Here is a 144,179-nt window from a genome sequence, read left to right as displayed (position 1 = left end):
TCCAAATTCTTTGCAGTTATTTAAGAAAAGACTACGTAAACAACAAATAGGGAATCTGCCACGTGGGCGACTGCCCTAAATGCAGATCAGTGGTGACTGATGATTGATTCAGGGCTGCCGATATTGGGATTCAAACCCATTGTCTCCCGAATGCAAGTTTACAACTACACGGCCCGACTGCAAGCGTAACCAACCCGTTCGGCTCAATGTAAAACAAGGGAGATGTTAATCGTGGAAACACTTTCATAATATGCAACAATCTCAAACCAAGTGAAATTGTCAATAATGTTCGAAGTTGATTTGAGAATGATATACATCCTGGCAGGACGCTGGTAGATAAAATTGAATTTATGACACCCACTATCCTCATCCCGTATCTTTGTCTCTTGGCACAGGCCAGAGTAAAATGTAGCTTCCACTGAAGTCTCAGTCTCTCATATATGCCTGTCACAGTACGGAAACTGCTGAGATATGAGTGGTGCTGGGTAATGATTATAGCCCGAGTATTTAGCAGTAATAGATTAGAATGCAAACTTGCATCGGGAGATAGTGGGTTCGAATCCCCTGAAGATGGTTTTCCGTGGTTTCCAATTTCCACACCACGCAAATGCTGGGACTGTACCTTAATTAGGGCCACGGTCGTTTCCTTCCCACTCCTAGCCCTTGCCAATCCCATCGTTGCCATAAGACCTATCTGTGTCGGTGTGGCGTAAAGCCAAATGTAAAAAAAAAAAAAAAAAAAAAAAAAGAATGCAAACTAATTCGGCTAGTAGGAAGTGTCGTTTAGCCCGTTCTTCCATAATGTTGAGAGAGTAACATAACTTCTAGGCGTTGGGATAGGCTGGGCCCCGAATGTTTATGCTGATCGCAAAACTTGGTATAACAAAAGCTTAAAACAGTACAATCGAGCATAATATTAGCCTTGAACAGAAGAAGTTCATATCCCTAACAAACCTGGACTCGATCAGATATAATATTGATAATTAGCTAGCTAGGGAGATAGATTACCTGGAACTTAATAGTCGAACTTCAGTAGCTTTGACAATAAACACAGCAGCGCAATAGAAAAAGTGGGAAAATCTACACAGTGCGCATAAAACTACGAAATGAGACAATCCAAATTTTAAAAGGGGGCGTATCCGGAAGACCCCAATTAGAGTATGATTCTCGTCTATGGGATTCCCACCAATAAAAACTGAAAAGATCCATTATTTCGAAAAAAAGGGCAGTGTTACGAAAATGTTGCAGACTTTGGGCTGGGTAGACTTGGAAGTAAGGAGACAAGCAACTCGACTACGCGGCATGTTTCGAAATGTCAGTGGTGAGATGGCTTAGAATGACTTTGAGAATAGGAAAGATCATAAAATGAAGATCAGGCTGGAATTGAAAAGGACAAACTGGGGTAAATATTTATTTATAGTAAGAAGATTAAGGATTGGAATAATTTATCAAGGGAGATGTATGATAAATTTGCAAATTCTTTGAAGGAACTGTAAGGGAATCTGCCATCTCGGCGACAGCTCTAAATGCAGATAAGTGGTGATCGATGTTAGGGCAAAAATATTGCCCTTTTCAATTTATTGCTGACCTATAAAATCAGACTGTACATTCGAACCCTAGTGTAACGAAATCATGACCTCATATTCGGGCTTATAGCTCAGAAACTAAAAATCCGATCGGATTGATTGGAGCACCGTTTTATTGACAGTCACAAGAGAAAATATGACACTTGAGGGCTCGCAATTAAACATGTTAGGTCATGTTAGGCTTTAGAAAATGAGGCATATGATTTTGTTTGCGATTAATAACACCGAAACAAAAAGACAGCAGGATTGTTAAGATGTCTAAAGACATAAAATGTGACACCTTACTTTTGAATAACCCCAAAAAGAAATACACGGCAAGGGAAGGGCGCAAATCTGAAGATGACTTTTTAAATTAAGCGATTTGACCGATTAAATATCAATTCCAATTCCTCATGAGGGGTACTGTTGAAAGCTCTCTTGGAGCCCGAGACGATGGTATAATAACGGTCACATTACGACCCCCAGGGTGAAAAATCATCCGGGAGTCAAAAAATGAGATTTTTTAATTAGCTTTAAATCAACTTTTCGATGTACTGTAAATCCCGACCTATCAAGTGTGTATCGTCGAATAGAGAATTTCACACCAAACAAAGCAGTACCATTGCGGTAGAATTATAACAATTAGTGCAGAACTTACAAGGTATAGGAAAGTTTGAAAAATTACCAAACGTTTTGAAAAATATACTCGACATATTAAAATTAGCCATCCGTACCGCTAGATGAGAGCCATATAAGTTAGTTCCCAATAAATAACACCAATGACATCATCATCATCTGTTTACCCTCCAGGGTCGGCTTTTCCCTCGGACACAGCGAGGGATGCCACCTCTACCGCCTCAAGGGCAGTGTCCTGGAGCTTCAGACTCTTGGTCGGGGATACAACTGGGGATAATGACCAGTACCTCGCCCAGGCGGCCTCACCTGCTATGCTGAACAGGGGCCTTGTGAAGGGATGGGAAGATTGGAAGGGATAGGCAAGGAAGAGAGAAGGAAGCGGCTGTGGCCTTATGTTAGGTACCATCCCGGCATTCGCCTGGAGGAGAAGTGGGAAACCACGGAAAACCACTTCCAGGATGGGTGAGGTGGGAATCGAACCCACCTCTACTCAGTTGACCTCCCGAGGCTGAGTGGACCCCGTTCCAGCCCTCATACCACTTTTCAAATTTCGTGGCAGAGCCGGGAATCGAACCCGCGCCTCCGGGGGTGGCAGCTAATCACGCTAACCACTACACCACAGAGGCGGACACCAATGACATAAAGACCTTAAATGTAAAAAATCAGTTAATCGGTCGTTATTTATTTAGGTCTACTTCCTTTTATTTATTTATTTATTTATTTATTTATTTATTTATTTATTTATTTATTTATTTATTTATTTATTTATTTATTTATTGACATAATAATTGTCCACTATGATGCCATTTCTCTTTTATTGAACTTTTCATTAGCTACGTGTAAAGCAACCATTGTTAAGAATTGGCAATCTGTGGCCTTATGTTAGGTACCATCCCGGCATTCGCCTGGAGGAGAAGTGGGAAACCACGGAAAACCACTTCCACAGAAACACGCAATAATGAATACTTCCCTCTACATGGGGTTGGTGTCAGCAAAGGCATCCGATCGTAAATATGGGCTAAATCCATGCAATGTGCCGAATCCAGGAGATTGAGAAAATAAGCGTAAGAAGAAATGTAACTTTCAAAAAAATAATTACTAGCGCAAAAATTAGAAAAAGAATCATATGAAACGTGACAATGAGAAAGGAAAATCTGAAGAAATCTGTCAACGTTCATTCAAACCAGACTTGCAGTGGGCAGCATTGTCACGAAAACCCAACGGGGCAATTCCTCATCTGTCCACTTTCCGTATTTTATATTTTTCATTATAGAATATATCTTCTCTTTAACCTGGTGAAAAAGATCTTTATGTCCTCAACTTCAAAAATAATATCGTCGATGCGCCCTGGGAAAACCGCAATGTGATCTTTTAGGCGAAAAATACCGAGCCGCAGCACACACGTCATCAAGAACAAGAATTATTTTAAATTACTGGCTAAATATTTCACATAGCACCTTTTGCAAGCGAAACGACCATATGTTTGACTGTCACATTGTATGTCACTTGCTACGTCTGACTTTGTCATATACGTGCCAGACATTTTCTTACCTTTCATTTTTATACAGAGTTTCCATCAGAATTCAAAAACTATTCAAGGTATCTGCATGAAATTTTGCAGAGTAGTGTTTCATTTTTACCGAGTGACTCAATTGGTTGCGCAGAAACTGAAGATATCTATAGAGGGTTAGAAGCACGAAAACTAGGAACGTATAGTCTAGGACGAAACCTTGTCAGGCCAAGCCTGGGACTCTCAAGAATAACACGATGGACAGATATTTTTAAATTGACTTTTTTAGTTTAATATTTTGTTAAATTACTAGACACTGATTATTGCTGCAATGGATGTGGTAGGCGACAGTTCGAACAGCTTTTGTGAACAACATTCAGTGTCTAATTTCACTGTGTGCACAAACCACTATCACTCCATTGATTGCCAGTTCTGAATTCTTTCACAATGTAGAGCATTTTATAAAATAACTTGTCCATTATATTGTTCCAGACATTTCTAGGCTTGCTCTGATGGAGGGTTTTATCTTAGATTAGTTTAAAATGTTCCTATTCGAAAGTAGTTTTATTTCGACCCGTCAACGTGCTATTTCAGTTCCTGGGCAACCTTTTGATTCACCCTGTATGAAAAATATACTCTACAATATTTGACACAAGAAATTTATATTTAAGAACTGTCCTTACATAATTTCAACAGAAAAAATTTGTAATTAAATAATTGCAGTATTTGTAGCAAAAAAATTAATATGCAAATTTGATCACAAAATTTAGGCTCTTCAAAAATGCGAACATTATTTCATGAATGGTACTCTTGCAAAAATGTATACGCCTCCATGGCTGAATGGTCAGTACACTGGCTTTTGGTTTCGTGTGTCCTGGGCTTGATTCCCGACCGGGTCGGGGAATTTTAACTGCGTATTGTAAATTCCTCTCGCTTGGGGGCTGAATATTTGTGTTTGTTTTAATACGCATTTACATACAACAAACGTATTACGCTACAAACCACCACAGAAACACGCAATAATGAATACTTCCCTCTACATGGGGTTGGTGTCAGCAAAGGCATCCGATCGTAAATATGGGCTAAATCCATGCAATGTGCCGAATCCAGGAGATTGAGAAAATAAGCGTAAGAAGAAATGTAACTTTCAAAAAAATAATTACTAGCGCAAAAATTAGAAAAAGAATCATATGAAACGTGACAATGAGAAAGGAAAATCTGAAGAAATCTGAAATCTTAGAGATTCTAGAGCAGGGATGGGAAACCTTTTCCCACTAGCGTGTCAATTAAGATTTCGGTTTTTTTTTCACGTTCTGTCTAGTGTGCAACCGGTAATTTTCCATTAAAATCATCATGAAACCCCCTCATTTGACTGCATTTAGGTATTAGATTGCGTTACATATAAATCCATTCCGCTGAGTGTTTCATAATTTTATTTTGCAAACACTAATGAAAATATCATCACAAAAACGGCGAATATTACGAATAAAACATATTTTGACTTTAACCTAATAAAATTTGTAAACTAAATATGGCGATAGAATTGTGACATACTTCTCTATTAAAGCGTAATATTAAAATATGCTATTTTGGTAGATTTTTTACCTATTTATTGCATGTTAAAAACATTAAAATATGTTAGTAAGTTGTTCGGTGTGCTACAAAAATCGAGTTCTGGTGTCGCCTGATGGCACGTGTGTCATAGGTTCGCCATCGCTGTTCTAGAGTATGCTGCTAATATTTTAACATAAGGACCATGCAAGTATTATATATTTTAAAATTTTCTTCAGCTTTTCCAGTTGTTTTTGTAGTAGCTGCAGCCGTCCAGGCAGATCTTTGGTTGTGGCCGGGGGTTTAAGATAGGATGCACTTCCTGTCGCTTCGTGATTATTGTGATAAAAACCTCAATCACGGGATTCGAACTTCAACTTTGAAAACGGGAAGACAGCAGCTAAGCCTCTAATCACACCCTCCATTATGTATATATTCAATGAATTGTAGTATCTATAACATACACACACAATTTAGCTGCAACGAATCAATATGTGCATTTGGTATACCGAGCGAGTTATTCGTGCGATTAGCAGCTGTGAGCTTGCATTCCGGACATAGTGAGTTCGAACCATACTGTCGGAAGCTCTGAAGACGGTTTTCCATGGTTGCCCATCTTCACACCAGGCACATGTTGGGGCTATGCCTTAATTAAGGTCACAGCCGCCTTCATCCTAGTTCTATCCCTATCTCATCGTCGCGGTAAGACCTATCTGTGTCGGTTCGACGTAAAATAATCGTTAAAAAATTGGTACAAAAATTTACCGGTTACTGGACTCTTCAAAAATGTGATGTTCTAAATGGTAATGAAGGTGTGTTAACTCAAGTAAATTTTCTGACCTAGCTTTTCTAGTTACTGATTTCTAAAAATGTGAATGTTACTAAATCCAAGCTGACGAAAGATTTATTTCGCCCTTGAAAGTACCTGGAAGTGAAACCTGCATGCTGTAAGGACCATTTATACTGAGATTCATACTGAAGAAATTTCCCTTTCACTTCTGCTGCCGTTTTTCCCGCCCTTTGGTGAGGTGGCGGATAGGAACTTTCGACATAGCCCTGTTCTAAGGCCGGATGCCCTTTCTGACGCCAACCATAGGCGGAGGGGTGCATTCACTATTGCGTGTTTCTCTAGTGGCTGGAAGACACAAACACTTACTAGTCGAGTCAGAGGAATTAACCAGACTCGATTAAAATCCTCGAAATCAAACCCGGGACTCTCTACACTGAAGACGCGCTGACCACTCAGCCAAGGTGCCAGACGTTCATATTTAAGAAACGTTTTTTTTTCAAAACTACCAAACGCTGCTCACATTGTAACATCAAAAAGGACAAAATACATTATTGCTATCAACTACACAGTCCATTCAAAGGAATGCGAAAAGCAATAGATTAGATATAAAAATTCAAATCTTTGCCACAAATTTAGGTACAATTATTTTCATGGTAGATACTACTTTATGAGTCAAAATTCTTTTTGTGCAAGTGTATTTAAACAAAATAAGGCCCTTTTGGCAAGAACGCTCAAACAGGCCTAAAACTTATTTAATGAAGGGCAAATCCTCAAAATTTGAACACTTTTCTAGAAAACCACATGGCGACCTCCGCTTGTTGGTAGTAATTATAAGACAAGGTCATGCATTACTACGATTTGTACATCTGTGAATGAATCGAATAATATTTGAAAACTGGTTTCTCACCTAGAAGCTGCTGTTGTAAAAAACGCTTAGGAGGCGGCGGAGGAGGCGGCAGAAGTTGCGGCGGTGGTGGAGGGGGCGGCGGCTGCTGAGGCTGTGTCCACTGGTGGTGCTGTTGCCAGGGGTATTCTTGGGGCGCCATGCAGGCGGCTAGATAGTGGTGGTGAGAGAGGCTCGGTTTATCAGTCCCCATAATACCACCCCAAAAGTGTCCTGCAATGGTGAAACTATTTGGTAAAACTTTTACGTTTCACTATTACCATATTCTTTAAACCAGACTGAACGCAAAAAGCAGATTTATTGGAGCGACACTTCCAAATCATGTCTTTAATGTCAGGAAAGTCTTCAGCCACTCACGTCCATGTACAAATGTCGACGGTGGTGGTGGTAAATTACAATCACACTGGGCAATTCTCGTGATGTTTATAAGGAGTGGTACGAAATAACAACGATTACTACACGGAACAGTGGGTAAGAAAACCGGATTACTTTCGTGGCGGATCGGAAAGCAGCTCCCTTGCGAACTCCGTGGAAGGGGATGTGGAGAGTAGAGGAGGACTCGTTGCCCGCGGCTACAGAACGACTGGCGCGCAACCTGTCAGCTCGGAGCAACAGTTTCTTCCGGGACACACCGAGCGACACGTGAGGGACGGGGGGAGGGGCGGGCGTCGCCACGTGATACCGCCGCGTGCCCCGTCCGCTGTGTGCTGCTCTAGGGAACACTGCAAAGCAGAACAATGTACTGTACGGATCTTCAAAACACTGTGACAAGAAAAAAGGCAAACGCGTGCGAGAAGCAATACGGAAATATCAAAACAAACAATACAGGTCAGGCGAGCTTATGTGCCTTAAGATTTGAATGACCCCGCCCTCTCCGAGTGATCGGTCTAGCCTTCCTCTCGAATTCAAAACACTGTCACGCAAGATAGACAAAGTGAGGCATACGAAAACAAACCATAAAGGTCAAGTGACAAAGCCAAAAGATATACTGTCTTCTGGTTTTGAACAATTCCACAATTCCAGTAACTGGTTCAGACAACATCTAGATATTATTTTTCTTACGGCAATCACACAAAATACGTAACGAATGACGGCGCAACATTTCAGAAAAATAATTCCTACACAGAGAACAACGTAACATTTTAGAAAAGAATTCCTACAGAGAAACCTCTAGGAAACAAACAAAAACGGTCATTCGCTACTGGAAACATTACAAATTTCATTCTTTAACTTAGCCGACGCGATAAACGCGTGATCGCTTCATCTGGAAAGATCTGGATTCGATTTCCAGTCAGAAAGTTGAAAAAAATATAAACGAGATTTCCATTTCTAGAGGAGACATAGCCCTAAGGTTCACTCAGCCTATACCAAAAATGAGTACCAAGATAATTCTTAGGGGCACAGAGCTAATCACTCTATCTCACTTAGTGACGAGGTTACAGATAGCAGAAGCCTTTGCCTTCCACTGCTCTATGGGACCTTCATTGTCTGTATGATGATGGCTTTGCTACATGTAGAAAGTGCAGTGAGTTTTAAGAAAAAAGTTCATGATAAGTGTAAATTACCAATGTATTGGATTGTGTTAATAATAATAATAATAATAATAATAATAATAATAATAATAATAATAATAATCATGATAATAATAATAATACCGAGCTCGATAGCTGCAGTCGCTTATGTGCGGCCAGTATCCAGTATTCGGGAGATAGTGGTTTCGAATCCCACCGTCGACAGCCCCCGAAGATGGTCTTCCGTAGTTTCCCATTTTCACATCAGGCAAATGTTGCTGGGGCAGTACCTTAATTTAGGTCACGGCCTCTACCTTCCCCATCCTTCCGTGGCCAAAAACTTTCGATGTATTAGTGGGACGTTAAATAAGTAACAAAAAAATACCGTAGATTTGAAAATAAACTGGAGCAGACATTTCACCAAGGTCTGCAATGAAGATTTCCCACATCCATCAATTCATCAGTCTATTGCATACCGTCCATCTCGGGACTTGCCCCGCTAATCACGGCTTTGGAAGTACAGGAGGCCATGCAGAAAATGAAGAACGGCAAGGTAAATGGTTGTGGCGATATATCGACTGAAGCCTGGCAAACGCTCGAACGATATGGCGCTGAGCTTCTCGCGGCCATGACCAACCAAATTTATCACAGAGGAAGCGGATTTGGTCAATAAGCACCAATGTGCCTACTTGGAAGGGCAAGGGGGACTGCGCAAACAACACGCCAATTCAACGTACTCTGGCACACCATGAAGATTTTTAAACGCATTACCAAGCAAGCGCCAATGGTTTTATTTTCTCCTTCATTCTGATTCATTTTCAGCAATTGGGATTTTCCCCTGAAATGAATATTATACAGGTGGCACATGGGATAATATTTTTTTATTATTCAATCTTCTTGCAACAGCTGCAGGTTGTCCAAGGAAAAAGAGTACCTTAACAACACTAATACTCCTTATCCATCAGCTATCTGCCAGTGAAAGTCCCGTCAAAATCGGTCCAGCCGTTTCGGAGATTAGCCGGAACAAGCAGGCAGACAGACAGAAAATTGAAAAGTAGCCTAAGTTACTCCTTATACCATCAGCTGTATGCCAGTTGAAAGGCCCGTCAAAATCGGTCCAAACATTTCGGAGATTTGCCGGAACAAGCAGGCAGGCAGACAGACAGACAGACAGACATTGTAAGAATTGACTTTTCGTTACAAGTGTCGCATATAATTTCATATTCATAAAATATATAAATGCACTAAATTTACAAAAATGACCGTATAATAATTTTATTATGACATGATTATGTGAAACAATAAAACTGTTTTAAAATTCCTCCATATTTTATGACATAGTCATCTTTGTTGCTTTAGATAATTTCTACAGTCTACTGCTTTCTAATGTTGACTGTATTAATAATCAAATTAAAGACATAGTCGAAATACTTCAAATATTAAAAATAATGTTATGCACTCTAAAACGCGGAATATATAACACAATGTATTGCTGTAACTAATTTCCTGTTGCCCTCATGGACTGAAAAAGAAAAAAGTTACTGATTAGATTTAATACATAATGTCTTTAAACCCCTATTAAGTAAGAAATAATATGGTAACTGTCTTTATCGTGATGTGCAATGTGCCCCCAAGTACTTCTCCATGTTTTCCATTGTGATGTTTAGGCGCTGATCCAATAAAATTCTCTTGTAGGTTGAAAAGGGCCGTTCAACATGGTAGGAAGTCACCGGTGCATATTTTAAAAGACCAAACCAGCTGGGTGAAATAAATATCTTCTGGGAGCTCTTCTTGTTCGCCACTGATGATCTTGCAAACAGATAGAGAGCTTGTATAAATTTCGTTTCAAGACTGCATGGTGTTTGTTAGAAAATCTGACCAATGAACGGCACCTAGCCATCCCAGATTCTGAGAAACTATAGAGCTGTTGTATGCTGTTGAGGTATACAGACCTACTGTATTTCACAAGAAAGGTTTAGAAATCACAATTTTAAAGGAATGTTAAAGCTAACTTTAGAACTGAAATATATTTTAGATAATATATAATTTGTCAATTATTTTACTAGTTTGAAAATTAAACGAGCTCACACAATGTTTAGTATTTTTTAATAATTACCTAAATATGTACGAAAGTGTCACATACTTCAAATAATATGCAAACATATTTAATATTACTAAGGATATGTAAAATGAAACACAGCTATAACCATATCCGAACCACATTTCGCCAACATTTTTCAATTCCAGTTGTCAACAAGTAAATAATAATAATAATAATAATAATAATAATAATAATAATAATAATAATAATAATAATAATAGATTAACCAGTAATATTTTCAGATATTTGTAGGGTAAGAAATGAACGACAAGCTGGGTCAATGAAGTACGAAAGGATTTAGAAAGAAACAATATAACAACAGAAGAAATAAATAATAGAGAAGGCTTTCGGGAAAAAGTATTAAAAATAGAAGGATTCCAAGGTAGGAAAGTAAAAAAGACTGGTTCAAAGTGGTCTGAAGACAGAAAGAAGAAACATAGTGAACAGATGACAGCGTACTGGAAGAAAAGGAAAGATCAAAGAAGAAGGAATTGAAATTGGCACGTGGTCCTCTGGTGGCCCATTCGAAAGAATAATAATAATAATAATAAAATAATAATAATAATAATAATAATAATAATAATAATAATGTTATTGGTTTTACGCCCCCTAACTACTTTTACGGTTTTCGGAGACGTTGAGAACCGGGATTTAGTTCCGTAGGAGATCTTTTACGTGCCAGTAAATCTACCGACACGAGGCTGACGTATTTGAGCACCTTCAAATACCACCGGACTGAGCCAAGACCGAACCTGCCAAGTTGGGGTCAGAAAGCCAGCGCCTCAACCGTCTGAGCCAATCAGCCCAGCAACAAGTAAAGGAGTGGAATACGTAATTAATTACTGTAATTACATAAGAATCCATGGCCTAGTTATGAGTATGACTGTCTCTGATTTCAGTCGATAATCAATGACATTAGTAACATACTGGTTTGTTCTCTGCGTCTTCTGAACGAAACATCATGCCTAATTTGAATAATTCGCAATAACAGAAATAATCCCTGGCGCAGTGTTTTACAGATCTGCTTCAAAAAACAACCTCTTCTTACTCTGAACCATTGTAATGTCGTTTACCACTAGCTTCCAATAAACAATGCAAGTTTTGTAATTGTTTCATAAATCACTTATTTAGGATACAGAAAAGAAAATAATTCAGAGTACATTCAGAAAACACACGTAAATTAAAAGCGTCCAACGCACTTACCATTACATTGAAGCAAAATAAAGTAATAAAAAAACTGTAAGCGACAACTGAACCAGCAACAATACTGGGAGTCGAACCTGGGTGCACCTGGAAAACCGTAAGCAATTACAATTAATGGCGCGTGGCCTCCTGGTGCAGGCCTTTTTGATTTGGCTCCCGTAGGTGACCTGCGCGTCGTGATGAGAATGAAATGAAGATGAAGACAACACATACACCCAGTTCCCGTGCCAGAGGAATTAACCAATTATGATTAAAATTCTCGACCGCACAGGGAATCGAATGCGGAAACCTGTGACCAAAGGCCAGCACGCTAACCATTTAGCCACGGAGCGGACGTGAACAATTATCATAGCCAATAGGAAAATAAAGATCAATATCACAATTAAGAAGGTAGTGATTTATAGTTATTTTGTAACTGTTGGGGTCGATTCAGTGTCGCTAACCATACAGTTGCCGATACGACGTCTTACAGTTACTGTTCATCTGACACGTTGGCACTATATAGTCATGGTTTTCCTTGTGACTTGCGAGATTTATGTATTAACACTGCCGTGTCGTGAAAGTAACTAGTGTAATTTTTGCGGGTGTAAGTAAAGCATATTTTCTTTTTCGGTAGGATTATAAATATGTTTGGATAATACCAGGTAAATAAAACTGTGCTATGTTCGAATAGTTGGTGTTAAATGACGAACGCAGCATTTTATTAATAAGGTCTTATTTCGTCCAATTCGTATGTATAGAATGCAATTAGGATATATAACGTCGATTAAGAATCACAAAACCTCGTATCCCATAAAGCTCTTCTTATCCATTATGTTCCTTACGACCGGCCACGCCTCCTAGCCATTTGTGGATTTACAGTCACTCAGATCAATGTATGTTGAGTTCATTTTCCTATGGTCACGTGTAAAGGAAAATGAACTTTAGCATACACTACTGTATGTAAGGTTCATGTTCTTTTATACACATGCATACTAAAATGAACACAATGGAAGTTGTTCTGATGAACTGCATATCCATACGGGTTGAGAGGCATGGCCAGTTTTAAGGAAAATAATGGACTGGAAGTCTATTGTGATAGATAGATAGGTAGATAGATAGATAAATATATTTATTAACCACCAACAGGCTATTCCTGATTACAGATGGCGTACTACACCTATAATCTATTTCCTACAATAAATTTATTATTTACATATAATTACATATTATTTACAAATAACCACAAACTATAATGTTTTGCTTCTTAGGCATCAATAAGAAGCAAGGAGTCCGGCTCCATGGCTAAATGGTTAGCGTGCTGGCCTTTGGTCACAAGGGTCCCTGGTTCGATTCCGGGCAGGGTCAGGAATTTTAACCATAATTGGTTATTCGCTGGCATGGGGGCTGGGTGTATGTATCGCCTTCATCATCATTTCATCCTCATCACGACCCGCAAGTCGCTTACGAGGGTCAAATCAAAAGAGCTGCATCTGGCGAGCCGAACTTGTCTTCGGACACTACCGGCACTAAAAGCCATACGCCATTTCATTTTTTTAGAAGCAAGGAAAATCCACAAGAACTCCACCGAAAGGGGAAGCAAAATCGCCTCCTCTATAAAGATTAATTCAGTTGAAATGGAAGGAAATTTCGTTATCAGCCTAACCTAACCTAACCTAACCTAACCTAACCTAAACTTGTCTTGTAACAACTTTGGTGCAGTTTGCAGATTTAGCCTTTGTGTATTCTTATTGACTTACGGCATATGTAAATGTAATATGTTTGCTTGTGTGTATTATTACAGCGTGGTTTCACGTAAGTCCGACAAGTAATAGCAACATTCAAGAAGGGAGCTTAATTATTTACACAAGGCAAACACCGAAGAATACTGTTATAATAAAGCGTAGACCTATATTAAAATAAAGGTAGAAATACATAATATTAAATTAAGCGAGGGTGAGAGAGAGAGAGAGTATTTCCTCAATTGGTCATTGAGCTTGAAAACCGAAGTAATTATGAATAATTATGAATATATAGATTTATAATTTACTTCGGTACGAGAAGCTCCATTATCGATACTTTCAATGAGGTTAGTTTGTTGACGGTTATGTCTCGTGATGTCAATATGTAACTAGTCAAGTTGGCAGCAGTTATGAGCCATTAAAAAAAGAGAATAGGGCGGCGATATTATTTGATTTCTTTTTTTTTCTTTGCTAGGGGCTTTACGTCGCACCGACACAGATAGGTCTTATGGCGACGATGGGATAGGAAAGCCCTAGGAGTGGGAAGGAAGCGGCCGTGGCCTTAATTAAGGTACAGCCCCAGCATTTGCCTGGTGTGAAAATGGGAAACCACGGAAAACCATCTTCAGGGCTGCCGATAGTGGGATTCGAACCTACTATCTCCCGGATGCAAGCTCACAGCCGCGCGCCTCTACGCGCACGGCCAACTCGCCCGGTGATATATTTGATTTCTAGTGTATAGCCTTACGTGCCGTGTACTACATAAGGCCATCGTCTTGGGCAAGTAGCAGTCGAAACATCCTGCAGGGTAATCGTATACCACTCATTATTGAGTGCAATGTCACGCGGTGCTCTACTTCTTGTCACGTTGCGCACTGGTACGGGCCAATGACTGGTACCACGATTTCTATCTGGATGGTGGAAGACAGCAACACTCCCTTGAAGATGAAATAAGAACGGTACCGGAGCCATAATACCGTACTCTGATGAATATGCAGCCGGAAACGAACACTTAATATGTAAGCAGCAGTGGTGCATCATTCACAGTAAATCCTGAGAGGACAGAACAGTTCAGACAATGACCCAGCTGAGGACATTACAAATTTCGGTTATAATTTGTACAGAACTAGCGGTACCTGGACGTACTAATCGCAATGAATTTTAAGAATTAAAAAAGAAGATAAATCCTTATTACCAACACAGTTGATAGTGTTTTCTCTACTATTATCATAAACAGAGAAAGTTCACGAGTTTGTATGTGGAGGCTAAACGCGGCGAATCCTACTCAACTGATTTCAGTGCTTACTTCACCATAAGATATCTTATTTCTTACAGTTTATTATGGGTTATAAATAATAAGGCTAGCTTATCGGAGGAGCAAAGCCGGCACCGTGGTATAACTCTTACCCAGAAACCTCAAATTCGATACTCGGACAGGTCAGGTATTTTATCTGGGTCTGAATGTTGGTTCGAGGTCTACTCAGGCTGCACGATTACATTTGAGGAGCTATCTGTTGGTGAGATAGCGGTCACGGTCTAGAAAGCCAAGAATTAATGGCCGACAGGACTCGTCGTAGCGACCACACACCTCGTAATCTAAAAGCTTTCGTGCTGAGCAGCGTTCACTTAGTAGGCCAACGCTCTTCGGGGCTGTTGCGCCAGGGGGGTTTGATTTAGTATCAGAGGTGCAGATAGTTTAAAACTGTATAGGAAATCAGAAAAAAATACTATGCTCGGGACTGCTTTAAAGTAAATATTCTGGCTAAACTCTTGGTCTGGTGCCCTTCAATTCTATATATAATTCATATATATACACTTTCTTACTCACTAACAGTTTTCCAGGAAAATCTGTGCCATGTGCCTTGATGCATGCTGCGTGCTCCCCCCCCCCCCAAAAAAAAGCAAGCGAGTAAATTTTAAAACGCGTCAAAAAGAGCATACACGAAGGATTTAAAATTAAGTGTGCATTTGCGTGCTATTTGCAACTTTTAACAGTTTGCCAGATAGTTGCATATTTACGTGAAAAGGGAGCATTTCGAACTTACAGCTCCGAGAGTTCACACGTCGTGTGTTGTGCAGATGGGTGGATATGGTGAAGATGGTTATTTTGACATACATATGTCTTATGGCTGGGCGTCATCCGAAAAACTGTGTAACGTGACGCCAAAAAATGTGTGACAGAAGTGTAACCATAGCAACCATGCAAGCAATGATGTAAGGCGCGGATGGATGGTCAGACAATGTTACCTAGCAACCGTACAGGCTATATCTTATGGCTGATTGCCATCTGAAATTAGAAGCCGTTGATGGATGGCCATGACCGGGGGATACATTTATGATCATTTGATTTTTGGGGAAAAGTGGCCTCTTTTTGTTTTTTAATAATTAGCGATGCAAGTGATCGTACAACAATCATTATGCTTTTTCACTCCGAGAGAAAAACTTCGTTCGGCTGGAAGGCGAAGGGCAATGACAGAAAATGCGGAGCAACCCAAACAAAAGTTACGTCTTGAACCCTCAAAAGAGGGTGCAAAACTGGCTGATTCCGGGCATCTTGGCCATCACGATGCCCAGGACTAGCTCAGGACCATTTCCTCCTCGCTGTACGTTCCGCCATTTGCCTTCCTCACGGTAGTCACTGAATACGAGGGTTGGAGCATAAATCATGGTATATATATCTCCCCCCACATTTTTACGGTGCTACCACACAATGGTCATACGTCCTGAAAAGTATGGCACTTATAGTACATGGACACAGCACGAGATGGCGGTGCGTTAGACAGGTATACTCGAAATCTTCAGTATATCATGGCCAGAAATATTAATTTCAGGCAAGAATTCAGTACAGCCCTCAGAACTACCCAGTACGTGCTTACACAATCTCTCTGATTGGTCACACCCATTAGACACGTTAACACATACACACATCTAAAGGGTGAGGGGAGGTGGAGAAAACGAAGTACGAGGATATCTAGCATGAACGAAACACATGCGGAGGGGAAGGTATTTGCTTCCCCGCCTGCCCACATGTCCCACTGGCTTGACAATGAAGAGAGAGGGGAATGAAGGGAAGATCAATACGGCTCCTTCAAGTCAATGTGTATGTCAACTCACTGAGGGTCAAATTCTCCAGTTTCTTTGCAATTCTTGTGTTCGAAGTCTGGCTGAAATGTTAGCGGTCTCGACTATGACTTCATTATCAAATGGCATCGCGCTCAACACCTGTAAGAAAGAATGGCCCTTATTTTCGTCAATATAGGCCCTGCTGAATACTATTATTACTACTACTACTATCAATATTATTATTAATAATAATAATAATAATAATAATAATAATAATAATAAATTTGTATCCACAAAACCCAAAGTAAAAATAGCCTGGCATTAAATAATTATGATTATCAGGGACGCAAGGGCGTTTGGAAAACCGTTCCCAGGAAGTTATTGTCAGCGCTTATCAAACAAGTAAATGCAATATATTCGGGTGGGATTACATCGTGCGCACTTCATCGAAATTACGTAAAAATTAGAGTTGGAAATTACGTAAAAATTAAAGTAATTGTTTTCCTTGATTAGAAAAAGCTAGTATAGCCAGAATGTTTAACCATAGAAGCATCTTAATTCAAACCAAACCCCATGGCACTACAGCCCTTGAAGGGCCTCGGCCTACCAAGCGACCGCTGCTCAGCCCAAAGGCCTGCAGATTACGAGGTGTCGTGTGGTCAGTACGATGAATCCTCTCGGCCGTTATTCTTGGCTTTCTAGACCGGAGCATCTTAATCAGTTCCCGCAAAAATGGAGTTGGGAGTGATCTCTGAGAGCCACACCTCCTGGAAAATGAACACATGTGACGTTACCTTGGTTACTTCTCGCCCAAACGTTACCAGTTTCCTTTTCCACCCGGAATTCTTGTGATAGCGATTGTACCATGCACGGGGCGAGAGGACAGCAGTAGAGAGTCAGGCTCCGTGCAGAATGGATGTGATGAGACGACTAACGAAACATCCGCCATACTCAACGGACCTGTCTCCATGTGACTTTGACCTCATCTTCAACGTGATAGAACCACTGCGTAGGAGACGGTTTGGGACACGAGAAGACATTGCCAACACTGTGAAATATAAGCGTGAAAAAAATGTCGTATGGCTTTTAGTGCCGGGATATCCCAGGACAGGTTTAGCTCGCCAGGTGCAGGTCTTTCTATTTGACACCCGTAGGTGACCTGCGCGTCGTGATGAGGATGAAATGATGATGACAACACATAGGCCTACACCCAGCCCCCGTGGCATTGGAATTAACCAATTAAGGTTAAAATCCCGACCCGGCCTGGAATCGAACCCGAGACCCTCTGAACCGAAGGCCAGTACGCTGACCGTTCAGTCAACAAGTCGGACAGCAATGAAATTAACATAATCCATCTATGATTCACGCATGCGTTAGCTGTTGCCACGCCGGATAGTCGAGACATTTTGTTGGATTGTTATTTTACTACGTTTCGATATGTTCGTATCGCCACGCAGGGCAAATAGAATAAGTTGTTATGCGATCATTTGGATTAATAAATCAAGGACTAATACGTATTTTTACGCCAATTTAATGCACATTTTAAGGGTTCAGATTCATACCTTTCGAGACTTATACCGCTTCCACAGAAGATATTCATTCCCTCTCCCCGGACCTTAGCTCTCAATCTGATATTTCTCGGCATCCCTCAACAACCCAAGTACCTAACGTTTTCAGCTTACTGCAGCAGTCCAAAACATCCTTCCAAGTCTGAAAAAGGTTGACAAGAAAGCAACTCCTACCCGAGCCAAGTTCAAACTTTGTCATTCGAGTTCACCTGAAATTATCGCCGCTGTTAGGAAGAAACGTCGGTAAGGACGAGCAAATATTTTCACAAATCAAATAATTGTAAGAAAACTCTAATATCAAAGAGTGATGAAGAGGATCTAGTCAAGAAAGCGCGAGTTATGAAGCAGCAATCAATGGAACTGCCACCTCCACATGACCAAGTTCAACTTACGAATGAAGGTATAGAAAAGGACAGCATTTGTAATTTTTTTAAATCTGAGCTATTATTCAAAGTTATCTGTAGGGTGAATGGATTCGCCGCCAGTGCTATAGATCATATTAGCACGAGCAATACGCTAGAACTGAAAGAAATAACAGTTCATTTGTGGTCGTTGTGCTTGAGGTGATGTTATGGGATAATCACGTGTAATTTGAATTTGTAATTCTTCTGATTTCTGTTCAATATAACCTCAAACACGTAAATTTAGCATGTAAAAACTAACAATTACATAATTGTATTCTTATTGTAATTAATGCTCATTTTCAGTGTCATTAAAATTACAACATTAAAAATTCCCTTGTTAAAGCTGGAGGGGTAAATCGGATAGTGGCATTACGTCTCTGTATTCACAAATTTTTGTTTCATGAATTTGGTACATGTTGCTTAAATATAGCAATGCATTGTTAAACGCGGTGGAAAGAACGGACAGAACAGCTCAGCACCGACGATATAAGCTTTTGTTTCCACTTTGCAGTGTGGTAACACGAGCGGAGAACGCAGAAGGATACATCCCAGTGTTGAGATGAAAGGGGCCTTGCTTGGCGCAGGCGCATAATACTCGCCTAGCTGTTTAAGAGAGATTCAAAGCGTAACCACTGCATGGAGTGGTAACAGCCTCTCACTCAGTTTGACGGTGGCAATCTACTGCAATCTTTCATCAGAAAGATTAATATATTACTTTTCAAAACAATGATAAAGATGTTGAAATTATTCAAATTGCACCACTTTACCCTACCGGTAGTTAATACGTTGCTACCAATTTTCATTGTTTCTTTAAATGCCAACGGCCGTAGCCGTGTTGAAACACCGGATCCCGTGAGATCTCCGAAGTTAAGCAACATTGGGCGTGGTCAAGATCTGGATGGGTTGCCACGCGCTGTTGGTGGAGGGTAAGGGAATGGAGGAGCGGAAAGGAACTGGCCACCCTACCGTACGTAAACTCCCGCTCAGGCACATCTCTGCGGAGGTTCGGACCTGCCTTCGGGAAGAAAACACCCTTACCTTACCTCTTTAATAATAATATGGAGCAGATATTTGTAAGAGAGCCTGCCACTCGTGTTACGAGAGAGCTGCCTTAGACCCAACACAGTAACGATAATTTGCTGGCAGACAATTACTCTACATATGCGCTGTAAAAGCAAACTTTTTGGTCGCATTCTACAAAGACATCACGATGTCACTTTTCCCGTGCAGGGTGACATTCGGGTAAAGTTATTTATTTATTTATTTATTTATTTATTTATTTATTTATTTATTTATTTATTTATTTATTTATTTATTTATTTATTTATTTATTTATTTATTTATTTATTCTTCATCATCATCATCATCATCATCATCATCATCATCTAGTTGTTTTACGTCGCACCGACACAGATAGGTCTTACGGCGACGATCGGACAGGAAGGGGCTAGGAGTGGGAAGGAAGCGGCCGTGGCCTTAATTAAGGTACAGCCCCAGCATTTGCCTGGTGTGAAAATGGGAAACCACGGAAAACCATTTTCAGGGCTGCCGACAGTGGGGTTTGAACCTACTATCTCCCGAATACTGGATACTGGCCGCACTTAAGCGACTGCAGCTACCGAGCTCGGTATCATCATCATCATCATCATCATCATCATCATCATCATTATCTTCTTCTTCTTCTCCTTCGAGAATGCATCACTGAGGATTACGAGGAATCAACATTTGTTGAGCGTTCCTCCTTGCACAATAGTTCAAAATGTTCATCGGTTGTTGTAATTTCTGTTGCTCCGACCAAATACGTCGTGTTGGTTTCTTCTCGTCTTCCTCAAATCCTCTTGTATGGACAATTTTCCTGACTACATTTCTAACCTGAAAACTTGGCGATCCTAATTCAGTGAGGTATTTCTCTACTTGCTTATACCATTTAGATCTCGTACGTTTGATTTGCGCCGGGCTGAGTGGCTCAGACGGTTGAGGCGCTGGCCTTCTGACCCCTACTTGGCAGGTTCGAACCTGGCTTAGTCCAGTGGTATTTGAAGGTGCTCAAATACGACAGCCTCGTGCCGGTAGATTTACTGGCACGTAAAAGAACTTCTGCAGGACTAAATTCCGGCACCTCGGCGTCTCCGAAAACCGTAAATGTGATAAGTGGGACTTAAAACAATTATTATTATTATTATTATTATTATTATTATTATTATTATTATTATTATTATTATTTGATTTGTAAAAAAAATGTGTATTTGATAAGTAAGTTTGTTGTTATTCATTCCTTCCAAATCTATATAAAAATAGACGTGTGTGTGACCGTATATTTCACCTTGCAGCCATTGACCACTGTGTTTGTGTGCCGTAGTACCCTTGAGTTACCCATCGTGCACTATGGTAGTTGCATGTCAGTAGCTGTGGTGGTGTGGTAGATATGGGGGTTGAAAATGGCCGACTATATACAAAAATACACGCGTGTCCGTATATTTCATCTTGGAGCTACAAAAACCCACCGCAGACCACTCGTCTTTGTGTATGGTAGTAGGCTCGAGTCTCCCATCATGTACTATGGTGGTTGAGTATCGGTAGCTGTGGTGGTGTGGGAGATGTGGAGCTTGAAATTGGCCGACTTCGCCACTGAATGCATTAAAATGATTGAGAATATACCGGAAGGATCGGATGAGAATGTACTCTAGAAAGCTGTGATGTGTACTCCTTAGTTTTATATACCACCTTTGATTCATCTCGCAGGAGTATGGTGATCTCAGAACAAAAACAGTTTGCTGTTTGAGTACATCTGATAGGGTTTTCTGTAATTCATGATATAAAGCAGATACTTCCTGAAACAGCTCCTGAACAATATCATTGAGGTTGTAATCCTAATCGGCAAAGAAAAAGGAATATCGGTTCTCATACCAAAAATTCCATTGATTTCAAATGATTTGTCATTTTGTCTCACACGGTTACAAAATGAGATTAGCTTATAGTATGACTGTCAATAAGGCCCAGGGTCAAAAGTTCCGCAACTGCGGAGTTAGTTTGAAGGATTCCTGTTTCACACAGGGTCAGCTGTACGATCCTTTCTCCCGTGTTGGACAAGCAGAAAATTTGTTTGGGCATGCGCCAGATAAGAAGACATCAAATGTATTGTATAAGAATGTATTTTCCTGAAATGACTTAGAATGTAATGTAAATCACCTTGGGAGTGGCGACCCGATTGTAATAACAGCCTATATATGTTTCATTCATTACATCCCTGACCCGGTCCATGACTGGAAAACAGGTTGTAGGTTTTCATTTTCGACTTAGAATGTAAGACATTTATGTACCCAGAAAAAAGAATAAACATAAAAGAAGAAACAAAAAATAGTGGTCTTTTAAAGCACGTCTTCTTTATTATATAGAGAACCGTACGGATGTAAAAAAAAACTCAGCGAAGCGGGTGGTCTCCAGCTAGTGGTTTAAAAATTGAATTCGTCGCATTCTCATTATATCAGTAAGTTTAGATATTTTAAAATATATTTCCATTTAGGTTTGGGGTAATATATTCCATTTTTAATTCTTCGCCCTAAGATTTTTCTCGTGATTTTCCTTTCTTTAATATCTAATTATTCTTTTAAATTTTCATGACGTAAATTGAGCGTTTCTGAAGCATAGCTTCAGGTTTGATCACTGTTAAGTAATGACAAATTTACTGTTCCTGGACAAGCATTTTGGTTATAAACATTCTTTGTGTGTTGAAAAGTTATTTCCATTTCCTGAATTCTTGAAGCTACTGAATTATTTACATTGCTATTTTCAGTGATCCATTCACCTACGTAGGCCTACTTAAATTCCTCTACTCTTGAAATTTTATTGATATCACTGGTAAGTTGAGGTGGAGCAGTTTTGATATTATTCATAAATTTCGTTTCTCCATACGAGATTTTAAGTCCTATTTATATTTTAATTTATTTTCTGCGCTGCAGGCCTTGCAGAGCTTAACGTTACGCCAGTGAGCGGAACTCTACTGGAAGTTACCTAAGGCTTTCATTATTCTGCCAGATGGACGTAGAGAGCGAGTGCTCTTGAGCCGGTACGATGTGGAGACGTACGTCTTGAGTAGTGTAAGATTCACAAACTCCTGAATTACTACTCGGACAGCCTTGTAACAGCAGTATAGCGCATGGATGCACTGCACTCTGATGTGGCCATAGTTACCGTAGTATATCCAAGGGATCCCCAGTTCGCTTCCCAGACGGGTTGGAGATTTCAACTTCCATTAGTTAATTCTTCTGGCTCGGAGACTGGGTGTTTATACCATCTTACGAATGTGAAAACGGCCTATTTTATTTATACATTACATGTTTCATTTAAATATATAAACACAGTTATGGAAAATAATAATTATCTATTATAATAAAATAATTAACTAGTAATAACAATAAACACATTGCCTTCATTTTACGGAGAAAATTCACATTACTCCGCCACCGGCTGGTACGTCCTCAAGGTTCCGATGCTTATCCAAATTTGGAGCAACATACCTCAGCCAGTACTGTATAAAAATAAGTATTCCTCGGTTCCACAAACTTGAACATTTTCAGCTCCCATCCAAAGTAAGACTTACCTGTAACAGAATAAGACAATATATTTGTTCACTAATTTATCTTTGGTTTGAAAATACTCTCAGCGAGAGTAACAAAATACACGATACATTTTTTGGAAAAAATACTGCTGCTCAAAAAATGCATTAAAATAAAGGGGGAAAATGGATCATAACTTTTACTGTAATTGATAACCTAAGAATGTAGATATTTGAATGGAGAAGATCTGTGCATATTAACTGAAATGTTTCATGCCAATTTGTAAAGAAAATCTTCGAGCTGTATCAAGTAATCCCAAAAGTGGGGCCACATAATACTGTCTTCCTTCCTGCAGAGCCACTGATGATGACCGACAAGTTCAAATGCCTTGGCTCAGTCATCACAACTTATAGCAATATCGACGCAGATGTCAAGCACTGTATCAGCGTTGGCTGGATGAAATAGCGGTATCTTACTGGTGTTCAGTGTGATAAGCGGATGACAGTCAAATTAAAGGGCAAAATGTATAAAACAACTGTCCGGCCTGCCCTCATGTACGGCTCCGAACGTTGGACAAGACAGAAGAAGCATGACCAGCGAATGCATGTCACAGAGATGCGGATGTTGTGATGATCGGCGGGCCTCACTCTGAATGACAAAGTGCGCAATGAGCACATGCGAGGATCTTTCAAAGTGACAACATGGAGGAAATACAGCTCCGCTGATATGTTCACGCCAAAAGATGGTAAGAACACCATACAGTACAGAAAGATCTTAACATCGAAGAGAGGAAGAGGTCGTCCAAAGGTAACATATAAACGACTTCTGAGGAAGCCTTAAAGGAAAGTCAAGTGATGTCAGATCTGATGCAGGAACATCGGACGTACTCTCCCCGAGTCATACGAACCGACCCTTAGTGAGCCCGGGAGTTTCCGCTTTAAGGGTACATAAAACGGAAGAGGAAGAAGAAGAAAAAGAAAATCTCATCCTAAAAAAGTGTATTTCCTTTTTCACTTTCCTTAAAGCCACAACCACTTCCTCCGCCTCAATCCTTTCCTAAACCATACTCGTCCAAAACCTATCTGCATATTTGCGACGTTAATCCTCAGGCCCTTAAAACAACAACAACAACAACAACAACAATCGTCATCATCACCACCATCATCATCATCATCATCATCATCATCATCATCATCATCATCAATCCACAGGAAGTGATTGCCTCTCAACTATACATTGCTTTTCAGCCTTAACGCTTCATACGTTTTACTAATACTTCGTTAGCTCGGACGAAGTGGATAACGATGTCTACATACAATTTTATTTTCATTTGCCTAGTTGTCTATTTGTTGTAACCCACGAGTCATCATTATTTTCATAATAATAATAATAATAATAATAATAATAATACTCGTACCCACGTCCGGAGATTTGCAGCTGTTTTCAGGCACAGCCCAATGAAGGTGAGCTGCATGTACCATTCAACCAAACACCAGCCCTCCTGCCGATCTCAAATTTCTGGCAGTACCAGGAATCGAACCCGGGCGCCGAGGACGCCAGCTAATAGCGTTAACCGTTACACTGCAGAGATGGAATTATTATTATTATTATTATTATTATTATTATTATTATTATTATTATTATTATTATTCATATCATTTTTGCCCTTATGGACAGTGTTTGAACTCGAATATCTCATGATGACACCATTTTCACTTCTTTCTCTTCTTCCTCTTCTCTTCCCAAAATCTCTTCATCCTTTGGCTGTGCTCCTGTTTCCTTTGTTCTGTCCACAATGTTCCTGTCTTCTTCTCATTTACTATAAATTTTGTATTCCTAATTTTGTTTCTGAATTCTTTTCTGTCTCCTATCACTTGCCTGTTGATCCCCACCTGCCTTAAGTCTTCCTCTATTTCATGATACCAATTTGTTTTCTTGCTTGAACTGTTTATTAGATCAAAGATTTTCTTTGTAAGTCTGTTGCTGTCCATTCTATGTATGTGCTCATAAAAAGTTAGTCTGCGTTTCCTGACCATGTCTGTGAGTCTGTCCGTGTGCTGGTACAGCTCTTCAGTAGGTCGTTTCATCCATATGCCATCGCTGTGTATTGGTCCAAATATTTTTCTGAGAATTTTACGTTCTATTTTTTCTGTCTCTATGATGCCTGATGATCCAATTATGGTCGTTTCTGACGTACACAATGCTTCTGGTAATACGACTGTCTTGTAGTGTCTAAGTTTGGCCTGTCTTGATATGCTTTTCTTATTATAATGTGACCATGTGAGTGTGTATGCTTTCTGGAGTTTTTCCGTTCGTTCTATGTTAGACGCCTTGTTTGATCCTCCTATTTGTATGTATTCCCCTAAATATTTCAATTTTTCTACTTTTTTTACGGATCCATAGACAGTATGAATGGTTTGCACATTGTTGTTCTGTCATTCCATGTATTGGGTCTTCTCGTAAGATATCTGTAGACCTGTTTTGGCAGCTATTTCATGGAAGCGTTCCCGTGCTTCCTTTGCCTCCTGTGTATTATTGCTAAGTATGGCTGTGTCATCTGCAAATCCTAGACATTTTATGATTGTTTTTGTTTCACGTGTTCTTCCCAGCTATATTCCTTTAACTTGTTCCTCCCACCGCTTGATAATTTTGTCCAACACCATGTTGAACAAGATTGGTGAGAGCCCGTCTCCTTGTCGGACACCTGTGTGTATCTGGAAGGGTTCCGAAATTTCTCCCATGAACTTGATCTTGGAGGTGGTGTCTGTAAGTGTCTGTTGTACAAGTGCTCTGGTTTTTCTGTCAATGCCATATTCTTCCAGTACGTCAAAGAGCGTCTGTCTGTCTATGGAGTCGTACGCTTTTTTAAAGTCCACACAGGTAACTACATTGTTTCTTGTTTGTCTGACAGAAGGTTTGCCTTTGTAAATCCTGTAATTTTCTGTGTCGAAATGGTTTTCATCTATAAAGCGCGTCTCTTGAATGGCAAGAATTTTGATGTGAAATTTTTCTAGCATGTCTTTAAGTTGTTTTAGTTTTCCAAGTTTGAAGAGAGTGTTTGCACTGAGAGTGCCAATGTAGTGTTTACGAAGAGATTTTGTGAAGCTCCGACTCTTCTCCTCATGATGTTCCTGGTCCCCCGGAATCCGATGACCAGAAAAGTCCAGTTCGTTGACTGGGGCCTGGGGTAGCGGATTTCTTTCCTTTTGTTCCATCATGATTACTTCAAGTTGAAGTTGGTTGTGGTGATCTTTAATAAAGATCACGGTAATTACAGATTTGATTGTTGAGATCAAGCCATATTTCACTGCCTCACCAACTAGGTGAACAGACGCGGACCACTAGTCGCTGGATACCAGAACAGACACTAGTGGATTTCTTGATGTTGTGTGTTTGGTCCGCGAGAGCTATTTTATTTCGCTCAAGTCCGCCGGCAAGCCGGTGAGGACCCCCCTATCCGCCACCTGGGACGCGCCACGTCGGAGTATCACCTCTCCGCCTGCTACGACACCGTAGTAGGTTCGTGGATTATTATTATTATTATTATTATTATTATTATTATTATTATTATTATTATTATTATTATCATTATTATTATTATTATTATTATTATTATTATTATTATTATTATTATTATTATTATTATTATTATACAAGACCTGAACCAGGCTAATATCTCTCTCAGGGAATGGGAAAGCACTCCGATGACCGAGGTACTTCGCGATTGCCTATCAGAAAAGGGATGCAGAAAGCAGAGATGAAACGGAATGAAGATCCAAAGGCAAAAATAGTCCGAAGACTTGACCAATCTGGGAGCAGTTTGTTTAAAATCCACTTACTTCTACTACAAAGGGGATTATTAAGAAGATAGAAGGAGCAGCAATGGGTTCACCTTTGTCAGCAGTGGCTGCTAATATTTTTATGGAACAATTTGAGTCCACTGCATTAACTACAGCGCAAATGAAACCTAAGTGCATCTATCGTTGCGTGGATGACACATTTTCGGTCTGGCCACTTGGAATGGACACATTAAATGAATTTTTGGAGCACCTAAATTCCATTAACAGTAAGATCAAGTTCACAATGGAAGTAGAAAATGAAGGTAAATTACCTGTTCTTGATGTGTTAGTATACAAGAAAAACGATGGTACACTAGGCCATCCAATGTACAAGAAACCTACACATTCTGAAAGATAACTTCATAAGTCTTCACATCACCACCCATGCCAAAAAGCAGCTCTCCTTCGAACGTTATTTGCAGACGCTGATAACCGCTCAAGTGCATTAAGAGAACTGACAACATCCATGAAGAAAAACGGCTATACGTCACTAGACATAGCACGAGCTGTGAAAATCAAGGAGCCTAACAGAGATAGTACCAACCAGGACTACAGTAAAAAGAAAAAGTACTCCTTCCTTACGTGGCAGGTACAACTGACAGAACAGGGCGCATTCTTAAAAAGTACAATATAATTCCACTTTTCACCGCAGACCGGAAGCTCAAATCCCTGTTTCGACCAGTCAAAGAAAAGCCACATCTTGAAACACCGGGCGTATATGAAATTCCATGTGGTTGTGATTGTGGTTGTTCATATGTTGGCATGACAAAAAGGCTTGTTAGCACCAGGGTGAAAGAGCAGATCAGGTCGGTAAAGAATGTCGCTCTTTCATCCTCCACGGAGAACGCTATAAGCCAGTCTGCCATAGCAGAACATTTCTAGAGTACAGACCATAACATCCTTTTTGACCAGGCGAAGGTCATCGCGCCTGTAAAAGACTTCTATGCTCGTCTTGTCGCGCCTGTAAAAGACTTCTATGCTCGTCTTGTGAGGGAAGCCATAGAGATAGAGCTGCGCCCAAATAACATCAACAGGGAAGACGGCTTCAAGTTATCAAATACATGGAGACCTGTACTGCAGAAATACATGCATAACACCACCATGGCAGAGCGGGACGCACTCAAACTGTCGACAGAGGGCGGTGAATCAGTAACATCCCTCCCAACCACCACAGCACAGCGCCACGATCCTTGAGTCCAGTTAGTGGGGGTAGGCAGTGGATAGTATGGAAACGACTTCCACGTTCCTTCGGAGAATTTCTTTGTCCACTGTCGGAGGCAAAACTTCACATGCCCTGATGAAGGCCAATACAATTTGGCTGAAAGCTTGGCTTTACTATTAAATAAATATACACTGACTTAGCAAGTGTCATGAGATAGTCACCTAATGGCGTGTGGGGCCTCCTCTGGCCCTGCGAACTGCAGTGAGACGCCGTGGAAGTGAGTCGACAAGTCCCCGGTAGTCCTCTGGGCGCAGCTGACACCAATTGTTTGCAGGGCCGCCGCCAATGCTGGTCTGTTCGTGAGTGCAGAATCCATGGCACGGAGCCTGCGATCCAGGACATCCTAGATATGCTCGATAGGGTTCATATTCGGGCTCCTGGGTGGCCATGGCAGTCGTTGGACCTCCGCTGCATGTTCTTGGAACCATTCCCGGGCGACGTGGGAGCGATTTGGCGGCGCGTTATCATCTTGAAACACCGCAGAACCGTCTGGGCGCTGGAAGGCCAAAAATAGGTAGAGATGTTCTCCGAGCAGCTCAACATACCGCATACAATTCAAAGGCTCTTCCAGAACAACTAGGGGCCCATTGCATACCAGGAAAATGCACCCCCAGATCATAACAGAGACACCAGCGCCCTGGACCACACCTTCCAGGCAGGCGGGATTCATCGCTTCATGTGGTCTGCGCCATACACGGTGCCTCCCATCAGCATGGTGCTGTTGAAGTCGTGATTCGTCCGACCATATCACGTCACGCCATTGTTCCAGTGTCCATCCCTGATGACTGGCGACAAATGCGCGTCGTTGTGCCCGATGACGTTGGGTTAACAGTGGCACCCGTGTGCGGCGCCGGGTCCCATGCCCCATAGAACCCATGTTCCTACGGATTGTCCACTAGGAGACGTGTCTACCACGGCCTGTGTTGAATTGAGCCGTGATTTGTTGCACGGTTGCCCGTCTGTCGCTATTGACAATCCATCTCAGATGTCGCCGGTCACGGTTATCGAGGGTGGCTGGACGGCCCGTCGTTCGTCTGTTGTTGACGGTGACACCCACATTCAACCATTCACGATACGCCCTGGACACGGCTGATCGTGTGAAGCCGAATTCCCACACCACTTCCGAAATCGCACTTCCCATCTGTCGGGCACCGACCACCATACCCCGTTCGAAAGGTGTCAGCTCACGACGACGTTCCGTGTTATACCTGTCACATGCACAGCCACTGCTCACAAGGTCTCCTATACAACTGCAGCTGGCACAGGGGGCGTGTGGTGCGCAGACAACACACCTGTGCATCAATGCTCCGCTATCCCATGACAATTGCTCAGTCAGTGTACATAGTGGCTTTAATCCAGTTCATTTATTTCTTGCCTTACCTTGTTAAATAAACCAAGGGATGATCACTTTCTACGTTCTTCCAACTGTCGTTGCTTTTGCACATCCTTACCCCTCATTAAAATCGATCTATGACTTCCACTGCCCCTTGAATTCCAGACCACCTGCCATATGTAACCCATACACTCCCTTTTCACACACGTTTTAATTCGACAGCCAGCTCCTAGCATACATACTTTTCAGTTGTTGCTGGTAAGCCGCTTGCAGCACTATAACCCCTTCTTCTCTCTTTAAACGCATTAAATAGCTGAGTACCCTCGTTACCCATTCCACTTCTATATACTCCCCACACATTACTATCGCTCGGGTATTTGCTGTACACTGCGGGAGTCGCATTACCGTCTTACTAAATTTACAAATAATATGATTTGTCATATCTCTTCTTTCCTCTAGACCCCGTCGCTCAGCCCATAGAGTACTCTGCTTAACACTATTACCTTTAACACAATCCTTTGAATACTATAATTTATAGGCGGGAAATTTGTCTCTAGAATTTTGACAACTGAGAGAACCGCCTCGCCCTTCCATTTCGCTCTATTAATTTGATCCTCCCATCCACCTCTTCTATTTATAAGCACTTCTAAACATTCCAACTTTTCTACGTCTTCAATCATCTCCTCCTGGACCACTCATTTCCTTTCCTTATTTCTCCCCTTGTTCTTGCGCACTACGATCACCCTCGAATTATTACCGTTAATTTTCAGGGACCACTTCCCAGCATATTCAGAAAACCACATTTAAACATCTCTGCAGACCCCCCTGTTAAGGTCAATCAAATCACATCATCAGCAAAAATCAATCCTGGGATCTCTACATCGTTTACAACTGGCGCCGCCCAGTCATTTTTTCCGTGACCTTGCAGAATTTCGTTTATGAATAGTAAAATTAAAAGCGGCGATGACTTACATCCCTGTTTTAATCCCATCTTACAATCTATCAGACAGCCAACTAAATTTTTTTCTAATTTAATGCAACAACAGACTTTCTCGTACATCACCTCAATTGCTCGGATAATCTTTCTTGACACTCCCACCCTTCCTAATTTTTCTACTAACGCTCTTCTACTCAATGTATCGAACGCTTTTTCAAAATGTATGGCAGTCAGATATACTTTACCTCCTTCTCTATTCAGATATTTTTCCAGAATCATCTTTACTGTAATTATATTATCCGTCGTCCTTCTGCCCTTTCTAAAACTACCCTGAAAAATTGACGGTAACGACTGTTCTTTCGCCCAGTCCCTCAGTGTATTCGCTAGTACTCCTGTGAAAATCTTACTCAAGGAATGCAGTAAAGTTATACCTCTATAATTACTCGGGTGATTCTTGTCACCTTTCCTCTTATAGAATGGGCATGTAATCCCTGTTTCCCACTCTTTAGGAAACCTACCGCCCTCGAAGATCCTGTAGAATAGTTCTACTATGTCCTCTAATATCTGGCTATATTTACCTACTCCTTTCCAAAACAAGTTATTGATACCATTGCTTCCACGAGCCGACTTCTTTTGATATTTCTTTATCAAGCTCATACATCTGTACCTCTACATCTCTCCATATGACCTTTCCCCCCTATACAGGTGTAAAAAAACTTACGACACAAACTGCAGGACACATTTCTCACGCGTAGACGAAGAAATTATGTTATATGAAAATGGGTCCGGAAACGCTTTGTTTTCTTGTTACATCTCATTTTCTCAAACGCATTAATCATCAGAAACAGACACTCTTGGTTACGTCTGGTAAAGGAGTCATTATCGTAGATGTGCCGCCAGTGTTTCGTTTTGTTTTACATGTCCCTGCTGCCATGCGATTTATGTCATTGCTTATTTACAGGTGACATCAACTGCTCCAGTGAACAGTACGACCTTGGTAAGCATGCACCAAATCTCACGGAGGGCACATTGAACATCTCCTGTGAGAAATAGTTGCATGCGGTATGCTGGTAGGTTCTGTTCTCGTATGTTTCCCATGATTAATGAGTTGCAGACAATGAAGTGTAACATGGAAACAAAGTGTTTCCGGATCCATGTTCATATAACGTAATTTCTTCATCTATGTATAAGGAATGTGTCCTGCAATTTATGCCGTATATTTTTGTTACATTCTGTATAATTCCATTTACATTTTTCTCCGAATAATTCTCGTAAGAAGTCCACCAATTGGTCGTAATCAATACTCCGTTTATCAACCCTCTTCCCCCCTTATTAATTTTATTTATTCTGTCCCACACTCTCACGGGTTGCTTCATTCTGCACTCCTTTGCTTGCTTGTTTCTTCATCCATAATTTCTTCCTCTCAGCAATTTTAAGCTTGTATTCTTTTCTTAGTTCATAGAAAACTTCTCTTTCTGCACTCTCTCCCTTTCTATATTCTTTTAGCGACTTCATGCCTATTTTCCTTATTCCCTTACACTCCCTGTTGTACCACCCTTCTTACCCTCTCGTCTTTCTTCACTTACCTCTGTCTATCTGTGCTACCTTTTAATTGGGTATTGAGTTAGTTCCAACGTTCTATCAGTATTGTCTCAACGCTTACTCCGATCCACATCTAATTAACTGCAGTTAATTTTCTATAAGGGCATCTAACTCCTGTTTTACATTTTCTGATCATTTATATTTAATGTAACTTCTACCCTTCTCAACACTCCTCTTTTGCTCTCCATCCTTTACCTCTCGCTCACTTCTTCCTATCATCACCCCGATTGGTGCAAGGTGGGATTCAACCCAGTCCCCTATTTCAATCCTCTTAATTCTCCCTAATATGTCTTCCGAGCTAATTACTACATCAATAACGCTTCCACCCTGTGCTGTAATATTCGTCAACTTCCTTTCCCTATCCCGTTCCCACCAGCCATTCAGAATATAAAATTTGCCTGCGGCAGATAACTCTAAGATTTTTGACCCCTAACTATTTCTCTCTTTATTTTCACTACATCTTCCTGCCCTCATTATAATCTCATCCTCTTTGCTGAATGTTGGACACAGCTCACCTATCCTAGCGTTCCAATCACCAAATAGCAACATTCCATCTTCTTCAAATTTCCCGCCTATGATACTTGTTTCCAATAATAAATCCTAAAAGAATTTTTCATTAGCGTATGAAGAGCTCCTGGGGTGACAGTATATAAAAGCCAAGTATACCTTATTTTTCTCTCCCTTTCTCCCTCCTCAAATTAAACCTGATCCAGACCACCTCTTCCATCTCATTTTCGATGTCCTCTATTAGCTCACTAATCTTTTGCTTTATTAAAAACATTATCCCCCCCCCCCGGCGTCCTATCCTTGGTGCGCTCTTTTCTCTTAGATTTATACTTGACCACAAACCCCCTCCACGTTATCACCTTCCCTATTGCTAACCACGTCTCTACGAGCGCCACATAAAATGCTGGAAATGGCCACCGTTGACGTCGATGCAGCACACCACACACACCAATCTTGAGATTAAGCAATTGATTTTCTACATACTGATGGGGACTTTCTGATGCATAATAGCGCGTGTTTTCTGAGTTCACATACCCTGACAGGCTGAACCACACCTAATTTGAAGAAATGAATAACTTAGGATCCAAAAATCCTGACTCCACTTCACACAGAAACAACCGGCAAAACTCAACACGCGAAGGTTCGCATGCACTACAGTAAACTTGTAAGTGTACAAATGCAGGTTCTTTTTGATCATGTTTCGACACGACCTCTCAATTCCCACTTGCACAGATAAACGGCATAAAGATTTAGTCGGACTTCGTTCCAGGCTTTCCTCGTGCAATGTTTTCTGGTGTTCGAACTTTTATCGGATAGTTATGGTTTTTATTCACGGTGTTTGTTGTTTAAAGGGGACCAAAATCCACGTCTTCGGCCCATCATAATGGTACTAATCGCTGGTAAATTAGAACCATTGTGTTCCTCATTTAGCGGTACTAATCACAAGTAATGTAGACTCACGGTGTTCCTCACACCGTGGTATAATCACAGGTAATGTACTACTCGCATAATGACACCGCTCAAAGATAACGCAGACCCATGGTGTTCCTCACACAGTGGTACTAACCGCAAGTTAAGTCGACCCATATTGTTCCTCGCGTGATGGTACTAAGCACAGGTAATCTCATAGTTCAAGATCCATCATCTCTTGGTCTCCCCTTTTAGTCGCCTCTTACGACAGGCTGAGGATACCGTGGGTATACTGTTCATCTGCGTCCCCCACCCAAACGAGGATTTTCCGGCCCACCCGGTATAAGCATATAGTATTACTTTCTGTAATGGAGCACCTTGTTAATAAATTATTTTAAAAATACATACATACATACATACATACATACATACATACATACATACATACATACATACATACATACATACGTTTTGTACGTTTCCAATACGATTTTGATTGAGGTATGCACGTTTACAGGCCCCTGCTTGCAACTGTATGCGGGTATTCTCGTTGCCATGGTGTTCCTGTTGCAGGTTGTGGGTGAATCTCCATATGGAGATATTATGAGTCCACCTCCATTGCGTTAGCTGAATGTAACCCGTAACAGGGCCGCAGGAAATAATAATAATAAGTATTTTCTTTAGGCTGAAATCGAGAACAAGAGGCTTTCAAAAGAACGATTACTGCAACAAAAGGTGGAGTACGTCAGGAGGAAGTGCGACTGTCAGCTTCAAGTTGGAAACTCGGGTTTGCCTTATGAAAATTAAAGGCGGGACTGACAGACAGGCACCACAATGCCAGCATGCTTTATAATGAGATCCGCACATAACAAAGCACCACAACATCGATAGCGTCGGTAATTGGAGACACATCTGGCAGCAGAAGCGGAATTCAACTTTTCAAACGACCGATTCCCAATTTATTTTCCAACCATCTCACAAATATTCTAAGAATGCTTCGCAGAGGTGTCAGACAACCGGGTCGCAACACCGTCGAAGTCTCTGATTTATTCAACAAAACTGTCCTCTTTTGGAAAATGTTGTTGTCCCGCTAATTAACCTCGTCAATAGCCAAAGTTTCATGAGGAATTTCTTTAGTAGTAAAAAGGAAAGTACACCTGGGTACGGCAAAAAATATGTCACGATCTTGCAACGCTGCTGTGAGCAATCTCCTACGGGTGAGATCACTGATACACAACACACATTGTCACCATCCGTCCCCAATCCCGTATTTCGAGACTTAATAAATTGTCCAACGTTTATCCAGTGAATATGATGTTAGTTAATTACATGACTGTTGTGTTCGTGTGTCTATACCTTACGAAGGTGGATGATTTCGATAATTAATAATAATAATAATAATAATAATAATAATAATAATAACGTATTGTCCTTGCTGCCTGTAAGTCATGAAATCAACCACATGGATATGCGATATGCCGACACTTAAGTGTTGGCAGCATTGCTTACCGTGGCGTTGCTATTGGTACTGAGTACATCAAAGTCAGCTAAGGTTTTTAAATTTTTTTTTACTAGTAGCTTTACTTCGGACAGACAAAGACAGGTCTTATGGCGACGATGGGATAGAAAAGGCTAGGAGTGGGAAGAAAGCGGCCGTGGCCTTAATTAAGGTACGGTACAAGCCCAGCATTTGCCTGGTGTAAAATGGGAAACAACGGAAAAACCATCTTCAGAGCTGCCGACAATGAGGTTCGAACCCAGTATCTCCGGAATGCAAGCTCACAGCTGCGCGCCCCTAACCGCACGACCAACTTGCACGGTCAGTTAATGCTATAATGTTGTGAAAATGAACGCAGAAACTTGTTATGATGTTCATAGTTTCACCAGAAATTCTGCTAACAAGAGGGAGGCGAAATCAAGAAATACCTGTGTAACTAAGGAACGTTCCATGTATGTACTTACAACTGTAATGGGAAAATGAAAACATCCTTAGCACCATGTACAAGTAACCAGTACAAAGCCATGTGGATAATTTGATATAAGATATACCAGCGGACCCTTGCTACTCTGCAGAATTCGTTATAAATAGGTCAGATAACTCGTATTGGTATGCCTGTCATAGACATAATATTTTGCCTGCTCTTTTCAATAGTGTTATTAATATTTAGAACCGGTACATAACAATTGATTAGTAGTAGGTATAAAAAGTCGAAGCTGGCGCAGGGGCTAATGCGCAAGATGGGGGCTATACATGGGCTCTTGTGGGTCTAAATCCCGGGAGCTGACGCAGGGGCAAATGCGCAAGATGGCGGCTATATATAGGCTCTTATGGAGAAAGCTGGCTCAGGGTAGGATAGGCGGCATACATAGGACTTGAGGAGACAGCCTAGGGACTAATGCACAAGATGGCGGCCGCGTACAGCTTCCTAGCGCTAGGGCCTCCGAGGCAAGATGGCCGCTATTCGTTGGTTGTATGAGACTAACTATAAGCAGATGGACCAGGAGCTAATGGTGATACATTGTTCTTATAAGCCTAACTCTACAGAGCTGCATCAGGGGCTCACAACTTGCAACGTATGACCTATTAGTTTTATCAGCCTGATATTCGAGAACTGAGACAAGGGCTGGTATTCAAGATCGCTGTTATACTATATTCGTTTTACCTAACTAGACAGCTGCCCCAGGGGCTCATAACTTGTAACTTGCGAACTACTAGTTTTACCAGGCTAACGTTCGGGAACTGAGGCAAGGGCTACTATGCAAGATGCCTGTTATACTGTATTTTCGTGGACCGAACTCTAGGGAGCTACCTCAGTGGCTTACAACTTGTAACTTATGGCCCATTAGTTTAATCACCTAACTTTCGGGAACTGTGGCAGGGGCTACTAGGCAAGATAGCCGCTCTACATTGGTTATATTAAACTAACTTTAAGGAGCTGGGCTATCACTGATCCTTCTAACCAGCTGCCCTTCACAACCTCAGTCTAGCACAGGAGCTCGTGGTGATACATAGATTTTTATGGCACTGACTTGGGGAGAGCTGTGCTAGAGCTTTCCGCGTATTGGGCTAATGCGGAGGTTTCATCCTCCTAACCGGATGCCCTTCCTAACTTCAGTCTAGCGCAGGGACTCTTGCGTATACATGGGCTCTGACTGGACTAACCCGGGGAGAGCTAACCGGATGTTAGAAGGTAGAAACCGCCATTAACACCACAGCGAGGGTTGGTATCTCGTCTTACCGAGGTGTAGCCAGTACTCGACTAGCATTGTGAGGGCTGTAACACCAACTAGTTAAAGCTTGGAGGTATGTAGGTGTTAGGGTTACAAGCCAACCGGGATGTTAAAAGGTAGAAATCGCCATTAACACAGCAGCAGAGGTTTTAAGTCTGTCTTACAGAGTGTAGCAAGTACACTATTCCCTCTGCGAGGGCGCAACCACATAAAGGACAAAAGAGCTAAGTGGCTAAAAGTGCAAAAGGGCCAAATGGCAAAAGGGAAAAAGGGCCATAGGGCAAAAGGGCTAAATGGCAAAAGGTCAAAAGGGCTCAAGGACTAAATGGCAAAAGGGCTAAAGGCGAAAAGGTTTACATTTTTCTAGTATTTAGGATGTCTCTCCTTTATCCGGGCTTGAGACCGGCTCTACAGCTAGAGGCAGAGTTAACACCCTGAGGAAGGGAGAATGTTGGAAAAGAGTCTGTACCAGTATAGCTACTCGATCCACTATATGCTACAGAGGGATGACAGGTGAGGGTGAGAGTGAGGATGAGGACTGGGAGTGTAGGAAGGTGTTTAGGCTGCTGTACTGTCGAGGGAGAAGTCACGGGTAAGGTCTTCACTTGGAAGAGCTATTACTCAATAATACCTGCAAGACGTAATTCTTGCTCTATTTCAAAAATATCTGCTTCATACTCTGTGTAAGTAGCGTCTTGTTAGGTTCTTAGCAATTGCAGACGTTTTACGAGAACGTTGGGGTCTTTACAGTATCTTGCGTCTACATGGGGTAACACAGGATTGTTGTGAACTTTGAGCCGGCATGCAGACAGTTGATGTGTAGGGACTTGTTTTGATGTAATACGTGCTTCTGCAGTAGCGTTTATAGGTACAAAGTTAAGTTGTTCTGATAGCAAAGAAGCGTTGAAATCTTCCAACTACTTCATCTTGCATCTCTTCTTCCTGAGATGTTTGCACGGCGACAGAACGTGTAGTAGATTTAGGAAATGAAGTAAAATCATAAAGCTCTAATGGCAACGAAACATCTAGATCTTCTTTTACTTCTTCTCCTTCTTTTATTATCACTATCCTCCTCCTCCTCCTCATCATCATTTTGCTTCTCTTTAACTCGAAATGTGTGCTTAGTAACAGAACTTGTAGCAAGCCTAGATAACAAGGGAGAATTAATAATCGCTCGCAGAAGTGTACTTTAAAAAAAAATGTAAATGTTTGAATACGCTTGAGCTCTTTATATTTTCTTCTCGATGAAGCTATGTTACGTGCGGTTTCGTGACGTTGGTCGTTGTAAGCGTTCTCGAACTCTCTTCTACAATGTTTGCATTGAAAAATTGTCCCACAAGATATCTCATGACGTCTCTTTTGATACCCTCGGGGAAATGTTTTTCCGCATTCTTTACAAATATAGCTAGAAATGGGTTGTTCCATGACGGACCTTATCTTCTGCTAACAGATTCTTCTTTAAAGAAACAAATTAAATCTACAAGACACCTGTTACTCTCGACTTATATACTGTACTACAAATCTGTGTAGATTAGAAAAGTAGCCTATAGTAGCTTTAGGACGAGAGGTATTACTATGATGTGAACAGCTTGACGGTTAGCAGTAAACTAACACAAAAAGCGTATAACCTACCTTACATACCTTATACAGAAGGGATGGGGAGATTAGAAGGGATAGTCAAGGAAGAGGGAAGGAAGCCGCCGAGGCTTGGTTCATATGGACAATATGACATATTTCTGATGAAATCGAGCCTCCTGCGTCGATTGACACCTCCACCGCCTTACCGGCTGCCCTTCCTTACGCCAGCCCGTAGTGTGGTGCTTGAGTCACCATGGCTTGTATTTTCTCTCTGTGCGTGGGGGGTAATGTATGTATGTATGTATGTATGTATGTATGTATGTATGTATGTATGTATGTATGTATGTATGTATGTATGTATGTATGTATGTATGTATGTATGTATGTATGTATGTATGTATGTATGTATGTATGTATGTATGTATGTATGTATGTATGTATGTATGTATGTATGTATGTATGTATGTATGTATGTATGTATGTATGTATGTATGTATGTATGTATGTATGTATGTATGTATGTATGTATGTATGTATGTATGTATGTATGTATGTATGTATGTATGTATGTATGTATGTATGTATGTATGTATGTATGTATGTATGTATGTATGTATGTATGTATGTATGTATGTATGTATGTATGTATGTATGTATGTATGTATGTATGTATGTATGTATGTATGTATGTATGTATGTATGTATGTATGTATGTATGTATGTATGTATGTATGTATGTATGTATGTATGTATGTATGTATGTATGTATGTATGTATGTATGTATGTATGTATGTATGTATGTATGTATGTATGTATGTATGTATGTATGTATGTATGTATGTATGTATGTATGTATGTATGTATGTATGTATGTATGTTTGTTTTGGAGCAATTTTCGTAACTCAATCTGTTCTTGCAACGGCATATGTAAAAAAAGGCTAGAAACAACATTTCGATTCGTCATATTTGGTGGCTTAAATGCAAAGGAATAAAAAGTCTCGAAAACGGTGAGTCCTAGAGACTAAGGGACAATTTCCGTGGCCCCTAACCATGAAACACCCCATCTGATCTCACTATCTAGAACACTATGGCATAAGTTATAAAGCGACAGGTCCAACGGTTCGGTTGCTACTTAGGCCCTTTAGCATTTTGTCGGCAGCCTGAAGATAGTCTTCCTTGGTTTCAATTTTCACACCAAGCCAATTCTGGGGCTGTACCTTAATTAAAGCTACGGCCGCTTCCTTCCCACTTCTAGCCTTTTCCTATCCCATCGTCCCCATGAGACCTATCTGTGCAGGAGCGATGTAAAGCAACTTGTAAAAAACATCATCCGGATGAAATTAAAGAACTTTTCTTCATCTCTCGTTGCTTGTTCGAATAAACTATAAAATTGACCTTTTGTTACTCGACCACTTACAATCGTTTCTTTCTCTTATTATGTATTATCCACCAATATCAATACAATAACAACAGACAAAATAATTATAAACTCTTCCTCCAATAAATAATCTCTGTCAAGGTCCATATTTCACCGCGTCAGCAGTCACACTGTAGCTCATTCACGGTCACGTGTGTTTTAGAAATTGTTGCCGACGGCGAAAACGGCTGTGTGTCATCGCCCTTATGCAGCCAGTCCGTATTACGAATGGCGTGACGATGTCGCACATGGGCTCAGTTGGTGCGTGTATTTCAGTGCACTTGGCAGACTGATATGTTACAGCAGCATCTGGCTCGGTGAGGAAAGCAACGGGAAGCTGCCTCACTCTCCGTCTCGTCGGTGATACCTGGGCTACTTATGACAGCAGATGGCGGCCAGCCTTCGGGATGAACACTCAACAGTATCTAAAGCAGTGAGGACGCTGCTTGTTTTATTTTGAGTGGGATCGCTGACTTATGCCCGCACAGGGTAACCAAATGTTTTCCCGAGATGTGTGAAAGTAATAAACAGTACAATTTACATCCTCTCGTGTTAGTGATGCAGTGTAGCTTTCATGGTGCATTATAGACCTCAGGTGCAATTTACAATCGCCCCCGTAGGTGGTAACTGTATGTGATAAATGCTTATTGGACTCCGAATCATCTCCCTTACAACTGGTTTGACGTTAATTATTTGTTTGCGCAACGTGTTGAAATTTATATCAAACGACGTCGATCATTTACAAGGTGAAAGGAAGCGGCATTTATAACCGTGACATACTACACAGAAGAAGATACATTAAATAAATATCACATAACGCGAGACTTGCTTACAAAGTCTTTATGTATGAACATTTGTGCTGCATTCATCTGATAAGAAACTTGATGGTATACAAATGCAACTTACAGGTTGTAGATGGATGAGTGAAGAGTATAAAGCGCATTCTGAAAAATAGCAAATCTAATTGAAAGTAATCACGCAATATTTCATTAAATTTTTCCATAAATTTCACAGGGGTCAAGGCTGTCAGGATATGATATTTATAATTCCAATTCCTTTTGTATCACAAGTGAAGAATCTCGGTGTTATCATGGACGAACGCATGACTTGGTCTGCACATGTCTTACATATCTGTCAAAAAGTTTACTCGTCTTTACATTCTTTATATAAATATAAACATATATTTCCAATAAAGCTTAAAAAGAGATTAATTGAAGCCCTTGTAATGCCACATTTTGACTATTGTGATGTTGTCTTCAATGACGTCAGGCCGCAATTTTCCCTAAGGCTACAGCGCACTCAAAATGCGTGTGTGAGATATATTTGCAGTTTAAGAAAATATGACCACGTGTCACCATCTTTCCTAAAATTAGAGTGGTCGCGACTCCATGTTCGTCGTAACCATCATACTTTGTGTCTCCTCCATCGAGTTCTTACTATAACTTCCCCATCCTACCTTTCTTCATGTTTCCATTACTTCTCAAATGTTCATGACAGACATACAAGGGCTCAAACATCCAACCTGCTCATCATCCCTCACCATCGAACTGCCGCATATAACAGCTCATTCTCGGTGTTTGCCGCACGAGAATGGAATCGTTTACCGGACGACGTCAGGGGAATAACAACTACAGTGTCATTTAAAAGAGCGTTAAGAGGTGCAACAGGATGCGAGTGACCTGTGAATTTCTGGCCTTTCAGTGATCGTGCTTCTACAATATCATTACTAGCTATTATTATTATTATTATTATTATTATTATTATTATTATTATTATTATTATTATTATTATTAGTATCATTATTGCTGTTGTATGTATGTCCTACTGTGGTGAAATTTTATTTCAGTTGTATTTTGATTGTGTTTTAATTGTGTCTTCTAGTTTTAATTACGATAGTATTACTTATGACTTTAATGTATACTAATTGGTTTAGTGTAAGAGAAGGCCCAATGGCCTTAACTACGCCAATAAAGACATCTATCTATCTATCTATCTATCTATCTATCTATAATTTGGAATGCCAGTCAAAGCTACACAAACGAACAAAAGGATACATTTATAACATTTGCCTGTAAACATAGCATTCTCCACATACTTCGACCCTTTTTAACATACTTATTGGTTTATGAAAGTGATGTTTCTTAGGCGCTATCCATTGCATTGAGTGAATATGCAATTTTTTATCCAATTTCCCCATCACATGGTCTAGCACGAAGGATGAAATTACTTCACTTCGTCTCGTACGTTCGTCTTTCAAGTTTTCTTTCTTTCTTTCTTTCTTTCTTTCTTTCTTTCTTTCTTTCTTTCTTTCTTTTCTTTCTCTCTGTCTGTCTTAATCTCTTTACCCTCCAGGGTTGTTTTCCCTTCGGACTCAACGAGGGATCCCACCTGTACCACCTCTAGGGCAGTGTCCTGGACCGTGAGACATTAGGTTGAGGTATACAGCTGGGTATACAACGCGATCTTACCTGCCATATCGAACACGGGCCTTATAGGGGGATGAGAAGATCGGAAAGGATAGACACTGAAGAGGAAAGGAAGCGGCGTGGCCTTAAGTTAGGTACCATCGCGGCATTTGCCTGGAGGAGACGTTGTAAACCACGTAAAACCACTTCGAGGATGCCTGAGGTGGGAATCGAACCTCACTCTACTCAGATGACTTCCCGAGGCTGAGTAAACCCCGTTCCAGCCCTCGTACCACTTTTCAAATTTCGTGGCAGAGCCGGAAATCGATTCCGGGTCTCTGGGGGTTGCAACTAATCACACTAATCACTACACCACAAAGGCGGCTTCAAGTTTCCTACTGTCTGTAATTTATTTTGATACTACCGTTTACCCACCGCTTCACCCGCGTCAACCAAGTTCTGCGAATGCACCTAATAAGGCTCATTTGAGTTTCATGAGAAAATCATCGTGGAACACAAATGTGTCCCTGTTTTAGCTAAACATATCAAATACAACATCTCATCATTTGTTCTATGCCGGGATGAGTAGCTCAGAGGGTAAAGCGCTGGACTTCGGACTCCAACTCATCAGGTTCGATTCTTGCTCAGTCCAGTGGTATTTGAAGATGTTCAAATACGTCAGCCTCGTGCCGGCAGATTTACTAGCTCGTAAAAGAACTCCTGTGGGAGAAAATTCCAGCACCTCAGTGTCCCCGAAAAACCATAAATATGACGTTAGTGTGACGTAAGGTAAATAACATTATTATTATTATTATTATTATTATTATTATTATTATTATTATTATTATTATTATTATTATTATTATTAGTTTTACTGCTAAGTGCAACATAAAAACTATTATCCTGCGCTACCGCCTCCGTGCTGTAAGGTTTAGCACTGTCAGCTGCCATCTTCGATGGCCGGGTTGTATTCCCGGTTCTGCCAATGATTTAAGAATCGCAGGAGGGCAGGCAGGTGTTTAAAATCGTACATGACCGGGCGAGTTGGCCGTGCGGTCACGGGCACGCGGCTGTGAGCTTGCATCCGGGAGATAGTGGGTTTGAATCCCACTGTTGGCAGCCCTGAAGGTGGTTTTCCGTGGTTTCCCATTTTCACACCAGGCAAATGCTGGGGCTGTACATTAATTAAGGCCACGTCCGCTTCCTTCCAACTCCTAGGCCTTTCTGCTTCCATCGTCGCCATAAGACCACCTGTGTCGGTGCGACGTAAAACAACTAGCAAGAAATCGTACATGCAGCTCACTTCCATGGAGTGGAGTGCCTGAAAGGGGCGAGGGCACGAGTTTGGTTGATACCTTCTTAAAAAGGTCATGTGGTCTCATGGATATTTTCGCAGAACATATATTCGATAATGTTTATACACATATAGTTAAGCCTCACAATTCTCTTGCTGTACCTAGCGAGGAGTTTCTACTGTCAAGAACTGTCCTACAGAGGAGACCTGCAGTGGTTTCCCAACGCCGCACTTGGAAAGGTGTAGCAATCCAACTGATGAGCCCACTGTTGCACTGGGGCGAAACGCTGGTAACTTCACGATTGAAAAACTCTAAAGAGCTCAAATGTTCAAAAAATAAATATGTTTCTGTGCTCGAAAAAATATAGAAAAAATATATTAATATAAGATAGTCCAACAATCTCTAAAATTAAATCAATGATGTGTATGTGCTGTACTCTTCAAATACGGCGGCGGTGCGTGTCAATGACACCCTCTCGAATATGTTCTCAACTACTGCTGGAATGAGGCTGGGGTGCATTCTGCTGACCCTACTTTTCAACATCTACAACGAGCACATCATGTGGGAGGTCTTCCAAGACTAGAACGGCGGCATCGCAGTCGGTGGCAAGAAAATTAGCTGTCTCCAAGCCAAAGATGAGTACGATCTAGAGACCGTCATGCGAAATCTAGAAAATCGGAGCACTATGCGAAGACCAAAGGAATGATTGTAGACCGCCTCAAGAACAACCACTCAGACACCACAAAAGTCGCTGGCTATGAGACTGTCAATCGCTTTGAATACCTAAGATCCATCGTCACTAACATGGAAATTGCGAGCCAGAAATCCGCAGGCACATCGCAATGGTGAAAAATGAGACTGCAAAGCTGACTCACACCTGTAAGAACACCTCCATCGCAGTCAAGACGAAACAAAGATCGGTGCAAACTCTCATCTTCTCATCGCAACATATGTAGCAAATTATAATAAAAACATTCGCATGTCTTCAGCTACCATGTGCATCCGGCTGCTAGCTCGTCAATTTCGACGTTCCGTCTTAATACAAACCTGCTAGATGGCAGACAAAACCGAAACTCTCTTGGGCGTGATCACCAAATATGTAACCTGAGATCTTTTATATGCCGACATCGTACGACATGGAGTGTCGAATGGACTTTTTACCAACCTTATAAAATACGACCACCTCCACCGGATTTGAACCCGTCAAATTTCAGCTGCAGATAAGGATTCCTCCCAAAAAAGATAAGATAATTTCTTTTGAAGGAACTAAATTTTCAGTAGCTGTGCTCCGCAATCTAAAATAATCCGAGGAGATAGAAATGAACGCCTAGTTGGTATTCTTTAATGCGGTGAAACAATATGTATGTCACGCAGTTCCGCATCCAGCTTGATGGAACGGATCATAAATTACGCGTTAATCGGCCTAAATTGGTTAAAAGAGCTATACTGGCTCATGGGAACTCGCGATCGCATGTATCAAGAAGAACCGTTCGAAAACTATACCCCTAATATTAAAAGAAGCATTTTGGCAGATAGGGCTGGAGGGAGGAGCATTGCACGTGCTACTGCACGGTCTTATTACATTCATGCATTCCTTTCTCCTTCCGGTCGCTTCCGGCTCACTTATTCGTTCGTTCAGACTGTTGAGTTTATTGTACGTAATTCAGAAGTGAGAGGTTTGGCAACTCCAAGCAACACGAGCCGACCAGCAAGCTTATCTCCGTGGCAACCGTAGTGGGTCCACCCACGTTTCCGTGGCAACCATACCCCCTACCCCCTTCTTCCCCCCCAGGCAGGCAGTAAACGAGCTTCCCTCCAAGAAATGGCAAAATGCATCTTTCAATATTACGACTATAGATAACTAGCGTTATATGACTGTTTCATCCAGCATACTCACCAGACCTCTCTCCAACAGACTATTTCTTTCAATACAATCGCATCAATTATTGGCTCTAAATTTAAGGAGCCAAAAACGTCCTCGGATAATTATATTCGGATAGTAGAAATTCTAAGAAATGGGCGTGAATAAACGGGATCTAATATTTATAAAGTTCGTTATTCACATTAGCTACTTTTATGGATTTTGGAGACGCCGAGGTACGGCAAATTAGTCTCGTAGGAGATAGTATACTTGCCAAAAAATCAACTGACATGAGGTTGGCGTAACTGAGCTGCTTCAAACACGAATGGACTGAGCCGCAATCGAACCTGGCTCAGAAAAACAGCGGGTCATTCAGCCCAGTGGCAATACATATTAATGAAAACAGAAGCGTACAAACTAAGTACACAGTTATATGGTCTATCCAATTGATTCATCTATCGTTATCAGCAGGCTAGACTTAGGCTGGCTTCAAACGTACCACCTGGCAACTGCAAAACGGTGGTTCTTGAGTGGTTGAGCTGTGGTTACAAGTGACCCCTCTTAACCTAGAATTACGTGGCTCTTTGTGGTGCCTGCCATAAACTTTCCAACCACTCTACACCCGTAAGTATACAGTACTGAAATGGATTCGAAGAGGAAGCATTCCTGTGGTGTTTATTACGTCGACGAAGACGGCGTCATCAAAATAGAGTTTATTGGATTCATCTTTCATCTTATTATAGAAAACAGGAGCTTTTGCCTTTTCCGTTCGGTTGCTGTAAGGAGCAGTTGTAAGTTACGTACCTCTTCAATAAACAATTCCGTACTAAAGGAATCACTTTCCTTCGCAGCACTAGAGCGAAAATACGTATCACCGGCTGGAAACGAAGGGAGAGAATGAAGTGAGCAGGTGTGCGCGAGGTTTGCAGCACTATCAATGACGTGTGACTGACGTATCGCCCGCGTGTATTGTCTTCGACCACTGCCAGCGACGTTTTCGGGGGAGATATCATCGACAGATTGCGACAGTGGTTGAACTTGACTGCAGAGTATTGTATGTGTGAAAGCAATTTTGCATTTCCATAACAGCTTCAGACCGCCCACAGTCATCCACTGTTGTGTGGTTGTGGTGTGGTTGCAAAGTGGTACGTATGAAGGCAGCCGTTTAATGTCACAACTGACGACTGAACTAACTCAAGGTTCTTCCTTTACAATGACAGAGAGATGAGACTGCAAGTCTTCGCTGCTGCACTCAACGTATGTGTAACCTTCACACTATCAGTTATGCAATGGCAAAGCGCCGCGTGACATGACTATTTACTCAGGAGAATACTCAGAAATAAAACATTGCAAGAGTTTTAATTACAGAGTCCGCCAGCGAGCCTCGTGAACATGCTTTTTTTTCTAGTTGCTTTACGTAGCACCGACACAGACAGGTCTTATGGTGACGATGGGACAGGAAAGGCCTAGGAATGGGAAGGAAGCGGCCGTGGCCTTAATTAAGGTACAGCCCCAGCATTTGCCTGGTGTGAAAATGAGAAACTACGGAAAACCATCTTCAGGGCTGCCGACAGTGGGGTTCAAACCCACTATCTCCCGGATGCGAGCTCACAGCTGCGCGTACCTAACCGCACGGCCAGCTCGCCCGGTCGTGAACATGCTGTCGTAAAGTAATCTGAAGACTTGTTACAATGATATTAATGGAGGAGAGTCGTGGATATGTTGTCCTAATTGACTCTGAGGATTAGTTATACATTTTAACTGTGTTGATCAGAGAAGGAAACACCTTACGTTATATGATGACATTCCATGCTTGAAAATTAAAACGTACAACCTGTTTTCCAGTCATTGACCGGGTCAAGGATGGAATTAATGAAGCCCTAATCTTGCGGCGATGATAGGAATTGTGCCGGCTGCCGAGGCCTGTTGCACTCCTCTGGGACAATGATTAATGATTGCCAGATGAAATTAAATTATAATGGAGAGTGTTTCTGGAATGAAAGGTGACAGAGAAAACCGGAGTGCTCGAAGAAAAACCTGTCCAGCCTCCGCTTTGTCCAGCACAAATCTTACATGGAGTGACCGGGATTTGAACCACGGAACCCAGCGGTGAGAGGTCGACGCGCTACCGCCTGAGCCACGGAGGCCACATTCCATGCGTATTATTTTTAATCGTTGTAAACCTCTATTAACACATTAGCACAAGACTTTTTCTGCAGCGCTCAAATTCGCTGCATTTGTTCTCTGGTGGCCTATTTTCTTTACTCATTCCATTCTGTGCCTTATTGTTCTTCGTGAAACTCTTACAAATGGCGGCTCTAAGTGATACTTATGTTTACAATATCTTCTCAAGGTCCTTACGACTTTCTTGAACCATTAATCAGAAAGTTTGGGTCTACAAACAGTATTGTAATGTTGAAAGCATTTCTTAGCAGACAAAGTAGGGGTCCCCATACTATGAAAAACCTATAATTAAGCGATTTCCTCAATTGTGCCGCAAGTTGAAGGGCTAAAGGGCCCGGAAAGGTTTCAATTTGTGAGTCTTGGACAGCTCTATCAAACTAAAAAAGTATTTCGAAAAACACTTCTAGGCTGTTTTGGAAAAAGGAGCCTAAGTCGTTTGTTTCTTTACACGTTTTCTTTTTTTATTCATATCCAAGCCAAATTAAGTTATTTCCATAATCCTTCCTGTAATGCGTTCCTTGGTTCAAAACCCTCAGGCGATTTTTGATTTTATTGAAATATGTCCACATCGAATGTAGTTATAAGGGCTTAAATGACACTCTCCATTGACTCACATTAACGCTTGTAGTGATAGAGAAAGGCAAACTGCTAATCTAATCGACCGGATAACGATTAAGTAAAGGATTGTAATATTTAGAAATAAATAAAGAATATATGCTCATAATTTATTATATTTTACTTACCTAAAATTCGTAGCTCATATCCCTAGGATGTTTTGTGCGTTGAGTTGCTTGCCTGAAGGGCTGGAACCGTGGATATTTTAAATGTTTTGTTAACTGCCTACCGTCCATTCGTCCAGTTGCCAGTAGGAATGGAAAAGAAGCGGCCGTGGCCTTAATTAATGTACAGCACAGCATCTGCCTCGTGTGAAAATAGGAAACCACGGTAAACCATCGTCACGGTTGCCGACAGTGGGGTTCGAACCCAGTATCTCCCGAATGCAAGCTCACAGCTGCGCGTCCTTAACCGCACGGCCAGCTCGGTCCGTCTTTCCTTTTAGAATACCCTCAGTTTGGATTGAATTCTTGCATATTTTTTCTCATCAGTAGCCTATTAAGAGTGGATACTTTCCATTGTGTCTGTCTGTTAGGTCATCAGCCCGGAGTCTGGTTGAATCTTCAAATAGCACCACCAAAGGCTACGCAGTTATAGGGAAACCGCAAAAACCAATGGCAGAGCCCAAATGAGGCGTACTAGGCAGGACGAGGAGTGAGGCAGTTTGCCAATGCTCTTCTCAGTGGGCCAGACAGTGCTACTGCAGCACTACTGATCCTACGAACAACACCTTTCATAACACTCAGACACTAGTTGTGCTCCAAATGCACCATCCAAACCCCAGCAGCTCCCATATTGTCACAGCCATAGATGGGACTATGACTTCAGTCGAAGCTACACTTTGTTCTGGCCTGTGCCAAGAGATGGATACAAAAATACTGCATCCATCAAGAAATGACAACAGGCGTTCTTTCCATTGTACTTCTTAAAACAATAATCACCGCCACCATGTAATGAACAGTATAATTCCGACGGCATATACCAGATAGTTAAAAGAGAGGTTGTTCATGTTGACACAGGTGATCTCTTAAAATCGAGGAATTAATAGGAACCAAACCTCACGTAACTAGAAGGCGAAACCGAGAAAGGTTGTACGTCGTATCGACTCAGACATGTTTTATGGTTAGTGTAAAAATGCGAAAACCACAAAAAACATCCTCAAGGTTGCTAACAGTAGGATTTGAACCGATCGTCTCCCGAATGGAAGCTACTGGCTACACGGCTCGAATCACGCAACCAACTCGCTCGGTAAACTGAGAAACAAATTCTTTCACGAACAGTAACGTCACCTCTTCAGCTGATGAAAAGTGTATCAGCGAAAAATATCAACGTCCTTTCGATCAAAAAATGAAAATAAGTAATTGTGAAAATGCTGTAATATACTTTTTTCAGCCTCAGAAATACGGAGAAATACGATACCACGAAAATGACAAGAGTTCCAGGACAGTGAGCGCCTGATATCAGCTGTGTATGTTTCACGCTACACACAGTTGAGATGTAAGTTGCCGGCATTACAGGCGTTGCGTTGGTAGTGGTTGGTAGGCCTACTGTATGGATATAATATTAGCATTAGATCTATCAAAATGTATCATTCTCGTGATACGTCCTTTGCAGAATCTCAGACATCTCAGCATACAATGCCTGTCTAATTCATGACTGCACTGCAGATTTTACTTTAAAAACACAACTCCATGATGATGATCGTTGGAAAGGGTCAAATTTCGAGGTCATTGGGCCCAAATACAGTAGAATACTTGTGTAAGATAAAATACACCAATAGCACATATTGCAAATACGTCTCTCTGTAACGTTACAAGATGGCATTACTCAATAAATATTGCTCTGATTCATTCCACGGATGTGAGTGACGGAGTCGGTTAGCCGCTGTCCTTCTGTTCCCGAGATACCTGGTTCGATCTCGTCTGAGGTTGGTAATATTTGGGCACGACCTTAACGCAACGTGTTCCAAATCGCTGGCTTGCACCACGTTAAATAACTCTAGCGGGACAAAATATCCAAAACCTGGAATCTCTTAAAACCTACCGCATTTAAAGGAACGTGAAGCAAATAACTTTCTTTTAAAAGTTCGTTTGGGCTGCCTATGGATTACGGTTGTTTATGTTTTAGCTGTGCTTTACCTGTGTATTGTCGGTTTCTTGCTACTTCTGGTGTTCTTGAAGGTGGGTTTGGCGGCTACATCTCTATTGGTTCCTTGAGCTTTTCTGCTGGCCCAGTAATCCTTCATGAACTTGCTGAACTCTGTCTTGCGTTTCTCGGACCATTTCCTGGTCTCCCTGTGGTCAGCTTCTGTAAGGGGTGTTAAGAAAGGCCAGGCTTCGATAGACAAACGGTTGTCACTCCTGTTAGTTATTATGGCTTGATTCAAATTATCTGCGAGGTCCTTCAATACCTTTTCCTTTTATTTTAACAATTGGTTTTACGTCGCATGACGTAGATAGGTCTTATGTCAACGCGACGGGAGAGGAAAGGGCTAAGAATGGAAAGGAAGCGGCCGTGGCCTCAATTAAGGTACAGCCTCAGCATTTGCTTGGTGTGAAAAAGGGAAACTATCTTTATGGCTCACGACAATAGGGTTCGAACCCACTCTCTCCGGAAAGCAAGCTCACAGCTGCGCGCTCCTAACCTCACGACCAACTTGCTTGTTCTTCCTTACCTTCCACAGGGATCCAGTGACTTTGCCCTTGTTGGATACTCTCAAGATATATTATTATTATTATTATTATTATTATTATTATTATTATTATTATTATTATTATTATTATTATTATTGCTTAATAGGCTGACTCGACCTAAGCAAGGAGACACCCTCTCGATAATGAAACTTTACAGATATCTACAAATATTCACAACTAAAATAATTACAACATACACATGTATACAATAAATGTCCACAGATGATGTCCTTAAACAAATTTTTATCTCCCCGTTTTGGGAACCTGTCCTTCAGTATCACCGGAACTGCGGTCTGGAACTTCATGCTGTTTGTTGCTACTCAGAGGACAAGTCGTTCATAGAAATTTTCTCACAATGTGGCAGGTGCTCCGGAGAGTGGCTTCCTGTATTTCAACGTAGGTGTGATGATATATGTTTAAAGCGGCCAGAGAGCTGTGCAAGCTTTCCGGAATAACACCAGGTCATGATATTATTATTATTATTATTATTATTATTATTATTATTATTATTATTATTATTATTATTATTATTATTATTATTATTATTATTATTATTATTGTTCCGGGGGTACCCGTGGAACGCAGAGGTGAAAGAAGGTGCCGGGATGAATGGGTCTAATTACAATGTCAAGAATTTAATTTAAAACTTAAACTGAAGGTTATATTTTCAAAAATTTCAAACATAACAATTTTTACAGGTCCAAGTAGCAATCATTACACAAGTCTAGGAAAGACAAAATTAGTGGTTTTAACAGATAGTGGGATTCAAGCCCTCACTTTACTTTTAGTGAGCTCCTAGCTCAAATTTACAAAAGAGCACAAATTTATACAAGGGCAGAAATCCCCTAATTCAAAGAGCACTTGCTCCAAAAATTACAATATCAAGCCTCCCAGAGGCACTTTTTACAACACTTGAAAAAGAGCTAACGTGCTCTCAGTTTCTCAAGCCTACTCAAGGCAACATTGCATGAAAATCTGATAATCTCTAGCCTTACAAGGCACTATTTACAAACAGAAATCCTATACACAAAGGTATCTAGTACCCAACCTACAGGGCCTTAGTGAAAAAGAACAGGTTAAATAAACGGCCCGAGTACAATTTGAATGGAGGCAAAGACTGAGCTCCAAAAATTTAAAAACCTATAGGGCGCTTGGCCGATAAAACAGGGGCTATTCCCAACCTACTGAGGTAGCACGCATGGAAATCACTTTACTACATTGCAAAAACGAAAGATTACAAAACGTGGCACCTCAAACCAAGATGAAGGGGAGCTCGAGAGCGTACTTCACTCTCTATCCCCTATTACAGTTAAAGATTTAAAAAGTTTTTACATTAGCCGGCAGAGAGTTACATTTTTAGAAAAGTAGGTAACATAGTTAATGATTCGGACCTTTCCCTCGGGTTAAAATGCGGAGCTAGCAAGAAATAAAGATGTTATGTGTCCATTACCTTGCAGAAGTTCTAGCAGCTGATGAAAAGGCCGCCCGCCTCCTGCTTGACACACACAAACTCAGTAAGATGATAGTCAATTGGCCAAGAGACGTGCAAAGCCGCAGTTTATAAACCCTCGGGGAAAGTTCGAGACCATTCAAGATTAAACTAGCCACACCCTCTCATGTTTATTGGTCAGTTTAAAAGTCAGACTCAAAATCGAAGAAGAAGAAGAAGAAGAAGAAGACTTTGATTGGTAGAACATTAATTACAGAAATTAGGGATTGGCTAGATTCAAAACTGGCGGAAAAAGGAAATATTCCCAACCCAAAAAAAATTAATATCAAGCAATTAAAAAAAACTTACGAAAACAAAACTTCTTTGAATTATGCAAGATCATAGTTTTTAGTAGTGACAGCTGTGGGAGAATGTTCCAACTTCTTGATGAATGGAAAACAAAACAAGTAGAAATTCACACAGTTCAGGAAACTTCACAATAACAAAATTACATCAGATTTTAGTGGTGAGATCTTCCGAGTAAAGTTCTAAGTTGGTGTAGTTTCAGTTTCACTGTTTCACCAATAGAGGAGTTCTTTTAGGCGCTAATTTTGAATGCGCGGCGTAGAGGTGTACCTCCCGGTACAATTATTATTGGTTTGCAGTCTGTCATTAAATAGTTCCATACCATCCTGTTATTTTCATCTTCCTTCACGGATATTTGTCCTCAAAGAAATCTTTTGCGACAATTCTCAATAATTTAAATTTCACCGCCGCCACCACCACCACTACTCTACTCTTCCCAGCTACGGTAGTCGTTGCTTCTACGTTTATCCTTCTTATTTGAAAGAATAAAGTACAGATTCCATTTGTCTTCTATAGAGACGTCCCTCTGGCGTTGATACTGCCGTCATTTGCTCCCTGCAAACGACAAATACTAGCACGACAAATAACTCTGAAAATTCGACAGAAATGACGTAAATTAAGTTTCCTATTTAAGTCCAGCTCACTAATAGATCATTTCCACTGCACGATAGTAATATACACACAACTAAAAGACGATGGATTTTTAAGCACCAAAGAATGCAAACTTATTCGGCGACTAGCAAGAGGCGTCTAGTCCCTTGTACAGTTACGTAATGGAGCGTTGCATCAATTTTACTGGTTCTGATAAGCCATATTCCTAATATTAACGCAAATCTCATTAGAGCACTGTCGTGCGAGCTGAAGGAAACTCAGCACGCGATGAAATTGCATCTTAACCTATTCGTGCTTAAAAATCCAGGTTATGATCATAATTATTGATCTTAAAAGCTCACTCCGTGTATCAATGGTAGTGAAAATGAAACGAAATGGTGTATGGATTTTATTGCCGGAAGTGTCCGAGGACATGTTCGGTTCGCCAGTTGCAGGTCTTTTTTTGATTTGACGTCCGTAGGCGACCTGCGCGTCATGATGAGGATGAAATAATGATAAAGCCAATACATACACCCAGCCCCCGTGCCAGTGAAATTAAACAATTAGATTAAGTTTAGTTTCTATCAGATTGAATTATATTAGGCTAGGTAATACCAAGTAATAATTATAATTTCATTTTGTATCACAAATAATGCTGCTGTAATTGGGATGATCCTGTAGCAAGCAATAAATTAAATTATGTTAAAATTTCTTCATTTAGGGGCACGTGGCACTATAAGCAGTTATTTTATGAATGTCTGGAGCACAAAATAAAGGGGCTATCATTTTTGCCTCTATGATAATTTTATCATATTCTCCTAGCGTTACAAAAACAAGTTGGTTACAAACTGAGTTTGGAATGTTTCCCTTTTAAAACTCACTGTGAACTTCAACTTCCAATAACACCAGAGACTTCGTTGATTCTTTTCCTTCTTTCAACATTTTGATAAGGTACACAGTGACTGTCTCAGATTAATTTGACGAAAAAGTGGATTTTTTCACTTTTAATCTCACCAATTCAATTTAAAATATCAGCCATAGGTCTCCAAACAGAGATCCTCTTCACAGCTACCTAGTAGAATAAAACGGAACGTCGAATTCAACACTCGGCGTCAGATAGGGTCGAACAAACGTGCCTGCACGTGATAACTGAATCCAATCAATTGGATGTTACATCTTCACTATTTGTACCAGTATAAGAATTACATCGAGAAATTAGACAATTAGATCAATACGTATCATTGCCGGAAGCGTTAGAGTTCTAATGTAAGTAGGAAACACTTTGTGTGGGTTTTAATTTTCTCCTTTCAATGACAACGGAGGGCTCAACAAAAGCGAGTTGGTGTACAAAAAGGATCAGATCAGAACAGCTGTTACTGAATTCGCTTTAGTTGAAACAAAGCCCATCAAAACTTAATAACTTCTACTCTCAAGATCACCTGGTTCTTTGAAACAGGTAAACAAGAAAGCGGGCTCAGGCATACATGACGTCACGGCGCCGCGTGAATACTAAATATTCCAATGACAGTCACTCAGGTACATTAAAAGTCGTTTCTCAATAATCATAACCACCCCAGGTATAACGAGGCAAGTCAAGAAGTAAGTATTGAGCAAAAACCAATTGAAAACGCGTTTGCTTTTTATACTGATGTACTACATATACAGAATTAGCACTGCTTATGGCTGTAATGTAAGTTTTCTTAACGTAAAATTACTTTTCAAAGTTTTAAATATGTAATAGATATCTTTATGCGTTGTCCCAAATGCTATTGTGGTCTATGTCAATTCACCAACTTGGTAGGAAACCATTTTCAGGGCTACATATGGTGGAGTTAGGACCCAGCATCTGCCGAACAAAGATATTTCAGATAAGTGGCTCATACCACCACGCAGCCAAGCCGCTCAGTTAAAACCGAGGTTTTTCTGAGCGTTAGAAGAACTGATGCTCTTACCTAGGTACATATACGAATAACCACCGCCGTATAAATATAATCGCATTAAGTTATTAAATGCCGGTATTAATTTTATTGAATTATGTTGTGAACATTCGCGGGATACTAATATCGCAGCTGCCAGAGACACTAGCGCTACCTAGCGTCTATAAAAACATATCGTCGCTGCCGGGACAAAACCTCCTGTGTGAAATATTTTAGCTTAGAACTTTGGCCGGTAATGTTCTATCATCTAAGGTGCAATATTGTGTGAATATTGTCAAGGCATTCTCGCTCTTCATAATGTATGTGCTGCGGGTCAGTATAACACATAGGAGGTTTCGTCCCGGCAACGACGATATGCAGGCATGCAAAATAGAGATCTTTTACGTTACGAGTAAGATGTTTACGTTCGAGCCTTAGACGAGGACTGAATTTCGAAAGGGGTTATGTAAACTTATCACCTTAGTGGCTGTCCGCCTCTATGGCTAAATAGTTAGCGTGCCGGCCTATGGTTACAGGGGTACCGGGTTCGATTCCCGACAGGCTCGGGAATTTTAACCATAATTGGTTAAATCTGCCAGGCACGGGGACTGGATGTATTTGCCGTCTTCGTCATCATTTCATCCTCATCACGACCCGCAGGTCGCCTACAGGAGTCAACTCAAAAGACCTGCACCTGGCCTCTCCGGAGGCCATACGACATTTAACCTTAGTGGCTGTTGTGTACAATATTTTATTTCATACTTTGGTGAATTTACTTATCTTAAATTAAGTGCTTTTATTATAAATAATTTTGACACGCCAATACGCAAATCATCCACCTTTGACCCATGCTGTGGCGTGTTTTGTTTTGTTTTTTGTTCTTTGTTTTGTTTTGTTTTTGTTCTTTGTTTTGTTTTTTGTTTTGTTTTATGTTTTGTTTTTGTTTCTTGTTTTGTTTTGTTTTGTTTTGTTTTGTTTTGTTTTGTTTTGTTTTGTTTTGTTTTGTTTTGTTTTGTTTTGTTTTGTTGTCAGTATGTTGCTAAGAAATATATAGAAGGAGTGTAAATGGAATTACGCGGTAACAAAACATCAAAGTTAACGTTATTTGAAGCACTGAACAGTCCACTCAGCTACCAGAGTCATAAACATGATTACCCAGTCCTCGACTAAGGAAGGTAATACGAAATGTATGATATAGTGTAATATATGCGATATTTATCTGTCGGGAATGGATACCTACAAGGTCAGAAAACTCTCCCCTGCTGAGCTTCCCAATTTACCGCATGACAGATTACGCCAACTCATTCACACCTGCAACCATACGCTCCGGGAATTCCCTTCCGGCTGTAATTAGAGACATAGATAGTAGAAATCTATTTTTAAAAAGATTATTAAATGGTACATAGACTTAAGAAATTAGTATTTGATGTGTTTTTAAGAGTAAATCTCAGAAATTTACCTTTCGATTACAACGATTATTTAAGTTTAATTTCATAATTAATTACGCAACTGCGAATCTTAATACTCCGTAGTTTGTGGCGTGGCAGATGCGACCGTGCCGCATGCGACCCGTGCCACCAGCGACCGCATTATCTGTAACCGTGCCGGATGCGACCGGCGTTGACAGGCAAATTGTCATCTGATAAGCTTTGTCATCACCCAAGATAAGCTATGCTAAATCAGAACCAGAAAATGTCAGAAAAATATCCAAACATTGAGAACACTGCTTACGGGCTAGGGAATGAAATTGTCTTTGTTCTGTTCAACTACTAATCCGCAAACTGTGCACAACATTAATGTACACTGAATTAATCATCGGGAAATACAACCCATACAGCTCTTTACGGAGAACAATTCGAACGATTGCATGAAAGCTCATAAATAATAATGAATGAGTACATTTCTTAGGAAAGTTTAAATAAAACATACATCACACACACACACGCACAATTCAAGAACTCGTTGAAATATGTCAGTGTAACGTATAATTTGGAATGCCACACACCGAGGTATTCCTTCTCCAAAGAAACCATAGATGGGTCATAAAAGGGCATAACGCAAGAGATACTTCAAGTACAAAATCCTAAAATTTGGGGGAAATATACAACCCGGTAATCTTCTACTGAATACTAGAATAACACAAGTTCGGTTACATTTTAACAAGGATTATTAATTTACAGTTAAGTGATCTGTAAGTACAGCTCTTGGAGATCATCAGGACCAGTCCCTGGATTTTCGGGAAACAGATATGACAGAGCAGCATCTTCTTCAGTTGCTTTTCAAGAACTTTCCTGTGAAGTACTAGTACGGAGTGTAATATCATTTCAACAAGTCCTATAAGCAGCTCCTCCCCCTACTTTATGTAACACTTCTGGGGGAAACTCGTTGTCTTACAACACGAAATATGGTGATGCGTTTACGTCTTTTCCTAAAATATGTCCACATATGGAGCTGCGTTTCCATGTCTGGAAGAAGGTACCAAGCAGGTTACGTCGTTGCATTGCAGCACGACTAGTTACAGCTACTTCGGTAGGCTGCTGGGTTCGAATACCCCGTTGGCCATCCTCGAAAATGGTTTCTCCTGGTGTCCCAGTTTCATCTTCAAGAAAATGCCTTGGTGGCACCTTCCTCCAAATTCTATTCCGTGCAGTTACACTCACAGGCAACACCCTCACACATACATCCTCGGACACTCCTGGCACTAAAAGCCAGATGCTAAAAAAAAGTCAATCAATCAATGATTTGTTGTGTCTTCTAGTGAGGAGTGTTGTAGCAGGTATAGGCCCTACAGAGAATAGCTAAAATTGGAAACGCCATGCCCATGCGTGAAGTTGGTGGGTCTTGGCCTGATCTTCGTAGAGGACCGCATATTAGAATTTACTGCAGAGGACCCCCAGAAGCAATACTCGCCAAATCGCGGCATTGGTAGGAGTGGACCGTCCTACGAACATAACGGGAAGACCGGCAACATCAGTATCATTTGCAGTGTGTTCAGCACTACTAGAAAGAAATTATGCACCGCAGATAGCCTTCTGTGAATAGGTCCATCCTCAACCCAAAGACTTCATGTTCACAAATGAGGTCTCGTTTACGAGGAATGACAGCTTCAGTTTTGACAACACGTATGTGTAGTCGGGGAACAAGCCCCATGCATTGAGACGTTCCCACCACCAGGTTCGGTTTTCCCATTAATGTTTGGACAGGGATTTTGTGGAGCATTATCAGAGGATCTGTGATATTACCTCATAGAATGGCTAGCGTATCGTATCTACAGTTTCCAGAAGGCATTCAACCAGTACTACTACTACTACTACTACTACTACTACTACTACTACTACTACTACTGGAGGATGTTCCACTCCATACGCGACGGCATCTGTGGTTGCAACATGATGGAGCACCTCCGCACTTTACCAACGCAGTGCGCCGTCACCTGGACGCCGCCTATCCGCAGCGATGGATCGGCCGACAAGAAGTTCCTATCAAAACCCCTTAGATTACTTCTTTTGGGGGTACATGAAATCAAAGGTTTATCGCAGAGAAGTGGAAATTCTACAAGAGTTCCGGGAATGTGTCTTAGAAGCTGCTCAGGACATCAGTAAAAACAACGAGGCACTGAGGCGGGTTCAAGAGAATTGTTTTCGAAGGTGCCGAGCATGTATTGCCACCAATGGTTACTGCTGTAACAATGAAAATCATTTCCCACGGACAATCTGGTCAACTGTGGGATTCTCTAAAAGGTACGTAAACGCTTTGTCGTTGTTTTAATGTTTTTCTATTAAAAAGTAAATACGGGTAGAGCTTTACGTGACTTTTACTTTTGTGATCATGAGCCACAGGACCTCCATTCTTACGTAGAATCCGACCCATAGGACGTGGCATTTCATTTTGTAAATCCCACACGCATTAGCCGGAAATCTGCCTTGGTGAGAAGCGAGCAGTGATACCACTGGGCTCGTTTCTATCCCTCCCCACTTTATTCGGTTTATACTGCGGGTCAGGGTTTATAGTAGATTTGGCAGACTTTTACGGCTGGATGTTTTTCTTGACGCGAACCATTAGATGAGAAATGCTACGTGTTAATGTGGTGGTGGTGATTATCAGAGAGAAAAAATTGAAGGCATCCGACACTGCGAAAAATGAAATATCAGCGAAAGAAAGACAAGGGCCACGAAGGGCGTGAAAGTGGAAGACTCCCTGAATACCGTCGGGGTCGGAAAAGAACGAGAATTGACCAAGGGAGATGGGATAGGATAGATGAAAGTGAGGAGCCTGGTACAAGTAGGTGGGAGCAGTGCCAGGACTCAACTCAGTGCCCTGTGGTCGCTAACCCACGTTCCCAAGTTGAGAGCCTCTTACGACAGGCATGGAATACCCTGGATGTTATTCTACTGCCCCCACTCACAGCGGGATATGGAGTTAGATATATTTGTTCTTTAGCATGACATTCCTCTGGTTCATCGATTGTCTGATACTACTGGTACGTAACGCACAGGTTTATCATAGTATTCCACGCACACGATCCCTACTCTGAGGCGTTGATTGGAATAAGTAGTGTGCACTCTTAAAGGAATAATGGCAGAGGAGTGTTCACGGCCGTCTGCAGCCTGGTCATTCCACATCGGGAACTTTGGATCGTTAGATCAGCAGCATAGCACTGTTCATTAAAAATGAGAAAACGTGCTATTTTCTATTTTATTATTTCATATAATATTGCTTGTAATCGTGACATTCCTATTGACTTCATTGTAATGACCTATGATGATTTCAGTTGGGAAAACCACAAAGACAGCCTTTCTAAAGATGCAAAAAGGTAGGTGGAAAGTGATTGTATGCCATTATTATCAAAATGCCCAACTCGACTGACTGGCAGTAGGAAGTGGGCCTGCCATCGTAATGAAAACTCCCCAAGTTCATTGTGACTGATAGTAGGCAGGAGGAACTGCCATTATAATTCCCTAACCCAGTCTTCACATGAGTACTTAATTACTTAATTCCATTCCTTTCATTACAATACATCTACAGTTGAGCACTAACATTTTTATGTCACCCCTACTTGACTTCCAGATCCCTGTACCCTTATCACTGCTCCCTACACCACCCCGTTTTCCTGAATGTACCTCCCTGTAACCCTTCTAAAGAAATTTTCTAACTTATACGTACCACTGCGGTTTAAGTGAAGGCCATTTGAGCGCAGATCTCTATCTCCTACCCACCCATTAGGATCTAGAAATCTCACTTTTAGCCTTCCACATACCCACTCCATAGTCTCATTTTAATCCCCCATCACCTTCCAGTCAGTATCCCTCCTACACAGTATTCCACTAATAACATTCTCCGTTTCCTTAAATTTCACCTGTGCTGCATTTACCAGATCCCACACATCCCCAACTATGTTGGTACTTATACCTGCTTGCCATACGTTGTTGGTACCAACGTGAAACACTACCACCTTCTCCTTTCCCTCCTCCTTCTCTTCTTCTTTCATCAACATCTGCCTTAAGTAGTACAGACGAAGTCTATACAATGAACAAAGTTGATCTGTAATTTCTGAAGTTTCAGACTTTCTTGGAAGTCATGTAACTAGCACTCCGTCATGCACGACGGCCTCTGCACATTTTGGTCTTTATTCCCGTGAGTATTTTAATGCACGTCATTCTAATCATTGGATAGATGGAAGTGGACCAAACGCTTGGCCTTCACGGTCACCTGATCTAAATCCTTTTTTGCTATTTGCTTTACGTCGCACCGATACAGATATGTCTTATGGCGACGATGGGAGAGGAAATGCCTAGGAAGTGGAGGGAAGCGGCCGTGACCTTAATTAAGGTACATCCCCGGCATTTGCCTGGTGTGAAAATGTGAAACCACGGAAAACAATCTTCAGGGCTGCCGACAGTGGGGCTCGAACCCACTATCTTCCGATTACTGGATAATGGCCGCACTTAAGCGACTGCAGCTATCGAGCTCGGTGATCTAAATCCATAGGTCTTCTTTTGTGTGGAGACACTTAAACTCACTGGTGTACGCAACTGCTGTGAAGATGAGCAGTTCTTCGTGCAAGAATTGTGTAGGCTTGTCAAACGATAGGTATAACACCAGGCAATATTGATGATGATGATGATGATGATGATGCTTGTTGTTTAAAGGGGCCTAACATCCAGGTCATCGGCCCCTAATGACACGAAATCAGACGAAATGTAAGGACAATTAAAATCTATAATCCTCCACTGACCAGAATTCAAAACGTGAGGACGAAGAATGAATGGATGGATCTGAAGTTAAAACAATCAGTGGATCTGACCTGCAATGCCCCACATTCCCAGAAGCTAGCGTTAAACAATAGTATTACTGACCAAGGGACTGCTTCTAAAACACAATACTGATGATGCATGTAGTCTAAACGGGTCCAAAATCCAGGTCATCGGCCCCTCATAATGGTACTTATCGCTAGAAAAGTATAACCATGGCATTTGTCATGTTGCGGTACAAATCAAATGTACCGTAGATTCGCGGTATTCCACACATTATGGTACTACTCACCGGTAATGTAATGCGCACATGTAACACAGACTTATGGTGTTTCGCACATTGTGTCCGCTATTTAGAGGCAACGCAAACCTATGGTGCTCTTCACATAAGTAGACTAACCACAGGGACTCGCACTATCCTGTGGTGTTCCTCACATAGTGGGTACTAATCATAGGCAAGGCAGAACCATGGTGTCGCTCACCCATGGTGTCGCTCATATAGTGGTACGAATCGCAGGTACTGTAAAATACATCCTGAGCACACACTGTCGCTACTAATCACAAACCTATTGTGTACCCAGCACAGTGGCACTACGCACAAGTAAAAGGGACCCATGGTATTCCCTGCGTGATGATACTAATTACAAGTAGTATCACGGTTCTAATTTGATCATCCCTTGGTCGCCCCTTTTAGCCGCCTCTTACGACGGGAAGTGGATACCGTGGGTGTATTATTCGTCTGCGTCTCCCACCCACAGGGGGTAGGCAATGTTGAGCGAGTTCGTAACATAATGAGATGACAGAGAGAAGTACACTCATTGCCCACAAGAAAGTGGCTTTAGGCCTACCTGTTGCACGACAGCAAGGGGATAGCATTTCGAACACTTCTTGTTTGATAATTACCAGTGCGCATCATTGCTGGAAATCCAAACTAAATTCTAGAAAATAATATTAAAGCTTACGATACTTGAGCGTATGATACCTCATTAATTATGAACTTCAGGACCCATGTTAGCATAACCTTTTCTTCTCCTCTGCATATGAGGAATTCGACCCTCCAATCTGGCTGTGAATTTTTGAAATACCTTGTATATACTATATACTGCCTTATTGTAAAGGGTGATGTATTTTGCAAACAACATTCATACTAGCGAAAATATTGAGATTAGGACCTCGGTTATAGCTAAAAATATCTGTAGAAATGAGCTCCATTTAGAGACCAACAGTTTAATTAGACCCATTCCTCTTCTTAATTGTGTTTCGTCAGACTGTGTACTGTTCTAGTCCCTCATACTCCTTTTATATCAGTGGTAGACCGAGGAACTTTACCCATGCCAATATTCTAACCCCTAGACCATGGCAGGTGTCTGAAAGAGTAATGAATATACATCTACCTCTCATATTTATCGGGAAGGAATTTCATTTTAAATGGCATTTTATCTTCCAGCTGATTTGCGAGAAATGATAAAGTAATTTATTTCGTCAAGGAGGGCGGAGGTTGTCAGCAGTCAGGGCTTGATCTCATAGAATGGGGTGGTTTTGACGAGCTTTGTTGAAGAAGTCACGTGGCTCCATCACACGCCGGTCCGCGTGCCTCGTGTTCCTATGGAGCTCAGCCGCGCGTTACTATGGAAACCGCAATACAGTGAGTGCATGTCGTCACGAGTCTCTAACTTTCCAAATAGACACACAGTGCCAGAAAACAGGTCACAACCACGTCTTGAGATATTAATATCCCCCACTTTTAGCACTCGATTATTAGGACCTATTCACTATGTCTTGTGCAATCCATCGTCTATTTTCAGTAAACATTGGTGACCGGAACAATTTTTATAAACAGAAGGGAAGCGAGAGAGAGAGGGAGGGAGGGATTGGAAGGGGTAGACTAGGCTTCACGTCGACAGCATTCTATTTTTGTTTCGTGAAATGATAACACTCGAATGATGTCACGTTCTCTTTTTTTTCTTTTTTTTTTTGCTATTGGCTTTACGTCGCACCGACACAGATAGGTCTTATTGCGACGATGGGACAGGAAATGGCTAGGACTGGGAAGGAAGCGGCCGTGGCCTTAATTAAGGTACAGCCCCAGCATTCGCCTGGTGTGAAAATGGGAAACCACGGAAAACCAACTTCAGGGCTGCCGACAGTGGGGTTCGAACCCACTATCTCCCGAATACTGGACACTGGCCGCACTTAAGCGACTGCAGCTATCGAGCTCGGTGTCACGTTCTTTTGGAATCAGTTAGAAAGGTATTGGGAATTTCACAAAGTTCTCATTGTACTATACCTACATACAGGAGAAATTAACAATATTTTGTTTATTTGAGTAAAAGCCCTCAAGAACAGTATAACCGCGGTCAACCGAACTAGAGGGAGGAAGCTATTTCAAATAAAAATTCTTTGCAGGTAAGCCATGAACATCTATTACTATTTTTTTCCTAACTGTTGTTGTTGCTGTTGTTTGGGTCATCAGAACATAGACTGGTTTGATGCAGCTCTCCATGCCATCGTATCCCGCGCTAACCTTTTCATTTCTACGTACTGCATAATACATCTACTCAGTTTGTCATATTCATTACTTGGTAAAAAGAAATGGCGTATGGCTTTTAGTGCCGGGAGTGTCCGAGGACAAGTTCAGCTCGCCAGATGCAGGTCTTTAGATTTGACGCAAGTAGGTGACCTGCGCGTCGTGATGAGGATGAAATGATGATGCAGATGACACATACAGCCAGCCCTCGTGCCAGCGAAATTAACCAATGATGGTTAAAATTCCCGACCCTTCCGGGAATCGAACCCGGGACCCCTGTGACCAAAGGCCAGCACGGTAACCATTTAGCCATGGAGCCGGACTCATTACTTGGTCTACCCCTGCCATTTTCACCGCCTACACTTCCCTCATAAACTAACTGATCGAGTCCTTGGTGTCTTAAGATTTGTCCTAACGTCCTGTCTTTTCTTCGTTCGTAATCTGTTTACCCTCCAGGGTCGGTTTTTCCGTCGGACTCAGCGAGGGATCCCACCTCTACCGCCTCAAGGGCAGTGTCCTGGAGTTTCAGACTCTGGGTCGTGGGGTACAACCGGGGAGGATGACCAGTACTTCGCCCAGGCAGCCTCATCTGCTGTGCTGAACAGGGGCCTTGCGGGGGATGGGAAGATTGGATGGGATAGGCAAGGAAGAGGGAAGGAAGGGGCCGTGGCCTTAAGTTAGATACCATCCCAGCATTTGCCTGGAGGAGAAGTGGGGAAACCACGGAAAACCACTTCCAGGATGGCTGAGATGGGAATTGAACCCACCTCTACTCAGTTGACCTCCCGAGGCTGAGTGGACCCCGTTCCAGCCCTCGTACCACTTTTCAAATTTCGTGGCAGAGCCGGGAATCGAACCCGGGCCTCCGGGGGTGGCAGCTAATCACACCTACACCACAGAGGCGGACATGTCCTGTGTTTTCTACTGTTCAAATTTCGTCAAATCGTTCTCCTCTTACCAATTTGATTCATTATCTCTTAATTTGTGATTCTATCAACCCATCTCACCTTCAGCATTCTTCTGTAACACCACATTTCAAAACTCCATATTCTCTTTCTTTTCGAGCTAGTTATCGTCCATGTTACATTTGCATACATTGCCTAGCTCCAGACGAAAGTCTCCAAAAACGTCTTTCTAGGCCTAATTCCTATATCAATATTCGAAGTGAGGACATTTCTTTTCCTAAGAAAGGCCTTCATTGCTTGTGCTAGTCTGCATGTTATGTCCTTACTTCTGCCATCATTAGTTATTCCACTACCTACGTAACTATATTCATCTACTTCCCTTACGACTTCATTTTCTAATCTAATACTTCCTACATCGGACTGCTCACCATTTCTTTTGTTTTGGATTAATTAATTAATTAATGTATTTATCTTCATCTTGACCTCTTTGTTAGACTGTGTCCATACATCCAGCAATTTCTCCAGATCTTCTGCAGACTCAAATAGAATAACAATATCATCGGAAAATCTCAGGGTTTTGATTTTCTCTCCTTGGAATATGATTCCTGTTCCATATTCCTCTTTTAATTCCTTTACCGCCTGGGCTATCTAAACATTGAAAAACCGGATTGAGTGGCTCACACGGTTGAGGCGCTGGCCTTCTGACCCCAATTGACAGGTTCGATCCTGGTTCAGTCGGATGGTATTTGAAGGTGCTCAAATAGGTCAGCCTCGTGTCGGTAGATTTACTGGCACGTAAAAGAACTCCTGCGAGACAACATTTCGGCACCTCGGCTTCTCCGAAAACCGTCAAAAAGTAGTTAGTGGGACGTAAAAACAATAAAATTATTAAACATTCAAAAGAAGAGAGGACAAACTGCTGCCTTGCCTCATTCCTTTCTGGATTGCTGTTTCTTTATCATAGCCTTCAATTCTTATCACTACAGACTGATTTTTGTACAGATTGTAGATAATCTTTATTTCATTTCTTATGTAATTCTGAAACGTTTTGAAGGCTAAACGAATTCAAAAATCTCTTTGTAGGCTACATGCATGTTCTTTATTACAGTTAAAATTACAGCATGTTTTTAGGATTACAGTACATCAATATATACACTGTGGTATGAATTACTCATTCAAGAAACTCCGTAATTTTTGTTTGTCTTTTTGCGTCCCTCTCAACGTCAGCCAGAATTGACTCAGTGCATTTTTCAAGAAATCTTAGGGCAACCTAAGATAAACAACACTGCTTGTATGTACTGTACTATAGTCTACAACGGTAAATTTCAAACTTTCACAACAAGAAAAGCAAGCCACAAAATTCTGTCGTAGGTTACTGAAAGACATAAAACATTCTTAACTTAGGCTTACTTCTAGCATCGACAGCTGTCACTGGACTAGGGAATCGATGGCTGTGGAATCAAGTAAAGGGCGGGCGTTCACGTCTCCTACAGCCATAGCCCAGCGCGCTCTTGCCCTCGTGATTATTCCCGTCCAGTGCAGAACGTATTTTTTGGATTTGCGATTTCGGTGGCATTTCGAATAACGCGGTTTAACCCGAGTTCGGTTTAGCTGGGGTTTCACTGTAATGCAAAACGTTTTCAGTTTATTCCACCTTTCTGGCCAACTTACAATTTTAATAGCGTAGAGCTGGACTAGTGTAAAGGTAAGGAAGTTGCAATGACTCGAGGTTACATATTAAACTTGTCATTAAGATGTCAGACAGCCAGACAGTCAGTCGCTCTAAACACAGCAGGAAGTAGTTACCTACGCTGTTAGGGCTCCCCCGCTGTTTTTGTGGCGGCTACAGCAAGCAAGTTCTTGATGGGTCTTCTTACAATTCAAACTACTACTACTACTACTACTACTACTACTACTACTACTACTACTACTACTACTACTACTACTACTACTACTACTACTACTACTACTACTACTACTACTACTACTACTACTACTACTACTACTACTACTACTACTACTACTACTACTACTACTACTACTACTACTACTACTACTACTACTACTACTACTACTACTACTACTACTACTACTACTACTACTACTACTACTACTACTACTACTACTACTACTACTACTACTACTACTACTACTACTACTACTACTACTACTACTACTACTACTACTACTACTACTACTACTACTACTACTACTACTACTACTACTACTACTACTACTACTACTACTACTACTACTACTACTACTACTACTACTACTACTACTACTACTACTACTACTACTACTACTACTACTACTACTACTACTACTACTACTACTACTACTACTACTACTACTACTACTACTACTACTACTACTACTACTACTACTACTACTACTACTACTACTACTACTACTACTACTACTACTACTACTACTACTACTACTACTACTACTACTACTACTACTACTACTACTACTACTACTACTACTACTACTACTACTACTACTACTACTACTACTACTACTACTACTACTACTACTACTACTACTACTACTACTACTACTACTACTACTACTACTACTACTACTACTACTACTACTACTAAAATGTATTCATTCCTCCCTTGAAGGGGAAGACGGGCCTCTTAGACGGTGACGCCGTCTCTCAGACCAAGCTATTTTTTTTACGGTGAAGGGATGCTCGAAGAAGGTGAGGGGGTTGGCGGCCTTGACCTATACTAGGAACTGTTCCGGTATTCGCCTTAGTGCAGGAGAATGGAAAACCATTCTCAGGACAGCCGACGGTGGGGACCAGCCCCTCTCCGTCTCCCGAATACAGAGGCGTAGAGCTACAGTAGAGCCGTGGCCAACACCTCCTCTGCTCGGTTGGTCGGTCGGAGTGCAGAACTGTCGAACCACAGACCAGTCGTGGCCACTGGAAGGCTGAAACCCACCCTGCATCCGCCGACCTACAAAACCAGTCCCATAAAGATTGCCGTGCCTCCCGCATGCCGTGTGCAGGTAAAGGAGAACGAGGTCGCCGTCATGCCGTTCCTCCACGCCCGGAGAATACTCATCAACTTTGATGAATGAAAAATCAGACTGAAGAAAAACTTACTCCCCATCAATGAAAGTATTGAAAATGTTCTCCCTCAGCCTGTAAAAAAACTCTGTAGCGTGTGTTGATATTCCGTTTCACTCTCTACAATTCAACTATATTAATATTAACATTTTGGTACACACTATATTTTTCAGTTCTTCTATGGTGCGGGGGTTACTTCCAGCGCTATAGTCCCAAAATGTCCATAGGGCATGACAAATCCCGGATGCCAAGCCTCGTTGGCTAGTTACATCAAACTACCCTCGATTTGGCATTAATCAGGCATATGGAAGACATTATATGACAAAGAAGAAATCTATAATTTTTTGCACTAGCTTGAAAATCTTAACCTGTTCACATAGTAGTTTTCTACTGGACCTGCTTCCAGCTATTTTTTTAAAAAACTATCCACGGTGCCTCTTCCGATTTGCGATGGCACTCTTCACTGGAACAAACTCTTGAATTGGTGTATGTTGTAGTACGGTTGTTTTGCAGTCACGTCGTCATATATTTCTCAGCCTTAAACCGGCCAACTGGTGAGGCATTTGGAGAACATGAACATAAGGCTGGAGGCGTAAGCAACGAACGGTAGTGACCTTAAATAAGTGATGGCTGATACGTTACTCATCAAGCTGAACCTTCCATATCCACAATTACGAACGTAGCTGGAAAGTTAAAACTCACCGACAGAATGGCGAAATTAAAAAGGAAAGAAACCAAAGTAGAAGGTATACGGAAGAAATCAGAAGGTATACTCTAATGAGTGGAGTTAATCAGAAGGGTATACCCCCGTGTACCCTAGACTACAGCCCTGGTTACTTCTATACAATCTAACTTTCAAACTACCCCATAAATAGAAGTCGCAAGGCAGAGTGAGCTGGCTATAAACATGAACTAAGTAATGTGTCCCCGAAAACATCACACACTACATTCATTGAATTAAAAGCAGTCTGTGCTCTAGCCCCGTCTTGCTGAAAATATCCGAACGACCTATTTCCATTCAGTCAGTTGAGGGGGAAAAAACTCGTCCAATGTAGGCAAGCTTGAGATTTACGTAGAGTAGCCAGGTGTCCCGTATTACAAGGATTTCCCGTATTTGAAGATCTGAAGTACTGTCCCGTTTTCCCAGCATACGGGCCGCTATTTTCCCCATATTTAAACAACTCACTTACACCATGATTTCTATTTATAGCAGTATTTACCGAACCTGAATTTCAGTTCATTATCCTTCATCTAGCGACTCTGCACTAGGCTTCGATCACATTGGAGGCACGCTTGTGCAAGTAATTTGGTGGCGCGCGCGTGCGCAAGCGTGCACATATAAACAAAATCTGCAGGAGTGTGACAGAAACAAGTGGTGACTTGTCCATCGCCGCTCACATTGCCCACTACAAGCAAGAGCACACTTGCGCAAGCTTGATCCGACCCAACTTCGAAACAAAAATATTTGTTTTTTAGTTGCAAGCGTGCGTGATCTCAGTTGATTTCTGACCATCGAAACAGTAACAGTGCAGTGTTTTGGAGCTCTTCAGGTGATACACACTTTCGGAAATTAGATTGCCTCCTTATTCTAGGTGTGATTTTGTCCAGTATATAGTAGAAAGTGTCTGGTATCATTCTGAAGTATTCAAAAAACTTATCAGGCTCTCTAAGCAAATCGTTGAATATTCGTGCATACTCTCCATCTTCCACTCTGTCCATAAAATACTCGTTCAGCCACTCTTCCCAGATTTCTTGCTCATCCAAAATAAAAACTTTAAAACATTTTCCAAAACAATGTCCTCATCGTCTGACATCTCCATTTCGACTGACCTGTTCATAATAATTAACTTGCACCTGCTTGCATTCAGTGTGAGCACATTGCTGTTCACGCCAGCTTGCGCACGCGCGCGCCATTAAATTACTTGCACAAGCGTGCCTCCAATGTGATCGAAGCCGTAGTCGGCGACCGAGCGCCGGACTCGCGGGAACAAGACACAGAAGCATCTAGATTATGTCAACGCAACAATTAACGAATCCCTGCATTCTTTCATTTTCATTTTAAAATTCTGTGAGCAGGATATGTTAAAGCTGGCATTTTGTGTTGTGCTGTGGTGCGATGAGAGTAAGAGAGTTCATACTAGTGTTGTTATAACGTGCGATTAAGGGAGATCCAGCATTATTGCAAAGGCTAAAAGTGCAGAAAAATAAGGGGTTTAAAGTTTTTATCTAGAAAATGAAACAGCAAAATACTGTAATAAAGTTTCTGCCTACAATGTCATTACACCAAAAACCAAACCACATGACGCAACAGCCCCGAAGGACCATGGCCTACCAAGCGACCGCTGCTCAGCCCGAAAGCCTATAAATTACGAGGTGTCGTGTGGTCAGCACGACGGTACTCTCGGCCGTTATTCTTGGCTTTCTAGACCGATGCCGCTACCTCACCGTCAGATAGCTCCTCATTTTAATCAAGTAGGCTGAGTCGACCTCGAAACAGCCCTCAGATGTAGGCAAAAATCCCTGACCTGGCTCGGAATCGAACCCGGGGCCTCCGGGTAAGAGACAGGCACGCTACCCCTACAGCGGGGGGCCGGCTCGTCATTATACCCAGTACAGTAAATAACATCTCAGTGTTGTTGATTTTTTGAGCAAATGACGTTATGTCGTTTCGACATTGGCATTTCACAAACCAGACAACCCTAGTTTTACTTAAGTTCAAATGCGAAACCGTTGATACGAGAGACAGCGGACGCTATAAAAAGAGCCAGCAATAGGAATGAAGTAGCCGTCACGTTGATCACGTGACAATTCACCACATGTGTAGGTAATATATCCTCCAATTGCCCCACATGACCCCCTTCTGAAGCCGCATCATTTCGCTTAAACAACCAAAAGAGGTCTCCGGGTTCGATTCCCGGCCACACCAAGCATTTAAACTGTGTATGGTTAATTTCTCTGACTCGAGGAGAGCGTGAGTGTTGCTAAATCTGAGGCCGGCTTGACAGCCATGCCGAGAAATCAGCATCAAACACACCATGGGTTTCAGCCGGTGTCATCGTAGCGGACTTTTTATGGCGCGATCCTGTCAACTCGGAGGTCTGTGTACAAATCTCTTCCCAGGCAAAGTTGTTTTTATTCGACTGGTGCTCTCAAGCCGGTCTTAATCCACGTGCTGATTTAGAACACCACCTTGCAAAGCCCATTTCAATTCCCCCGCGAAGCGATCTGATTGGCTAACTTCAACTGCTGATAAAATGACAATGGCGCGGGGTAACGAATGATTTCTTTCGAATTATTTATCAGTATCACCAACTTAAAGCGCATACACCCGGTTCACGCTGTTGCCGACCACCCTCTATGTTCTTATATTAAGTTGGTAGATATTTCAGTTTATGTCAGACTCATTGGCTGAATGGTCAGCGTTGAGGCCTTCGGTTCAGAGGGTCCCGGGTTAGATTCCCAGCCGAGTCGGGGATTTGAATCGCCTCTGATTAATTCTTGTGGTCCGGGGACTGGGTGTTTGTATTTGTCCCAACACTTCCCTCTTCATATACAAACAACATAATAAACTACCAACATGCAATAGTGATTACATCCCTCCATAGAGGGTTGGCGACAGGAAGGGCATCCAGTAGTAAAACACGGTCAAATCAACATGTGCGACACAATTCACACCCGCGACCCCAAAGGTGTGGGAAAAGCGGTAGAAAAAGAAAGAAATATATTTCAGTTTAAGTCTCTCTTTCACTTCGTTCTGAAATAACTGTATATTGTTCTTGCGCCTCCTCGAAATATCACTATGTGACAAAGATGAAGGGAGTAATACTGACCCGCAGCACAACGAAAATCAGTTGACATAGTTCCACCAATACTGAACCTTAGATGACAGAACCTCTCTAGTCAGAGTTCTAAGCTAAAATATGATCAGTGATCACAAAGCGGTTTTTCTAGACGCAATGACGATATGTTATTCAATGTAGAGGCTATATAAAAAGGCTCATTAGCCCCAACAGAAAATTATATTCATTAAATTGAAATTCAATCCAAATAGTAAAGTCATAATGCCGAAATATCTACCAGTACTACGCTGTGCATGACTCAGCGTACCGGGATACGCGGGGCATTTCTGTTCCACAAGAAAAAAAGAAACGCAGCAAACGCTTCTTCCAACAAATGCCAGCAGGGAATTACTTCTGTACGACTATGGCTCACCTTGAGTCTATTGATAGGCAAAGTAAACTAAGAGTAGTATGACAAACGACGTGATCGCAGCCGATAGCTTGTCACAGCTGTTGGCGCACGACATGCTGCCCAAGAACCTGGCCGCCTAGCTAATCGCGTCCGACACTTTGGTTTACAGCCAAGGACTGTGTCTCTTGGATCTTATTTCAGACTTGTTCTATGTTAATGCACACACCACTCGCTTATCCTACAATGTTACTCAAAACCTGCTCTTAATTTTATACGTAACCGAATACACACTATTGTTCAAGTCAACGCTCATTATGAATGTTAACACTCATGTCCGTACCGAACCGCCAAAATACACGCTCGGTATTAACATAGGATAAGCTGTACTTTTAAGACATTAATTGCGAGAACAAACATTGGCTATCTCGAGAATTGTTTTTATAAGGTTCTTCCCATATTCAACCCGCCAGAATTCGGCCATAGTATACTCTCTAACAAAAAGAATAATAATTAAAACCTGATCAGACTATTGCATGGAAAATGATAATGCTATTAATTTGACATCTAATTATTTTTATGGCTTTCAGAGACCGAAGTGCCGGAAGCTTGTCTCACTACTATCTGAGCCCCTCAACCCGAATTGTACGGAATACTGGCGCTAAATTTTGCATACCTTATCCCATGATAAGGTATTTGTTTTTACAATCCGCTTTACGTTGCACCGACACAGATAGGTCTTATAGCGACAATGGGATAGGAAAGGGCTAGGAGTGGGAAGGAAGCGGCCGTGGTCTTAATTAGGTACAGTCCCATCATTTTCCTGAAGTGAAAATGGGTAACCACGGAAAACCATCTTCAAGGCTGCCGACAGTGGGGTTCGAACCCACTATCTTATGGATGCAAGCTCACGGCCGCGCGCTTCTAACCGCACGGCCAACTCGCCCGGTACATAACATACCCCTTGTCTTACTCTTTACTATTCAGTTGTTCAATTTACACTTCACCAATAAAATTGCATAGTTGCATTATGCGAAGATTTTTTTTTTTTTTTTTTCACAATTTGCTTTACGTCTCTCCGACACAGGTAGGTCTCATGGCAATTTGCCTGGTGTGAAAATGGGAAACACGGAAAATCTTCTTCAAGCCTGGCGACAGTGAGGCTTGAACTCACTGTTATACTTCGTAGAGTTGTACCTTTTCCATGGTTTCTCTGATTAGAGAACTGTTGGCCAGTTGAACTTCAAAATCAGTAATCACCACCATCACCACAACAAAATAACAAGTAGACACTCCAGACAAGTATTATTGGCAGCGCGTAAAATTGTGTTTCTCATTCACAAACTTAGATTTTTTAAAGCACCCTAAAAAATAATAGGCCACTAGGGCCTTGGGTTTTGGAAGGCGAATGATACTATAGATAACGCAGTGCCACGTGGCCGACGTCACGACAACCTCGTCAGCCGTATTGCTTGGTTTTTTTAACCGGCTCCGGAGCCGGTGCCTCTCGGATCAGACAGCTCCTCACCTGCTCTCACGAGGCTGGATGAACTTCTTTCCAGGCCTCATTCGAGAATTAAAATCCCTGGACTGGACGGTGCCTTCGAGGAAGAGGCAGTCATGCTTCCTCTACACCGCGGGCTGGTGCTATTATCATTTTTCTCCTTTCTGGCCTTCTCCCAGTTAGTTGGAGCCGGCACGTTTTACGGATACAGCCCAGATTTACAGCCGGATGCATTTCTTGATGCCATCCCTAAGTTGACGGGGAAGGGGGTTTATTCTGTGGTGGTGTCGTAGTGTGATGTGTTGTGTCCATTGAGATCTGTATTGAGACAAGCAACAAAAACAGTTCCGAGAAAAAGCAGATCGATTTGTTCTGGGTGATATCCGACAGAAGAGTAGCGTTACAAAAATCTTGCAAAGTTTGGGCTGGGAAGAATTGAGAGAAAGGAGACGAGCTGCTCGACTAAGTGGTTTTTCCGAGCTGTGAGTGGAGAGATGGTGTGGAATGGAATCAGTAGACGAATAAGTTTGAGTGGTGTCTTTAAAAGTAGGAAAGACCACAATATGAAGATAAAGTTGGAATTCAAGAGGACAAATTGGGGCAAATATTCGTTTATAGGAATGGGAGTTACCAAGGGAGATGTTCAATAAATTTCCAATTTCTTTGCAATCATTTAAGAAAAGGCTAGGAAAACAACAAATAGGGAATCTGCCACCTGGGCGACTGTCCTAAATGTAGATCATTAATGACTGATTGATTGAACCAGGGGAATTAACTATAGCAGTTATAATTCCTGACCCAACCCGCCTGGTGGCCATGATTGTTAAGGAGTCAAGTCCATATGGTCTGACACCGTGGTTAGCCGGTTCGAGTCCCGTTGGTCAAAAAAGAATTCACCATCAGAATAATGACCAGCAAGGTAATCACTAGATTGTGTGCCAAAGCTTGGATTCAATTCCAAACCTCTCCGTAGTATTTATATAAAGTGGCAGCATATGATGAAATGTCGTATGGCTTTTAGTGCTGGGATATCCCAGGACGGGTTCGGCTCGCCAGGTGCAGGTCTTTCTATTTGATTCCCGTAGGCGACCTGCGCGTCGTGATGAGGATGAAATGATGATGAAGACAACACATCCACCCAGCCCCCGTGCCATTGGAATTAACCAATTAAGGTTAAAATCCCCGACCCGGCCGGTAATCGAACCCGGGACCCTCTGAACAGAAGGCCAGTACGCTGACCGTTCAGCCAACGAGTCGGACAGCATATGATGATTTTGATGGTAATTCATCCGACGAATGGACACGTTAAGCCTTGAGCATACTGTACCACTTGGTACTAATTGACAGGAGGCTACGTCTCAATGCCAAATTTCACCCTCCCCCTTCCTCTCATCATATATCACGTCACTGATTTCGTCTCATTAACTACTCTGATGATGATGACGGCAGAAGGGCATTTAGTCGTAGGACTGACGGACCGAGGGTGAGAACGTCACGTCAAGATCTGTATATCCAACAAACATAACAGAGGAGACCAACTTCGACTGCTCAACAAATACGAGACGATTTCGTGAGGGCAACCACGATCCGTGTACCTGCAGAAACAGTATGCGATCGGCTGCTCAGTACCCAATTTAGTCCATTTCGACCAATTCGACGTGTTTCACTACAGAATTGTCATCGTGTTGAGAGGATAAATGGGCTATCCAAAATCTTCGCTGGGGGTTTGATGAGTCCCGTAAAGTCAAGTTTGAAGATACGCGACGGCAAAGTATTAGACCACAATTCTGTTCAGAAATATGGAAGGTCTAGAGAAAGGGGTGAGCCCCATGCACTTACAAAAAGTTCTCTAGATTTACCTTCAGATATATTCTTTACAAAATGTACATAGTTTACAAAATATTTAAATAGTGCTCTGAAAAGGGTGTGGAGAGGTAAAGAACGCAGTGGCAGCATGAATTTGGAAGTGGTGGTGTAATATTTTGGGCTAGGATTATCATGGCCGCTGTATAGCGTCGATATACTGTAAACGCGAGGGACGTTAATACCCGGTGGTATACCGATGAAATTCTTCGATCATATCTACAATCCTTCAGTGATAAATATGGTGCTGAATTAATTTTAGTTGAGGACGATGGTCACTCTGGTTGTTGAGGGACTTCATGAGAGAGGAGGAGAGCATTAACCGTATGCATTGGCCGACTAATTCACCGAACATGAACTACAATGAGCATGCAGGGAATAGGTTGAAAACGGCTGGTTTTGATCGTCCACAACCTCTGCAGGCACTCCTAGACTTCACTGCATACATGATATGGGACATTCGTCCTCAGGATGATGTTAATGTAGGCTACTGATTACAAGGATGCTACAGTGGGTAATTTTTCATTATTTTTTGTTTGCAAAAGGTTACATTTCCAGGTTGCACCTATCTGTGATATAACAAGCACATTCTCCTACGTTATTACTGCGCTGCATCCTTGATATTACAAACTTGACATCCTCTTCTTCTCCTTCATAAGAAAAACGTGATCTGTTGTTTGTTCATAGCTGTTCTGACTGGCTCAAATTGCCTAGCCGCGACGTCCTACTTCACCAGGACACCGTTTTCCATTAATTTTCCCTTGGAGTATTACTTGTAGAAGGTGGCATTTATTGTTCCGCATCATATGATCATACTCTCTTGATGGTAGTGAGAATTTGTGGGGTTTTTTTCATAGAGTGCAAAACTTCTATATTGGCCAAATATCAAACGCTTTCATTCTCTTGCATATGGTCTCCGTTATTGTCCATGCCTCAACACCGTATAGAAGGATGCTGAAAACGCAGCGCAGGAGCAGTCGTGTCTAAAGTGCAATGGAAAGGTCAAGGCTTGTCAAAAGTTTTCCAAGTTTTTTAAAAGAAGTTCCGGCCTGCTCAATTCTGCACCGGGGCGAGTTGGCCGTGCTGTCAGGGGCGCGCTGCTGTGAGCTTGCATCCTGCAGATAGTAGGTTCGAACCACACTGTCGGCATCCTTGAAGATGGTTTCCGTAGTTTCCCCATTTTCACACCAAGCAAATGCTGGGACTGTACCTTAATTTAGGCCACGGACGCTCCCTTCCCATTCCTAGGACTTTCCTATCCCATCATCGCCATAAGGTCTAACTGTGTCGGTGCGAGCAAAGCAAAATTACAAAATTTAACAAAATCTGTATCGGATCTCATGGCAAACATTTTTAGCGGTGTATATATCTACTGAGTAGTGAATGGTAAAAGTTGGTTGAATTTAGGATATCTTATTTCTCAGCAGATATTAGAAGAGCATTTTAAAACTCCTGAATGATACAAATAGGATCCTAAACATGTGAATCTGTTGCGCATGTTGGCTTTCCCAGAGCAGCTCACGTTCCTGTCAGAGTCAGGTGAGGCTGTCGTAGGGAAACTGGGGTAGAACCTGCAGTGGACAGCTAATCATCTGCTCAGTAAACAAGTATCTCATCATTCATGGGGCAACAAACACACTTTCTATTCGTGGACACCGCAATACACGTACATGTCCAGTGATCGCTTCTTTTTGCAGCCGTACATAATACTCGGACTAAAACAAAACTACCGCACAGTAGTTCAACGACTGTATTATCATTTTTAAGTGTAAGAAAATATGGTTGTAAAAGCGACATATTACCAGCTCGTTCGAAAACGAAATCACAGAAGAAAAACAGAGTAAATACAGTGGAACCTCGATATTTCGAATCACCTCGGGAGCTAAAATTCATTTCGAGTTATCGAAATTTCAAGATATAGAGAATACAGTGTTTCAGCATGTATAGCACGTGATTGAATCATGTGCATCTACGGGCTTATATTGAATACATTACTTTTAACAGAGGCCTGCTGCCATTTCATGATGGATACAGTACTTTTGTATCCATCTCTTGGCACAAGCCAGAGTAAAGTGTAGTTTCCACCGAAGTCCCAGTCTCATCCATGGCTGTGACAATATGGAAGCTGCTGGGGTATGGGTGGTGCTGAGTAATGGCATTCAGAGCACGATTAGTGCATCTGAGTGTTATGAAAGGTGTTGCTCATAGGGTCAGTCGTGCTGCAATAGTACTTTCTGACCCAGTGAGGAAAGCAATGGCAAACTACCTCCCTCCTCGTCTTGCCTAGTACGCCACATTTTGGTGCTGCCATTGGTTTTTGCGGTTTCCTTATAACCACATAACCTTTGGTGGTGCTATTTGAGGATCCAACCAGCCTCTGGGCTGATGACCTAACCGACCGAGACTTTTAACAGTATTTAAAATTATACAAAATACACGCTATTTTACGGCATCACTTTTATTATAACCCTTGTTATAGTAACTTTTTAGAAGACAGTATATACAGTAGTCAAACAAGAAATATACGACCGTTAACACCTTTGGAAAAATTCCGTTAGTCTATTCTGGTTGTTACTGTTAACCTTTCCTCCCTTCACGTTGAAACTTTTCGTCAGTACGACGCAGCCGAGATTTGTAAATGGAGCTTGTCATCCGCGACTTCGGGGGTTGCTTTCGAACGTGACCGGTAATTAATTCACATCCGAGAAACAGCGAGGCTTCATCGATTTTACCATCACTAGAAGTTTTAGATTTTCGGTTCCCGTCATATTAGCTACCAGCATCACTGTAACACTTTCTTTACTTGTTAATTATTACTCACAAACCACAAATGCCGTACTGCACAGTTCATGTTGCACAAAATTCCAGTTACAGAGTATTTTTTGTTTCAAGGGAGGAAATGTTTGCTTCGAGAAATCGAGAAATTCGCGTAACCGAATTTCGAGGAATAGAGAGATAAATACACGTAAAGAATAGGACAAACGGCCGGGAGATTTAAGTTTCTTCAAGATACTGAAAATTCGAGTAATGGAGGTTCGAGATATCGAGGTTCGACTCTTGACTACTTGGCTGATTGGTCAGCCTTCGGGCATCGGGATCCTGGTTTCCGTTTCCGGTCGAGTCGTAAGATTTTAATCGTGAACGGTTAATTCCCTCGGCTCGAGGACTGGGGTTTTGTTATCCTCAGCAGCATTCCTGGAGTTCACACACCACACAAAACACTATCCTCCAAAACACCAACACGCAGTTTCCCATACACGCCTGATGCCGTCCACCTTCGTCAGTGGATCTGCCTTACAATGGCTACACCAGGCTATAATAGCCATATTATTATTATTATTATTATTATTATTATTATTATTATTATTATTATTATTATATGTTTTTGGGCTGGGGGCCTATCTGGAATAAAATTAGCGTAAGCCATTTTGAGTCGACAAAAAGATTATACCGTAACCAGGCAACCGGTGTACGTTATATGGATGGGTGAACGACGCCATTTTTGTGGACGGAAAGACGTGTTTTTTGAAAATGTTAATGTTGGACTTATCTATATAAATAAAACTATAACGACCGTGTGTCTGTGCATTGACTATTTTGGCGAAAATTTCGTACAGCTATCCCTTTAAGGGGTAATAATGACCATCTGCATATCTTTAGCTATAGTTTCCTGAAAGTCCTAAATTTTACCTCCCCCCCCCCCCTCGCCCAAAATGATCTTGCGGCACTATCTGCCAGACGAGCCAGAAAATTGAAATTAGGCAAAATTATACGTTTTAAACTGTAACTGACGGAAAACGTATAAGATCATTAAACTTTTCACTTTTTATCCCCGAAGAATATCGAAATATGGAGGCAATTTTAATGACGGTGCAGGTATTTCGAGGTATTTCGCGGCTAAACGGTAAGTCGTATCAGAAAACGGATGGCACGATCTCAGTTCAGTTTGGAGTGATCCACAACTTTTTGTCGTCTCTCTCTCCCTTATACATTAAATTTGGCTGTATTTCTCGATTGTTCGTAAATTTTGTGCTTTTACACGTGTATTACATAGTTTGACACACTTATAGGAAAGAGAGGGTCATCGAATTTGGCACGCACATTGACACGACCAATGGCTATATGCGAACCAAATTTCATGACCCTAGCTTCCATGTAAGTATGTGAAAAATAATGTAGAATGTTAAAAAGGTACCCAAATTTCACCCCATTCAAACATCGTAACATTCGTAACTCAATCGAACCCATAAGTATGGGAGATACAAGAAAATGTTTTAAGACCAACCATGTAGAACGACAAAAGAGGCGTCTGATGCTGCAAACTATTTGTTGATATGATGTTTAGGAGCAGTAAACCTCGAAATGAAGGTCTGCACTTACAAACGTTCCCATGATTATCTATCGTCTTCTATATAAATAAAATCGTAACGACCGTGTGTCTGTGCATTGACTATTTTGGCGAAATTTCCGTATAGTTATTCTCTTCAGGTGTAATAATGACCATCTGCATATTTTTTAGCTTTGGTGTCAGCTGTTTGTCTTTAACATTTTTTTTGCTAGGGGCTTTACGTCGCTCCGACACAGATAGGTCTTATGGCGACGATGGGATAGGAAAGGCCTAGGAATTGGAAGGAAGCGGCCGTGGCCTTAATTAAGGTACAGCCCCAGCATTTGCCTGGTGTGAAAATGGGAAACCACGGAAAACCATTTTCAGGGCTGCCGATAGTGGGATTCGAACCTACTATCTCCCGGATGCAAGCTCACAGCTGTCTTTAACTTGAAAACTAGTGGATATATTTCTACCAAACTTCGTATCTAGAATCCATCTACGTCCAACCAAATGGTCGCTGATATAGCACCCAATGTTATTGCCATAAATACTCGCAAGGTACGTATTATGAGAAATAAGACCTACTGTTGGTCCTGGGCGCATGATTTTTTTGTCCAATAAATAATTGTCTCTTCCTTCCGAAGTGTTCAGAATGTTAATTCATGTTTTCCCGTTCAAATTATTGGGCGCTGCTTTGTTTACAGCCTCTGTTTATAGGTAGATCTTGATAGGTGGGACTATCTTGCGACATGCAATGGGAATGTTGTGTAGTGGATCAGCTGCCATATTTTTGGACCTAAATTATGATGTTACATATTTCCTTCGTTGGGTAGGAACCCATAATGTAGGAATTATAATAATGTTATTGTCTTTTTTACGTCCCACTAACTACATCTGACGGTTTTCGGAGACGCCGAGGAGCCCGAATTTTGTTCCGCAGGAGTTCTTTAACATGTCAGTAAAACTACCGACACGAAGCTGTCTTATTTGAGCACATTCTTATACCACATGACCGAACCAGGATCGAACCTGTCAAGTTGGGCTCAGAAGGCCAGCGCCTCAACCGTCTGAACTACTCAACCCGGCAATGGAGAGATTCAGTGGCCGACACTCATCACTAATTCGACCGAGCTCGATAGCTGCAGTCGCTTAAGTGCGGTCAGTATTCAGTATTCGGGAGATAGCCCTGAAGATGGTTTTCCGTGGTTTCCCATTTTCACACCAGGCAAATGCTGGGGCTGTACTTTAATTAAGGCCACGGCCGCTTCCTTCCCACTCCTAGCCCTCTCCTGTACCATCGTCGCCATAAGACCTATCTGTGCCGGTGGGACGTAATGCAAGTGGTACAAAAAATCACTAATTCGCATAGGATGGTAACAAAATTTGAAGAACACTACTGTATTCTGAGATTATACTTACCCAGACATTTAGTGTAGCAACATTCAGTTGATGTAGGATTGAATCCATTAAAGGTAGTACTATTAAAGCGTAAACTGCATCAGAAACTCACCTGGAACAGAGTAAAATAGAAAAATGGTTATTATAACAAGAATAATAGAGCAATTAAGCAGAACTCTTAACTTTAAAGAAATGCATTCAGAACTAGAAGACCTGAAACATATCCAGAAATATCCACCACTAATTTAAATAATATTTGTCTACAGTAAGTCTCGAATGAAGGGAAATGAACCGGAACTTGGTTTACAAGTATGTACGTGCCTCGAAAGGGAGCCCTCTACAACTACAACCAAAATATACTCGTAGTTTGCAGTTTTACAGCCTATTTTACGTGGAATCCGTTTTTAAAATCCTACATGTATTGGCCACGATTAGAATCATTGCCACGTTCATGAGAAGAGAGTACCGATACGAGTTGCCCGATTTTCAGGTGGCAAATGAGGAACACTTCAATTTCTTTGTCATATAAAGCTAAAATAAAACACCACAGCCATTTAATGAATGATCCCCTTGTGGGTGGGGGCGGTAGAATAACACCCACGGTATCCTCTGCCTGTCGTAAGAGGCGACTAAAGGGGGCCCCATGGGCTCTGAAGTTGGGAGCGTGGGTTGTGCCAGGCTCCTCACTTTCATCTATCCTATCCGACCTCACTTGGTCAACTCTTGTTCTCTTCTAACCCGGACGGTATTAGAGTATTCGAGGCCTAGGAAGTATTTCATTTTCACGCTCTTCGCGGCCCTTGTCTTCCTTTGACCGATATCTTCATTTTTCGAAGTTTCGGACAACTTCCCTTTCTTCTCTCGGATTATTGTTTTAAGAGGAAGTACAACTAGGCAACCATCCTCCATATAACACTAATCAGAGAGGGAAAAAAATGAAGGGGTCCGACACTTCGCAAAAAGAAGATATCGGCCAATGAAAGACAGGGGCCACAAAGGGCGTGAAAATGAAGGAATCCCTAGGCCTATCCCATCGTCGCCATAAGACCTACCTGTGTCGGTGCGACGTAAAGCAGACTATAAAAAAAACCCACAGTCCGAAAACAAGAGGGGAGGGGGTATCCCCCGAAAATGTCTAAATTTAACCCTTATGAAAATGCAACTGAAGGTGTTTCTGAACGAGCAATACGCACTTGATGGAAAACAAAAACTATTGTCTTCGCTAAGGTATTCTACACTGTATACGGATTTCTCCGTATTACTGTAAAGGAAGTAAGATTATATTAAATTGCATATCCGAGAAAAAAACAGGAGGACGCCATACGTTGTTTCCGTTGTAAGGTAGGCGTTGGGGAAGTTTTAAGGATAATGGCAGGCCACATTTTCTACTGCCAATCACAATCGAGCTCGGGAGTTTCTGCTATAACGGCAAGCTCACTTGGCAACAACTGCCATTCACAATAGTGATGGAGGCCCTTTTTCCTAATGCCAGTCACAATCGAGTTGGAGGGAATTGATTATAATCGAGAAAAGCAGCGCTATCTAACGTATCAACAATTGAGACACGACAATAAGTCATAGGTCCAAAGTTGTAGATCTCTCCAAATTGAACGGCGATTGTGCTGCGTGTTTTGTAATACGACTTGCCGTTTAGCCACCAGTTACCCCGAAACGAAGGTCTGCACCGACATTACAATGCATCCATATTTCGATATTTTCCGGGCCAAAATTTATACATTTCAAGAGCTTGGAATTTTTCCTCAAAGAAAAGAGTGTCCAGGTTTCGGGATTAGCACTCGCATACATACGGAGTAATTAAGGAAGAAAGTAATACAGTTTACAAAGTTGAAATTAACAGAAAATAGGATTATAACTGAGGACAGCCAGATAGGAGAAATATGTAAATACCAAGTGGATGTATTGGAAATTAAATGTCCCTCAATAAATTGTGACGGTATGAGTTACGGATATAAGAAGGCGGTATTGCGCGCAGGGATTCTTAGACTTATTGTGTTATTACTTAAGCATAAATAGACAAGGCAGAGGCAATAAAAATAAAGCGGAAAACAGAAGTACAATAGAAATACTGTAAAAATTATAGCAAATGGCAGAAGACACCTTACGGTGTGAAATAATGGGCTACACCCCACGGTACTGTTCAAATATTAACAGCGCCCATTAGTGCTATTCGAGGACGATTGTAACCTCCAACGGTATTCCGCCAATATCCCTCAGAATGGCCGATTGATGTCTCTCTTTCCTTCTATCCAAGGAACAACCACCAGTTTACAAGAATGAAGACGAAAATGGCAATACATTAATTCCCTGCTGGCAAGCAGTCAGAGACGTTGCCATGGTAATCTGTAGGTTCGTTGTCGGTCTGTCGGTCACTCAATGTAGAGCATGAGACCCGCAGAAAATAGTAATTTTTTCCGTCATTTGAAGAGCAAGCGAAAATATATGCATAATAAAAGTTGTTTACAATGAAGGGACGTTCCACATATAGTCCATGGATTTTACAGAAAATCAATAGTAGTATAAGAGAAAATTAAAAAAAACTGTTCTGGTTTCCCTATAAACCCCCGTGTATTCAGAGATTTTTAAATCATAAGCATAACTAAACCTTCCCCGGGATGACCATACTCTAAATATGAATTTTGATCGAGATCTAGCAAGCCGTTTCGCCGCGATGGTGGAACAAAAAGACAAACAGGCACGAAAAATCAAAACCACTGATACGATCTTGAGTTGACCTAAAACGGATAAATATCTGAAAAATTGGCAAAACAAGCGAAATTATAAATTAGCCACATTTTCAAAAATAATGAATGATTACATAGAAAAGTCCACAACAATTCAGATACAATCGACATAAAATCTATATAAAAGGTAGAGGTGAGTTTTGATCACGAAAAAGAGATTTTTACATTTTCGATGTATGTGCATTAAAAAGTTGGAAGCTAAGGAAATACAAAACGTGCCTCTAAAATCTTAGGATAAGAAACATTATAGTCTAGTTTTCTCGACAGTATAATAGTAATAATAATAAAAACGAGAGACTGAAAGTCTTAAGCCTTTAGTACAAAATCTTTGCGGAATTTCAAATTCTCGCTCATAAAGTGTGTGTTTCTACGAACAGTCGATCATTTGATGAAAACCAGGCTGAGTGGCTCAGACGGTTAAGGCGCTGACCTTCTGACCCCAACTTGGCAGGTTCGATCCGGGCACAGTCCGGTGGTATTTGAAGGTGCTTAAATACGTCAGCCTCGTGTCGGTAAATTTATTGGCACGTAAAAGAACTCCCGTGGGAAAAAATTCCTGCACCTCGGTGTCTCCGGAAACCGTAAAAGTAGTTAGTGGGACGTAAAGCAAATAATACTAATTTCATCATCCGATGAAAATGTTCGCCACAGTTTTGACGGTCAGATGTTTTTCTTTCTTGATTCTCGACATGATTAAATGCACTGTCGTTCGATTTTCCTTGCGTCATGGCACTGGGCAGGTATGTGTTAAATCTTCTCAAGGCGCAAAAGAACGTTCTGATGTACATGTAAAAACGGGTATAGTTAATGTGATCTTTAGCAAACTTAACTACCTCGAGAATCAATTACCTTTTAGGAAATTTTGGATTAATCGGATGTAATTAATAAAACATCCATATAACTTACTCGTAATTGAGAATACAGTGAACAAAAGTTTCTTAGTGGGCTCATCAGTCCTGACGTTGATGATGTAGGGACAAAATTACCTTGGTATTGCTAAGGATAAGAACTATGATGAAAAATTCCCCCTCTTGTCTCTCTTTCTTCTGTTATTATCTCTTTTTAAAATTATTTCTTATCCCTGCTTGTGTGGGTTGCTAGGCACCCCCACAAAAAATGGGGATACTCGAGCACCGTAGCTCCCCCGGTATCGGCGACCCTGGCCCCTACTCCATTTTATTGTCAAAAACTGCTTGCGAGGTCATAGTTTTTCATTTTCCAGATCTTCCTTGCTTTTCCTTTTTTTTCAGATATTTTCATTTTGAAAGGATTGAACCAATTTCTCCTTCCTCTCTAATATGTCTCATGACCACGGAGTTACTTCCATTTTAATGGAATCACCAATCAAGCAAAGATGAATCAATTATCATTCCTCTTATCTTATAATACACTCCCTGGACAACGGCTAAAATATAATTAACTTTCTTATTTTATCGGTGAACACGTTTCGCGTTCCGTGAGAGAGAGAATAGCTCAAACACTACTGACGCCTGTGCGTATGCAACCTAACAAGCCTATGCAGTGGTATGTACACATTCTTTCGTTCCTGGGCTGTAGCTTCGTTGCTAGTCCCACTTAGATTTTTACGAGCTTTGGAAATCCATTCAATGCACCTTAGAGTTCATTTTACAAGGTTCGATTACCTAGGATAAAATCCTAGCAAGTTTCTGAACCGCAAATGGCAGAAAATCTGGGAATAAAGAAACCGAAATCAGCCACGCTCGGATCTCCGAACGGCGCTACTCTTCCCAGTTATATCGTGGAGTGTGAGGGAGCGAACAACAGTACTGTTTCTTCAAATATCCTGGGTTTATGCGGTTACAAAATCCTTAAGAAAAGGTTCCACGATAAGGAACAAAATAACAGCAACGTTTATCTGAAAGGGACCAGAACAAGCTAACATTTGTAGGCTCTCTGTATCGTTTTTATACTCACAGGATCATCTAAAAACAAGACCCTACCGCTTCACGACCGGATTTTGTCACTCAAACTACGAAACAACTTACTCGCATTCTGTAGGAACACACTGACAATCAAAGAGTTTCTCTTTGGTCATGAAATATTGCATGTACGCTGAAATCCTCTAGATAGTTCGCAAAGGGGATAAATGAATAGCTATCTCATTTTAAAAATAAACAAAATGTTATACTAATCTTTTAACTACACTTACAATGATATAAAGTGTGTAATACACTAATATTGGCCGTTTTGAGATTCTAAGACGGTTGAGGCGCTGGCCTTCTGACCCCAACTTGGCAGATTCGATCCTAGCTCAGTGCGGTGGTATTTGAAGGTGCTAAAATATGTCAGCCTCGTGTCCGTGGATTTGTTGGCACGTAAAAGATCTCTTGCGGGACTAAATTCCGGCACTCAGCGTCTCCGAAGAAAACAGTAAAAATTAGTTAATGGGACGTAAAGCCAACATCATTGTTATTATTAACACTAATATTAACTTTTCCCTCGAATATCTAGCAATTCATTACGGTTTCGTCGGGAACGTTTAAAGTAAATACATATCATCCCCTGCCTATGGTTCTACTTGTTTCCCTTCTGTGTCCCTACAGCCTTTTCTTAACTGACCTCCTCGACAACCATTTCCTCTCCTCGAGCAGTTGCACACCATGTACATCGTTTAATTTCTAAAAACCGTAATTTATTCTTATCTGAGCCTAGATTGAACCTTCATTTATGCACTGTGTAGCATTCCTCTCAACATTCCTTTTAGGCATTCGGTATTGTACCTTTCTTTCTCGGCGATTCATGTTTCAGTAAACCATCGCAAGGTCGTAGAAGCTACGAACACTCGGTATATGTTGGTAAGCCTGTCTGAAGCCGAACTGTCAAGAAACTCAGCAGTTACGAAACTCAGAGGTTAGCGCCTTCACCTTTTCATTAACTGGTAATAAGGACCGTTAAGTGGATGACTTGCTTTATAAGCTGCTCCTATAGATCACATCCTGGATACATTTCTGACTACGTCGCACGAGAATAGCTAAAATAATCTATATATAACATAACATGTACTGACTGACTGACTGACTGACTGACTGACTGACTGACTTTCATCATCGCCGAGCCAAAACTACTGGATATAAAGACATGTAATTTTGGGGATACATTTATATTATAGTGTAGGTGCTCATTATGGGAGGATTTTGGGATATTCCGTCGCTAAGGGGGTGAAAAGGGGAGTGAATTGTTTAAATGAGTATATCTATATTTCAAAAACTTGAAAGTTTACAGATGCAATAATTGGTATTTGGAATCTTCTTTAAAAATAAAGAAACACATATTGCTTTGTTTTCGAAAAGTCCCATTAAGGGGCGGGGGTGAAAAACGTGAAAAGGGGGTTGAATACTTTTATGAGGATATATCTCAAAAACTGAAGTTGATACAGACGTGAAAAATTGGTATTTGGAATCTCCTTGAAAAGAAAGAGACACGCATTTTGCGGGGAAAATACACTTGGGAAGAGCAGGTAAAAAGGTGTTGAATTCCTTTTACGAGGACATATATCTCAAAACCTGAAGATGTTACAGTCATGATAATTGGTATTTGGAAGATCCTTTCTAAATAAAGAAATACGTATTTTTGGTTTGTTTGCGAAAAATTCACTTAATAGGGGAAGGTGAAATGAAGTGAAGAAATTAAATTCTCTTTATGGGGATACTTATATCTCAAAAACTGAAAGTTACAGACGTGAAAATTGGTATTTGGAGTCTCCTTTAAAAATAAAGAAACACATTTTGGGGGGGAATCAACTTAAAGAGGGTTGGATGAAAAAAGGAGTTTAATTTTTTTAATGAGGAAACTTATATCTCCAAAACTAAGGATGTTACAGACGTGAAAAGTAATATTTGGAATCTCCTTTAAAAATAAAGAAACGTCTTCTTTTGTTTTCGGAAATACACTTAAGGGGGTGAAAGAATTGAAGAATTCGTTGAATTATTTGTATGAGGACACTTATGTCTCTAAAAGCTAAATATGTTAGAGACGTGAAACTTGGTACTTGGAAAGTCCTTTAAAAATATAGGAACACGAATTTTTGGCTTTCGGGAAAGGCACTTAACGGGGGTGAAAAGAAGTGAAAAAATGAGTTGAAATTTTTTAATGAAGATGCTTATATCTCAAAAACTGAAGATGTTACAGAGGTGAAAATTCGTATTTGTAATCTCCTTTAAAAGTAATTAATTAAACATGTATTTTTTGTTTTCGGGAAAGGGGAAGGACTGACGAAAGGGTTGAATTCTTTTTAAGGGGCTAGTTATGTCTCAAAAACTGAAAATGTTACAGACGTGGAATAGATATTTGTAATTTCCTTTAAAAAAACATGTTTTTCTAATTTGAGAGAAGACTCTTTCTCACATTATACAGTTCTATGACGCATGGTTGTCTTAGCCCTAAAAGGCAATAACACAAACGTGGTTTAGAAAGAGTTTCTGGGGGTAAATGATACTCAATTTGTCGGTGAGTGTTTATACTTTAGGGATTTTCGATGTTTGTTGCTTGCTTGTAGTTCAAAGGGGCCTAACATCTAGGTCATCGGCCCTAGGGATTTTCAGATAACGTCTTAGTACAATACCAAGGAACGGTTACTTTTATCATTTTGCGAAATCCACGCGAGCGAAGCCGCGGGTAACTGCTAGTTTTTATATATATATATATATATATATATATATATATATATATATATTGACAGGGCAATGAGGGAAGAGGGAGGAACAGAAGAGAAGACACGGAAAACATGAAAACACAAGAGGACAAGGACAATATCAATATCTTCATACCTAGTCAAAAACAAATAGATACGCTCTCTCCTCATCAATTACAATTTTTCTACATCCATTCATTTTCATCCCCCGACAAGCTCCTTTCTGCTTGCAAGTTTCATCAGGAGGGCGAATATCAACATAAACTGAGGGGCCAAATTGATAAATATTCTAATATTGGTGTGGAAAGTGTAGGATAAGAAGAAAGTTGAATAAACGCAGGAAAAGGAAAGAGCCAGAAATGTATTTTATTAGTGTAAAATGGCCCTCCTTAGGCTGTATCTAATATATATATATATATAAAAAGAGTTTACTAAAAACAGCTTGGACAAATCCGTCCATCCGTTCTACTTGACCGATTTGCTTCATTTTTGTCTTATTCTCTCCGGAATTACCTGACGGTGAGTCATGAGGCATTGATAGGACTCTAAGTTTAGCCAACTTTGAGTGATCATAAAATCAAATCATTAAATGATCACTCCAATAATTGCAGGCGAAGGCTTACCCTAACCCGCAATACATGATGTACTTAGCAGGTTGCTAAGCGACTAACACTTTGATTAATATTCTGGTATACGTACTTTTCATCCTAAGTAATATCATTGCATGCAGCCATGTTCGATTACTACCTGTCAAGCCATAGAGTATACACTTCATCTGATCACCGAAGAATACTATTCCCTGCTAGATATTCTTCGATTCTCTAACCATTCCCAGCTTCCAAATAGACAACAGACTGCAGAGCGTTCCTAATAACTTACATGCTGTTAAGAGGAAAAAGTCTACGTACAAACAGACACCATCACGACATACGCTTTAGAAATTATCTGGGAACACCTATCGAAGGATAACCTTTCCACGTGAAGGCCATGCATCGTTAACAAGTTTTCTACCTGGCAAAAAATGATCCTTCGAGACTAACCTGAAGCTTTACAACAAGAACTGCAGGGGAAAAAAAGTGAGTATGTGGATAGATTTTTACCAAACAGACGGCATGCAAAATGTATGAATTACAACTATGAACTGCGGCATACAATAACGCACTTCTTATTAAATGTTCATAAAACCAATGAAAAGGGCAAGCAAAATAATATGACTACGGCAGGCATATCAAGACGAGTTATCCGACCTACTTATACTGAATGTGCGGAGCAGCGCGGGTCCTCTAGTTGTTATTAACTGAATAAATAAAAGTCCGCCTCTATGGTGTAGTGTTCAGTGTAATTAATTGCCAGCCCCGGAGGCCCGGGTTCAGATTCCCGGCTCTGCCAAACTTTGAAAAGTGGTACGAGGGGTGATTCGAGCTCCACTCAGCCTCGGGATGTAAACTGAGCACAGAAGGATTCGACTCCCACGTTAGCCATCCTCAAAGTGGTTTTCCGTGACTTCCCACATCTCCTCCAGAAAAATGCCAGGATGGTACCTAACTTCCTTCCCTCTTCTTTACCTATGCCTTCCAATCTTCCCATCCCCCCCACAAGGTTTCTGTTCCGCATAGCAGGTGAGGACGCCTGGACGAGGTACTGGTCCTTCTACCCAGTTGTATGCACCCGGCCCAAAGTCTCACGCTCTAGGACACTGTCCATGAGGTGGTAGAGGTAGGATCCCTCGCTGAGTACAAGGAAAAAACCAACCACGGAGGGTAAACGGATTCAGAAAGAGAGAAAGAAAGAAAGAAAGATAAAAATAAAAGATAGAGATGAATGCTGAAAACACAGAACAATCAGAAAAAAGGAGAAAAATAGATCAGTAATGAAAAGGAACGAATTACTGATATGATAGCCGGGCTGAGTGGCTCAGACGGTAGAGCGCTTATCTTCTGAGCCCAGTTTGGCAGGTTCAATCCTAGCTCAGTCCGGTTGTATTTGAAAGTGCTCAAATACGTCAGCCTCGTGTCGGGCGAATTTCCGGCACGTCAGTGTCTCCAAACAAACGTAAAATTAATTAGTAGGATGTACAAACGAACAACATTATTATTTATAGTGAGGTCCTATATATTTCAGAATGTCTTGGGATGAACAAACAAGGCGTGATCGAGAAACTGGAGGCCAAAGAAAGGAAGATTTTGAGAAAGATATTAGGTTCTGTCAAAGACGGCAAAACGACGAACTATACACTCATGTAGAGAAGATTGCCGATACCATCCGGAAAAGAAGAATTATCTTTTATGGGCATGTTACAGACTGATCAACCGCAACATTACCTTCTTTCAGCAGTAGAAAATCAAAGGGACTTGATTCATTGAGGTCGATAGAGACCTTAGAGAAGTGGGAATCACACATAATGACATCCAGGAGCGTGTCCCACTTAAGAAGAAACTTCAAGTGTTCTAGGGTTTCCGAGACAAGACAAAATGAAAAACTGGAGGGACAGGGACGGAGGAGAGGAAAGAACGTCACCGAGAACTCATGCGGAAGTATTGGGCATACATGTCAAAAGTAGCCAGTTGAAATGACGTGGTCCGAAATTGGGCGATATGACATGAATGAATATAGTGATATAACAGGTCAATGGGAAAGTAATTAATGTTACCGGCTTTATATCCCATTAACGACTTTTACGGTTTTCGGAGACACCGAGGTGCCGAAATTTTGTCCCACAGGAGTTCTTTTACTTGCCGATAAATCTACCGATAACACGCGGCTGACGTGTTTGAGCACCTTCGAATACCACCGCATTGAGCCAAGATCGAACCTGCCAACTTGGTCTCAGAAGGCCAGCGCCTTAATCGTCTGAACCACTCAGCCCGGTAGTGTGGGAAGAGGCAGTAGCAGAAAGAACACACGTAAAGACACAATTTCCCCATCTTCATGAACAGTCGTTTTCACAATGATATGAAAGACCTATTTTAGAAGCCCATTCTGTTCTCCTTTGGATCGCACAAGTTGTTGGACCTCTTACTACGTTTCAGTGTTTTGAAAGGCTGACTTAGAAGAAGCTCCAGACATTCATAAATGTCATCACAGGCAGTTAAAAGTTATTTTAAGCTTATTCTACGAGTCACTAACCTTTTATTGCAGCTATTGACAGGCCAAACGCGAGATAGGGGCCAGTGGAAACGCTGTACACAAAACTGACCTACGTTAAATTACAGGAGATAAAAATAGACCACTGTGCCTTGAATGAGTGTAAGCAAACTTCCTGGAAAACGGATCACATCTGCCTATAGCACTGCATCATTCAGACACAATCAGAACCTTGGCGGGAAGTCGTAACTAGCAGGAATTACTCGGCAAATAAATATAAGGAAACCTTATATCCGTTTACTCAGCAGCTCTGAGAGGAGTTGATACAAACGACCAGAGAACTGGAGATGGCCGCCTGCAGATTTGGCCTCCTCATATACGAAGCTAAGACGGACTACCTCATTGTTATTCGAAGGCAAGGTCAAATTGCTAGACAGCTATACCCGTAATATTAAAAGAAGTGTTTTGACAGACCGGGTTGGGGGAAGGAGCATTACATGTGACACTGCAAACTGCTGCCACATTCCTGCATTCCTTTCTCCTTCCCTTCGCTTCTGGCTCACTTGTTCGTTCGTTCAGACCGCTGTGTTCTGCTGTACGTAACTCAGAAGGGTGTCCCGACATTCCGTACCACTTAATTTTTGGGGACATTTCGTACCACCTAGGTCGTTATATACCTGCGAACGGCTTTCCCGTAATCCCTAAATATTCACGCCAGGACAATCCGTACCACTTGATGTCAAATTGGAATTCCATTTCCACACCAGAGGATGTAAGGAGCCTGACAGGCACACTTTAGAAATTAGAAAAAGAAAATTTACAACATTTGCTGAAGAAAACTGTATTATTTTAATAACATCCGTTTAAATTATACTTATCACTTATGTTTGCGTAGATATCATAAGAAAGTCGATTTTTTGAAGTATAAAGCCTGAAAGAAAACAATAGAATAGAAATATACATTATGTTCGGGCGCAATGTGTCTGACGAGCATAAAGTTGGATAATATTAATTTTATTGTGATTTCTTTTTTGTTATCTTTTTTTGTTAGTTGCTTTACGTCGCCCCGACACAAATAGGTTTTATGGCGATGATGGGACAGGGAAGGGCTAGGAGTGGGAAGGAAGCGGCCGTGGCCTTAATTAAGGTACAGCCCCAGCATTTGCCTGGTGTGAACATGGGAAACCACGGAAAACCATTTTCAGGGCTGTCGACAGTGGGGTTCGAACCTACTATTTCCCGAATACTGGATACTGGCCGCACTTAAGCGACTGCAGCTATCGAGCTCGGTGTGATTATTTATAATCTACTGAATTATTTCATTATCAGGTTAAGTAAAATAAAAGATTCTGATGAACTTTCCGATATGGGTTTTGAAGGTCACGAGGAAACAGTAAAGTACTGAAAGGTGGAAGTAGCTAGGTCCCTGCGAATGGCGAATACGAGATAAAAATTAACACGTGCACCAATCAGGTCAGTTGCGCCCGACGGAAGGTTAACATCAGTAGAGGCCTCTGCGCCATTAGTGTGCACTGGATATACAAACAAATACAGTACATTCATTAGGAAATCGTTTTAACTTCGCAATACTTCCGTTCTCTTTCAAGTGGCACGGAATATCCTCTCCTAAATATTTAACTGACACTTCACAGGTAAGCAGCCGGTCAAGTGGTACGAAATGTCCGGTGGTACGAAATGTCCTAGAACCACTCAGAAGCGAGAGGTTTGGCAACTCCAAGCAACATGAGCCAGCCAGCAGGTTTATCTCTATGTAAACAGCAGTGGCCACCCACGTTTCCGTGAAAATCATACCATACGCCCTACTCCCTTCTCAGGCAGACAGTAAACTGACCTCCGGTGGTGGTGATTATTGTTTTAATAGGAAGTACAACTAGGCAACTATCCTCTATATAACACTAATCAGAGCGGAAAAAAGTGAAGGGTTCCGACACTTCGAGAAATGAAGATAACGGCCAAAGAAAGACAAGGGCAACAAAGGGCGTGAAAATGATAGACTCCCTAGGACTCGACACCTAATACCGTCGGGGTCGGAAAGGAACAAGGGTTGACCAAGGAAGATCAGATAGGATAGATGAAAATGAGGAGCCTGGCACAAGTAAGAGGAAGAAATGACAGTACTCAGCTCAGGGACTGTGGTCGCCAACCCACGCTCCCAGGTTAAGAGTCCCTGGGGCAACGTTTAGTCATCTCTTATGACAGGTATGACAGGCAGGGGATACCTCCCTCTAAGAACTGTCAGAACTCTTCTTTTAATATTACGACTAAACAGTCACCACGCGTGGGAGATCGGTCCTACAGGAGAGTTCGCGAATTCAAATACCTGGGAGCGTTTCTCAACTAGGACTCGTCATGCGAAGCGGAAATCAAAGCCAGAATCCAGCAGGAAACCAATCTTTCTACAGCTTAACACAACTGCTTCGCTCCTAAGTCCCTCGAAACAGTTCAAGATTCGGCTGTACAAAACCCTGCTCCAGCCCGTTGTACTATATACAGGATGAAGCGAAATTCGCGGACTCGGGCGGCTTAGCGCGACTCCTCATATGCCAGCAATAAAAAAATGTCTCTCAAAAAAGTTCGTCCTGAGAGTATATCCGGGAGAAAAAGGTCGTTGAAGAGTGGCAATCTGGCAACACTGTAACCACATATAGGGTAACTACGCCTGTCAGCACGTAGTAGTCGTGCTGTACAGTTGGTGGAGTGGCCAGAGTTTTGGGTTAGCGTGCAGGAGGTCGAGGGATCGATCCTGGGTTGAGGCGCTTTTTTATTTGCTAATTTCCATCGGACATCACATACTGTAACACAGTAAGACACTGTTTCTTAGGTCACATGTATCCTACATTTACAAAATTTAGTAATGCTGAACACGTTGTAACGCATTCAGTAGATGAAGTGGTGCGAATAAGCCCGCGACGTGGAAAGGACTTCTTTCAAAGCTGCCCAATGAAAACGAATGTTAGTCCATTTCTAGGATCGTAGTAAGTGCAAATGGTTTCTAGAGAACCCGCTGCAATCGCTGTTGACGATTAAGATGCCAGATACCATACCATCTGGACTACATTTACTTAACTTACTTTACTTTACTAAACTTACGCCTCAACTCAGGATCGACCCCTCGACCTCCTGCATGTTAACTCAAAACTCTATCCACTGCTCCAACTGTACAGCACGACTAATATGGTCTGACAGAGGTAGTTACCCTACATGTGGTTACAGTGTTGCCAGATTGCCACTCTTCAACGACCTTTTCCTCCCGGCTATACTCGCAGGACGAACTTTTATGAGAGACTTTTTTTTTTATTGCTGGCATGTGAGGAGTCGCGCTGCGACGCCCGAGTGCGCGAATTTCGCTTCACCCTATATGGCTGTGGGACGAGGAGTATCCGAAAGCAGGACTTTCATACACTCCTCGTTTATGATAGAAAATTTTTAGGAAAGATCTTCTGTCCGGTGTTGGACGCAAACACGGGTGAATTAAGGATCAGACATAATCGTGAGCTAGAGGAACTGTACCGAGCTCGATAGCTGCAGTCGCTTAAGTGCGGCCAGTATCCAGTATTCGGGAGATAGTAGGTTCGAACCCCACTGTCGGCAGCCCTGAAAATGGTTTTCCGTGGTTTCCCATTTTCACACCAGGCAAATGCTGGGGCTGTACCTTCATTAAGGCCACGGCCGCTTCCTTCCCACTCCTAGCCCTTCCCTGTCCCATCGTCGCCATAAGACCTGTCTGAGTCGGTGCGACGTAAAGCAACTAGGAAAAAAAAAAAAAGAGGAACTGTACCAAGATGCCAATATAGCAGCGACCATCAGAAGCAAGTGGGCTGGACCTGTGGCTAGGATGAAAGACCGCAGATGGCCACAGGAAGGGGACCCCTGGGTAGGCCAGGGAAGAGGTAGAGTAATGGTCTTCATGGGGACCTGCAACAGTCAGCGATAGATATAGGCGGATTGTGACTGACAATGAGGACGAAAGACCGCAGATGGCCACAGGAAGGGGACCCCTGGGTAGGCCAGGGAAGAGGTAGAGTAATGGTCTTCATGGGGACCTGCAACAGTCAGCGATAGATATAGGCGGATTGTGACTGACAATGAGGACGAAAGACCGCAGATGGCCACAGGAAGGGGACCCTTGGGTAGGCCAGGGAAGAGGTAGAGTAATGGTCTTCATGGGGACCTGCAACAGTCAGCGATAGATATAGGCGGATGGTGACTGACAGTGATCAATAGAACAAGATGGAGGAGACTTGTAACGGCGCGCGGTCCGTCGTGCCTGATCGTGTAAATTAAATAAATAAATAACATGTCCGCCTCTGTCGTGTAGTGATTAGTTCGATCAGCTGCCACCCCCGGAGGCCCGGGTACGATTCCCGGCCCTGCCACGAAATTTGAAAAGTGGTATGAGAGCTGGAACGGGTTACACTCAGCCTCGGGAGGTCAACTGAATAGAGAGGGTGGGAGTCGATTCCCATCCCAGTTATCCTCGAAGTGGTTTTCCATGGTTTCTCACTTCTCCTCCAGGTAAATTCCTAAGTCATGGCCACGGCTGCTTCCTTCCCGCTTCCTTGTCTATACCTTCTGATCTTCCCATACACCCCCCCCCCCTGTTCAGCATAGCAAGTGAGGCAACCTGGGCGAGGTACTGGTTCTCCTCCCCAGTTGAAAACTCCCGACCCAAAGTCTCACGCTTCGCGACACTGCCCTTGAGGCGGTAGAGGTGGGATCCCTCGCTGAGTCCGAGGGAAAAGCCAGCTCTGGAGGGTGAACGGATTAAGAAAGAAAGAAATGAAATGTCGTATGGCTTTTAGTGCCGGAATATCTCGGGACGGGTTCGGCTCGCCAGGTGCAGGTCTTTCTATTTGACCCTGTAGGCGACCTGCGCGTCGTGATGCGGATGAAATGATGATGAAGACAACACATACACCCAGCCCCCGTGCCATTGGAATTAACCAATTAAGGTTAAAATCCCCGACCCGGCCGGGAATCGAACCCGGAACCCTCTGAACCGAAGGCCAGTACGCTGACCGTTCAGTCAACGAGTCGGACAGAAAGAAACAATGAATAAAATACAAGGAAACCTTGGTGATCTATTAGGAGTTTCTCTTACACTACTCTGTTAGACTAGAAGTCAAGTGTTAAAGTTTAAAAGAAAAAAATCAGGAGTGAGTGTTTATAGTGTTTTAGGAAAACCCAGTTACTAGAAGTCAAGTGCTAAAGCGTGAAGGAACTATACAGCATTAGAATACTCCATTTACTATGAGTGAGTGTGAGACAATTTGTTAAATGGTAACAAGTAGATCTTACATGTAGTTAGAAAGGACTGTGTGTCAGTTAGCTGCCTTGACAGAAGACAATATGTTAAAGGTAAATGTTAGGTGTGCTTTAACTCAGCAAAAGAAAAGACGTTTGGGAGTGTGTTGGCCCAGCTAACGGCTATCCGAGCTGGGAAGTCGGAGGGCGTGTCTGCATGGGTGATACTAGACAGCTGAGTTACCTATCCGAAGGATTGTAGAAGGATTGTAGATACAAGGGGACAAAGGGAAGATTGGACGTAATCCGGCTCTTAGAGGATACCCGTAAGGCTGGTGAGCGCCAAGTCAGCTGGGAGTGTTGGGATAGGTACAGGTAACCTTAAGCAAAGATTTTTTTTTTTTCATGATGGCCTCCTGAGCTACTAGATAACGTAGAGAGGAGGGGAGAGGGGACGCGAGAGTGATAGTTGGACATGAGATTGGCGGCTTGTAAGAGGGGCTCCGCCCCCAGGTTGCTGGTTATCCGCGACGGGGGGAAGGGGGAGTTCATCCACGCAGCCACACGTGCCGTAAGATGTAGATTAGCTTTATATACCTGTATGTTTTGCGTTTTTTAATATATTTTCTCCAAAGAAATGATCCAACTGGGAGAATTCTGCATGGGCCAGAAGAAAATAAAGGTTAAAAAAACTTGTCTGCGCTTATACCACGGTTAGTGCCATCACGTTCATGTTCGATTGAAAGTACCTATGCACCATATTTCCCGTTCTAAAAATATAGATCCGGCATATGAATACTTCTAAGCTCTTGATTCAGAAGCACTTCACGACAATTACGTATATTTCTCAGCTCAATTTGACGGTCCTTCAGCCAGCCTCGCCATGTTGTAAGTAATGTGCCGTCGAAAGACCGTGAGGAGAAGCGGTTGTGTACCTACAGTTTGACAAGAAATTGGAATGAAATAAAGAACAATATACTAGTCACTTCAGTCCTGATGCAACATATGGGTGATTCCATTCTTTCAAAAAAGTATGAGACAATAAATATGTTGGGCTTGTGATATCACATGCTCTATGGATGCCACACCTTAACTGTCTTCTTTCTAACAAGAATAGGTTTTTGGGATGGACGTCAATCTGGAATTAGTGTCATAAGTAGAGCCCGGATTTCCATGCAAATGCATGTTTTTAAATAAGCTGGTTACAGTCCTGAAACTTCGCAAATATTCGTTTTGTGGCTTAACGATTCCAAATAACCGTTTTTTTCCCTGCATGTTTGCATGTTTTGGCCTTTTTAGGAGAAAATTCATGCATAATGCATATTTTGAAGATCTTTTATTTAATAGCGAATATTTTGACGGATATATTGCACAATATGACTTTTTCCTGACTTTGGCGCATATATAATGTTAATTTGCATGATAGTGCCTTTTATGAATGTTGGTTTCCAGAATTCGGAACCATTTTTCGACGTTACAGTGCGAGTTTTATTTATTCGTGCGCAATACGTTTCAAAGAAGTGTTAGAATGCCAAATATAACGCCATCTAAAACTGCCCGTAGAAAGAAAATTTCAAATACGGGTGCGGGGAGGTGTTTTTTTCTACAGGTTTTTTCCTACCTTTTCGAGAAACATGTGAAATAAAAAGGACAGCAGAAAAAAGATCTATCAACACGCAGGTCGCGATAAACACGTGGTATCTAGGATATCAGTGGATAGCGGAGATTGCATAATATCCTCATAATAATGGCGACGTATAGATGCTCATTTACTTTCCTTATAAGGTTTTCTGTTATTATTATTATTATTATTATTATTATTATTATTATTATTATTATTATTATTATTATTATTATGCATCCTTATGCCCGACTACGGAGCGCGGTTGAAGTAATTTAGCTGATGTTTTTGATTTCTCCTTCTCCCACAATATCTTCATCCCCTCGCAGGTTTTTTTTCCGGCGTTTTTCTGCCCAGGTGTTAGTGTTTCTGGTGTTTGTTTTGTCTACAAATTTGTTTATATTGCAATTTACATCCACCCCATATAATGTTTTCGGTGATGTTGATTTCCTAGAGGTATATTTCAATTTCAATAAGCCAGCTGTTCTGAAAGGTAACGTGGATAAAACAAATATTTACTATTTTGGGAAAACATATTTCTCTTCGTGTTTTTGAGTCATTTTCTCGCATATTTTAAATCACTTTTAGAGGACTTTTAGATCATTTTAAGAGTCTTTTTCGACATTTATTAGGACATCAGAATCCAGGCCCTTCAGGTTAGTATGAGAAAAGCGACCAAAAAAAAAGGAGGTAAGGAAGACAAACATGGAGGGGAAAAAAATGAAAAGAAAGACAAGGACAATCTCTCTACACTGCCATATTCACACAGATGTGTTCTCTCCTCATCAGTTCCCGTTCTTACTACATCTGTTACTTCCTACCTCCCGACGAGTTCCTTTCTCCTCCAGCTTTATCAGAGAGGCATGCTTCAACACTCACTGAGGGACCAACCTCACAGATCTTCGATCTTTATGTGAGAAATGTGGGATAAAGTGACAGAAAAATCCACAGTTGTAGACTAGCCTTTCAGGCAAGCAACTCAATGTTGAAAACATCCTAGGGATATGAGCTGCGGATTTTAAAAACATAACGAAGTATGAGAATATATTCTTTATTTATTTCTAAAAATTAAAATCCTTTTCTTAATCATCGTTATTCGGTCCATTAGATTAGCAGTTCTCCCTTTTCTGCCTCTACGAGCGCTAATGTGAGCCAATTCATTGTTCACGTAAGCACCACTACGAGCGCTAATGTGAGCCAATTCATTGTTCACGTAAGAACCACTACGAGCGCTAATGTGAGTCAATGCAGAGTTGCACTTAAGCCCTTATAACTACATTCGGTGTGGACATTTTTGAAAAAATAAAAATACGGCTTATGCTATTGAACTAAAGCACACATTACAGAAAGAATTATGTAAATAAGTTAATTTGGCTAGGATTTGAATAAAAAGGATAACGAGTAAATGAAACGAGCGATTTTAGTCTGTTTTTCCAGAAGTGCATTTAGGCCGGAAGTGATTTTCGAAATTTGTTTTGTTTCTCTACTTTGATAGAGCTATCCAAGACTCACAATTTGAAACCTTTCCAGGCCCTTTAGCCCTTCAACTTGCGGCACAATTGAGGAAAGTGCTTAGTTTTATGTTTTTCGTAGTATGGAGACCCTTACTTTATCTGCGGTTCCCAAGATGGGGAGTTCAAAAGTATAGTAGAATTCTTGAAGGAGGGAGAAAAGTCAATTCGACATGGATTGACATTGGCATGTAAAATATCTCTGGTGACACATTTTGGTGTTTGAAAAAATGAAAATCCACAGTCTGTTTTCAGTCATTCGACCGGGTCAGGAATGGAATGAATGAAGCCCCCATCTAGCGGCGAGGTTAGGAATTGTGCCGGCTGCCGAAGCCTGTCGCACTCCTCTGGGGTAATGATTAATGACTGACAAATGAAATGAAATGATACTGGAGATGACAGGGAAAACCGGAGTTCCCGGAGAAAAACCTGTCCCGCCTCCGCTTTATCCAGCACAAGTCTCACACGGAACCACGGAACCACGGAACAAAGCGGTAAGAGGCCGGCGCACTGCCGCCTGAGTCATGAAGGCACCGACATTTTGTTGTTTGCATGGCAAAATTAATTAAAACACAGCCGCAGATCCCCTAATAGAGACGGGAGTTGGGGCCATACGATTTTTTTTTAATCCCTTCTTAGTATTTCCTTGTTTCCCTCCAGATGTGCTTCGATGATGAATTTCGGTTTCCTTACATTACCCATACTTGTCTGTCTGTTAGGTCATCAGCCCAGAGGCTGGTTGGATCCTCAAATAGCACCACCAAAGGCTATGCAGTTATAGGGAAACCGCAAAAACCAATGGCAGAGCCCAAATGAGGCGTACTAGGCAAGATGAGGAGTGAGGTAGTTTGCCATTGCTTTCCTCACTGGACCAAAAGGTGCCACTGCAGCACGACTGATCATATGAGAAACACCTTTCATAACACTCAGACACTAGTTGTGCCCCAAATGTCATTACTCAGCACCACCCATACCCCAGCAGCTTCCATATTGTCACAGCCATGGATGAGACTGGAACTTCGGTGGAAGCTACACTTTGCTCTGGCCTGTGCCAAGAGACGGATACAAAAATACTGCATCCATCAAAAAATGCAACAGGCAGATCCATACTTAGTACAGTGTAATTCTTTCCTCTCCATTATATCCAAGACCGATGCCGACTGAACCCGTTTCCTGACCATTTTATTCCTAGTGCGGTCTATCCTAGTTCTTCCAGCTGCCTACTTCAGAAATAGAATTTCACTTACCTGCAGTCTACTTTCATTTTTCACCTTGAAGTTTTGCACTATCAGTATCACACAGCAGCATGTGTATGAAGACCGTCTTGTAGACCTGTTTCCTCTGGGATTCCTTTCTTGCTCACAACTAGCATTGGAAAATGGAATATCAAATGTAGATAAATCAGATGGCTACATGACCACAGGACCCACCACTATAATTTTTTAAAAGTATCACATGATGCTGCCTTGTGGACCATGAAAATATTGGGATGTCTCAATCCCGCTGAAACCTATATTTACGAATAGTTAGTTATAGCTCTGAGATGGTTATCGCATAAATTGCCGGAAAGGAGAATGGATATATTGTTACAGTCTCATACGAACTTGTTCAGGTAAAAAAAAAAAAACAACAACAACGGGGAACAGCTTCAACCAAAGCTGTTCTCCCAGCCAGGCAATTTGTGACGTCAACAGAACACCTTGCACACTCTCGTAGTTACTAGTACGCTCCAAGAGATGGCAGGTGCGCACATTAAGACATACAATATCGATATTCAAAACAAATCTACATTTTTAAAATACCGTTCGCTAAGGAAATTACAGAACGTAACTTATTACTCCTACTTGGCATTCCACACAGCCCATCCCTGTAATTATATTCCAATGAACGTATTAATGAAGCTTGGAGGCTACAATTAATTTTAATATTTCAGCTCCCTTAATTGGCGGGAAGAGAAAACGTCCTTCAACAACCTTTTGCTTGGCGGTGGAAGGTCGGTTGAGATATGTCGATCAGTGTTGCCAAGGTTACTAGGACTATTTACTTTGCTCTGGCAAATAATAAAAGTCGCCAAAGCGCTCAAAAACTACGTCAATATTATTTATGAACCACCTAGGTTGCATTTCCTTCTAACAACTCACAAAGATCACAACTATTTCAGGTGAGCACTGTTGTTCAGCCTTTTCATATCGTTTGCAATGACACGCTGAACTACTGCCAACGTTCAGATATATATATTCCATTCTTACTAATAAAAACTCAGTATACTGTTTTTTAACACTTGTATAGTTATACATCGAATTAACGCTGTATAAGCGTGGCATATTTTTCTTAGTAATAAACGTGGTGTACGCATCGTATCACTATACTACACGTATAAACTCGTTCCAAGCCGCAGAAATCTCTTCCTGCAGTTCTGCACGTTCGCCGCTTTTATGGTCGCTTTTGTTGGTTTATCTAGGAGCAAAACTCCTCAAGAAGAAGCCACGTGGTAGCACGAACAGAATACAAAACTCGAATAAACAAGAACAGAACAGTAATACAAATATTTCAACGGTATATTATTCTCACTGGTAATAATTACGTCACTAATCATAATTACTGACCTCATTCCGTACTGCTGTGAGAACACGAACTTCGAAAGATATAGAGCCACTTGTTTGATTTTTCATTAAATCATATCTGCCTGTGGCAATGACAATTTGAGCGTACTCCTTAGTAAATATATATTTCATTTTAAAACTTTCATCTAGGAGAAATGGGTCACTCCGTTTCTTAAAGTGTTTTATTTATGTCCAGCCTCCATCCCCTGTAAATGTTCCATGCCTTCGATGTCACAGTGGAGATCTTCAACGATATCTTCCATTCTTTCAATGAGTCCTTAATGGACAAGTCGGGTATTTTAACATGATTTTATTACCGTAGACAGTAAACACCACGAAAATAAACTGCTCACTCGTTTCTCTTTCGTCACTCGCTGCTATATAACGCTTATACAAGGGGTCCTGGTCTGTATAAGTATTTCATTGAATAAGTGTAACAGATGTACACACAGGAGGCTTATACACAGTTTATTAGTAACAAATTGTCCGACTCGTTGGCTGAATGGTTAGCGTACTGGCCTTCGGTTCAGAGGGTCCCGGGTTCGATTCCCGGTCGGGTCGGGGATTTAACCTTCATTGGTTGATTCCAGTGGCCCGGGGGCTGGGTGTTTGTGCTGTCCCCAACATCCCTGCAACTCACACACCACACATAACACTATCCTCCACGACAATAACACGCAGTTACCTACACACGGCAGATGCCACCCACCGTCATCGGAGGGTCTGCCTTACAAGGGCTGTCCTCGGCTAGAAATAGCCACCCGAAATTAATTAAAAAGGAACACATTGTACATAAAAGTTTAATAGTAAGACTGATGAATAACTATAACAGATGTATGCACAGGAGGCTTATACACGGTTTATTAGTAACAAATTGTACATAAACAGTGTATAAACCTGGTATAAAAGTTTAATAGTAAGACTGATGAATAACTATAACAGATGTATGCACAGGATTCTTATACACGGTGTATTAGTAACAATTATAAACCTGGTATAAAAGTTATACACCGTTTATTAGTAAGACTGTTAAATAATAATGTTCCTATAAACATCTTCCAGCATCACTTGCAAGTTGTCATCGTCACAAAAGTATAAGAAAGCAAAGAATGACGGCCGAGAGTATTCGTCGTGCCGACCACGCGACGCCTCGAGATAATTAATCTGCAGGCCTTCGGGCTAAGCAGCGGTCGCTTGGCGGACCAGGGCCCTTCGGGGTTGTATGTGGCGATTCTAGAGAGAGAGCGAGAGAGAGAGATAGATAGAGAGAGAGAGATAGAGAGAGAGAGAGAGAGAGAGAGTGTGTGTGTGTCAAATTACTTGAATGTTGAACAGATCTTGTGAGTATTATGTAAATATGCCTTGTAAATACAGTAACTGTATATAAGCACACTATGTAGAATGTAGAGTGTAATTGTATATTTGAATATTGTAATTTTAAGTGGCGATGGAGGCACTTTCGTGTATGTGGGGCTATGCCCTTTCTCCATTCACCATCCATAAATTGTACCTACAATTAGTGGAAAATAATAATAATAATAATAATAATAATAATAATAATAATAATAATAATAATAATAATAATAATAATAACCGACTGGATCACACTGAAGTTGGTAAATATTTGAATATTCACAGTACCAACCGGTAACTGTTTATGCTCTAATACGAAAATGACCTCCCATATATTTTCTTAACAATACAAAGTGTAAAACTATTAATTTAATAACGTTATTGTTTTTACGTCCCACTAACTCAATTTTTGACGCTTTTTGGAAAGCCCGGGGTGTTGAAATTTTGTCCTGCAGGATTTATTTTACGTGCCAGTAAATCTACCGACACGAGGTGTGCAAAGTGTCAACTCCACGAAATCTGGAAAATCAGTCCAAGAAGAAGAAGAAGAAGAAGAAGAAAATTAACCTCTTACGTAAATACACGCCCTGTGGATATCAATAACAAGTACTATATCCGCAGGTTCTGAGCAGCGTCGCTAACTTCTGGAAATTGAAAAACCGCACAGAAATTATAAATAAACCGTACTCTTTAACGTAAAACCATACAGTGCTGATTTTCACCAAAATACACTAAAATTCATAGAATGCGTGCAATAATAGCACACGCCCATTTTATCAAATAGGAAATACCTGTTTAAAACGCCCTGTAGATGGTCCATGGTTCTAAACGGTAGGTCTCCATTGCGTTCCGCGAAAAACCCATAGAGTTTTATTTCTGCACTGTGTGCTGAACACTCGCTACGTTAGCCTTGAAATTGCTTTGACGGGTAACGGATACGGCATTTATGCTTTTAATGTGCTTTTCGCTTTTGTTGTATATTTTAATATTACTTCATTCCGAGACAAATGTCACGTCACAAACCTTACACTTTCCTCCAATCCTCACCTGTTGGATCAGGACGCAACAATTCTCTTCTATACTCTCTCACGGCTGCCTGTACTTTTGTTTCCTTCTGGGAGTTTTAACAGAAAGTTCTACTTTTTTTGGGTGTCGAAGGACCTGCTTCACTTTCCGAATCACAAGTGAACACCTCCTTTATTTATGTTATTATTTATTTGTGTATTTATTTAACATAATTTATTAACATAATAATTAATACACAGTAAGCTCACCCTCACGAAGCTGTAGCCCTGCGCTGTCACGCAAAATAATTTATATCACAATATTACTCATAGGAACGACAATATAGAAAACAAATATTTTGCATAAAATACTTTAAATTTTCAATAATAAATACTGCTCATTTAAAATTTCCACAGGACTGTACATAACGCATATGATTTGACATTCGAACCGCACACCGTATATAGAGGGCTGAAAACCGTGCATGTACGGTTCAAACCGTACGGCTGGCAACGCTGGTTCTGACAAGTGTAACTGCGACGAACTTACACAATACCCATTCTTTGTTTAAGTGACTGTACATCTGTGACACATCAATGAATTAAACCAGCACACAGATATTCATTAGTTACATAGTTTAAAGTTCCGTAAATGGCGATGTAGAATGTTGCCAGCTCACCAACTCGCAATTTTTCTTTCTTCGGCCTTTATAAACGTCGCGCAGAGTCAAGTGGAATACACATTTCCCCATCGTCCACTTGAACATAAGGGACACAGTTGTTGTGAACGCTGTCTCATTGAAAACAGTCCAGATCGTAAGATTACCGGAGAATTATGGGGAAAATAGCTAATGTCTCTTTCTTCTTCCTGATCTTCCTTCATGGGGCCTGCACTTCGTGTGGATTTGGCCCAGTTTTGCGCTCTGATGTCGTTCCTCAAGCCAACCCTATGTGGACGGATATATTCACTATTTTAATGTTTCCGTTGTGCCTGGTGGTGTGGTGTGTAGACGAACAGATCTGTATTAAGAATAACGCAAACACCTAGTCTCCGATCTGGAGGAATTAATTATACCGGGAATAGAACCCGCGATCCTCAGATCCGAGGGCCACTACAATGACCATTCATCCATGGACAGGGACGCCAAATGTCTCTTCTACTCCAAAATACCGGTTTTGGGGTGTGAAGACAAAAATATAGAGCGATAAGTTCCGCATATTGTTAAACGAATGTAGAAATTATGAACAACATTACAAAATGTAGCTGTTAATACAACTCCATAGAGTCGTCGGTTAATAAGTCCTTTATACGCCTTTAAGTGCCGGAAGTGTTCGAGGACATGTTCGGCTTTACAGGTGCAGGTCTTTGGAATTGACGCCCATAGGCGACCTACGCATCATGATGAGGATGAAATGATGATGAAAACGACACATACGTCCAGTACGTTAACCATTTAGCCATAGAGCCGGACCTCTTACCTCCTAAAGAAGAGAGACTCCCCTCCCAATGTGATTTTGTGGTGCCTACTTCACCGTGGCGAAACCTCGACCGGCAGGAGACACTCGTACTCATACTAGCCGATGACGAGGCTACTGCTGACCTCGTCATTCGCTTTATGTGTGAGAATGGATTCATAAAGTGTACGTAAATTTCAAGTGTCCTGTTACTCAGGGAGCTTAAGTTGCCTTTTGATTCTTTGGTGACCTTTCCGGCTTAATACAATATTGTTTGTTTTCTTTCGTAATTCATTTCGAAATTCCTTCGTTGAATAAATCTTTTTTTTCCTTTCTTTCTTTCTTTCTTTCTTTCTTTCTTTCTTTCTTAATCCGTTTACCCTCCACGGTTGGTTTTTCCCTCGGACTCAGCGAGGGATCTCATCTCTACCGCCTCAAGGATAGTGTCCTGGAGCATGAGGCTTTGTATTGAGGGTAAAACTGGGAAGGAGGACCAGTACCTCGCCCAGGCTGTATTACCTGCTATGATGAACACGGGCTTTGTGGGGGTATGGGAAGATCGGGAGAGATAGACAAGGAAGAGGGAATGAAGCGGCCGTGGCCTTAAGTTGGGTAGCATCCTGGCATTTGCCTGGAGGAGAAGGGTGAAACTACGGAAAACCACTTCGAGGATGGCTGAGGCGGGAATCCAACCCCCCCCCCCCCCCCACTCTACTCAGTTGATCTTCCTGTTCCAGGCCTCGTACCCCTTTTCGAATTTCGTGGCAGAGCCGGGAATCGAACCCAGGCCTCCGGGGGTGGCAGCTAATCACACTGACCACTACACCAAAGAGGCGGACATAATTATGTTTTATTTTATTTTTTCCACTTAATTTATTCAGAGAAGACGATTACCTTGTTATACTTCCTCTTAAGACAAAAATCACTACTACGAACACCACCACCACCACCACCTCCTATATCTTGCTGTAGTACAATAACATCATTCATAGCCAATTCAGGTCACCTTGAGCGCTGCGGGTAGTATTCTTACAAGCCACAGATATCACGAACTATTGCAACACAGCCCATCACTGGCGAGTCTCTCTGTGTACCGCGTTCGGTGTTCGACTACAGTACTTGTAACATGGAGGAACAGACTATGTGCCACCAAATCAACAAACCATAAACGCTAGTCGACTTTTTGTGAATGAGGATATCGGAATATACTGTATATAGGCAAGCCCAGGTCAAGTGCCTCGAGCTCCCAGATACTGCCGTTAAAGAGACTTACGAGGACCGCCCCTCATTATATCGGACTCCTTCATCAATCACATCATCGTTACTCACATTGCATCTTTTGGCCAGAGAGAAGGCGTTAGCCTCTGGGTGGCCCGATCCACCCCACTGCGGTGGAGAAGGAGAGCTTTTAATTACTACTATAATACCTGAGAGCACGGCATGCTTAGAGATTAAACGAGAAATAAAAGGACCATACATAGGTGGATATATAAGAGGACCAGCTGCATATCAATGAAGATAGACTACCTGGAAGTAGACAATGTACAGACCGTCCTGCTCCTTGGCTTAGATTACTGGTTTTCGGTTTAGAGGACTCTGGGTTCGACGGGTCGGAGATTGTAACTACGTATGGTGTCAGTGTTCATTTCAATATATTTATCTTGCCGGGCTGAGTGACTGAGACCCGCTGGCCTTCTGATCCAACTTGGCAGATTCGATCCGATCCGGTAGTATTTGAAGTTGCTCAAATACGTCAGCTTCGTGTCGGCAGATTTACTGGTACGTAAATTAAAATAACTCCTGCGGGACTAAATTGCAGCACCTCGGCAGCTGTGAAAAGCATAAAAGTAGTTAGTAGGACATAAACACCAATAATATCAATATACTGTATTTGTCTCCATCAACATACCACACTACCAATCACCAAACGAACACGTAAGAGTGAACACATCCCTGCACATTGGTTTGGCGTTAGGAAGGACAACCGGCCGTAAGACGAGGAAAAACCCACATCAAGAGCCAACATCGATAAACAGGAAAAACAGGCCAGGAAACATAATACAATTTACAGACCAATAAACACATCAATGTGAAGCCCTACGGTTGATCAGATGTCACTGATTAGAGTGATTACAGTCCTATTAATAAAATAATTCTGACACCTAGCACACCGTTTACTGCCGGACTGGCTGGGCAGAGGCTATTTTTTTTTTGCTAGTGTCTTTACGTCACACCGACACGGGTAGGTCTTATGGCGACAATGGGATAGGAAAGGGGTAGGAGTTGGAAGGAAGCGGCCATGGCCTTTAGTAAGGTAAAGCCCCAGCATTTGCCTGGTGTGAAAATGGGAAACCACGGAAAACCATCTTTAGGGCTGCTGGGCAGAAGAGAGTAGGGGTATGGTTGCCATGGAAATTGGGTGGATCCACTGCGGTCGCCATGGACACGAACCTGCTGTACACTTGGAGTCGCTCGGAGTTGCCAGACCTTTCACTTCTCAGCAATGGCACTACAGCAGCCCCTCCCTCCTGTGGTTGCTGTCAGGCAGAACGCTTCTTTTAATATTCTTCTAATATTAGGACTTCTGTTTTTTTACAAGTTGCTATAGGTCGCACTGATACAAGTAAGTCTTATGGCGACGATGGAACAGGAAAGGGCTAGGAGTGTGAAGGAAGCGGCCGTGGCCTTAATTAAGGTACAGCATTTGCCTGGTGTGAAAATGGGAAACCACGGAAACCATCTTCAGTGCTGCCGGCAGTGCGGTTCGAACTCACTATCTCCCGAATACTGGATATTAGCCGCAATGCCTCCGTGGCTCAAGCGGCAGCGCGCCGGCCACCCACCGCTGGGTTCCGTGGATCAAATCCCGGTCAATCCATGTGAGATTTGTGCTGGACAAAGCAGAGGCGGGACAGGTTTTTCTCCGGGTACTCCGGTTTACCCTATCATATTTCATTCCCGCAACACTCTCCAAAATCATTTCATTTCATCTGTCATTCATTAATCATTGTACCAAAGGGAAGTGCGACAGGCTTCGGCAGCCGGCACAATTCCTATCCTCGCCGCTAGATGGAGGCTTCATTCATTCTATTCCTGACCCGGTCGAATGACTGGAAATAGTCTGTGAATTTTCACTGAATACTAGCCGCATTTACGCAACTGTAGCTATCGAGATCAGTCATATTAGGACTATAGTTACGAGAAAGGTACTCCATACCGTGGTTTACATCACGTAGACACAAACGCCCATCGAACACTTAATATAACTTCAGCGCCGAGGAGAGAGATGGAGGGGATCACATGAGTATATGAGAGTAGCTGTACATGGGAGAAAATTACATTTTTATTTGTTTCTTTCTAGTTTGTTTGAAGCAGGATTCGAAGTTTTAGAGATGAATAATTAATGCTCGCTATTCTTGAGGACCGGTAGTGCTTGGTTTCCGTTCCAGGAGATTCCTGGATTTAAATATATTAGTTCGACGTGTGAATCTTGAATTTCAGCTATATCAATATCAAAATTTAGTTCAATCCGTCAGTAGCTTTTGCGCAGCAAGTTTGTCACGCGGATCAGGTCGTGTAGCTGTGAACTTGCTTTCGGGGATGGTGGGTTCAAATCCAGCCGTCGGCAGCCCTTAAGTGGATTGCCGTGCTTTCTCATTTTAACATCAGGAAAATGCTCGGGCTGTACCTCAATGAAAGCTATGGCCACAACCTTCCCAATCCATGTTCATTCCCATACATACGTCGTCGAATACCTTCGATATATTAATGCAACGTAAAACTACTGCATTTGCAGAAAAAAAATGTTTTGTCATTCAGATCAATCAATCTGTCAGTCACCACTGAACTGCATTTAGGTCTGTCGCCCAGGTAACAGATTCCCTATGAGTCGTTAACCTAGTCTTTTCTTAAATTACTTCATCGAACATCTCACTTGGTGAATTACTCCAATCCCTAATTTATTTTGCTACAGACGATTATTTGTCCAATTTGTACACTCGAGTTCCAACTTTATCATCATATTATGATATGTTAAAACTTGTAAAATCTCCATTCAGGCTTAATCTTCTACCAATGCCATCCCAACCTGATGCAACGGAACAACACTGACAGACAGCTACAATTGTTTACTTTCTTCTTTGGAACGTAAAGCCAATAACATTATTATTATTAGGCCTATCCTTTTTCTTTTTTCTACAATATGCCTTACGTCGCATCGACATAATCTTATAGCGACGATGGAATAGGCAAAAGGTACGAGTGGCAAAAAAGCAACTTTGGCCTGAATTAGGGTACAGCTCCAGCATTTTCTGATGTGAAAATGGAAAAAAAACGGAAAACCATCTTCAGGGCTGCCGACAGTGGGGCTCGAACCCAATATTTCCCGAATGCAAGCCAATAGCACGACCATTCCCTCGGTATTATTATTATTATTATTATTATTATTATTATTATTATTATTATTATTATTATTATTATTATTATTTCTTTCTTAATCCGTTTACCCTCCAGGGTTGGTTTATCCCTCGGACTCAGCGGGGGATGCCACCCCTACCTCCCCAAGGGCACTGTCCTAGAGCGTGAGACTGACTTTGGGTCGGGGGACAGAACTGGGAAGGATGACCAACACCTCGCCCGGGCAGCCTCACCTGCTACGTTGAACAGGGGTCTTGTGGAGGGATGGGAAGATCGAAAGGGATAGACAAGGAAGAGGGAAGAAAGCATCCGCGGCCTTCAGTTGGGTACCATCCCGGCATTTGCCTGTGAGAAGTGGTAAACAACGGAAAACCACTTCGAGGATGGCTGAGGAGGGAACCGACCCCTCCCCTTTACTCAACTGAGCTCCCGAGGCTGAGTGAAATCCCGCTCCAGCCTTCGTACCACGTTTCAAATTTCATAGCAGAGCCAGGAATCGAACCTGGGCTTCCGGGGATGGCAGCTACTCACACTAACCACTACAACAGAGGCGGACAGTAGTAGTAGTAGTAATCAATTCTGCGACATCATAACAAGCTTTCTACAGAGACAGACATAGTACTGAAGTTCATACTTCACACGAAACGAAAGGTTAATAACTCCCAATGGAAGATTGGCAGCATGCTTGCTGTTCTTTCCACGATCAGTTTACCCAACTGGAACGGCAAGTCAGTGACCCAATTTATGTTCTCAGTTTTCTGTCCTATTAAAGAGACTGGGCTCAAGGTGACCATGAAACTCAGGTATTGGGGAAGTCGAGCTCGTAGGTCATACCATGCAAGGATGACTTCTTTTGTTACATAACTCGTTATATAGCCATGGAAGAACAGCTCAGAGATGTGAAGTTGGCATTGAGCATTTTTTTCCCTGAAATGAAATGGCGTATGTCTTTTAGTGCCGGGAGATCCCAGGACGGGTTCGGCTCGCTAGGCGCAGGTCCCGTAGGTGACCTGCGCGTCGTGATGAGGATGAAATGATGATGAAGACACCACATACACCTCAGTGCCAGGGAAATTAACCAATGATAGTTAAAATTCCCGACCCTGTCGGGAATCGAACCCGGGACCCCTGTGACCAAAGGCCAGCACGCTAACCATTTAACCATGGAGCCGGACATTTTTCCCCTTGACTCGTCTCAGATTTTTTATATATTAACGTAAATAGGTATCTTTTTCAGAGGATCTACTTGGTCAAAAGCAACATACGGACAGGGTTATCAACAGCTGTAAAGCGTATGCCTGTACTTTGCCGTAGTCATAGCAACCATAAATCATTAAATATAACTTCAAAGAGTGAAAAAATTAAAAATAATAAGCCCATCTATATATTTAATTTTTCGGAATTCGCCGAAAAGAAATGGTATGCTGGACGCAAACCAAGAATATTCAGTACTACCGAACACGGTTCATTACAGCAGAAATCAAAAAGTTAAAGCCGCGGAAGGAAGGAGCTCTATCTAAATTCTTCATTACTGTCTTCAGAGATGCCAGTACCTGTGAACCTGAAAAAAGCCACGACCTGATGTCAAAACATGTCTTTTTATCTGTATAACTTTTAATGATTAGTGTTTAATAAAACATTAATTTAACACACCGCAACATTTCTTCTTCTTTTTCTTCTTAATCTGTTTACCCTCCAGGATTAGTTTTTCCCTCGGACTTAGTGAGGGATCCCACTTCTACCGCCTCAAAGGCAGTGTCCTGGAGCGTGAGACTTTGGGTCGGGGGATACAACAGGGGTGGAGGACCAGTAGTTCGCCCAGGCAACCGCACCGGCTATGCTGAACAAGGGCCTTGTGGGGGGAATGGGAAAATTGGAACGGATAGACAAGGAAGAAAGCGGCCGTGGCCTCAAGTTAGGTACCATCCCGGCATTTACCTGTGAAGAAAGTTGTAAGACTCTTTGCTGTGTGAGTAGCTCAAACAGCTGCCGAACCTAACCTAACAGTAAGTTGGTGGGCTCGATCCTGGTTCATTTCGGTGGCTGTTCACAAGCAATAATACGCCAGCCTCCAGCTGGTAAATTTACTGGCACGTAAAAAGTCTCCCGTGGGACCAAATTCCAGCACCTCGGCAACTTTGGAAACCGTAGAAGCAGTAAATGGGGCGTAAGAACAAGAGCTTTATTATTAACTAGCAAATGTACCCGTGCTTCGCTACGGTATTCTACATTGTATACAGATATCAAGTAAATTACTGTTCATGCAGTGAATACGTTTTTTTAAAATTGTATGTCTCTTAGCGTTATCCAGAAACAGCGGGGGAGGTTCCCATATGTTGTTTCCAATGTAAAGTGCGAGTTGCGGAGTTGTGATGATAACGGCAGGCTCATTTGTCTACTACCATTCACAATCGATTAGGTAAATTTTCATTATAATGGGAGGCCCCATTGCCTAATGCGCGATCACAATCGATTTTGGGGAGATTTCTTCGTTACAATGGCAGGCGCCCTTTCCTACTTCCAGACAGATTAAAGTTGAGGAGTTTTTATAATAACAGCAGGCACCTTCCCTACTGCAAGTCAAAACTGAGTTGTGCTGTTATCATTAGAATGACAGGCCCCTTTTCGTAATGAACGTCACACCGAGTTGGTGAGTTTGCATTATAATAGCAAGGCCACTATGCCTAATTCCAGTCACATTTTAGATGATAAAATTTGTTTAATGGCGGGTACACATGCCTACTCCCAAACACAATCGGTAAGGGGAGTTTTGAACAAAACTGCATGCTCCCTTGACTTCTGCCAAGTCAACTTGAGAAGGGAATTATTAATTACAAAGATAGTCCCTCCTTACTAATGCTAGTAACAAAGGAGTTGGAGAAGGATCGCATTCCTACTGCCAGTCAAAGTCGATGTGGAGAGTAATGATTACAATAGCAGACGCCCTCCTGCTGAGAGTCACTATCAATGTAAAGTATTAATTATAATGACAAACACACCAATTCTACATCGCTACAAATCGACTTCAATGAATATACAGTAGGCTATATACTGTAGATCGACTTACGAAGTATATCCATGTTTACAATATGGAAAACCTTCATTTACAGATTAACTGTTGCTAAACGATACATCATATCGACAAACGGATTGTACTATAAGACGCCTCATTTAGCGGTCTAAATGGCTGGTCTTAAGATATATTATCCTGTCTCGTCTATTTATGGGTAAAATTGAGTTACAAACGTTCAATAGGGTGAAGTTTGGGTAAGGTTTTCTCACAGTGCATTATTTTCGGGTAGTAATGACAACTACAAACACAGAATTTGGCTCACGTATTGATACTGGGTGGGCTAATGTTCGTGCAGCAATAGATGATTCGATATTTCGTATAAGTGAATTACACGTGTACAAAGAGCAAAATGTAGGTATAATCGAGAAAAAGAGACAAATCTAACATATAAGGAATGGAGATACGACGAAAAGTCATCGGACCAAAGTTGTAAATCACTCCAAATTGAACTGAGCTTGTGCCATCCGTTCTGTGATACGACTTACGGTTTAGCCGCGAAATACCTCGAAACGAAGGTCTGCACCGACATTAAAATTGCCTCAATATTCCGATATTTTTCGGAGGTAAAAAATGAAATATTTAAAGATCTTGGAAACTTCCCGTCGATTACAGGCTATGACAAATAATTTTGTCAACATTCAATTTTCTAGCTCGTCTGGCAGATTGTGCCTCGATCCTGCTTGGGGGAGGGGTAAAATAAGGACTTTCAGGAAACTAAAGCTAACGAATATGCAGATGGCCATTATTACACTTGAAACATATAACTGTACGAAGATTTCGCCAAAATAGTAAATGTACAGACTCACTCACGGTCGTTACGATTTTATTTATACAGATAAGGAATCTGCTCTACGTACAACACCTTCTGGGCTATGGCCGCTGGACAAAACCGACCGTTGATGACATCTACCTTATTAATCCTCCTACCGAAAAAGGCACATGAGAAAAAAGTTTTAGAAATGGATTCCCATCAAGGTTGGTCGATTTCCAGTCAGGGTGGTGTTTTATATATTGTGGGAGAGTAAACTCACTATTTCGGTTCCCTATAAACCCCCTGTCCATTCAGGGAATTTGAAATGGTATGGACCTAAAATCTACCTTTGGACAGGTGGAAGCTATATATAAAGTTTGGTGGACATGTCTCCAGTAGTTTCAAGTTGTAAGAAATAAGCTTTACACGCACCCGCTTTTGATTAAGGCCGGCGGGACTTGTACTGAAAAACCAATAATAATAATAATTGTACTTGATTTACGTCCCACTAACTACATTTACGGTTTTCGGAGACGCCGAGGTGCCAGAATTTTGTCCCGCGGGAGTTCTCTTACGTTCCAGTAAATCTACCGACACTTGGCTGACGTATTTAAGCACCTTCAAATACAGCCGGACTGAGCCAGGATCAAACCTGCCAAGCTGGGGTCAGAAGGCCAGCGCCTCAACCGTCTGAGCCATTCAGCCCTGCATTGAAGAACCGTCCGTTAATGATATATTGAACCCTTGAGCCACTATGAAGGATACCTACCCTCCTTACCTATCAGCAATATTCATTAGATCTGTCTCTTGCGTCGTTTCGATTTCTTCGTCACTTGCTGAGGTAAAAGGTAGGGTTCAGTAATCCTAACCTATCTACTCAAATGAAAGGTCTATTCACAAAATATTTGTATTTTATTTTGGAAATTACGGAAGAAGTATTAAATCAATATTTTGGATTCAATCTTGTCCACTTGACACCTTAATAATTTAACACAAAGGAGCGGAATACTGGTTGAGCCTTTGACTTTACTGCTTGATGGGCATCCTTACTAGAAACCATTATCTCATATTTAATAAAGAAAAGAAAGTCTGGAGATCCTTAAATTCGGCTTCCATGTGAGACTGCATGTACCATCATAATGATTATTTATGGTCCAGCCCTCGTAACACGAACTCTGGACTCTGGGTATAATTAAGGCAGTCCAATCGGTGTGTGCCACACAGTGGTTGTACGGCATGGACCCTTAATTGAATCGATGTGACCTGCGACTATGTCATGAACCGACATCTAAACTTCTAAGTTACTTTAGAGTCATTGTGGATGATGACCGCAAGGGAAATTATTCTACAGTGCATATGGCCCAAATCTAAGTCACTGAGATTGATGACCCCATGACCATCCAAGTTTCTAAGCTGAAGGCTAAAAATTATTATATCGGTTGATGACCAAAGTTTCCACTTTACTAACCCCAGCACATTTAATGCTCAATCAATCCAAGTCAAATAATACAACAACAACAACAACAACAACTTTGTGGCAGTAAAATCCATACCTTCGTATATGTCCCCTTAAGCGTTACGTTAATATTTGAACTTCCCAGAAAAAATAAACTAAGATTTCCAGAATGCATCTTCAAGTTATTCACCTGGTTTAAAGTTATTTCACAAATACGGTTTCCACTGAATTTAATAATTAAATGATTTAATGAATCTTAATAAACAACAAATTCTATCTCCGCGGACGAATGGTTTATTTCACAAGTCCCTACTCAAATACTGACATAATTAATTTTAATTCGTTTGATGTTTATCATCTGTTGTTATCGTGCAGCTGGAAAACATTTACTTCATTTATTTCCAGTATTATATCTTGTTTCATGACATCACACTTTAAATCTAATCTAGTACTAGCCTTTATTAATACTTGGATAACCCTAATAATTAAGCATAAAACAAAAATCTGCGTAAGTAACTCGCCGTATAATGTAAGCCGATTACAATGTCATATCTCATCATAACATTTCCATAGAGCTTTGTGCACCCCTCAAAATAAATCAGTCATCACTACCATCACTCTATATTTTGGACAACCCTGAAATTGGCCAACTTCGCTCATTATACTCTAACTTCGTGGTTTCGAATATACCTTATGATTTCAATTAAACAAATCCACAGTATCTAATATCCTACACGTTACTCCCGGATGAAAATTTCAACTAGTTCACGCAATTAATGATCTCTGTTGCCAAGAAATCGAATCTCATTTTTAACACGTAACCTGATACACAACTCCCGTTATTGTAACTGCCCCCTCTCGATCAGCTGGCGGCATTGAAAACAAACGACCCTCCTTGCTGTCAGCTTTGATATGAAACACATGTTTAGGTCATGCTTGACTGGCCTCTAAGAATGAAATCTTCGAATTGGCAAATAGAATTAAAATACGATATTCCTGACCAAACAGATATGCACATAGATTTGACTTGTAAATGCCCTTCAATCATTGTACACGTCGCAAATTAATACCTGCGTGGATTCTCTCACACCTTTCCGTCCCAAACATTATACAAAATCTTCCTCGGGCTCACATAAAATCCCGGCATCATCTACAGGCTTCCAATCACCTGATTCACAAATCCAGTCTCAACTCATACGACAAATCTAACCTCTTGTCTCAAACTCGACGACTCTCACTGACAAAAGAACTGGAATAAAAATTCTTAGAATCCACGCCGCATAATTACGCACAAATACTTTAATAATGAACAACTTCACATAAATTGATCTCATATTTTACAAAAAACTGCATTTTCACAAAAATGACTGAGAAATTGTGCTGTTATTTATTGTCACATAGACCCAGTTTAAACGAACATAGAATAGCGTTATACTTCGTGGCAAAATTCACCGATATGCATTACTCAACCCGACAGCGCGCTTCCACCCGACTGAAAATGGGTAACCACGGATTTCTTGCACGAATTCCACCAAAATTCAAACAGAAAATTTTACGTCAGATAAAACACCTTAATCTGACATCACAAAATATAGGCAATAAATTCACGGAAATGACGATCTATTTTGGACGTGATATCATTTCAAAACCCTCACTAATAACTTTTTACAACATGTTACACGGCACTCGCAATACTTCAAAAATTTATCCAAGAAAATAAAACGAATGACCTTTCGTCATATTTCTGACATTCACAAAAACCCATGGGTGACCAACTGCATCATAAATACCCATTACAAATACATATAAGTGTGACATCATAAAACAAGATATAGTAGGCGGTAAGATTACATTTTCACCTACCTTAATTTTATGTCAGCTTCCATTTCTGGGCTCGCCAGTAACCCTTCTATATTTATTTATTCAATGTTACACTTCTGGTTTCGGATTTTGTTTGAGTCATATTTCCTGAAAAATAAAGCATAAAAAAAAATGCCCTTCACTTGGTGTTTCGTTGATCGAACTCAACTGATTGTATTTGTTGCCCGCACATGAATTACTTCTCTTTACCACGCAATATTATAAATTTTACTAAAGCTACTTCGGTATCTTGACCGTCTTTTATCAGATTACTTCTGCTATGAACAACTATCTCGACATGGAGTCAAGACCCAGCCACATCGGCAAAATCTAGGTTTGTAGTACTTAGTCTACTTTTTTGACGAACGATTTACTGAACAGTTCAACCCTCTCTATCACGCTTCAATGATACAAATGCAGGGGTTTCAATATGGCGTCCCTTCTTATTTTATAGCAGCTATCCCCTCTCTCCAGGCATCTCTCCCTTGCCGACAAGAAATTTGCGTACTTTTTCCGAATTAATGGAACTGTATTTAAAAGGGTTTTTGCTGTAACCACGTACTTGCTATCTTGATAGCGGCAGTGTTCATGAACATTTAAAATTCATTCTTACCAAATTAACTGGTTAAATGACCTCATTTGATAGGCACTATTTTCTGTCGACTTAGCGTGGGTAAAATAGACACGCGCGTCCTTCTGAAATAATCCACAGAAATGGCTTAGCAGTCTCAAATTCGTCTTACTAAAGACCAATTGTCTTATAGATAAATACAGGACCCTCATTATACTGCGTTCACTACTAATTCTTTTATTTAAATATATTTATTAAACATAAACTTTCTTCTGTATCCATCCACTTTCGACACGTGCGGATGACGTCACGTGTCATAGCGTGGGAAGGAGGGTAAGCCACCCCCTCGCCACGTGCCGCCTCTAAGGTATATAAAAATTCGAGCTTCTTATTACAATTGACATGGGGCCTCCTGTAATACTTTAATACTTAAAATTCTTAGGGCAAAAAGGTCATGGGTTCAATATATCCCTTATTAATCCACCTATCGAAGAAATGCACATGAGAAAAAAAATTGGAAATGGATTTCCATCATGGTTGGTCGATTTCCAGTCAGGCTTGTCTTGTATGGGAGAGTAAAATCACTGTTTCGATTCCCTATACGCCCCCCCAGTCCATTCCGGGAATTTGACATGGAATGGACCTAAAACTTACCTTTGGACAGGTGATGATATCTCCCTTATTAATCATCCTCGTATCGAAACGATGTACATGTGAAAAAAGGTTTAGAAATTGATTTCCATTAAGGCATGTAGATTTCCACTAAGTTTGGTTGTGTATATTTTGTGGAAGTGCAAAATAACGGTTTCGCTTTCGTATAAACCCCCAGTCAGTTCGTGGATTTAGAAACAATACTGGCCTTAAAACCTACACAAGGATAGGTGGATTTTAAATATGAAGTTTGGTGGAAATATATCCAGTAGTTTTCGAGTTATATACAAACAGACAAAGATACAAACAAACAGACAAACAAACAGACACCAAAGCTAAAAAATATGCAGACGGTCATTATTACACCTGAAACGGATAACTGTATGGAAATTTTGCCAAAATAGTCATTGTACAGACACACGATCGTTACGATTTTATTTATATAGATTTAAGACTGTTCGTTTATTGTCTTCCTCATTATACCAGCACGAGACTACATGAAGCTGATTTGGCTGGTCGGCCAAGGAATGTGAGCGGGCGTGGTAGTGTGTAAAGATCAACACCATTTACCTCGTAACACACCTGACTTTGTAGTTATGCAACAATGTATTGCGCTATACGATTACATTCAGAAAAACAGGATTACATATTGAAACTTGGTCTTTCTTTCTTTTTCTTTCTTCCTTTCTAATCTGTTTACCCTACAGGGTCGGCTTTCCCCTCGGACTTAGCGAGGGATACCACCTCTACCGCCTCAAGGGCAGTGTCCTAGAGCGTGAGACTTTGGCTCAGGGGCGACAACTGGGAAGGGGGAACAGTACCTCGCACAGGCGGCCTCACCTGCTATGCTGAACAGGGGCCTTGTGGCGAGATGGGGAGATTGGAAGGGATAGGCAAGGAAAAGGGAAAGAAGCGGCCGTGGCCTTAGGTTAGAAGCCATCCCCGCATCCCTGGAGGAGAAGTAGGAAACCACGGAAAACCACTTCGAGGATGGCTTAGGTGGGAATCGAAACCACCTCTACACACTTGACGTCCCGAGGCTGAGTGGACCCCGTTCCATCCCTCGTACCACTTTTCAAAATTTCGTGGCTGAGCCGAACTCGGGCTTCCGGGGGTAGCAGCTAATCACGCTAACCACTACACCACAGAGGCGTACGAAAACCAAGATTATATTTTTCAGCAAGGTAATGCGTGTAATATCCTAGGCCTGCAGTGAACACGTAGCGTACTTGTGTCGTAACAGGTTCGATTTCCGACTCATGCAGGTATTTTAAACCGGGTCGGAGGGTTTTAACAGAGGTCATTCAGCCTCATGGGATCAACTGAGGAGCAGAGAACATGACACTCTACATTCTGCAGGTCATCATCCTGGGCAGCAGTCATCATAGCAGACCCAGAAACAGGGGAGGCGTGATAGCCAAGTGGTACAGACACTCGCTTCTCATCAAGGCGGCCGCGGTTAGAGTCCCGGCGAATGTACGAGGAATGTTTTATAATGAAAAGTCATGTCTACGTAAAAGTGAAGGTCTCGTGGATAGGATATCGCTTAATTTTCTTAGCAGATCCGAAAACATTAACGTATTGTACGCCTTTATATGTGTCTGGGGATCTTTAAAGAAAATAGTTATTCTCGAACATCATCTAGTAACAGATTATTGTGTTCATACTAAAAGGTCCGCCTCTGTTGTGCAGTGGTCAGTGTGATTAGCTGCATCCCTCGGAGGCCCGGATTCGATTCCAGGCTCTGCCACGAAATGTGAAATGTGGTACGAGGAATGGAACGGGGTCCGCTCAGCCTCGCGATGTCAAGTGGGTAGAGCAGGTTCAATTCCCACCTCAGCCATCCTCGAAGAAGTTTTGCGTAGTTTCTCACTTCTTCTCCAGGCAAATGCCGGGATGGTACCTAACTTAAGGACACGGCCACTTCCTTACCTCTTCCTTGCCTATCCCTTCCAATATTCCCATCTCCCACAAGGTCCCTGTTCAGCATAGCAGGCGAGGCTGCCTGGGCGAGGTGATCGTTCTCCTCTCCAGATTTATCCACGACCAAATGTCTCACGCTCTAGGACCCTTCCCTTGCGGTGATAGAGGTGGGATCCCTCGCTAAGTCCGGGGGAACCTGGAGAGTTAATGGATTAAATAAAATATAAAGTGAAAGTTATGTAGTTCAGGTTGTGTTATCTAATGAAAAGTATTCAAACACTTTTCTGTAAAAGCAAAATGATGCCTAGTTTTCACTACGGCCATAAGGTTTAGAGTTTAGTGTGTTGTTTTGTACCGATCGAGTTGGTCGTGAGGTTAGGAGCGAGCAGCTGTGAGGTTGAATTCGGGAGATAGTGAGTTCGAACCCCACTGTAGGCAGCTCTGAATATGGTTATCCGTTTTCATACCAAGCAAATGCTTGTACCGTACCGTAATTAAGGACACGGCCGCTTCCTTCCCAATCCTAGCCCTCTCCTATCCCATGTTACCAGAAGACCTGTGTGTATCGGTGCAACGTAAAGCAACAGCTAAAATATATATACAGTATGTTGTCTTGTATTTAGATACATTATACTGTAATTATAATTTAGTCTGCATACCTGAAATTACTTGCCTCATACTTTTTTATGTGAATCATATGGCGGTACGGGTATGGGGAGGGGGGAGGATGGAACATATGGCTGGCAACCAACCAAACATTTCTTTATAATCCGGAACGTACAATAGGTATCCGAACCGGCCATGTGTCGTTCGAAATAGGAAGGTTGAAAGAGTAAAATAAACGACCATCTTGGAATTGACGTCATGATACAAGAGAAGATGGCCGCCAAATAAGGGTAGAAAATCACGTATCGCCGGCAGCATAAAATTAGTGTAGCTCGAAGTAAAACCATGCGAGGAGTTCGCGAGTGGGTCCATTTTAAACCGTTTAGAACGTTCTAGCGGATAAAATTACGAAATAAACTGATTTAATAAAGGTTAAAAATGGTTTAAAATCAAATTGTAATGAATATGTTTTTCAATAAAATAATGGAAAATAAAAATTTAACGATAAATTAAATTGCCTGAAACGAATAGTTTTTCGAGAGATATATGTATGGAATTTGGAGTCGACAAGTGTAGGATTCGTGGCACCGAAAGGAGGAAACTCACTCAGGGCCTCAGGAATGAAATAATACCTACAGTATGAGGAGATGAGGCCTATTTGATAAAACAGATTTCTATACGTCTCTCATTCATGGTCACCCATCAATATATTACATCACAGCTTGCAAGATCACATCGACCATCTGTACTCTAACGCTCCACTTTGATAATACGTCTCTCAGTCATGGCCATCCATCAGTACTTCACATCACAGCCTGCACGTGTGTATTTCAGGAAAAACTGGAGGACCCGTGCTGCTCAGCAGCATTCGTTATTAATAGGTCAGATAACTCGTCTTAATATGTCTGTCGCAGTCATATTGTTTTGCCTGCCTTTTCAATGATTTTATGAATATTGTATGAACTTTGGTGTCAAAATTCATCCATTTTGACGTCGCCATGCCGTCTATTTGGTAAAAATCTATCCATATATTTGCTTTTTTTAAAAAAAAAATCCTGCTGTTCTTGCTGTAAAGCTTGGTATTGTGTCGTAGAAGGCAATGGTATTTTTAATCGCAGTTCTATATAGAACGGTTGTCTTGTGATCTCATAGCTTAGTCTCAAAGGAGCGTTTTTCGCCAGGCAGATAATATTTTTAAGACAGGCCTACATGACCTTCATTCTGTCTAGTGTAGCTAGGTTATCCTTCAATAGGTGTTCCGAGGAAATATCTAAGGCGTATGTCATGATGCCGTCTGTTTTTACGTAGACTTTTTTCTCTTAGCAGCATGTAAGTTATTCGGAACGCTGTGGCATCTGTTGGATATATTTGGAAGCTGGGAAAGGTTAAACACTCAAAAGTATCAGTATCTAGCGAGATATAGTATTCTTCCGTTATCAGAAGAAGTGTATACTCTGGCTTGACAGGTAGTATTCAAACATGGCTGCATGGAATGACATTACTAAGGATGAAAATCATATAATTATCAGAATATTAATGGAAGTGTTAGTCGCTTAGCAACGTGTTAAGTACAGAATATATTGAGAGATAAGTATAACATGAAAATTAATACAAAAAAGACCGAAATTATAGCATGCAACCGCCAGCATATTGCAGTCGACATCAGAATTAATGATATACAACTAAGGCAAGTAAATTTCTTTACCTAATTAGGAAGTAAAATCACTCCAGATGGCAAAAGTTCAGTCGACATAAAGAGTAGAATTTCCCAAGCAAAGATTGCTTTTTACAAGAAAAGGATATAACTTACATCAAGGAATTTAAATGTGGAGACCAAGAAGAGATTTATTAAGTGCTTTGTCTGGAGTGCGGCCTTGTATGGTTCAGAAACGTGGATTATTAGTGCAGGTGATAAGAAACGTCTGGAAGCATTTGAGATGTGGTGCTGGAGGAGAATGGAAAAGATCTCATGGACAGCAAAACTTACCAATGAAGAAATTCTTAGACGAATAGGTGAAAAAAGATCCTTTTTAGCAACAATAAGAAAGAGAAGAGACCAATTAATTGGCCATCTCTATATGCACAATGGTTTCATAGTTAATGTCGTGGAAGGAATGATTCAAAGTAAAAGAGGAAGAGGAAGACCTAGACTGCAATATTCAAGACAGATCAGAGAGATCAGAGATGACGTAGGAACAGGCTCATATGTGGAAATGAAGAGATTAGCGGATTACAGAGAAGAGTGGAGAAGAGTGGAGAAGACGAATTGCTGCCAACCAGTCTTAGAATTGAGAATTAAGAAGAAGGGTAAGCCCTCGCCTGCAATTATTGGAGTGATCATTTAATGATTTCATTTTATGATTGCTCAAAGTTGGCTGAACTTAGAGACCTGTCAATGTCTCATGATTCACAGGGAGGTAATTCCCGAGAGAACTGAACAATAATGAAGCAAATCGGTCCAGGAGAACGGACGGACTGGACAAAGCTGTTTTTAGTAAACTTTTTCTAAATATATAAATGTCTAAATAGCTTCATAATAAGAAAGTGATTGGCTGTAGAAAGAGGATACGGGATAAGAGAGCATCAAATTCTTCTGAAGCTAAGGAGACCATAATGTCATCCACAGAACGCTGCAGAAAATTTCGAGAGCGACAGAAACTGGAAGTGGCAGCCGAGTCAGCGCTAGTACAAGTGTGCAAGCAATGGAAGTTGACGGAACGGCGGCGCCAGCTCTAAAGCTGAGACGATAGTGAGATGTCAGAAGTCGATATACGACAAGATCCACGTTTCGAAATTTCTTTCGTTTACTTTATTAATTTCCACTCGTGCAACTCCCCGACTCACGACAAGTCGTTTCACACTATATCCACCTACGGCAGTTGAATGGTTGTAACGGAGATGCCGTGGTATTTACTCATTATGGTTAACTTTAGATGTAGTTTTTACCACAAACGGGTCATCCTCAGTCTACGAATACAACAGAAAAACATGCCAAGCCGGGCTGAGTGGTTCAGACGGTTGAGGCTCTGGCCTTCTGACTTCAACTTGGCAGGTTTGATCCTGGCTCAGTCCGGTGGTATCTGAATGTGCTCAAACACGTCAACCTCGTGTCGGTAGATTTATTGGCACGTAAAAGGAACTCCTGCGCCACGAACTTCCGGCACCTCAGCGTCTTCGAAAACCGTAAAAGTATTTAGTGAGACGTAAAACCAATAACATTATTATTAGTATGAAAGCTGTCCGGCTCCATGGCTACACGGTTAGCGTGCTGGCCTTTGGTCACAGGGGTCCCGGGTTCGATTCCCGGCAGGGTCGGGAATTTTTATCTTCATTGGTTAATTTCCCTGGCACGGTAGCTGGGTGTATGTGTTGTCTTCACCATCATTTCATCCTCATCACGACGCGCAGGTCACCTACGGGGGTCAAATCAAAAGACCTGCACCTGGCGAGCCGATCTCGTCCTGGGATCTCCCGGCACTAAAAGCCATACGCCATTTCAGTATGAAAGCTGTTGACTTGTGTGTGGTGCAGAGTAATGGCAGTCGGGGCATGACTAGTGCATCTGGATGTTTTGAAAGTCGGTCGTGCTGAAATGACACTTTTCTGGTCCCTCCGCATCCCGAATGTAGAGCTGCAAGACTCCTCTACTAATCAGTAGGTCGTCGAGGAGAATCTATTCAGCCCTATTTATATGAAGAGAGGATACAGATCTTCCAATGCTGCAGCGAATTCTATTCAGCTTAGACCGGATAGGACAATAACATCAATATAAATGTGCAACAGATAGGACGAGCTAAATTAAAGACGAGCTCAATTAAAAACGAGCCGATATAGAAAGCCAAGAGTAACGGCCGAGAGGATTCGTCGTGCTGACCACACGACACCTCGTATTCTGCAGGCCTTCGGGCTGAGAAGCGGTAATTCAGGGCTGTAGTGCCATAGGGTTAGTTGGTTAGGTTTGGTTGTAGGTCCATTGAAGTGATATCCCTGGTTGGCAGAAGGCGAAGGGGCCTGTTACAAATACAGTGAAACAATGAAATGGCGTATGGCTTTTAGTGCCGGGAGTGTCCGAAGACAAGTTCGGCTCGCCAGGTGCAGGTATTCTGACTTGACGCCTGTAGGCGACCTGCGTGTCGTGATGAGGATGAAATGATGATGAAGACACACATACACCCAGCCCCCGTGCCAGCGAAATTAACCAATGATGGTTAAAATTCCCGACCCCACCGTGAATCGAACCCGGGACCCCTGTGACTAAAGGCCAGCACGATAACCATTTAGCCATGAAACCGGACACAAATACAGTAAAATATCATTAATCTGGATTGATTAGGGCCGTTACTGTCCATATTACTTAACCCAGGTACAAAGTGCAGGATAGTGTGTGTCCTTTACAGCGGAGGTGAAGTATTTCCACGCAGCCTGAAAAGGCTACGTTTTAATAAAGCTATCTAGTATAATCTCTTCCTGTGTCGCAATGGAATGCATTATTCAAGACACGAAGCACACAGTCATTCTCTAACAAAATTCCGAGGAATTATGCTAACTCTGGTATTAACATAATGCAAAGGAAAATACTTTCTGGTTTGTTTGGTCTATTAATGTGGTAGATAGCACGTGAAGCGATTCCCAAAACAGAGATTTAACGTTTATCGATTAGTAGCTACTCTTGGTTTAAAAGAAAAACGAAACCAAAGAGAATATAACACATTATATAATGCTTAGAGTATATTTATCAACTATTTTAAGGAAAGGTACAAAAACCTGTAAACTACACTGAAAGTTATGAGAAAACCTTGGTAACAGAGAATTTAGGAAGTGAGCTTCATTACTACAAGCAGAAAGAGGATTTGCTGAGCTCTTCAACAATGTGACAAGGTCTTATAAATATGATGCGGAAAATTAAAAGGGGCGATATGTTGGAAAGCAGCACTTACAAGGAAACCCTTCCAACTGTAAGTCTCCGATCTGATTGAGATTAGGTACAACGACTTTAGTAGGAATGCTTTTTTCAGACACATAAAAATTAGATACTCAGTCGTATATTTATCACCTGTTTTGGAGCGTCAAATTTTGCCCATTTAAGCACCGCTTAGACAGGAGTGAGCGGCGGGAAGCAGGTAGAGGTGGGGAAATAATGTGTGTGCGAGGGAGAAAGAATGAGAGAATGACGCATGAATTGGCTGCCCACCGCTCACTTCTGTCTATGCAGTGCTTAAATGAACAAACTTTGACATCCTAAAACAAGTGCTAAACATACGACTGGGCATCTAATTTTGATACGACTGAATAAAACATTCCTACTGAAGTCGTTCTACACTCGAAATCGTTAATATCTCGTGGCCAGAAATATTCATTTCAGGCAAGAAATCATTACAGCTCTCAGAACGACCCAGTATATGCTTACACATTCTCTCTCATTGGTCACATCCAACAGACGCGTTAATACATGCACACATCTTAAGAGAGAGGGAGGTGGAGAAAACGGAAGTACGAGGATATCTGGCATGAACGAAACACACGCGGATGGGAAGATACTTGCTTCCCCGCTTGCCCACACGTCCCACTGGCTCGACAATCAATGGAGAGGGGAATGGAGGAACTACACGGCTCCTTCAAGTCAACAGACGCAATGTGTATGTCAACTCACTGAGGGTCATATTCTCCAGTTTCTTTGTAAGTCCTGTGTGCGAAGTCTGGCTGAAATGTTAGCGGTCTCGACTATGACTTCATTATCAAATGGCATCACGCTCAACCACTGTAAGAAAGAATAACCCTTTTCGTGAATATAGGCCCTGTTAAATACTACTACTAGTAGTAATAATAATAATAATAAATTAGCTATGTATATTCGCGCACCTAGCGATAATTTTGATATCAACACTCTGTTGCCCTCCGGAACCAGCGAAGAAGTTCAATCTCTGGAACTAGGGCCCGGGGGTTGTGTAACGTAAGGAAGGCATGCGGCTATGAGAAGCAAGGAGAGGAGGCCATGAACATAGCCCAGGTATCGCTGGTGATTGGTCCAACGATGGACACGAGGTACATCGGGCAGCCCCAAAATTAGCCGAAGCACTGTCTCAAAGCTCGCGGTTAAAATTTGAAGGTTTTGAAGGGATTTTAATTTCACGATTTTGAATTTTTTAATACCTTTATAGTTAGCCGTAATGAACCAGAATATTTTGGTAACTACGATTTCTATAGCATCAATAGGCATACGCAGCCTAATTTTATGTAATTAATGTGAAGTTTTAATTAGTAATAAAAGTGTTTTCTGAAAAGTTAACAGCAAAATACGTGAAGACAAGAGAATAAAAACAGCAGTCTGTCAAACACATTCCTGAAGCAATTATTCCAACGTCAGCAAAGTCTTCAACATCAGACGAAACTGGATCAACTTAAGGTAATTACACTTCATATTCTCTCTCATTTCTCATTGTTTTAGGTAACTACTACTAGCTGCAGCCGCATGCCTTCAAAGGAAAGTCGCGCTGCTAACTGAGCAATCGTACATCCATGTAAACATCAAGTAATTAATAAAAAACGTTATTTTTCAGAGCACTGAACCCCCAGATGTTTTAGCCATGCGCCGCCACTGGTGTGGACATAATCGGCTACTTCAAACCTTCCAGACTGGCTTAAACAGAGCACCGAACAAGCGGCGAATGTGAACGCGGTTATGCACCTTACAATCTCAACTAAAGCCACGACGATTCCCATGACGACTTGACAATATATCAACGTCACAGAAGCACGCTGTTGAAACCCTTGAAAAGTCAGTGTTGCGTTCGTTCAGTCAAAAAGCTGTCAGGGCACAACATGTACAAAATTAAATTTAGAGTTTTCGTTTTAAAACACTTCTAAACAGAATATCAGCAAGAAGGCATTCGAACAACCCTTCTCCTTTGAATATCGTAATTCCCATCAGCCCACTGAACTTCTTTATACTAAAAGAGGATAACTTCGTAAAAATAGAAGACACTAAATCATTCGGTTCCCAGAAAAAAATCACAATTTCATTACATTACATTACAATGATTCCAAGTGTTGAAAACATTAAAACTCCTAAGAGCTTTTCAATCGTAAAATTACCAGCGTTTCGCCCTCGTGTAGCTATAAGTTGGATTGCAACAACTGTTCAAGACGTTGGCGGTTCGTGCACCGTTGACGCACTACTGCAAGCCTTCTATGAAGGACAATGCAGTGACTGTGCACTAGGGGAAGTATGTACCTCCACTCGTATAAATACTGTTTTTTGTGTGGCAGGCGTGGAATCAAAGCGGAAGAAATCAGTATGTATTACCGATTAACCACTTTGCACAATAAGATTGTTGTCTCTACTGACGCAAAGGTAACAGCCGCTAGCAGAAGTGCTAAAACAGCATTTGCTCCCCAGCAGTTTCTGTGAATCTTAAAAGGAAAAGACAAATGACTACTGAGTTCATCATTAGTGTTAGAGGTTGGTTGCCCAGTTTTTCTTACGTCGCACCGACATGGATAGGTCTTATGGCGATAGGATAGAAAAAGGGCTAGGAGAGGGAAGGAAGCGGCTGTGGCCTTAGTTAAGGTGCCTGGTGTGAAACTACGGAAAACCATCTTCAGGGCTGCTGACAGTGGGGTTCGACCCCACTATTTCCACACAGTTCACAGGTACGCGACCCTAACCGTATGGCCAACTCGCTCGGTTTGTATATATTTTTAGTCCATTAATGATCAGCACAAGACAGACAGAAATTGATCACTAAGGCCTTTATATGAAATGATAAGATATTTCAGTCAAAGCAGTCATTTTCACAAAACAATTATTGAAAACTCGCCTTCTTACAGATAAAACAAAATGTAATATCTGCCATTTAATGAATGCTAGCAGCTATCCCATCAACGGCATTAAGCTCCTTAGAGTCCCCGTAAAACTAGGAAAAAAATGACGTTGACAACCTGTTAAAATATGTAACAGGACCACAGAATGAAGGCTTTTATAACCATTTCAAGACATAGCCTGTCACACATGAGAATGAAGCTGACTGACAAGTAGCTAGAGCCCAGCCAACCTTTATGAAGTGTTTTAATATCCAGTTAATTGTTTTTTATAACATGTATATTGTAATAATTTATTTTTTGTAACAGTACTCTGACAACTATTGTGCCTTAACCAAGATACATTATTCATTACATACTGCTTCTTGTTATTTACATGTAATTTAAATAAATATTATTTTTCTTTTTCCTGCCGCTTATTGCCTACAGGGGACATGTCCAGATGATAAAAATCACGGTAGCAACCACTTAATACTTTTCTAACTGGTTAATATCAACGGCATACATCTATCTATATACAGGGTGGTCGAAAACAACGTGAACAAGGTATATGAGTGCAGTATTGCCAAGTCTTCAAATAAAATATCGGTAGATTGTACGTAAACATGTCGGGAGTTTTAATGAAAATTTCGGTAGTTTCTCGAGCACTGAAATGTTATAACTAAATTAAATAACCCTATCGTCACGTGAAGTTATGAGAAAAATATACGATTTCACTAGCCCATACTCTCTGGCCATTCCATGCTCATTCTTCTCTTTCTCCCCACTTTTCCTGTAGATGTAGTTATTCATCAGGTGTAGAAACTGTGTACCAATTTTGAAGTTGTAGCAGGATGCAGATTTTATATTCTATACGCGGGTCGGGGATGTCCCTTCGAACGATGCAGTCAAGCGTGAGTTTTGAGTTCAATACGATGGGAGAGATTACGTCATTCGAGCCTATGATGAATGCAGGGTAGTAGCTAACGAGTGATGTTATCGATAAAACGTCACGCAGTGAGACGAGGAAAGAATTTTTCGGCACAAATATAGTACAGTATGTACCATTACTCATTATTATTCATTTTCCTTAAATTTGGATTAGAAGAAACTTTGTTTTGTTTTTTCGGATTTTCCAGTGTGTTGTAAAACAATCGCGAGATATACTAAAAATTCGGGAAACCTGGCAACACTGTATGACTGTTAGAGGATTGGTCACACCGATAAATAATTGTAAAAAAAAAGTTATTATATACCTCGCACCGTTGTCATTGTGTCAGCTGCTGAAATTAGCCAATCAGATCACCCCGCGGGCGACTTCAGATGGGCTTTGCGAGGCAGTGTTGCTAAATCTGCACGTGGCTTATGACCGGCTTGAGAGCGCCAATAGAAGAAATAAACTTCTCCAGAGGAGGGACTTGAACAAGGACCTCTCTACAGTCAGGCCCGGCTCATAGCAAGCACGCTATAGAGGCACTGGCTGACACCCATGGTATGTTAGTGTCTGATGCTCATTTCTCGGCGTGGCTCTCAAGCCCGACCAAGCCACGTGCAGATTTAGCAACACCGCCTCAAAACACCCATTTGAATTCGCCCACGAAGCGATCTGATTCGTTAACTTCATCAGCTGATAAAATTACTCATCAGTATGAGCAAAGCTCTAACGCTCACATACTCGGTTCACGTTGTTTCCGACCACCCTGTACACAAAGCAGAATATCTGTACCGTTCCACCAATCTGAACCAAATTTTGTATACTTACTTTTTTAGGATCATTCGGGTAACTCCGTCTACGAGAAATCTTAACCCAAATTTTGTATACTTACTTTTTTAGGATCATTCGGGTAACCCCGTCTACGAGAAACGTTAACGTCCCTCTCCATATAAGATGTTTGACACATTAATAAAGACTCCATGTCCAGCTCCATGGCTAAATGGCTAGCGTGCTGGCCTTTAATCAGAGGGGTCCCGGGTTCGATTCCCGGCAGGGTCGGGAATTTTAACCATCATTGGTTAATTTCGCTGGCATGGCGGCTGGGTGTATGTGTCGTCTTCATCATCATTTCATCTTCATCACGACGCGTAGGTCGCCTACGGGTGTCAAATCAAAAGACCTGCATCTGGCGAGCCGAACAAGTCCTCGGACACTCGCGGCACTAAGAGCCATACGCCATTTCATTTCATAGGATAATATAAGCGAAATATTGAATTTGTCGTACAAGAACGAGATAAAGCTTATTTTAAGCCATACGACGCGAAGAACAAAACTCGGTAAGGCCCTACGGACATGAAAACTATGTTTTAAGGCCCTAAAACCAACTGTTATTGATATATTGGCACCACACCACCCCTGGTATAGGAATCGAATGAAGAAATGACAAGCCGTGGCAACGTCAGCTCAAGGATTCTACAGTAGAATACAGGTCTGGTGTTCGAAGCAGGTACGTGCGTGAATGTAGGCTAGTCCAAGAAGAGATTCTGCTACTCATTTGAGTTAATGTCTGGAGACAAGCACTGTGGGGAGTAAGTCACCCCAAAGGGTGGAGGCGGGGAGGGGATGGCATATAAAAATAATCAAAAATAATGTCAAATCTATAATTTTTTCCGGGTCGCTGAGATATACAATGAGACTCCGCGTGTCTTTTAAGTCCACGCTGAACCTCCATCGCATGGGGGTGAGAAGGGGCGAAAAAGAGTCCAAAACGGCCGATATTATGGATTATGTGTGTATGTTTCAGCATGGCTGTCGACCAAACTTGGAACACACATGACTTACTATCTGAAAAAGAAAAATACTGTGGGGGTAAAACACCCATAGCACTCCTCTTGGCGGGGGTGGAAAGGGGGTTAGAGGTGGAGGTGCTGGCGGGGTGGCATATAAAAATAATTGAAAATAATGTCAAATCCATAGTTTTTCGGGGTCGCTGGGATGAATAATGACATTTCCCATGTCGTTTAGGTCCATGTTGGGCCCCCATAGGCATGGGGGATGACAAGAAGTGAAAAAGAGAGTCCAAAATGGCCGAGATTGTGGATTATGTGTGTATGTTTCAGCATAGAAGACAACCAAACTCGGTACACATATGACTTACTATCTGAAAATAAATATATATTTTCGGGGGTGGGGGGAGGGTAAGATATCCGTAGCACCCCTCTGGCAGTGGGTGAAAAGTTGTTGTATAAAAATAATATAAAAATATTAATGTAGAATTCATACTTTTCGTGGTCGCTGAGATGAATAGTGACATTCCAGATGTCGTTTAAGTCCAAGTTCAGCCCCATCGGTACGGGGGTGAGAATAGGTGATACAGAAAATGTCCAAAATGACCGAGATTACGGATGAATGTGTGTATGTTCCAGCATAGCTCTCAACCAAACATGGTACAAATATGACTTACTGTCTGGAAAAACTACTGTGGTTGCACGACACCTCTATTTCCCCTCGGGAGGGGGTGAAATGTAAAGAAATTACCGAAAACGACTGATATTAGTGTCGAATCCACATTTTTCGGGGTTGTTGAAATGAACTGTGACAGTATGGGTGACGTTTAAGTCATAGTTCAGCCCCAGTTGAAATGGAGGTTGAGAAAGGATGAAAAAGAATATCTAAAATTACCGAGATTATGGATATATGTTATGTCTCAATACACTTCTTAACCGGCCTTGGTACACATTTAACTTATTATATGCAAGAAATGATACTGTGGGGGTAATAAACCCCGCAGCAAAACTTGCGGTGGGGTGAGGAGGGGGTGGCATGTAAAAATAATCGAAAAACACTGATACTAGTGTATTGTTTCAGAGTTGCTGAGAAGAATAGTGACATTCCGGGTATCGTTTAGGTCCAAGTTCAACCCCAATCCGCATGGGGGTTCAGAAGGGATGAAAAAGAAAATGTCTAAAATGACCGACAGGAATGTGTATTCCATAGCTTACGGAGCCCCTAGGCTGATTGGTGACAATCCCAGTGACAGTTGGAATCCTGTACATCATGTCTATAATAATATAATGCTATTGCCTTTCGTCCCACTAACTATTTTGACTGTTTTCGGAGACGCCGAGGTGCTGGAATTTTGCTCGGCATGAGTTCTTTTACGTGCCAGTAAATCTACCGAAATGAACTGACGTATTTGAGCACCATTCAAATACCACCGGACTGAGCCAGGATCGAAGCTGCCAAATTGGGGCCAGAAGACCTGAGCGTTAACCGTCTGAACCACTCAGCCCGGCTCATATACATATATAGCGTGACGTGTAAATACATACAGTTATAACTTGCTTGTATTATTTGTCTGGAAGGATCAAATACTGTACTTTCCAGACAATCTGGTGTGCCACAAGGGAAAAGTTTAATGCGAAATTAAATAATGCCGAGCTGAACAGTCATAAATTAACTCAGTCGAACTTAAAAAGAAATGGCTTCAGATATCACAAAAAGCAATTTATTGGAAGTCTCGACTTATACATGGTGGAGACCATTATATCGTCATTACTTAATCGTGGCGTCAAAAAATGTTACCTCATTGTCGACCTTGAAGGTACATGTACTGTACTGAGGACACTGATAGATAAACGGCTTGTACTAACTGTCTGCCACAGTTCAATTGGTCACTTCCAGTTTAGGTAGTATACCGTAACTGGTTTGTCTGAAGTACGAGATGAACAGACTCCACAATAACTCCTAAACGTTAGGAAGGAATGCAGCCCTCCTTACCCTATATTTAGCCTCCACACGAAATTACTCTTTTGAAGCAACATCGTACTACCGATCATGGCTATGATTATGATATCAACAGACACGTAAAATTACAAGCTTGTTTTTCTTTCTTTTTCTTTCTTTCTTTGACAGAGAAAGAGAGAAAGAAACAACAGACCAATAGCTTGTTGTTGACGACTGGTCGTCCGTGTTAACGCGCTACAGCTACGCAGCCAAGCTCTGCATTCAGGAGACGCGTTGGTTCGAATCCCACCATCTTCGGCTGTCCTGACAACGTTTTACTGTGATTTCCTATTTTCACTTCCAGGCAAATGCCGGGATAGTTCCTATTTATAGGCCACAGCCTAATTTCATTCGCCGTCATTCATTTAATCTTCATTGGTTCCTCGAATGTTGGTGTCAGGAAGGGCATTTGGCCGTAAACATGCACATGCACGGAAAACACTGTACTACTGTTGTGTAGTGGCGGTATTTAGTCTGCCATGTTACTGACCTGGAGAGATAACTGGGTTCACAAAGAAAAAAATATATTTTCATGAGTTTAGAACGATATTTCAGTGTGTTATTATTATTATTATTATTATTATTATTATTATTATTATTATTATTATTATTATTATTATTATTATTATTATTATTATTTCAATCTAGAGACTTCTGACACTGTAGTATAGTGTTTATATCAGTTTATCAATTGCGATTGAAACTGGAAAAGGCACGATCCGTGCCAATATATTGACGAGGTTACAGATAACTTCATATGGTTATGACGGTATTTAGGGGTTGTAAAAAGGATGTATAGGAGAGGACTATAAGTCTCTGGTAAGACCCCAATTAGAGAATGATTCCAGTATATGGGACCCTCGCCAGGATTACTTGACATGAGAACAGGAAAAGACCAGAGGAAGTCGGCACCATTTGTTCTGGGTTCTTTCCGGCATAAGAGTAGTGTAATATTTGCATGGGAAGAGTTGCCGCTTGACTGAGCGGTATGCTCCCATTGTCAGTGCGTGGAATAGCATTAGTAAACGAATAACCTTGAATGGAGGTTTGAAAAGTAGAAATATGAAGATAAAGTTGTTATTTAAGAAGCCTAATAAGGGCAAAGAGTCGTTTGTAGGAAGAGGAACATAGGGATTGAAATAATTTACCAAGGGATAAATATCCAACTTCTTTGAAAGTATTTAAGAATAACCTAATCAAACAACTAATAGGATACCTTCCATCTGGACGACAGCCCTAAATGCAGACTATTGAAGACTGAATGTCACTGATATGCTCAGATTTAAAGGAAAAGCATTTTTTCGTTGCGCCTCGAAATACAGTTATGTTGAGGGGAGAAATACTGACCCGCAGTACATCTATCACAGAACGAAAATTCGTTGATATAGTTCATGTAATACTGAACCTTAGATGACAGAACCTTTCTGGCCAGAGTTCTAATATTAAATATTATCACATAGCGAGTTTTCTGGGCACAACGAAAATTTATTAAATGTTCCAGAGTATGATTCCATTCCAATTATTCCTAAAAGAATCTACCTTATAAGTACGGAGAGGATTTTAAGGTGGAAAGTATGGTCAGAAAAGAGGCAAAACAAGGTTCTGAAAATACATACAAAAAGGTGCAAAAGAAAAAGGTGTTGATGAAATCATTTTATTAAGCTTTAAACCAGTTACACGAACTTTATTTATCACATTTACTCGGTTCTAATAATTATCCAACATGTTATATTCGATTACACACAATATTTCAAAGTTTTTGATTGTAAGTCGCTGGCGCTTTGATCTCAGTACATCCTTATATAGCGGGAAACTCCTTTCTACATCTACAGAAACCAATGGATTATATCTTGTCAGCGCTCGTAAAGAGAGTTCAATCGAAGTTGCAAAGGTTTCCACGTGTGGACTGTTCTCCAAATTTAATTCGAATTTGTCTTTAGCAAATTTCTCGGGCTTGTTCCTAACTTATTCCACTGTTCCACCTCCATGTCTCCTCCTTAACCTTCGGTATTATTTTTCTTTTTGTTTTGAGAAATACGCTCTGGTCCGGACTGGTGTAACACCAACACGGCCAACAAGAGAGTACACAGTAAATACGTGGAACGGTTAAATTCATGCCAGTTCTAACTGAACTTAGTTTAAACTGTTGCAACATCATTGTTTAAATTTTAATTTGATTTCACAGCTGCAGATTGGCCGTTCTTGCTGAGGTTAGCCATTGTTGCTGGGATATAAATTACCGGCGCTTTCTATGAATTATATTTTAATATTTATTTATTGACTACTGTTGAGTTTTGATCAAACAAAATGTTAAAAATCTGTTCAAGAAAGGAAAAATTGTCTGACCTATCAAAAACACAGATAAATATGGGGTGAAAAGGTGCTGAAACATGAAAAAGAATGGAAAAGGTGGCAAAATATAATAACCTTACAAAAAGGTGCAAACGATGCAAAAATTATGTTTATTTCGCTTCATTTCATGTCTCCACATACATATATTGACTTATCTGTACGAAAATAGTTATATATATTGCTAGTGGCTTTACGTCGCACCGACACAGTAAGGTTTATGGCGACGATGGGATGTAAAAGGGCTAGGAGTTGGAAGGAAGCGGCCGTGACCTTAATTAAGGTAAAGCCCAGCATTTTCCTGGTGTGAAAATGGGAAACCACAGCTATATTTTGAAAAGGTGCTGCACATTAAAATCTTTTCACTACTCATAAGGATCAGTTTTTTGAGGTTTGTACAGGATATATGCAGTGTGATTGGCTTTGTGAGTATAAAGATCACATCAACATTTAAAATAGTCATAGTAAGCGACATGTAGACCGGCCTAGCTGAAATAGAAATGCACCTGCCCGAAGAGTTCGAGCACCGAAGTACTACTGATTAATTACAGCGATTTATCGTTATTTCTACGAAACTACAGACAAAAAGCTGCAATGCTATTAAGAAAATAAACACCTATCCTAAATGGCCAACAATTTCTGTTCTTGAAGGCTAATTTAGGGCGGTTCCTTCACGATACACCAACTTGATACTCGTCACTAATTACTTCTCGCTGGACTGGCTAGACCTTTAAGGTGTAACTGGGTCCCGCCTACGATGGCTCCAAACTTCTCCAATCTTTATATATAAATTAGATAAGGCTTTTTACGGACGGTGTTATACTGTGAAGAGGAGTAAACAAACAGGAAAACATTGAAATGTTGTGTGTAATCCAGTATAACGTTTATTAATTATTAGAACCCAGTAAATGGGATAAAGAAAGTTCATGTAACTGGTTTAAACCTTAATAAAGTAAATTCATCAACACCTTTTTTTTTTGCACCTTTTTGTGTGTATATTCAGAAGTTGTTGTTTTTTTTTTCCTTTTCTGACCATACAATCCTTTCCCTAGTGGTTATATTATTATTGAAAAGGTGGAAAACTCGAGACTTTATACTTCAGGTACTTTTCCTTTTGGTGAAATTTACTACCTAACAAACAGGAATGTGGGCGACTGCAAAAAGACCTCGACAATGTTGTGACAGTAGCCAATAGTTTGATTGTAAACGGGATGACAAGTTGTATGATGTAGAAAGAATTCATGTTACAACGCGGAAGAACTGAGTTAGAAGTGCAAATAAAAAATAACAAGCTATCAAGAAATACAAGATGAAAAGGGGGAAAATTCATATAAATCAATGTATGTCCAACCCATGCCCCGTTTCTCTATGGGGATCGGATATGAAGCGAGATGAATCTTCGTAGCAAGTTTTTACGACCGGATGCACTTCCCGACGTCAACTTCATCAGATAAGTTAATGAGATGAAATGAATAAGTGAGGGGGAAACCTGGTGCTGGCACATAGCCTACTCCTGTCGAATAGCACAAAGGGTTCTGCTCAAAGCTTTACGACCCCATCCGACGGACGAATCACCATCATCAGCGTCATATGCCCTCACTCCATATGATTACTGCGGAGGGGTTTGGAACTGAATCCTGGATTTGGCATGCAATATAGTGACTAGAAATTGTATACCACCATCTCCCCTACCCTGCAGGCCAACATTCTGATGATGAATAGTGTTTCGACCAACGGGACTCGAACCGGCTAAGCACGGTGTCAGACCATTAGGGACTTCACAACGAGCATAGACCACCAGGCGGGCACATATAAAACAATATACTGTAGGTGTTATTATTTTGATATTTCCCTTTCATTACTTCTGAAATACGTACGAGTAAGTTCCCTTGTAAAATTGCTTTACGACCCAATTGCCGGTGACACAAATCTAAAACATTATAAAATATGTACATGTGAGACATTTTCTTTCCGTACAAATTTCGCAGATTAATTTTTAAATAAAAGAAAGTTCCGATAAGCTAGGGCTCTCTAAATACTAGGTATGCTCGCCCGCCATTATGGTTCATTCCTACACTGCGTTGGTAATGCAGTTGACCACCCCAGCCTTGTATATCCCTCTTTTTTACCGTTCTCCGCGCTAGAAAGTAATGCTAAACTAACATATTGTACAAATACTCATTCTCAGTATTACTCAAACGGTTACTCATCATAAATATTAGTATATTTTGTACATTACTGTGTAATTTTTACTCGAGACGGTGACTGTAAAAGCAAGGTCGTTGATAATTTGCCTTTTAATAAACAAACAAACTAGGCATGTACTCTCACTGGATAAATATGAGAAAAAAATAGATTACTAATACATCGGTTATTATTATATTATCGATAAGTAGAATAAGTTATTCGTAAGCTATGCGCCGCGGTACCGTCAAATGAAATGAGGGACACCGTGGTATTGATATAGTCTACTGTCATTCTTAAATCGTGGAATTTGACATGGTAATCGGTCAGTGTCGAAGATATATAAATTGTGATACAAGATTTTGATGCCATATGATCTCAATCGGTATTTCATACTTGCGTGAAATTGATTCAGCGCTATTTTCAATGTTGTCGAAATACTAAGAAAAATATTCTTCGAACAAAAATAACGCTGAAATGTGATGTACGAAGATGAACACACCCAAATAACTGAGATTCTTTAAATGTATTTCTTTCTTCAAAAATTTAGTCCCTTTTCTTATTTACCAGTATTTAAAAAAGACATTCTATGTGCAAAATAAACTTAATTTTTGGTGAGTGTTATGAAGCTCATCTGCTTATGCAGTTGTAATGAACAGAGGATTTTACCGAGCTTGATAGCTGCAGTCGCCTAAGTGCGGCCAGTATCTAGTATTCGGGAGATAGTAGGTTCGAACCCCACTGTCGGCAGCCCTGAAGATGGTTTTCCGTGGTTTCCCATTTGCACACCAGGCAAATGCTGGGGCTGTACCTTAATTAAGTGCAAGGCCGCTTCCTCCCGAGTCCTAGCCCTTTCCTGTCCCATCGTCGCCATAAGACATATCTGTGTCGGTGCGACGTAAAGCCAATAGCAAAAAAAAACAAAAAAACAGAGGAGTTTAGTTTATTCAACCGAACATTCATGAAACAAATGTTATGTTATTATAAATTACATTCGGGAAGAAAATAGGAATAGAGTAACTACTTGCATAGCTGAATCTTCTCTCCCAACCTGAAGTATTGCACCGATAATCGGTTACCAGTGACTTGCAAGGGGAGTGACCCACGAGGTTGGAGAATAGGGACTTTGGCAAAGTTAAGAGTACTTCTTGTTTTTCTTTACAGAGATTCCTCTGGTTTGAGGAGTAGTAGTATTATTCCTTAACATGACTCATCTTATTAAACTTCAAAGGGTTGCAGCATTGGTTAACTTGCCCAGGCAGCACATTTAAAAAAATTATATTTAAGTAATATTTTATAAATTTACTGTCTCCTTTTATTACAGTATTTACAAAACAATAATATTCCATCCCGTATATTTTTGTTAAATTACACAACAGCATAGTATCGAATTTTGAGGAAGTGTCTAAAAATTTTTCTCTTAAATTACAGCACGTTGGAGAACATCTATTGGTAGACTTGTCATTGAAAATTATCTCCTTTAAAAGATTTGCACCATTTTGCATTATATATTTATACAATGCTTATAGTCCCTATAGAAGTCCTCATAGTTGCAAATTAATTTCATAACTTCACTATTTGGTTTCTTTAGACCAGCCAAATAAAAAAATACGAATGTTTCAGAGTTTGAGTCAGAAACCTCATAGTTCTGTCTGCATATATACCAACCACAGATCTTGGTTTTCAATAATGCATTTGCTGTAATGTCACCGACGTTAAACAAATTATTTCTGTCATATGAAGTTAGTTTTGACAAATATTGTAACTGTGGTATTTGGATGTTGAACTCCTGTTGCCGGACTTTGTGGCCCGAACTGAATATGGTATGATCAGTCCGACTGAATTAAGGGGTGTAGTCATGTCAGTGGGAGCTGGATGCAGGTTTAAGTTCAACAGTTGAAATAGAAGGTGTAGCAGAGGCAGTGGAGGCATAATGCAGACCAGAAGGGAATCCAAACAACCTGTATCGCACAGCGGAGACATTACTGAAATTAGGTGCAGAACAACCCACCATTATGTAGTAAATATCCACACAAATATAGCACTAATCTGTCCCTGCACGTGGTGATTAAAGCAATACGTTCGATGTGACGAAGCGAGCGCTCGTAGAAGAAACTGGAGGTTGATCCAAGACCAACTAGAATATCTCAGACCTTAACCGACCTATCGAAACTGTCCATAATGGCGGCAGCTGGAGTGCTAGCATGCGTTTGTTTTGATTTGTGTAAGCCGTGTTGTTACCAAATATTTACGGAAATTTGAATATTATTAATCGTACATTATATTTATTTATAGTCTTAAGAAGGTTATAGATCCTCTTTCAGTGCCGTAAAAAGCTATTTGTTCTCAAAGAGCTTATTTATTCCAACAATATCGATGGTGATTAGGTTAATGTTGATTCTCGTGTTCTTCTCTGGAAGTTTTTTCTTCATTTTAGTTACCTATACAGTATGTTTATAGTTTAATATGCTGTGTGCCTGGATGTAAGTAAGAGCTTCAGTGTTCCCGTTTCCAAAAGACCTAGTATTAAGGCAAAATTGGGTTAAGAGTATTTGTAAGGAAAACTTCGAACCGAATCATAGGACTAATAATGTGTGCATTAATCATTTTATCATTTCTGATATCAAATGTATCGTTAGGGAAGACATTATATTATATACCCATAGAAGGTGGTGATTTAATTCGAGTGCCGCGCAAACTTCCGAAGTTAAAACGAATGATGCCTATCCTAGCATTTGCCTTACCAGCCAACGTACCTTACTACAAAGAAAATTAAATCAGCCCCAGAAATTATGACCAAAATTTATGATTTAGAGACTAAATTAATCTTAAACGGTGGCGCAAGAATGATGTAATTAATTTTCAACGTTTTACAATGAACGTGCGTAAACTAAACCTAACCCCCCTTCCCGTGGAGTGCACATGTGGATTATGTTCTTTTTATATAAAAAATACAATTATGCCATTAATTCTGGTGAGTTTTAAGCTGCCGAGTGCTTTAGATGGTCAAGTGTATCACACAAATATCGTTTGTACCTACTCAACAATACAGGTGGATTTTGGAGGGTTGAAATTTTGTTGGAGAAATTTGTTTGCGTGTTTTACATAATGGGCTGTGGTTAATGGTGGTGTTACATAGTATTTCATGTAAGGTTAATAATGTCCTTTGTTGACATCTATATATCGTATTTGCTGACCGGAGATTCATATGTGAAATATTTTTATACTCTGTGTCTGTTTCAACTTGACGTTGATACAATAATTCTCCCTTCGTTATTTTCCCCTCTGAAATTTCATTTAGACTTACAATACTCGATAACGCTACTTTTGGTGTTTAATTATTCATATTTTGAGTTAGTGAGTTGCATTTTATGACGTTCGACTTGTGATATTTTCTTTAGGTGACTCGGAATAAACATGTATAACCTTTCCCTCAACCTCTCATATCGCACACCGATGTCCGCCATGTTTTTTTTCTGGATTACGGTCTGATGTCATTGTAGTTTGTCTTGTTTGATCACATGGCCCATTGCGAATGTATGAACCAAAATGGCGGTTAAGCATACCCATCTTATAGAGCCTTACGATAAGCCTCCGCTGGCTAAGGGGGCAGCGCGCCGGCCTCTCATCGCTGGGTTCCGTGATTCAAATCCCAGCCACTCCATGTGAGCTTTGTGCTGGACGAAACGGAGGCGGGACGGGTTTTCTCCGGGTACTCCGGTTTTCCCTATCATCTTTCATTACCGAGTTCGATAGCTGCAGTCGCTTAAGTGCGGCCAGTATCAAGTATTCGGGAGATAGTGGGTTCGAGCCCCACTGTCGGCAGCCCTGAAGGTTTTCCGTGGTTTCCCATTTTCACACCAGGCAAATGCCGGGGCTATACCTTAATTAAGGCCACGGCCGCTTCCTTCCACTTCCTAGGCATTTCCTATCCCATCGTCGCCATAAGACATATCTGTGTCGGTGCGACGTAAAACAAATAGCATCTTTCATTCCAGTAACACACTCGAATACCATTTCATTTCAACTGTCAGTGGAGTGCGACAGGCTTCGGCAGCCGGCACAATTCCTATCCTCGCCGCTAGACGGGGCTTCATTCATTCCATTCCTGACTCGGTAGAATGACTGGAAACCGGCTGTGGATTATCGTTATCAAAAGAAAGTTCCGACAGTTAACGTTTCATTGACTAATGCCGTTTTCAAAACCACTGGTTCAATTATCTGAGCAAATCATTCCTCTTTTGATGTAAGAACTAAATATACGGAAGCTGTGGAAGAGGCTACAAACCGGACAAAAATAACCAGAAAAGAGGCGAAAGAATTCAAGTCTCTCGGTTCTCACACAACATTCAATAACAACAACAGCTATTATATGACCAACAAACGTTATTATGGGTCACAACATTGATTAGTCTTTTTGTACGATTTGCTTTACGTCGCGCCGACACAGACAATGGGACAGGAAAGGTCTATGAGTGGGAAGGAAGCGACCGTAGCCTTAATTAAAGTACAGCCCTAGCATTTGCCTGCTGTGAAAACGAGATACCACGGGAAACCATCTTCAGGGCTGCCGACAGTGAGGTTCGAGCCCACTATCTCCCGAATGCAAGGTGGTACCTACGCGACTTAAACCGCGCAGCCACTTTCTCGGTACAATTATTAAAAACTCGCCTTCTTACAAATAAAAAATAGAATGAATATGAAACAATGTTGAGATCTGTTATATTGCGGGTCTGAGACACGGAGAGATGAAATATCACAGAAACTTGAAGGACAATATTAAGGAAGATTTTTGGAGTTAAGAATCTGGGCGCCACTACATGATGAGTGTGAATTATAACTATTATTTAGAAAACCTGACGTGGTCTCTCTTATAACGAAACGATCCATGCAGGGCATGCTATTAGGGTGGAAGAAGTCAACTAGGCGAACATATAAACTTTCTAGAAACTCTATAGATGTAGAAGAAAGGGAAGACCTAAACTGCTTATTGATACAGGCTACATCTGAAATCTCTGTAGTGAAAGGTAGGAACAGGAAGGCGTCCAGGTGGAATGAGCGGAAGGTTATCCTTTAGTAGGTCAAGGCTTCTGCTGTAATGTCACAGAAGGAGAGAAAGAAGAAGAAGTTAATAATATGTTTTACAAGAAATTTAAAGACAAAGAAAGAATAGGAATGTTGTAAATGATGCCGGTGTATGTATGTATGTATGTATGTATGTATGTATGTATTTTTTTTTTGCTAGGGGCTTTACGTCGCACCGACACAGATAGGTCTTATGGCGACGATGGGATAGGAAAGGCCTAGGAGTTGGAAGGAAGCGGCCGTGGCCTTAATTAAGGCACAGCCCCAGCATTTGCCTGGTGTGAAAATGGGATACCACGGAAAACCATTTTCAGGGCTGCCGATAGTGGGATTCGAACCTACTATCTCCCGGATGCAAGCTCACAG

The sequence above is a fragment of the Anabrus simplex genome, chromosome 1 (assembly GCF_040414725.1).
Source record: "Anabrus simplex isolate iqAnaSimp1 chromosome 1, ASM4041472v1, whole genome shotgun sequence".
Classification (NCBI taxonomy): Eukaryota; Metazoa; Arthropoda; class Insecta; order Orthoptera; family Tettigoniidae; genus Anabrus; species Anabrus simplex.
The sequence above is the reverse complement of the archived record's forward strand: the minus strand, read 5'-3'. Positions refer to the sequence as shown.